General features: G+C 44.4%; 5 protein-coding genes, 2 long non-coding RNA genes and 1 pseudogene across 8 annotated transcripts in view; 1 reads left to right on the plus strand and 7 right to left on the minus strand.

Moving 5' to 3' along the window:
* Positions 1–29,586: 29,586 nt before the first annotated feature.
* Positions 29,587–37,081, minus strand: LOC311136511 (ras-related protein Rab-4B-like). Its single transcript, XM_084170661.1, has 8 exons — positions 36,895–37,081; positions 36,492–36,572; positions 36,192–36,306; positions 35,925–35,987; positions 35,618–35,772; positions 31,578–31,673; positions 31,216–31,382; positions 29,587–30,997 (listed from the first exon to the last, which is right to left on the minus strand). The coding sequence occupies exons 1-7, from the start codon at positions 36,908–36,910 to the stop codon at positions 31,264–31,266; spliced, it is 645 nt and encodes a 214-aa protein (XP_084026787.1). The 5' UTR covers positions 36,911–37,081; the 3' UTR covers positions 29,587–30,997; positions 31,216–31,263.
* A 1,226-nt stretch (positions 37,082–38,307) lies between these two features.
* Positions 38,308–41,139, minus strand: LOC311136326 (reticulon-1-A-like; the record flags this gene model as incomplete). Its single annotated transcript, XM_084170444.1, has 5 exons — positions 38,308–38,410; positions 39,020–39,168; positions 39,438–39,576; positions 39,813–40,023; positions 41,127–41,139. 5 exons carry the CDS (start codon positions 41,137–41,139, stop codon positions 38,308–38,310), a joined length of 615 nt encoding a protein of 204 aa, XP_084026570.1.
* A 3,489-nt stretch (positions 41,140–44,628) lies between these two features.
* On the plus strand, positions 44,629–49,612 carry LOC311136112 (protein phosphatase 1A-like; the record flags this gene model as incomplete). The annotated part of the gene is made up of 6 exons (XM_084170194.1): positions 44,629–45,025; positions 45,486–46,057; positions 48,899–49,016; positions 49,157–49,271; positions 49,403–49,466; positions 49,583–49,612. 6 exons carry the CDS (start codon positions 44,629–44,631, stop codon positions 49,610–49,612), a joined length of 1,296 nt encoding a protein of 431 aa, XP_084026320.1.
* Positions 49,613–56,534: 6,922 nt separating this feature from the next.
* Positions 56,535–57,888, minus strand: LOC311136327 (potassium channel subfamily K member 13-like; annotated as a pseudogene). Its single transcript has 2 exons — positions 57,549–57,888; positions 56,535–57,018 (listed from the first exon to the last, which is right to left on the minus strand). The product of its transcript is annotated as a potassium channel subfamily K member 13-like (transcript).
* Positions 57,889–62,955: 5,067 nt separating this feature from the next.
* Positions 62,956–67,132, minus strand: LOC311135692. Its single transcript, XR_014613808.1, has 3 exons — positions 66,911–67,132; positions 66,259–66,390; positions 62,956–63,607 (listed from the first exon to the last, which is right to left on the minus strand). It is a non-coding gene; the product is annotated as an uncharacterized lncRNA (long non-coding RNA).
* Positions 67,133–67,851: 719 nt separating this feature from the next.
* LOC311136040 lies at positions 67,852–70,587 on the minus strand. Its single transcript, XR_014613836.1, has 2 exons — positions 70,436–70,587; positions 67,852–68,689 (listed from the first exon to the last, which is right to left on the minus strand). It is a non-coding gene; the product is annotated as an uncharacterized lncRNA (long non-coding RNA).
* A 9,901-nt stretch (positions 70,588–80,488) lies between these two features.
* LOC311136610 (glutaminyl-peptide cyclotransferase-like) lies at positions 80,489–98,493 on the minus strand (the record flags this gene model as incomplete). Its single annotated transcript, XM_084170802.1, has 7 exons — positions 80,489–80,634; positions 80,962–81,078; positions 81,508–81,607; positions 95,921–96,082; positions 96,568–96,870; positions 97,021–97,167; positions 98,260–98,493. The coding sequence occupies 7 exons, from the start codon at positions 98,491–98,493 to the stop codon at positions 80,489–80,491; spliced, it is 1,209 nt and encodes a 402-aa protein (XP_084026928.1).
* Positions 98,494–137,203: 38,710 nt separating this feature from the next.
* LOC311135898 (inositol-trisphosphate 3-kinase C-like) overlaps positions 137,204–144,179 on the minus strand; it is a 7,122-nt gene continuing 146 nt past the window's right edge. The window contains exons 1-7 of the mRNA XM_084169922.1: positions 143,592–144,179; positions 141,461–141,560; positions 141,069–141,282; positions 140,687–140,891; positions 138,005–138,106; positions 137,855–137,926; positions 137,204–137,750 (exon numbers count right to left, since the gene is read on the minus strand). The exon at positions 143,592–144,179 is cut by the window's right edge and continues 146 nt beyond it. Of these exons, the coding sequence (XP_084026048.1) occupies positions 137,541–137,750; positions 137,855–137,926; positions 138,005–138,106; positions 140,687–140,891; positions 141,069–141,282; positions 141,461–141,560; positions 143,592–143,960 (1,272 nt within the window). The 5' untranslated portion in view covers positions 143,961–144,179 and the 3' untranslated portion in view covers positions 137,204–137,540. The remainder of the gene's footprint in view (positions 137,751–137,854; positions 137,927–138,004; positions 138,107–140,686; positions 140,892–141,068; positions 141,283–141,460; positions 141,561–143,591) is intronic.

A 144,179-nucleotide genomic window follows, 5' to 3' on the forward strand; every position in this document is an offset into this window, starting at 1 on the left:
CAAGAACACCAACCCCACCGTCAAACATGGAGGTGGAAACTTTGGGGGTGTTTTTCTGCTAAGGGGACAGGACAACTTCACCGCATCAAAGGGACGATGGACGGGGCCATGTACAATCAAATCTTGGGTGAGAACCTCCTTCCCTCAGCCAGGGCATTGAAAATGGGTCGTGGATGGGTATTCCAGCATGACAATGACCCAAAACACACGGCCAAGGCAACAAAGGAGTGGCTCAAGAAGAATCACATTAAGGTCCTGGAGTGGCCTAGCCAGTCTCCAGACCTTAATCCCATATAAAATATGTGGAGGGAGCTGAAGGTTCGAGTTGCCAAACGTCAGCCTCAAAACTTTAATGACTTGGAGAAGATCTGCAAAGAGGAGTGGAACAAAATCCCTCCTGAGATGTGTGCAAACCTGGTGGCCAACTAAAGGAAACGTCTGACCTCTGTGATTGCCAACATGGGTTTTGCCACCAAGCACTAAGTCATGTTTTGCAGAGGGGTCAAATACTTATTTCCCTCATTAAAATGCAAATCAATTTATAATTGTGTTTATAATGTGTTTTTCTGGATTTTTTTGTTGTTATTCTGTCTCTCACTGTTCAAATAAACCTACCATTAAAATTATAGACTGATCATGTCTTTGTCAGTGGGCAAACGTACAAAATCAGCACGTGATCAAATACTTATTTCCCTCACTGTATGAAGAAATTCTAGGGATACTTTACGAACCAGATTCGACAACCCACAGTGCAGACAGCAGGGTAGTGCACAATCTAAATTAATGTGAAAATATTTAATTTAGCAATCAGTTCATTCTTAAATAAAGATTGAGCTCGACTGTAACAAACAGAGTAGTGGGGACCACCAGGACTGTTCCCCACTGTGCTGCTAGCTGGTGTCTAATAGGGATAGATGCTTGAGAGGGTGACAGACCACGACCACCCACACTCTTCCTGTCCCGCCTCCTCGTTCCATCTGATCCGCCCACTACATGAGCATCTGCTCCCTCAGGGCTAGCTGTTGTCCCAGTAACCACGTGACCCTTGACCTTGCTTGTGGTGATTTTAGGGTGGGCAACTGTCTCAGGGGCATCCGCTGGTCCCTCCCACCCTAAGTTTGACCTATATAGGTCAGTGAGGTGTGTTCAATCACCTCTGGGGTTTAGGATCGCCCTGACTTAACCTGGGTTAGGAGCGGGGTTCGGTCATAAACTTCTGCTTCCCTCTGGCTTTTCAGGGGGATTTGGGATTGGCTCTGTCTGTCAGCACTTAGCACTGTTCTGAAACCAGTGGATTAGGAGATTGAGTGAAACATTGAGACCCTGAGAGAATTAACCCTCTACCTGGGTCAGTTTGTAGTTTTGGAATGCATTGCCACGATGGAGTGTTATAACCTTGGTGGTTTTTGTCTCTATCACTGTCTGATCCTCTTAAAGGTGTTGGTCATGGAAATGTTAAGCATGGACTAGGCCAGGAGGACACAGGATCCTTATGATCACCCCTGACATCCACACACCCTACAACACACTCCTCTTACCCACAGACCTCACACCTGTCTCTGGCACCACCACCCCTCTCAGCTCATAGGAGCAGTATCTACGCTCTGGCCGTGTCTCTGATCAGACGTACGTTGGCTAAGGTGGGCAGAGATAAAGAGAGTCTTAAGGTCATTATGCTTGACTCATCATCTGTTGTCATGTTTATCAAAGGGAGAAGTTACTATGGCCCTTAGAGGACTGTCTGACTAATACCTCCTCTCGTTTTCACTCCCTCGTCTCATTGGAGCCTGTGATCTTCCTTTGCGCTCCTGCTAAAACCAACACCCCTATTGTCGGCCATGTGAGGTGTGTGTATAGAGGAAGATGGAGGGAGGAGGGGTGTACATGGGTCGACCCAAGGTCCCAGGCTGTTTGTTCTGCATCATAATTTAGATGTTATTTTTGATTCTCGTCTCTTGGCTGTCACACTCTCTTTACCCTCGCTCTCCCTCCTCTCAGCCCTCTTTCCTGCCACTAACTGATAAGAGTTGTGTGTATGCCACTTGGTTGTATTAGTGCCCTCCCCACCTCACTGGCCACAGGCTAGGGTTCTGTGAATGTAATTAATCATAATTAATCATAATCATTGCTAATCCCCTCTCTGGACCCCCGACATGGATAACGAGCATGAAATCTAACAGAGTCAACAGAGAGAGGTTGCCAAACCACCTTACGTGCACAGGAGCAGGGAGAAAGAGGGAGGGAGGGAGGGAGGCTGTGGTGAAAAGTGAAGTATTGGAGACCTGCAGGGGAGAGCCTTCAGCAGGAGCAGCATGGAGCCCCTAATTACACTCTTACTGTAGTTAGTACTGCTGGGAGACAGAGCAAGTAACCTGCCTGCAGCACACAACAAACTCTCTCTCTCTCTCACACACACACATCACACAGCCTCTTAAACCTACATTTACACTCCTAGAATGTTCCTGGATTTGTATATTCTCACTTTTTTTCTGCATGATATCCACACTGCTCTTTTACGTGGTGTTGTCTGTGCTGTTTCCTATCATCCGTCTGTTCCTTTCCAGACCAGTCTCAGGAACAGAGGTATAACTCCATTGCCGTGGCGGGGGCAGTGATGGGGGTGGTCCTCGCCCTCTTCCTCATTGCCGTCTTCACCATCATCATCCTCACCGCACGGAAGACCTCGCCCCCAGCGTACACAGACAAAGTGTGAGTTAAAGTGATGTCACTGTATAAAGTGATGTCACCGTATACTACGGCAGTAGCTGATCAATTAAGCCATGAGTTAATATCATCAACTGATATATTTTGTGACTGTATCATATCAGCATAGAGTTACGGTCTAACTCAAATCCAAAGGGCTTTCCTACACATACTGCGTTTTCAGTCATTCCACTACGGCGTACCATAAAATGGCGTCTGGTGCAGGGAAGTAGAGAGGTGGTGGTACAAGATTGAGGGGTGACAGGTAATTACAGTCTTGGCAGGAGTTCTTTGTCTTGCTGAGTAGGTTTCTATTGCTGGACCTGCACTCATGTTAACATTGGGGCAAGGAGAAAGAAGGAACTTTTAGATTCAATTATTTACAGTACATGAGAGTTGGGTCACTCCCTGCCCAAGAGTTCTGTGACTGGCATCTGACCGTGTGTGTAGGTGGATTTTAGTGATTAGATAGATTCTAGTGATTTGGATTCCACAAAGGAAGTGGCTAGTATAATATTTTTCTACTCATATCTGTCCTCCTTGTAGGATTAGGTTTTATGTCAGACACACACACATACACACAAATACACACATATGCACCCAATGAAAACTAGCTTTAACCAGAGAGTGCTTTAACCAGTCTACCCTCCAGTTGAAACTGCATTTCCCAATACAGGATGTGAATCAAAACAATAGCATGTTTCTCTCATTGGTTTATCCTCCTATTACACCATAGATATGGAGATCCATCCGGCATCTCTATCCCCACAGTGATTACATCATCTCTGTTTCCCTTTTGTTCTTGAAAGGCCTCCTCAATTTCACACCTCCCCTGTCTGTCTGCATTTCCTCACCGTCCATTCACAGATTCAGTTTCTGACACCCGGGATGAGCTGGCCAGTCAGCCGCTCCCGTTCCATAGAAGTGGGCGGCCCCTAGCGGAGCATCACTCCCAGATGATGTTCTTCTTGAGGGAGACAGAGAGACACAGTGAGCTGAGGAGGATGTGTCATGTGGGAACAGTCAGTCTTTGGTGCTACAGTCTTTATTACTGTACATTGCACACTGTTAAACACTGCATGCAGGGGAGGGTTCAATTACATTACAGATGAATGTAATGTACATTAATTAATAAATGAATATACAATACAGTACATTCATGTACATTACAGAGAATGCAAGTTGTTGGGCTGCAGGCAGTTCTGCTGAAAGGCTCTCGTTCATCTGTCATGGTAGCAGTTTAGGATAAGGCCTACGGAGACTCTCTCAGCTAGCGGGAGGTGGGGTTGTTTGGATGTATCAGGTTGAAAGCATTTAAGTGTGTGTGTGCACGTGCGTGTGTGTGCATGTTTGATTATATGTATGCAGACGCTCTTATCCAGAGCGACTTACAGTTAGTGAGTGCATACATTTTCATACTGGCCCCCCGTGGGAAACGAACCCACAACCCTGGCGTTGCAAGCGCCATGCTCTACCAACTGAGCTACAGGGGACTAATGCTGATAATAAGCCTAGATTGTTTCATTAGTTTTGCCATTGATCCAAGGTGTTATTTAACCGTTATGGTAGCAGTCTGATCGCTTTGTTAAATCTCGACTCTCTGGTTCTTTCACTGGAGTTTGGATTCTACAGCTGTTTGTCCCCACGGCCTTGGAGCTGGCGAGTGTGAGAGCAGATTCTCAGTCTGACTGTTGGAGAGGACTCTAATACATCCAGTCTGGCCAAAAGAAACACGACCCTGATCTGAAACCCAGTATTGAACAGCTGTGTGCGAATGGGAAAAAATGCTTTTCGTGTCTGCATGCGTGTGTGTGCCACATAGCTCTACTACTCAAACACACACACACACACACACACAGACTCAGGTCCAGACGGGTGTGTCTACTCTACTCTGGGCCTTCCTGGTGTGTGTCTGATGCCAAATAAAAGGCGGTCGTCCTGAGTGTGACCCTGCCTGTGTGTCCCTGAGGGTGTCTTTGTAGACCCTGTGGGCCCAGCTGAATGGTTCCAGGCCTCATCCCTCTCTGTCATCACACACACATTAAAGCCCAGGTCTTCTCCTAATGGATCCGGTGCACTCTACTGTCACACAGCCTACTGTGGGAAACACACGAAAGGTCATTAACTATACATCAACCATGTCTTCTCTCCAGGTCTCATCCAAGTCAGAGAGAAGGAGAAGGAGACCTAGGAGCTCCTATGCCTTGCTATGCTGAGGAGCAAGGCAGTTATAAATCAAATCAAATCAAATTGTATTTGCCACATGCGCCGGATACAACAGGTGTAGACATTACAGTGAAATGCTTACTTACAAGTCCTTAACCAACAATGCAGTTTTTAAGAAAATAAAAAAAAAGTGTTAAGTAAAAAATAGGTAAGTACAAAATAAAAAATAGCAAATAATTAAAGAGCAGCAGTAAAATAAAATAACAGTAGGGAGGCTATATACAGGGGGTACCGGTACAGAGTCGATGTGCGGGGGCACCGGTTAGTCGAGGTAATTGAGGTAATATGTACATGTGGGTAGAGTTAAAGTGACTATGCATAAATAATAAACAGAGTAGCAGCAGCGTAAAAGAGGGCAATGCAAATAGTCCGGGTAGCCATGATTAGCTGTTCAGGAGTCTTATGGCTTGGGGGTAGAAGCTGTTAAGAAGCCTTTTGAACGTAGACTTGGCGCTCCGGTACCGCTTGCCGTGCGGTAGCAGAGAGAACAGTCTATGACTAGGGTGGCTGGAGTCTTTGATAATTTTTAGGACCTTCTGACACTGCCTGGTATAGAGGTCCTGGATGGCAGGAAGCTTGGTCCCAGTGATGTACTGGGCCGTACGCACTACCCGCTGGAGTGCCTTGCGGTCGGAGGCCGAGCAGTTGCCATACCAGGCGGTGATGCAACCAGTCAGGATGCTCTCGATGGTGCAGCTGTATAACTTTTTGAGGATCTGAGGACCCATGCCAAATCTTTTCAGTCTCCTGAGGGGGAATAGGCTTTAGGGTGATCAATCTTTTTAGAAATCAATGATTATGATGAGAGGTAATAAATGAACACAGGTCCAAGTGTATATGTTTTTGATCAGTGGGGGAAGGTTGCAAGAATGAACTATGACATCAAGCTGCTTTCCAATTCTCTGGAGTGTGAGAGTCATCACTACAATTATAGGAAGTACATCCACAGCCTAATATTATACATGTCACTGTGTGTATGACCTGGGTGAAGGACAAAGATTTGGAGTTAGAGAAAGAGCAAGAGAGATGATACTACAGCTCTCCGAAACAGGAGTAAAGTGTAGAGGAAAGAGCTGACAGTGTAGTGGAGGGAAGATGCTGTGGTGGTTGTGTGGGGCAAAGTAGGAGCTGTCTGTATCATGAGGATGGTTTTGACAACTAGTGTTTAGAATAGGATTCGTTGGAGGGGAGTTGGTCAGTGTTTTGCTGGTGGAGGGGGATTGATGTTGAGGGGAACTTGAGGGGGGTTTGAAGGATGTGGAAGGAGATTAGGTTGATTGGCAAGCCAAGCGTGAGGTGAGCCTTGATTAAGGGATGGATGTTAACCTAATCACTCTATTTAACCCAGCTTAGCACCTGTCGATTCTAGCCTGTAATTGATTTCATTCACAGTGGAAACCGTTCTTAACAATTTAATTAATCTGGCTCATCCACTTTTACCTGGTTTGCCATCTCACAATAATATGTCTTAAGGTGTGAGTTATAGTCACTGTCTGCTTACATTTTAAGAGCGACAACCAATGTTTTTTATTTTCTCCCGTCTCCCTGCAGGATTGATCTACCTCCGACACACAAGCCTCCTCCTCCCTACACAGAGAGACCCCCAGCCATCCCTCTGGCTGTCCATGCACCACAGGTGGCCTCCCTGTCACAGGTAAACACTGCACTGTACTATTATTGAACACCTCCCTCTGCAACTGGATCCTGGATTTCCTGAAGGGCCGACCCCAGGTGGTGAGGGTAGGCAACATCACCTCCGCCACGCTGACCCTCAACACGTGGGCCCCACAGGGGTGTATGCTTAGTCCCCTCCTGTCCTCCCTGTTCACCCACAACTGCGTGGCCACTCACGACTCCAACACCATCATCAAGTTTGCTGACGACACGACGGTATTAGACCTGATCACTGGTGACGACGAGACAGCTTACAGGGAGGAGGTCAGTGACCTGGCAGTGTGGTGCCGAGACAACAACCTCTCCCTCAACGTCAGTAAGACCAAGGAGCTGATCGTGGACGACAGGGCTGCAATGAAGCGTGTCGAGAGCTTCATGCTCCTCGGGGTCCAAATCACTAAGGACTTGAAATGGTCCACTCACGCGCACAGTCGTGAAGAAGGCGCGACAGCGCCTCTTCCCCCTCAGGAAGTGTAAAGGTTTGGCATGGGCCCTCAAATACTTAAAAAGTTATGCAGCTGCACCATTAAGAGCATCTTGACTGGCTGCATCACTGCTTGGAATGGCAACAGCACCGCCCTCCATCGCATGGCGCTACAGAGGGTGGTGCGGACAGCCCAGTACATCACTGGGGCCGAGCTCCCTGCCATCCAGGACCTCTATATTAGGCGGTGTGAAAGGAAGGCCCGGACAATCGTTAAAGACTCCAGCCACCCAAGCCATAGACTGTTCTCTCTGCTTCTGCACGGCAAGCGGTACTGGTGCATCAAGTATGACACTAACAGGCTCCTGGACAACTTCTATCCCCAAACCATAAGACTGCTAAATAGCTAACAGAATGGCTACACTGACTATCTGAGTTGATCCTTGTATTGTATTTTTTTTTTTGCACTGTCTCCATGCACACTCACAGGACTCTACACACTCACGCACGCTGACGCTCCAACACACTTATAACATGCACACACATTTATACTGACTCTACACACATGCACACACACTCACATACAATCATAATTTACGCTGCTGCTACTCTGTTTATCACATATCCTGATGCCTAGTCACCTTAACCTATCCATACAGTATCTACCTCTATCACTCCAGTATCCCTGCACATTGTAAATATGGTATTAGAACTGACCCTGTATATAGCTTGTTACTTAATTTTTACGTCTTGTGTGTTTTTGTTCTCTTATGTAATTGTTAGTGCTTCATTGAGCTTGCAAGAAAGACATTTCACTGTACTTGTGCCCGTGACATGAAAACTATAAACTTTATTATGTGTAGGGTTGCAGGTGGAGCTAGGGTTAGGGTTACATCTGGGGTTAGGTTTGTGGTTAAGGGTTAGGGTTGAACAGTGATGTGGATATGAAGCTAGGGTTAGGTTAGGGTTGTTGCACTACACCACACTGCTCCTAACAGCCCACATGAAAAAATACTACAGTTTACTATAGAATATTATAGTACTTACTATAGAATTCTGTAGTAAACTGTAGTGAAATGTAGTATACTGGAGAATGCTATACTCCACACTGTAGTATCCCTCGATCATGTGTAGTACTTACTATAGAATTCTGTAATATACTGTAGAATACTATACTACACGTAAGGGATAATCAACGAGGGGCTATGTGTTCTATGGAAAATAATGAACAATGTGGAAGGTGTTCCACGACGCGCTAGTGGAGTAGAACTGACCTTCCACGGAGTTGCATTATTTTCCAGACAACGCATAGAGCCCCAAGTTGATTATCCCTTTAATATCATGGCTATAATTTAACACATTTGCTACTAGAAATGTGTTCATTTGCCAGTTGAAATGTGTTCAACATCCACTGAAGTAGCTAGAAAATTGACTAGATAGCTACAGTAGTTGCCGTGGTAACCAAACAAACAGGCTTGCTAGTTTAGCTAACCAAACCATCAGTCCTAGCTTGCTATTATGAAAATCGAATTCAACAATACCAATACTGTTTTCAATTCGACTTTTGCTTTCAAAAGCCGCTCAAACAAAACTTGTAAAAATGATCTATAGCCATTGAATTCTACCGTGCAAATACACTGTGCGTTATAGGGAAATAATGCACACTCTAGAATGCCCTTCAAGCCAATCAGAAAGGAGTATTCAACAATGCCATGGTATAAACTGTATTATAAACTGGGTGGTTCGAGCCCTGAATGCTGATTGGCTGACAGCCGTGGTATGACAAACCATTTATTTTGACTGTTCTAATTACGTTGGTAACCAGTTTATAATAGCAATAAGGCACCTCAGGGGTTTGTTGTATATGGCCAATATACCACGGCTATGGGCTGTATCTAGGCACTTCGCGTAGCGTCATGCATAAGAACAGCCCTTAGCCGTGGATTTATTGGCCATATACCACACCCCCTCGGGCCTTATTGCTTAAGTATCCCCCTCAATCGTGTAGTGCTTACTATAGAATGTTGTAGTATACTGTAGAATACTATTGTAAATACTACAGTAATGTCCACAAAAACACTACATTGTCCGCAAAAACACTACAGTTGTTTTACTATAGTAATACTACATTATTTAATTTGCATATACCCCACCCATTCCCATCCCCCATATCCCAATTTGTGCCACCCATGACTGAGAAGTATAGACCATATACTGTATTTTGTTCCATACATGTTACAGAAAAGAACAGTAGCTCTGAACTATCCAGACTCCAGTCCTACCTACCTATAGGTTATGGAAAATGTGTTCTTTCAGTATTTGTCGTGTAGGTTTCCTCAAGTCCCCACTTCTTTGTCAAAAAGAATTTGATAAGTAATTACTACAATATACACTGCTCAAAAAAATAAAGGGAATACTTAAACAACACAATGTAACAGAATGTTCACACTTCTGTGAAATCAAACTGTCCACTTAGGAAGCAACACTGATTGACAATACATTTCACATGCTGTTGTGCAAATGGAATAGACAACAGGTGGAAATTATAGGCAATTAGCAAGACACCCCCAATAAAGGACTGGTTTGCAGGTGGTGACCACAGACCACTTCTCAGTTCCTATGCTTCCTGGCTGATGTTTTGGTCACTTTTGAATGCTGGCGGTGCTTTCACTCTAGTGGTAGCATGAGACTGAGTCTACAACCCACACAAGTGGCTCAGGTAGTGCAGCTCATCCAGGATGGCACATCAATGCGAGCTGTGGCAAGAAGGTTTGCTGTGTCTGTCAGCGTAGTGTCCAGAGCATGGAGGCGCTACCAGGAGACGTGGAGGAGGCCGTAGGAGGGCAACAACCCAGCAGCAGGACTGCTACCTCCGCCTTTGTGCAAGGAGGAGCAGGAGGAGCACTGCCAGAGCCCTGCAAAATGACCTCCAGCTGGCCACAAATGTGCATGTGTCTGCTCAAACGGTCAGAAACAGACTCCATGAGGGTGGTATGAGGGCCCGACGTCCACAGGTGGGGGTTGTGCTTACAGCCCAACACCGTGCAGGACGTTTGGCATTTGCCAGAGAACACCGAGATTGGCAAATTCGCCACTGGCGCCCTGTGCTCTTCACAAATGAAAGCAGGTTCACACTGAGCACATGTGACAGACGTGACAGAGTCTGGAGACGCCGTGGAGAACGTTCTGCTGCCTGCAACATCCTCCAGCATGACCGGTTTGGCGGTGGGTCAGTCATGGTGTGGGGTGGCATTTCTTTGGGGGGCCGCACAGCCCTCCATGTGCTCGCCAGAGGTAGCCTGACTGCCATTAGGTACCGAGATGAGATCCTCAGACCCCTTGTGAGACCATATGCTGGTGCGGTTGGCCCTGGGTTCCTCCTAATGCAAGACAATGCTAGACCTCATGTGGCTGGAGTGTGTCAGCAGTTCCTGCCAGAGGAAGGCATTGATGCTATGGACCACCCGTTCCCCAGACCTGAATCCAATTGAGCACATCTGGGACATCATGTCTCGCTCCATCCACCAACGCCACGTTGCACCACAGACTGTCCAGGAGTTGGCGGATGCTTTAGTCCAGGTCTGGGAGGAGATCCCTCAGGAGACCATCCGCCACCTCATCAGGAGCATGCCCAGGTCATACAGGCACGTGGAGGCCACACACACTACTGAGCCTCATTTTGACTTGTTTTAAGGACATTACATCAAAGTTGGATCAGCCTGTAGTGTGGTTTTCCACTTTAATTTTGAGGGTGACTCCAAATCCAGACCTCCATGGGTTGATAAATTTGATTTCCATTGATAGTTTTTGTGTGATTTTGTTGTCAGCACATTCAACTATGTAAATAAAAAAGTATTTAATAAGATTATTTCATTCATTCAGATCTAGGATGTGTTATTTTAGTGTTCCCTTAATTTTTTTGAGCAGTGTACTACTATCATGTCTGCAAAAATACTACAGTAAATACTACAGTATACTACAGTTACTGTATGTCTGCAAAAACACTACAAGAATATTAAAATTGGTTTATTTTCTCCCTGTTTTTTAATGAATATCTGTGTATGTAGAGCTTGGGTCTAGTATTTCCAACAATGGCTGCTGTCTGTCTGGACTACTGGGAGAACAGTCATTTCCATCCAATCAGCATCTCTCCTCTGAGACCCTCTCTACTGATTCAGTGCCAACCTAAACCACATCCTTTTCAACTCACACATCTTTGATATTCTTATTTAGCTGCATATATTTAGGATTGAAATGGAAAGTTTTTTTTGTAGAAAGTTGATAGGTTTATTGTGTATCAACAGCGACCCAGTGTGTCATCCCATCCTCTTTATTGTGTGTTGCAGGCTCGCAGGGCTGATCGATGGTTTGAGATGGCAGAGAGAACACCCACCAGGCTCACGCACCAGGAACCCCGAAGCCCCTCCCACCAGCCGCTGTCCTATCAGGAATGGGTGTGTCACCAGAATGGGACGGACCGCATCTACATCAACCACCGGGAAAACTACGTGTGACGGACACATCCTGAGCCCTTCTATGGACCTGTCAATCAATCACTCACCCCATCCCCACCCAACGCCATGAGGCCAAAGTATACAGTGAGGGAAAAAAGTATTTGATCCCCTGCTGATTTTGTATGTTTGCCCACTGACAAAGACATGATCAGTCTATAATTTTAATGGTAGGTTTATTTGAACAGTGAGAGACAGAATAACAACAAAAAAAGCCAGAAAAACGCATGTCAAAAATGTTATAAATTGATTTGCATTTTAATGAGGGAAATAAGTATTTGACGCCTCTGCAAAACATGACTTAGTACTTGGTGGCAAAACCCTTGTTGGCAATCACAGAGGTCAGACGTTTATTGTAGTTGGCCACCAGGTTTGCACACATCTCAGGAGGGATTTTGTTCCACTGCTCTTTGCAGATCTTCTGCAAAGAAGATCTGGTCCTCTGTAGGGTGTGGGTATGGGTGGTCCTCTGTAGCTCAATTGGTAGAGCATGGCGCTTGTAACGTCAGGGTAGTGGGTTCGATCCCCGGGACCACCCATACGTAAAAATGTATGCGCACAAGACTGTAAGTCGCTTTGGATAAAAGAGTCTGCTAAATGGCATATTATTATTGTTATTCTCCAAGTCATTATGGTTTCGAGGCTGACGTTTGGCAACTCGAACCTTCAGCTCCCTCCACAGATTTTCTATGGGATTAAGGTCTGGAGACTGGCTAGGCCACTCCAGGACCTTAATGTGATTCTTCTTGAGCCACTCCTTTGTTGCCTTGACCGTGTGTTTTGGGTCATTGTCATGCTGGAATACCCATCCATGACCCATTTTCAATGCCCTGGCTGAGGGAAGGAGGTTCTCACCCAAGATTTGACGGTACATGGCCCCGTCCTGTCCCCTTAGCAGAAAAACACCCGCAAAGCATAATGTTTCCACCTCCATGTTTGACGGTGGGGATGGTGTTCTTGGGGTCATAGGCAGTATTCCTCCTCCTCCAAACACGGCGAGTTGAGTTGATGCCAAAGAGCTCCATTTTGGTCTCATCTGACCACAACACTTTCACCCAGTTCTCCTCTGAATCATTCAGATGTTCATTGGCAAACTTCAGACGGCCCTGTATATGTGCTTTCTTGAGCAGGGGGACCTTGCGGGCGCTGCAGGATTTCAGTCCTTCACGGCGTAGTGTGTTACCAATTGTTTTCTTGGTGACTATGGTCCCAGCTGCCTTGAGATCATTGACAAGATCCTCCCGTGTAGTTCTGGGCTGATTCCTCACCGTTCTCATGATCATTGCAACTCCACGAGGTGAGATCTTGTATGGAGTCCCAGGCCGAGGGAGATTGACAGTTATTTTGTGTTTCTTCCATTTGCGAATAATCGCACCAACTGTTGTCACCTTCTCACCAAGCTGCTTGGCGATGGTCTTGTAGCCCATTCCAGCCTTGTGTAGGTCTACAATCTTGTCTCTGACATCCTTGGAGAGCTCTTTGGTCTTGGCCATGGTGGAGAGTTTGGAATCTGATTGATTGATTGCTTCTGTGGACAGGTGTCTTTTATACAGGTAACAAACTGAGATTAGGAGCACTCCCTTTAAGAGTGTGCTCCTAATCTCAGCTCGTTACCTGTATAAAAGACACCTGGGAGCCAGAAATCTTTCTGATTGAGAGGGGGTCAAATACTTATTTCCCTCATTAAAATGCAAATTAATTTATAACATCTTTGACATGCGTTTTTCTGGATGTATTTGTTGTTATTCTGTCTCTCACTGTTCAAATAAACCTACCATTAAAATTATAAACTGATCATTTCTTTGTCAGTGGGCAAACGTCCCCCCCCCCCCCCCCCCCCCCCAATAGCACTGCCTTTGCTGATAGGTACTTTATTGAGGAAAATTGTACTTACTATGACTGAGATATGTGGTAGCTATCTTAAGATGAATGCACTAACTGTAAGTCGCTCTTGATTGAGCGTCTGCTAAATTACTAAAATAAATGTAATAATGATTTATATAATTGTGGTATTAAACATCAGACATATCGCTATATGGTTCTGGTAAACTCACAGCCAAACTCACAGTTCAGAATTCAAATGTTCAGAAAAGATAAATGTAGTGTAGTTCAGGTGCTTCGAGAAGTCAACTGAATCATAGAAAAAATAAACTTCCGCACTTGAAATTTAAACATGAATCGTTCTTTCGTCAGTGAGAAAATCATATTTTGGTTATTTCATGGCAAGTTTGTAGAGTTTTTCATATGTTCTTGTGCCATGTTAATATTTGAAGGGGGATGATCTGTTTTTTTATTGTAAATCTTCCATTGTGAGTAGTTAAATATATGTTTTCTTATTTGTTTTTTATATTAAACATTATGTTTATTACACATTGTTTTTTTGTTTTTTTTACCATCATATTTATACAGTGTAGGTAGTCTGTTTGTATTACATCGTCATAGGGTCAAATGATAGGAAGGGCAGTATCAGCCCTAGACAGGATTCTGCTAAGTACCTGAGCCCCACATAACAGAGTGTTGATGAGCTAGGCCTCTGTGCTTCTCCTCTCCTGGCCAGGCTGGTAGGGACCACGGCTCTAGCTGAGCTCCAACCCACAATAAGGCCATTGTTTGTTTCCCTATCACTGGTGAATAAGCTCTCAGGAATGCATGAACTATTGAAATATAAAAATGTGTCAATTCCCGGGCAAACCTCGCTCTGTTTCCATTAGCTAACAAACTGCCTTGCTGGTGCACGAGTAGAACAGCATGAGTATGTTAGGGGTTCGTTTTACCAGACCATCCTGAGGGGCTAAAGATTAGAGACTGTCTGGACCAATGATTTATATATACACTAGATGACTGATAGGGTGTGCTGTTTTGAAGCCACCGCGCCTCCATCTTGGCACTCCCCCACCATAGTAAAAATAATATTTGGAAGCTATAGAAATGCATTTATTAATGTCCACATTTGTTTTTGCCACGTTTATTCTAGTACTGACACAATAATGCATAATTTTAAATTATATTATGTTAGCTAAACATAAAAAGAAAACAAATAAAAAATATAAAAACATTTCCCTTAAAGTATAACTTTGAGAAAGTTTTAATGTTACTGTCTACAACAAAAAAGACTTAAATACATGTAATTTGGTCCTTGAGATATTTAATTGAAATATTCTAGAATTACATTCATTCTTATGGAGGACTGCTCCTTCTGGCCGCTGAGGAATGCTAATATCGCCGACTGGTGGCTGCAAAGCCTCTCATTGGCCAATACATAGCATCAGCAACTGTGATGTCATATAACCTAATGGTGGGTGGTTTGGGATTGGACTGCAAAGATAAATAAAGGGATTAGAGGTGTTCACTTTTGTAGTTCTCCTGTACAACTTAAGTATCGTTATGATAGTAAGTGATGGTATGTGTAGGGTAGCATTGGTGGTTTGGGAACTGATCTCAGCACATTCCTAAAGATGCTACCTCATCCTGCACAAGGCTGTCAGCTCATTAATAGTTAAATGTAATGTTTAATTTAGACTGGTCTTAAAGGCCAACAAGACATTTTAGAAATGAAATATGAGTTTATGAATTGATTTTCAGTTTGTTCACAGAGGGATTTCTTCTTCTGGCCAGTAACTGTCCTGCGTCCTGGCCTCTTCCAGACATGCATCCTCCCTGTTAGTTTTATGAGTAGGGCTCCCCTGTTCATGTTTTGATGTACAGACTAGATAGAGGGTTAAGTAACATCTCACATGCAGATACAGCCAGGAAATATATCTATAATAACCGTATGCCTGCAGAGACACCTGAGGGAGTTGTGTGTGAAGAACACAGCCAACTCCCTGTCCAATTGACAGAGAACAGCTCTGCTTCAGGTCAGTGAGGGCCCATCATCATCATCATCATCATTTCTATCCAGGAAATGTTCTGGCCATGGAGGGAAGAGGGACTCCAACTCGTCTGTCAGAGACACAGCAGTAAAACGGTGACTGTGAGAGTGATTATATGTGACCCATAACAGTGGTTAAAACCCTTTGAGGTGTTGTAAAACTAACGCTGTCAACATGTTTGTGTGCCAATGGCTGGACTGGAGGCATAATGTTGGGCAGTGACGGCATCAGGTCATGAGGATTCGGTCATACAGCAGTTTTCACAACCTGGGAAAAGTTATCCATAAAGGAAATGGCTGACTGGCTGGCTGTACTTTTTTCCCTCACTGTACCTCATTGTTGGGTAATATACACTATATATACAAAAGTATGTGGACACCCCTTCAAATGAGTGGATTCGGCTATTTCAGCCACACCTGTTGCTGACGGGTGTATAAAATCGAGCACACAGCCATGCAATCTCCATAGACAAACATTGACACTAGAATGGCCTTACTGAAGAGCTCAGTGACTTTCAACGTGGCACCATCACCTTTCCAACAAGTCAGTTCGTCAAATTTCTGCCCTGCTAGAGCTGCCCCAGTCACCTGTAAGTGCTGTTATTGTGAAGTGGAAACGTCTAGGATCAACAATGGCTCAGCCGTGAAGTGGTAGGCCACACAAGCACACAGAATGGGACAGCCGAGTGCTGAAGCGCGTAGAGCATAAAAATCGTCTGTCCTCAGTTGCAACACTCACTACCGAGTTCCAAACTGCCTCTGGAAGTAACGTCAGCATGAAATGGGTTTCCTTGGCTGAGCAGCCGCACACAAGCCTAAGATCACCATGCGCAATGCCAAGTGTTGGCCTGAGTGGTGTAAAGCTCGCCGCCATTGGACTCTGGAGCAGTGAAAACAGGTTCTCTTGTGTGATGAATCACGCTTCACCATCTGGCAGTCCGATGGATGAATCTGGGTTTGGCGGATGCTAGGAGAACTCTACCTGCCCGAATGCATAGTGCCAACTGTAAAGTTTAGTGGAGGAGGAATAATGGTCTGAGGCTGTTTTTCATGGTTCGTGCTAGCCCCTTAGTTCCAGTGAAGGGTAATCTTAACGCTACAGCATACAATGACATTCTAGACAATTCTGTGCATCCAACTTTGTGGCAAAAGTTTTGGGAAGGCCCTTTCCTGTTTCAGCATGACAATGCCCCCATGCACAAAGCGAGGTCCATACAAAATGGTTTGTCGAGATCGGTGTGGAAGAACTTGACTGGCCTGCAAAGAGCCCTGAGCTCAACCCCATCGAACACCTTTTGGACGAATTGGAATGCTGACTGCGAGCCAGGCCTGATCGCCCAACATCAGTTCCCGACCTCACTAATGCTCTTGTGGCTGAATGGAAGCAAGTCCCCGCAGCAATGTTATAGCTGTTATAGCAGCAAAGGAGGGACCAACTCCATAATAATGCCCATGATTTTGGAATGAGATGTTCGACGAGCAGATGTCCACATACTTTTGATCATGTAGTGTACTTTAGTGCTTTTGATGGGGATAAAATGGTATGTTTTTGTGTGTGATATTCCACCTGTAAACTTATGAAACGTCATGCTGGTTGTTTAAGGCCATAAAGCCTTTCTCCCTCTAGAATGCTTCCAGTAGGAGTATGAATGCACAGAGACATGTTTCAGACCCTCCCTATATTGGAATTAAACGTTTTGCCCAGCCTTTCCACCTAATCATTATTTATGAGTTTCAGCCCAGTCTCATTCTGTACAGTGAGAAAAAAGTGGCTTTTCGCAGGAGTACAAAAATAGCAGCCATTATTCTTTGTTAGTGTGCGTCTAGACATTTGCACACTCTAAGCTACACCCTTTTGAGGCCCTGTGATTGTGTGTGTTTGTGTGCAAGCTTGCATGCGTGTGTGCTTGCGTGTGTGTCAGGGTGTGTTGTTGTAACGAGATGGCCTCTATATACTGTAGGATTGATCCTGTCCACTTCCCCTCCCATCGATCACCCTCCTCTAATCTCTATCTTTGTCTCCCTTTAACCCCTTTCTCTTCCCCTTCTGTCTCTTTCACATACTGCCCTATTCCCCAGTTCTCCTGCTCTAACCCACACACTGTTCTTCAGAGAGGACCACATCATTGATACTCCAAGTATACTCACAAACATTGAATATCTGCTTTAAACAAGGGCCAATTTGTTGTTCTCTACTATCATTATCAGTTCTTGTGGCCAATGTATTATGGCCATTTCTGTTGTTGGATGAGCAGTGCTCCTGTATTTTCCTTGTACTGTACTGTTCCTACTCCATGCACTCAGACTCAGTAACTCCTTCACAGATTCCAGAGAATATAGAAGAGATATGTGACTCCTTGCCTCCTCAACCCATTTGTTCTTCCTTGAGGGCATATTATGTATTCATGACTGTTAAACTAATCTCTTCATCTAGGCCAGGGTGGATAGCCACACTCCAAGGCCTGCACTGCACTGCGCCGGCCAGCATGCTGTCATTTTTCCTTCCCTGTGTCATGGCTGGGGCGGCGTGGCAATTAAAGCAGGATTGGTGGGGCTCTGTTCAGACATCTCCATACATCTCAATGAAGGAGTGGGGTTTCCTGCCTTCACCCTCTGTCTGTCTGTCTGTCTGCCAGACCTCCATCTGACAATGACACTGGAGCATTGTGTGTGTGTGTGTTATCAACCAACATTTCCCCTGTCAAAAGTTTTTAGCTATGAAACAAAAACCAATCCTGGCTGTCTGTATCCATGTTGCCAGACCATTAATCTACTGTACACCCGGAATCAAACTAACAGGTCTAGCTTCTCCACTTTTGCCAGTCATCCTCAGTTTGTTAATTAGGTATCCATCCAGCCTCAGTACTAATGAGTCATCCTGGTGGCTTCCAGCTGTGTCTGAATGACTGACGGGACAGTTGAGTAAAGCCAGGCTCACAGAAGCGCCGTTTATACCTGGTTATTTGTTCTTCTTTTTCTAACCTTTATTGAACTAGGCAAGTCAGTTAAGGTGTTCTGATAAACACCTTATTCTGAGCAGCTGTCATTGGTCACGTAAGGAGACACATACAGTGCATTTGGAAAGTATTCAGACCCCTTCCCTTTTCCCACATTTTGTTATGTTACAGCCTTATTCTAACATTGATAAAATTACTTTTTTCCCTCATCAATCTACACACAATAACCCATAATGACAATGCAAAAACAGGTTTTTAGAATTTTTTGCACATTTATGAAAAATAAAAAACAGAAATACCATATTTGCATAAGTATTCAGACCATTTGCTATGAGACACCAAATTGAGCTCAGGTGCATCATGTTTCGATTGATCATCCTTGTGGTAAATTCAATTGATTGGGCATGATTTGGAAATGCACACACCTGTATATATAAGGTCCCACAGTTGACACTGCATGTCAGAGCAAAAACCAAGCCATGAAGTCGAAGGAATTGTCCATAGAGCTCCAAGACAGGATTGTGTTGAGGCACAGATCTGGGGAAGGGTACCAAAACATTTCTGCAGCATTGAAGGTCCCCAAGAACACAGTGGCCTCCATCATTCTTAAATGGAAGAAGTTTGGAACCACAAAGACTCTTCCTAGAGCTGGCCGCCCAGCCAAACTGAGCAATCTGGGGAGAAGGGCCTTGGTCAGGGAGTTGACCAAGAACCCGATGGTCACTCTGACAGAGCTCCAGAGTTCCTCTGTGGAGATGGAAGAACCTTACAGAAGGACAACCATCTCTGCAGCACTCCACCAATCAGGCCTTTATGGTAGAGTGGCCAGACAGAAGCCACTCCTCAGTAAAAGACACATGACAGCCCACTTGGAGTTTGCCAAAAGGCACCTAAAGGACTCTCAGACCATGAGAAACAAGATTCTCTGGTCTGATGAAACCAAGATTGAACTCTTTGGCCTGAATGCCAAGTGTCACGTTTGGAGGAAACCTGGCACCATCCCTACGGTGAAGCATGGTGGTGGCAGCATCAGTACAGAGAGATCCTGGATGGAAACCTGCTCCAGAGCGCTCAGGACCTCAGACTGGGTCGAAGGTTCACCTTCCAACAGGACAACGACCCTAAGCACACAGCCAAGACAATGCAGGAGTGGCTTCAGGACAAGTCTCTGAATGTCCATGAATGGCCCAGCCAGAGCCCGGACTTGAACCCGATCATACATCTCTGGAGAGACCTGAAAATAGTGGTGCAGCAACACTCCCCATACAACCTGACAGAGCTTGAGAGGCTCTACAGGGAAGAATGGGAGAAACTCCCCAAATACAGTTGTGCCAAGCATGTAGCGTCATACCCAAGAAGACTCGAGGCTGTAATCACTGCCGAAGTTGCTTCAACAAAGTACTGAGTAAAGGGTCTGAATACTTATGTAAATGTGATATTTCCTGTTTCTTTTCTATAAACCTGTTTTTGCTTTGTCATTATGGGGTATTGTGTGTAGATTGATGAGGGGAAAAAACAATTGAATCCATTTTAGAATAAAGCTGTAACGTAACAAAATGTGTAAAAAGTCAAGGGGTCTGAATACTTTCCGAATGCACTGTATACAAACACAGGGACTTAAGATGTGTGCATTTGCACTCAGCTGGTGTATACATTTTACATTCAACCAGAGAAAGACTTAATTTCAACCAGGAGTGACCAAGTCATAAAGACAGAAGGCATCCATGTCATTTAAATGATGATGATGATGATGATCATGATGATGATGATGATGAAAACTAAAGGCCTTACAGGGGACACGTGTCTTAGTAAATGTCCCCTTTCCATCTGTGGGCCCAGCTGTCGTCTAGTCACATGCCGAGCCCGTTCAGCTATAACACTAGAGGTCAGAGGTCGTAATATCAGCACTGGGCTCTCCCATTGTGCCCCTCAGGGGGACACAGACACACACAGCAGCCTGGTGTTCATTGTTTGGCTTGACCCTGCATCAGGCCAAAAGCATTAGTGTGGTGTTAGTATTCAATCAATCAATCAAATGTATTTATAAAGCCCTTTTTACATCAGCAGATGTCACAAAGTGCTATTCAGAAACCCAGCCTAAAACCCCAAACAACAAGCAATGCAGATGTGGCACGGTGGCTAGGAAAAACTCCCTAGAAAGGCAGAAACCTAGGAAGAAACCTAAAGAGGAACCAGGCTTTGAGGGGTGGCCAGTCCCCTTCTGGCTGTGACGGGTGGAGATTATAACAGTACATGGCCATTAAGGCCAGATTTTTCTCCAAGATGGTAAAACGTTCATAGATGACCAGCAGGGTCAAATAATAATCACAGTGGTTGTAGAGGTTGCAACAGGTCAGTACATCAGGAGTAAATGTCACTTGGCTTTTCATGGCCGTGCATTTAGAGGTTGAAATAGTAGGTGCGGTAGAGAGAGAGAGTTGAAAACAGCAGGTCAGGGACAAGGTAGCACGTCCGGTGAACAGGTCAGGGTTCCATAGCCGCAGGCAGAACAGTTTAAACTGGAGCAGCAGCACAACCAGGTGGACTGGGGACAGCAAGGAGTCATCAGGCCAGGTAGTCCTGACGCATGGTCCTAGGGCTCAGGTCCTCTGGGAGGGAATGGAGAGAGGGAGAGAGAGAGAATTAGAGGGACACCGGATAAGACAGGAGAATAATACCAGATATAACAGACTGACCCTAGCCCCCCGGCACATAGACTATTGCAGCATAGATACTGGAGGCTGAGACAGGGGGGGTCAGGAGACACTGTGGCCCCGTCTGACGATACCCCCAGACAGGGCCAACCAGGCAGCATATAACCCCACCCACTTTGCCAAAGCACAGCCCCCACACCACCAGAGGGATATCAACAGACCACCAACCTACTACCCTGAGACAAGGCTCAGGTTAGTACTGACTGTATTATCTACTTATACATTGTAATATGCATTAGATTGTTTTGCAATGATTTCTACAAAATTCATTCCGTCTTACCTATCTGTTACTAGACTGTGCGTATGTGTGAGTGTATGTATGCACACGTGTATATAAAAACACAACTTTGTACATCCAATTAGATCTGGTAGTGTTCTAAAAAAAACATTTAATCGGATACAAATAACTTGTTGTTATTTACATAAAAATGTAAACCCCAATGTCATCTGAATACAGCTTAGTTTAGCTTAGCTTGCTTGCTTACTGATGGGAGAATAACATTTGTTGTTCCACAGCACCTCCTTGTGGTGATAGAAGTGTGACATATGATGCTTAAAGGGATGCAGTGAGTTAGACACATACATCACAGATGCACAGGTGTTGAATATTGTTCTAGCATACTCAAATTCAATATGAGTAGGAACCTTAAAGGCCCAATGCAGTCAAAAACTTGATTTTCCTGTGTTTTATATATATATTTCCACACTATGAGGTTGGAATAATACTGTGAAACTGAAAATGATGATAATGCCCTTTTAGTGTAAGAGCTGTTTTTTTTATTTTTTTATTTCACCTTTATTTAACCAGGTAAGCCAGTTGAGTTCTCAAAAGTTCTCATTTACAACTGCGACCTGGCCAAGATAAAGCAAAGCAGTGCGATAAAAACAACAACATAGAGTTACATATGATTACATATGGGGTAAACAAAACATAAAGTCAAAAATACAACAGAATATATATATACAGTGTGTGCGAATGTAGTAAGTTATGGAGGTAAGGCAATAAATAGTTACAATTTTGTATTAACACCCATGGGGCGTCGCACAATTGGCCCAGGATCGTCCAGGGTAGGGGAGGGAATGGCCGGCAGGGATGTAGCTCAGTTGGTAGAGCATGGCGTTTGCAACACCAGGGTTGTGGGTTCGTTTCCCACGGGGGGCCAGTATGAAAAAAAATAAAATAATGTATGCACTCACTAACTGTAAGTCGCTCTGGATAAGAGTGTCTGCTAAATATTTTTTTTTTTTTAAAGAACACTTGAATGATAGATGTGCAAAAGATGATGTGCAAATAGAGATACTGGGGTGCAAAATTAGCAAAATAAATAACAATATGGGGATGAGGTAGTTAGGTGGGTCAATCTCAGAATGGCTGTGTACAGGTGCAGTGATCGGTAAGCTGCTCTGACAACCGACGCCTAAAGTTAGTGAGGGAGATAAGAGTTTCCAGCTTCAGAGATTTTTGCAGTTCGTTCCAGTCATTGGCAGCAGAGAACTGGAAGGAATGGCGGCCAAAGGAGGTGTTGGCTTTGGGGATGACCAGTGAGATACAGTGGGGGAAAAAAGTATTTAGTCAGCCACCAATTGTGCAAGTTCTCCCACTTAAAAAGATGAGAGAGGCCTGTAATTTTCATCATAGGTACACGTCAACTATGACAGACAAAATGAGAAAAAAAATCCAGAAAATCACATTGTAGGATTTTTTATGAATTTATTTGCAAATTATGGTGGAAAATAAGTATTTGGTCAATAACAAAAGTTTCTCAATACTTTGTTATATACCCTTTGTTGGCAATGACACAGGTCAAACGTCTTCTGTAAGTCTTCTCAAGGTTTTCACACACTGTTGCTGGTATTTTGGCCCATTCCTCCATGCAGATCTCCTCTAGAGCAGTGATGTTTTGGGGCTGTCGCTGGGCAACACGGACTTTCAACTCCCTCCAAAGATTTTCTATGGGGTTGAGATCTGGAGACTGGCTAGGCCACACCAGGACCTTGACATGCTTCTTACGAATCCACTCCTTCGTTGCCTGGGCAGTGTGTTTGGGATCATTGTCATGCTGAAAGACCCAGCCACGTTTCATCTTCAATGCCCTTGCTGATGGAAGGAGGTTTTCACTCAAAATCTCACGATACATGGCCCCATTCATTCTTTCCTTTACACGGATCAGTCGTCCTGGTCCCTTTGCAGAAAAACAGCCCCAAAGCATGATGTTTCCACCCCCATGCTTCACAGTAGGTATGGTGTTCTTTGGATGCAACTCAGCATTCTTTGTCCTCCAAACATGACGAAGTTAGAACAGCACCGGAGAAGATGGCTGCCGTTTTACAGCCCTCTAACCAATTGTACTATTATGTGTGTTTTTCCGCGTTATTTGTATTTTATTTTCTACATAATGTTTCTGCCATCGTCTCTTATAACCAAAAAGAGCTTCTGGATATCAGGACAGCGATTACTCACCTCGTATTGGACGAAGATTTTTTCTTCAACGAGGCGGCCGCGAAGGATATCATACAGACACCCGACAAGGCCCAAATCCCCGTCATTCGCATGAGGAAGAGACGGAGATATCGTGGACGTAGGTCGGGGTGCCTTGTAAGGATCCGACGGCGAGCAAGTAAACTGTCAATCCTATTAGCCAATCTTCAATCATTGGAGAACAAATTGGATGACCTAAGATTACGGTTATCCTACCAACGGGACATTAAAAACTGTAATATATTATGTTTCACCGAGTCGTGGCTGAACGACGACATGGATAACATACAGCTAGCGGGCTATACGCTTAACCGGCAGGATAGAACGGCTGACTCCGGTAAGACAAGGGGTGGCGGTCTGTGTATATTTGTAAACAACAGCTGGTGCACAAAATCAAATACTAAGGAAGTCTCGAGGTTTTGCTCGCCTGAGGTAGAGTATCTTATGATAAGCTGTAGACCACACTATTTACCAAGAGAGTTTTCATCTATATTTTTCATAGCTGTCTATTTACCACCACAAACCAATGCTGGCATTAAGATTGCACTGAATGAGTTGTATAAGGCCATAAATCAACAGGAAAACGTTCATCCAGATGCAGCGCTCCTAGTGGCCGGGGACTTTAATGCAGGGAAACTTAAATCCGTTCTACCTCATTTCTACCAGCATGTTAAATGTGCAACCAGAGGAAAAAAAACTCTGGACCACCTTTACTCCACACACAGAGACGCATACAAAGCTCTCCCTCGCCCTCCATTTGGCAAATCTGACCATAACTCTATCCTCCTGATTCCTGCTTATAAGCAAAAACTAAAGCAGGAAGCACCAGTGACTCGGTTAATAAAAAAGTGGTCAGATGACGCAGATGCTAAGCTACAGGACTGTTTTGTTAGCACAGACTGGAACATGTTCCGGGATTCTTCAGACAGCATTGAGGAGTACACCACATCAGTCACTGGCTTCATCAATAAGTGCATCGATGATATCGTCCCCACAGTGACCGTACGTACATACCCCAACCAGAAGCCATGGATTACAGGCAACATCCGCACTGAGCTAAAGGGTAGAGCTGCCGCTTTCAAGGAGCGGGACTCTAACCCGGACGCTTATAAGAAATCCCGCTATGCCCTCCGACAAACCATCAAACAGGCAAAGAGTCAATACAGGACTAAGATTGAATCGTACTACACTGGCTCTGACGCTCGTCGGATGTGGCAGGGCTTGAAAACTATTACAGACTACAAAGGGAAGCACAGCCGCGAGCTGCCCAGTGACACAAGCCTACCAGACGAGCTAAACCACTTCTATGCTCGCTTCGAGGCAAGCAACACTGAAGCATGCATGAGAGCACCAGCTGTTCCGGATGACTATGTGATCACGCTCTCCGTAGCCGATGTGAGTAAGACTTTTAAGCAGGTCAACATTCACAAGGCCGCAGGGCCAGACGGATTACCAGGATGTGTCCTCCGAGCATGTGCTGACCAACTGGCAAGTGTCTTCACTGACATTTTCAACATGTCCCTGACTGAGTCTGTAATACCAATATGTTTCAAGCAGACCACCATAGTCCCCGTGCCCAAGGACTCTAAGATAACCTGCCTAAATGACTACCGACCCGTAGCACTGACGTCTGTAGCCATGAAGTGCTTTGAAAGGCTGGTCATGGCTCACATCAACAGCATTATCCCAGAAACCCTAGACCCACTCCAATTTGCATACCGCCCCAACAGATCCACAGATGATGCAATCTCTATTGCACTCCACACTGCCCTTTCCCACCTGGACAAGAGGAACACCTACGTGAGAATGCTATTCATTGACTACAGCTCAGCATTCAACACCATAGTGCCCTCTAAGCTCATCACTAAGCTAAGGATCCTGGGACTAAACACCTCCCTCTGCAACTGGATCCTGGACTTCCTGACGGGCCGCCCCCAGGTGGTAAGGGTAGGTAACAACACATCTGCCACACTGATCCTCAACACGGGGGCCCCTCAGGGGTGCGTGCTCAGTCCCCTCCTGTACTCCCTGTTCACCCATGACTGCATGGCCAGGCACGACTCCAACACCATCATTAAGTTTGCCGACGACACAACAGTGGTAGGCCTGATCACCGACAACGATGAGACAGCCTATAGGGAGGAGGTCAGAGACCTGGCCGTGTGGTGCCAGGACAACAACCTCTCCCTCAACGTGACCAAGACAAAGGAGATGATTGTGGACTACAGGAAAAAAAAGAGGACTGAGCACGCCCCCATTCTCAGCGACGGGGCTGTAGTGGAACAGGTTGAGAGCTTCAAGTTCCTTGGTGTCCACATCACCAACGAACTATCATGGTCCAAACACACCAAGACAGTCGTGAAGAGGGCACGACAAAGCCTATTCCCCCTCAGGAGACTGAAAAGATTTGGCATGGGTCCTCAGATCCTCAAAAAATTCTACAGCTGCACCATCGAGAGCATCCTGACTGGTTGCATCACCGCCTGGTATGGCAACTGCTTGGCCTCCGACCGCAAAGCACTACAGAGGGTAGTACGTATGGCCCAGTACATCACTGGGGCCAAGCTTCCTGCCATCCAGGACCTCTTTACCAGGCGGTGTCAGAGGAAGGCCCTCAAAATTGTCAAAGACTCCAGCCACCCTAGTCATAGACTGTTCTCTCTGCTACCGCACGGCAAGCGGTACCGGAGTGCCAAGTCTAGGTCCAAAAGACTTCTCAACAGCTTCTACCCCCAAGCCATAAGACTCCTGAACAGCTAATCATGGCTACCCAGACTATTTGCACTGCCCCCCCACCCCATCCTTTTACGCTGCTGCTACTCTGTTAATTATTTATGCATAGTCACTTTAACTCTACCCACATGTACATATTACTTCAACTACCTCAACTAGCCGGTGCCCCCGCACATTGACTCTGCACCGGTACCCCCCTGTATATATAGCCTCCCTACTGTTATTTTATTTTACTTCTGTTCTTTTTTTCTCAACACTTTTTTTTTTGTTTTATTTTTAATTTTTTTGTTAAAAAGAAATGCACTGTTGGTTAAGGGCTGTAAGTAAGCATTTCACTGTAATGTCTGCACCTGTTGTATTCGGCGCATGTGGCCAATAAAATTTGATTTGATTTGATTTGAGTTTAGTTTTTATCAAAAAGTTCTATTTTGGTTTCATCTGACCATATGACATTCTCCCAATCCTCTTCTGGATCATCCAAATGCACTCTAGCAAACTTCAGACGGGCCTGGACATGTACTGGCTTAAGCAGGGGGACACGTCTGGCACTGCAGGATTTGAGTCCCTGGCGGCGTAGTGTGTTACTGATGGTAGGCTTTGTTACTTTGATCCCAGCTCTCTGCAGGTCATTCACTAGGTCCCCCCGTGTGGTTCTGGGATTTTTGCTCACCGTTCTTGTGATCATTTTGACCCCACGGGGTGAGATCTTGCGTGGAGCCCCAGATCGAGGGATGTCTTGTATGTCTTCCATTTCCTAATAATTGCTCCCACAGTTGATTTCTTCAAACCAAGCTGCTTACCTATTGCAGATTCAGTCTTCCCAACCTGGTGCAGGTCTACAATTTTGTTTCTGGTGTCCTTTGACAGCTCTTTGGTCTTGGCCATAGTGGAGTTTGGAGTGTGACTGTTTGAGGTTGTGGACAGGTGTCTTTTATACTGATAACAAGTTCAAACAGGTGCCATTAATACAGGTAACGAGTGGAGGACAGAGGAGCCTCTTAAAGAAGAAGTTACAGGTCTGTGAGAGCCAGAAATCTTGCTTGTTTGTAGGTGACCAAATACTTATTTTCCACCATAATTTGCAAATAAATTCATTAAAAATCCTACAATGTGATTTTCTGGATTTTCTTTTCTCATTTTGTCTGTCATAGTTGACGTGTACCTATGATGAAAATTACAGGCCTCTCTCATCTTTTTAAGTGGGAGAACTTGCACAATTGGTGGCTGACTAAATACTTTTTTCCCCCACTGTATACCTGCTGGAGCGCATACTACGGGTGGGTGTTGCTATGGTGACCAATGAGCTAAAATAAGGCAGGGATTTGCCTAGCAGTGATTTATAGATGACCTGGAGCTGAGTAGAGTGTTGGAGGCTATTTTGTAAATGACATCGCCGAAGTCAAGGATCGGTAGGATAGTCAGTTTTACGAGGGCATGTTTGGCAGCATGAGTGAAGGAGGCTTTGTTGCGAAATAGGAAGCCGATTCTAGATCTAACTTTTGATTGGAGATGCTTAATGTGAGTCTGGAAGGAGAGTTTACAGTCTAACCAGACACCTAGGTATTTGTAGTTGGCCACATACTCTAGGTCAGACCCGCCAAGAGTAGTGAATCTAGTCGGGTGGGCAGCAGCGTTCGGTTGAAGAGCATGCATTTAGTTTTACTAGTGTTTAAGAGCAGTTGGAGGCTACGGAAGGAGTGTTGTATGGTGTTTAAGCTCATTTGGAGGTTTGTTAACACAGTGTCCAATGAAGGGCCAGATGTATACAAAATGGTGTCGTTCGTATAGAGGTGGATCCGAGCGTCACCAGCAGCAAGAGCGACATCATTGATATACACAGAGAATAGAGTCGGAGTTGGAGGGATGGAGTTTTTGCCTTCCATGGTGACATCCCCATGCGGTAAATTAGTTAATAGACCAATAAGAAAGCGAGTTCCAAACCTCTCTGCCAATAACAGCTAATTTTCAGTTTTCCCTTACTCTCTTAAACAACTCCCAGACAGTCCAAAATTATTGCTTGAGAAATGTCCGTATTCTAAGAAGCATTTTTATTTTTCTAACATTTTTATTGAAAACAATCACAGTAAGGTACTTATTGTTACCCAGAAATGATTTCATATTGAGATAAGACGGCTGCATTTAACTAATTTAGGAATTGGAAGGTGGGGGAGCCCTATTTGGGGGAATTAGTATTAGGATTGAGTCAGGGCTGAACGTAAGGCTAGGGTTGTAGTTAAACCGAGATGTGGACATGAAGCTAGGGTTAGGGTTGCAAAGCTGCACAGCTACCAGTAATTTACCAAAGTTACCGGAATCTTCAGTAATTTTGCTAATTAAAGGAAAATATATGGCAATCTATAGTAACTTTGGTAATTGATTCATATGTAGTATTAATTTATTATATCTGTGTCCATATTGTCCATGACTTTCTAGTAGATAGACAATATGGTTCAAAAGAAACTAGCCTAATTAATGAAAAAAAAGCAACTAATCAACAATGGCATTATTTTTAATTAACTCTGCAACTCTTCCAAATATTGACTTTTTTCCCAACTGCCGCTAGTATGACGCCAAAACATTAACAAATACATATTGACATAGTAAAATAAATACGTTTGTAAAAAATAAATACAAAAATAGATAGATGCTGACATCTAAGTAACATAATAAAAAAATTCACAGCAAAATCCATCAATTTAGGCTAGAGATATCAATCCACCGCATCTGCCTATGTCGCACTTCCGCATCTGCGGTGAAAGCTGGCAAAGCTAGAGCGTGTTTGTCAGACCATGAGACATCCCGAAAATCGGTCTTCTCACAAAAACGTCTGTAGTGTCCAAACGGTTTAACCTACAAACTCTATGGAAAGGGGTGATGCTCACGAACACGATGGTGTTCTCCGTTTTGCTCTTCGACCCCCACAAGTGTCAAGGGACTTGTCTGAAAGTAACCAATACCAGTAAAAAGAAAAATTAATGGAAGTATGAAGGTAGTTTTGTGCCTACCCAAAAAAGGGGTTAAATATGTGTAGAAAATAATATATATATTTCCTGAGCTTTCTTATATCTCCTAGATATAGGACAAACACTTCAAAACCTTGTTTCTAATTACTTATTTTTTGACTGTCCTTTTTTCCATTCATTAATGTTATTCAATGCGTTTCTCTGGGCTACAGTAGTAGGCCAAATTCAATATTTTATCGAATAATTTATTTGATTTGTGTGCTAGATGTTTATGTTTCTTAGCCACACACATAGAAATAGAAAGTCATAGCAATAGAAAGTTTAATGAAAACTTGGTTTAATAATTTATTCATTCAAGATTATACAGGCTTTGCAACAGTTACATCTAGCACACACAATGATCAATGTTATAGATAGACAGGTCACACGTAAGATCATAGTCCAGATATATGCATTTAGTCAAAACAATCACACAAACAACTTAAAAAATTGTGATATTCACGTTTGTGCTTTACATCAAGTAAATATACCAATTATCACTCAATCGATCAATGACATTCTGGTTAGAGTGGATTTAGATATGGCCTTAACCCTTTCATAATCATTGCACAACACCTTACACATTTAAAGTACATATTATTTGTTTGCCCCTAACTTGAAGTTTATGATAGTCAGTCAAAGATATTAAAGCTGAGATCTCCAAAAGGTGAAACAGTGTGATGTTATAGGCATATTTGTTATTGTTTTGATTTTGAAACAGAGGATATGAGCATCCAGCATCGTGGTAAAAAAAAATGGTAGTACATACTCTGCTGTTCCATCACGCCTGCATTACAGAAGAGACTGGTGGGAGGAGCTGTAGGAGGACGGGCTTATTGTAATGGCTGAAATTAAATAAATGGAACAGTATCAAACATATGGAAACCACATGCTTGACTCCGTTCCATTTATTCCATTCCAGCCATTACAATGAGCCCATCCTCTTATAGCTCCTCCCACCGGCCTCCTCTGCCATGCAATGATGTCTGAGGGAAAAAAACAGTGTTCATTGTTTGAAGTAACTTCTTTGTTGTTGTAATAGAGCAAACAAACGTTTCACCGCTAAGGAGTCCAGCTTTAACGTTATAACAATTTTCACACACACATTCAAACATTACAGTATGTGTACACGGTGACAACCACAAGTCCCCTGCTTTTTTTCAGTCTCTTAAAACATTGTACACTAATATCACATAAATGTTATATTTCCTTTTGATATATTTACAATATCTTACAGTTTTCAACACAACCAATAAATAGGCTGAACTTTTATAGAGATTGGACACAAATTAAAGTCTGATGTTGTGTTCTCCTTACACCATGTCAGTCCCATCAGAGTTTGAACAGTGAGAGGTGTGTGAGCTGCTGTGGCTGCTTCAGAGTAAAGACATTGAAAACAAACGTCCTGTGTGTGTCCATTGGCCTGGCTCTGTGACTGGTCAGTCCTCTCTGCTGATGTCACTTGTATTCCCTGGCGACGCGGACTGGAGCAGTAGTCAGAGAGAAAGGCCTGGAGGAGAGTAGCTCCGTGACAACCCAGATACAGCTCACCTCACAGTTCTTGATCAAGACGCTAACCCAGCCCAAAGTTTCACACAGGGTCTCTCCAGCAGTAGTCCAAGGGCAGGGGTCAAAAGTAACAGGGCAGTCCTCCAAAGGCCTGAGTGTGCAGTGACTGTTGGACGAAAGATGTACATCGGGCCCTAGAGAGAGATTTAACTGTTTACCTAAGTTCAAGAGAACATTATAACCAAAATTATGCTATGAGTTAAGCCTATCTTTAAGTGCTCTAAATATCACAAATCAAGGAAATGATCACAGCAGATTATCAATTGAAGGAATACTGAACACTTGTAATACACATGTAATTGCAAACAGCCACACTGTTATCAGTAGAGGTTTAATAAAATGAACTACTTACCTGGAGACATGGGTTCTGTGTGTCTTAGAGCTAGGTTAGCATTAGACTTTAACAGTTGCACTGATCTCTGCCCTGTGCTGAGCCAGCCTGTGGCGACTGGCGAAGCTGCCTCACCGTTGTGTCACCATACTGGATCCCTGAGCCCATCCGCTCCGGGTCTAACTCACCTACAGACAAGACACATCCACATATTAAACACATGAGAAAACTCATTCATAGATATACAGTACAGTTCACAGTTCAGTACAGTTCACACACAGTTAGCACTTTAGGTCATGTGAATGCATGCAAATCCCTAGTGCACAACATGGCTCCTCATGCAGCTATTAGTAATAAGTGAGTGTAAGTGTGTGTGTTATTACCTGACTCTATCTTGTTGAGGATGGTGCGACCACATTTAAGGAAGGCCTCCTCCACGTTCTCTCCGGTGAGGGCACTCGTCTCCAGGAACATCAGTTCTGTTTTTATAACAACAGAGAAACAACATGGATACAAGGACCAATCTCCATTATCTACAGTTGAAGTCGGAAGTTTACATACAGTTAGGTTGGAGTCATTAAAACTTGTTTTTCAACCACTCCACAAATTTATTTTTAACAAACTATAGTTTTGGCAAGTCGGTTAGGACATCTACTTTGTGCATGACACAAGTAATTTTTCCAACAATTGTTTACAGACAGATTATTTCACTTATAATTCACTGTATCACAATTCCACTGGGTCAGAAGTTTACATACACTAAGTTGACTGTGCCTTTAAACAGCATGGAAAATTCCAGAAAATGATGTCATGGCTTTAGAAGCATCTGATAGGCTAATTGACATAATTTGAGTCAATTGGAGGTGTACCTGTGGATGTATTTCAAGGCCTACCTTCAAACTCAGTGCCTCTTTGCTTGACATCATGGGAAAATCAAAAGAAATCAGCCGACCTTAGAAACAAAAATTGTAGACCTCCACAAGTCTGGTTCATCCTTGGGAGCAATTTCCAAACGCCTGAAGGTACCACGTTCATCTGTACAAACAATAGTACGCAAGTATAAACACCATGGGACCACGCAGCCGTCATACCGCTCAGGAAGGAGATGCGTTCTGTCTCCTAGAGATGAACGTACTTTGGTGCGAAAAGTGCAAATCAATCCCAGAACAGCAGCAAAGGACCTTGTGAAGATGCTGGAGGAAACAGGTACAAAATATCTATATCCACAGTAAAACGAGTCCTATATCGACATAACCTGAAAGGCCGCTCAGCAAGGAAGAAGCCACTGCTCCAAAACCGCCATAAAAACCCCAGACTACGGTTTGCAACTGCACATGGCGACAAAGATCGTACTTTTTGGAGAAATGTCCTCTGGTCTGATGAAACAAAAATAGAACTGTGTGGCCAAAATGACCATCATTATGTTTGGAGGAAAAAGGGGAAGGCTTGCAAGCCGAAGAACACCATCCCAACCATGAAGCACGGGGGTGGCAGCATCATGGTGTGGGGGTGCTTTGCTGCAGGAGGGACTGGTGCACTTCACAAAGTGGTCCTCTGTAGCTCAATTGGTAGAGCATGGCGCTTGTAATGCCAGGGTAGTGGGTTCGATCCCTGGGACCACCCATAGGTAAAAATGTATGCACACATGACTGTAAGTCGCTTTGGATAAAAGCGTCTGCTAAATGGCATATTATTATATATTATAAAATAGATGGTTTCAAGAGGAAGGAAAATTATGTGGATATATTGAAGCAACATCTCAAGACATCAGTCAGGAAGTGAAAGCTTGGTCGCAAATGGGTCTTCCAAATGGACAATGAAAAATAACTGAAAAAGCGTGTGCGAGCAAGGAGGCCTACAAACCTTGACTCAGTTACACCAGCTCTGTCAGGAGGAATGGGCCAAAATTCAACCAACTTATTGTGGGAAGCTTGTGGAAGGCGACCCGAAACGTTTGACCCAAGTTAAACAATTTAAAGGCAATGTTACCAAATACTAATTGAGTGTATGTAAACTTCTGACCCACTGGGAATGTGAAAGAAATAAAAGCTGAAATAAATCATTCTCTCTACTATTATTGTGACATTTCACATTCTTAAAATAAAGTGGTGATCCTAACTAAACTAAGACAGGGAATTTTTACTAGGATTAAATGTCAGGAATTGTGAAAAACTGAGTTTAAATGTATTTGGCTAAGGTGTATGTAAACTTCCGACTTCAACTGTATAGTCACAAACATCACCGTCTTTATAGTCACAAACATCACCATCTTTATAGTCACAAACATCACCGTCTTTATAGTCACAAACATCACCCGTCTTTATAGTCACAAACATCACCATCTTTATAGTCACAAACATCACCATCTTTATAGTCACAAACATCACCCGTCTTTATAGTCACAAACATCACCATCTTTATAGTCACAAACATCACCGTCTTTATAGTCACAAACATCACTGTCTTTATAGTCACAAACATCAACCATATTTCAATCACAATGCAGGGTCAAATCAAATCAAATCAAATTTGTCACATGCGCCGAATACAACAGGTGTAGACTTTACTGTGAAGTGCTTACTTACGAGCCCTTTCCCAACATTGCAAAATTAAAAACTAATAAAATGTGCTAATAAAATTTGAAAAAAGTAACACAATAAATAGCAATAACGAGGCTATATACAAGGAGTACTGGTACCGAGTCAATGTGCAGGGGTACGAGGTAGTTGAGGTAGGGGTAAAAGGGACTAGGCAATCAGGATAGATAATAGACAGAGTAGCAGCAGCAGCGTATGTGGAGAGTGTGAAAGTGTGTGTGTGTGTGTGGCGTCAATATGCATGTGTGTGTTTTGTGTGAGTTTATGTAGTGTGTGCGTGGAGTCCAATGAGTGTGCGTAGAGTCAGTGTAAGAGAGTCAGTGCAAAAAAGGGTCATTGCAATAGTCTGGGTAGACATTTTATTAACTATTCAGCAGTCTTATGGCTTGGGGGTAGAAGCTGTTCAGATGCCTTTTGGTCCCATACTTACCGTATTTTCCGCACTATAAGGCGCACTTAAAAGCCTTTAATTTTCTCCAAAAACGACAGTGCGCCTTATAATCCGGAGCGCCTTATATATGGATCAATTGGTTAATTGGTTGATCCATGCTGGTTGTACACGCCGCTCAAGGCGCTCTGTCAAAATGTTTCAGTATGAAAAACCAATAAAAACAATTTAATAATAATGAAATGTTTCAGTACGACTGGTAAACTACAAAGCCGCACCGCTTGCAGCATTACGGCTACCGTTGTCAGTAAACACTGGTACTGTGCTTACTCACAGTCCCACACCACTTGTCTGTGTATAAAGACCCCAAAATGGCAGCTTTCAAGAGACACGCTTACGACGCAGAGTTCAAGCTCAAGGCTGTCGGTCACGCAGTAGAATATGGGAATAGAGCAGCAGCGAGAGAATTCAACATTAATGAATCAATGGGCTGATATATCAGTCTCAACTGTGGTCCAAGCTTTCACGAAGGCAGGAATAATCTCTAAACTGCCAGGCAACAGCAGCGACACTGACTCGGATAATGACGAGAGGGAGCCGGGCAGGTTGGATGCCGTAGTCGCCCAACTGTTCAATTCGGACACTGAAGAAGAAGAATTCGAGGGATTCGTGGACGGGGAATGAACTGAAAAAGTGAGCTTTACGTGTTATACGTAACTGAACAATGTTGAGTTATGCACTAACGTTTGATTTAGTGGTATCAGACTGTTTCTTTTACTACGTGTTTACTGAATCAGGGAAAAGTTCCCCTCCACGTTTGGGAGAAGAGTGAGCAAGGCTGGGAGATATTGTTAATATGCACATTAACGTTTGAACAACGTTACCATGGGAGTGAACGGAGTTGTCAGAACGCTTAATCCAGGCTCTGTCGTAGCTGGCCGCGACCGGGAGACCCATGGGGCGGCGCACAATTGGCCCAGCGTCGTCCAGGGTAGGGGAGGGAATTGCTGGCAGGGATGTAGCTCAGTTGGTAGAGCATGGTGTTTGCAACACCAGGGCTGTGGGTTCAATTCCCACGGGGGGTATAAAAAATAATGTATGCACTAACTGTAAATCGCTCTGGATAAGAGCGTCTGCTAAATGACTAAAATGTAAAATGTAAATGTTAATAAAGTTTGACTTTATCTGACTGTTTTGTTGACATTCCCTTTAGCACAGCTCCATCTAGTGGATGCATAACGCAACCCCAGTCAATCGTTTGACTATCTTCTATTCTATGCGCCTTATAATCCGGTGCGCCCTATATATGAAAACAGTTCTAAAATAAGACAGTCATTGAAGGTGCGCCTTATAATCCGGTGCGCCTTATAGTGCGGAAAATACGGTATATAGACATCAGGCTACATTATCACTATGCAGGGTCATTAGGCTACATTACCGTTCTCCTGGGCGAAGCGGGCCGCCTCGAGGAAGGTGACCTCTCTGTCAGCCTCCAGGTCCTTCTTGTTCCCACACAGGATGATGACGATGTTTGGACTGGCCAGCGTTCGAGCGTCTGTCAACCAGTTGGTCAGGGCATTGTACGTTTCCCGACTTGGTTACACAGACACAAAGACAGACAGATAGACACAGAGGTATAATCATGTTTAAAATTCAGTGGATCCACTGACGTGGCTGCAATGGAATAAAGTGATGTCATGAATTGTTACTTGTTGATTTGGAATTGGTCTAAATCAGGGTCTTACCTGGTGATGTCATAAACCAGGAGAGCCCCTGCTGCCCCTCTGTAATAACTGCGAGTCACTGACCTGGAAGCAGGGGGGAAAATGTTGCTTAGAACATCCACAAATACTATCTCATGATCTAATTCCAGTCATTTGAAGATCTCTCAAATGTCCCCCTGCAACAACCTCTCTCCGATCAAATGATAAAATGAACATCCTGCTGAGATAACATCAGACAGTCATGCACAGATAACATGCTTCCTGTTAATGTGCAGTAGAGCTACCTACCGGAATCGCTCCTGTCCAGCTGTGTCCCAAATCTGCAACTTGACCGTCTTACCGGCGACCATCACCACCCGGGAGCCAAACTCCACCCCAATGGTGTGGCTGGAGTCCTGCTTGACTACATGGGACAGAACAGACAACACAGTACAGTAGACACCGTGGTTATCCAAAAACCTGGTAGTGAATACCATTACAGTACCCTACTTTAACATTACAGTACCATCTCTGTGGGGGCAGTGATCTTTAAGACATGCCCTCTTTCTGGAAGTTCAATATAATCACTATGATAACAATTTGACTTACACTTGTTTTCTATAAATTGATGGAGAACACAGGATTTCCCTGATCCTGCACTTCCAATCACCAAGAATTTAAAAAGGAAATCTGGAAAAGAATAATGGAGAAAAAAATCAATAATACATTTACTACATCACACGACTACAGACTGACCACAAGGCGGAAGCCAAGAGCAGGGTGTTGTTGAAAGCCACTAGCTATGTCATTTTCTCACAAATTAAACAGAAGCAATGGTTAGGGTTCCTGACGACGACTGATAAAGATTTAGAAAACTAGATGTTGTAAGTAATGGTTGCCAGCTTGCTATAAGCGGCTATCTAGCTTGCAAGCTTCATCTTGTTTCTTGTCCCAGACGAAAGAACGGACATGAAGGTTAGGGGATAGTGAAGCCAGCGATTGCTTTGCTTACCATACGTTTCTGTCATTTCCTTTGATGGCTTCAAGCTCTTCAAGTGCTGCAATGTCAAGTACTAACTATTTGCTTATCAAATATGAAGACTATATTTCACAAATTGGCATAAATCCCGTTTAATCAGAAGGACTAATCTCTTTTACCATCCAAGACAGGCATAGGGTTGACAGGACGTGATGACGACAATTGCAACGCTCTAGCTACGTAAGATGATTTGTTTACAGAGGTTGTCACTAGTTACCACAGCCACAAAGTCAAAATTGTCTATCGTTAAAATTAATGAAAACAAAAATTAGCTTTTTGTTATTTATTTAAGGTTAGGGTTTGGCATAAGGTTAGCAATGTGGTGAAGGGTAGGTTTAAAATCAGATTTTAAGAACATTAATTGTAGAAATAGGCGGGGTTTATGACTTTGTGGCCGTACTAAATAGTGACGACCGTTTACAGAGAAGTGTCAAGATAACTGTGGCGCATCATCTTGGACATAGCCTCTGTTGCCTGTAGCTGTTTGTTCTATATAATCATAGAATGTTGTAGAATTATTTCATTTGATGAATAATTAAACTATATAGACTAATGTATTTGTGTGTGTGTGTGTGTGTCGTCTGTCTGTCATCTTCCTTTGACAGTGACATACTGAGATGTCAAAAAATATGAATTAATAGGAGCCTTTTAGAAATTGTCAAACATTTATTCAAAATGTATTCAACAATTTAAACAAAAATCAAGAAAAGGTTAACCACTTTTTAGTAAGTACCCATTCACCTATTCTCACACTTACTTTGAGTAAGTACCCATTCTCACACTTTGAGTGTACTCTCAAAGTAAATGACAATATAGGGCATGTGGTTAGATAGCCAATATTCACCTTGTGTTGTCTTAAGATGGCAAGTGTTATGTGGTATAAAAATAAAAAACTTGACTCATGACAAGGCAAGCTAGTTGTCTTTTAGATTTAAATGAAAATTCCCTGCCGTATAAAAATGCAGGTTGACGTTTATTGTCATGAGTCTTGACCTGGAGGCATAACTGAGCGATTTCCTCTTGGATAGGCCAGCTGTAAAGTCATAATTGGATATAATTCATTGTAAAAAAATAATGAAAACTAAAATTAGTGTTAGGCATTAGGGTTAGCAGTGTGGTTAAGGTTAGGGTTAGGTTTAAAATCAGATTTTATGACTTTGTGGCTGTCAGCTAGTGCCTCTAGAACAATATTCATGACGAAAAAGTATGCATTTGTCTGTAAACATCTTCAGTAGGCCTATATGTACCAAGACCAAACACTCGATCTGAAATCTTGCTTCCATTCACAGACACCACAATGGGGAAATGGAAATATAAAAACACCAGTAGCCTCCCAAAGAACCCCCCCCCCCCCCCTTTCCCGTAGATCCTCCTTTCTCTTTCTCATCACTTTGACTTGTGTTTGGGTTTTGGGGCCGGGGTGGGAGTGGGGGTTGTGGCAGGTGTAGTTGCAGGAGAGGGTCTCAGTTTACTGTACAACATCTTAAACCTGCGAAGACAAAAGGCAGAATTTAAAAACGGGGAAGTCAGTGTTTTTTACACTGCGTCAAAAATGACATACATGAAGAGATAATGTGGTTAGCATAGTTGTTGGGTTGCATAGTTGTTGGGTTGTTGTCACATTAATTTTCAAGAACAGAATATTAAATGTCCCTGTAGGGTTTAGTGATAAAAGTAGCCATGAAAAATGAGAACAGCCATATCAGTCATTTCAACAGGCTTGTGCAGCACTTACATGTTTTTGATTTTCCTCAGGAGGCCACTGACCACTTTGCTAATCCTCTTCACTCGCCCCTGTCATCCAAACACGTGTAGATTAGACACAGTCCTTTGGTTGCTGCTGTTATGTGGATTACATTATAATAATCTCTACAACAAATAGAGTCTGAACAGCAGGAGCTCGCTGCCTCACCTGCATTTGTTTGTAGAATAGAGGAAGAGAGAAAACACACATGACACCTGCGAAAGAGACGGAGAAGGAAATGTTCACATTATTATTTACAGATAGCTTTATGGACAGATCAGAGCAGTTGGGGGAGTTTTGAGTATGAATGAAACAGGTGGAGTAATGTGGCTTATTAGGGCATAATTATCAGACGTATGAGGGTGGTGCTGTAAGACAGTGTGGTGTAAGACAGTCCGATAGGCAGGTGTTGCGTGGATCAGCAGGGTCTCACCAACTATCACCAGGGTCAGGCCATTGGTTGTGATGCCCATATAGGTCAACACATACAGCAGCACCACAAACTGAGAACAGAGGAACAGCTTTTTAGATTGGCATCGTTTGGTATCAGTAGTGATAGCATGTGAGCTTATGAAGCAATGATTATGTTTTGTTTATGTATTGTATAATATTACTGATGTAAGCCCTCAGGAGGACCAGTTATGTTGTCTGACTCAAGTGCTGGTGATTATGTGACTTTGACTTCTAGCTTCCTCCCCAATCCCCACACACATTACAGTATAGTACAGTAATACACTGAGTTTTCAGAGGGACATTGACAGTGGCCCCTGACCTTGATGGAGTCCATGATGCTGTCGATGAAGAGCAGGCGTTTGATCTCTGTGACGGCGAAGGCAATCATTAGCACCACCTTCTCCACCACCAACACGGTCTCCTCATCTGTCAGAGAGCTGTCGTCTCCTATATAAGACCTGGTACCACACACCCACACACCCACACCCACACCCCCACACACATACACACACACACACAAATACATAATCAAACAAATACCTAGTTTCAAGAAGCATGTTCTACCAACAGATGCACAGAGCCATTCACATATGGCTGTTGGTTTATCATACTCCAATGATTACATATAGAGGTTGGAGCAATATGATATGTTTCTCTAAACTACAGCATGGTAACTGCTGTAAACTGTGCTTACTGAAAGGGGTGCACTCCTTCAGGGTTCTTGCGTATCAGCTCTAGAAGTTTGTAGTAGAGGCGTAGGGGGAAGGTGAGACACATGATGGCCATACACAGGTAGGACAGCATGGTGACGGAACTGAGCTGGAACAGGCTGGCCAGGCCTATCACCAGCCCTGTGAACACCAGCCCTGTCTTCCTCACATCCCGCCAGTAGATCAGGTCCATTACTGCAAAGAGACAAAGAGAGGATGGAGTGGGTATAGATCATTCAGTCATTCATTCATTCATTCATTCATTAGTAAGTGGTGGAAGACAATAAGTGAATGGGAGGGAGAGATAGATGAGTCGTAGAGATGAATAAGTGTGGATGTCGGGACTAGTGCTCAGACTGATCTGGGTGAGCGATTTAGGGAGAGCAGTTGAGCTCATCTGATGTCTGGAAGGAAAAGAGCCAGAGGAATTCAAACCGTGCTTAATATAGAGTTGTGTACAGAGATACATGGAAAGAGAAGTAGTCTATCTTAGATGTTTAATGTGTGTTTGTTTTTAACTGGCCTGTCATCATTTGTTGGATGTCAATTCCAGATTGGTGGTAATCTAATTTTGCAGCTGTGGCATGCTTTGGTCAAACAGGTGATAATGCAACATTTACATTTTTTACATTTACAGTCATTTAGCAGATGCTCTTATCCAGAGCGACTTACAGTTAGTGAGTGCATACAAACACATGTACTGTCTTTATGGTTCTGTTCACAACACATGGGCTCATAGAGTGGTGAAGCGACACACACACACTTACACAATGCATTAGAGAGTAGAGAGTTCAAATGCACAGCAGATCTGCAGTGAAGCTGAAATGTCGTTTCGGCAACAGCTGAAACTTCCAGTGAGCTCACTAACACCAGTGTAATTATCTGATTACATCTAACATCCAGGAATGTTTCATAGACAGAGCCATTCCCTCCTACACCCCAACCATTGACCCTAAATACCCAGCAGCTGTGCCCATAATGATTCACCACAATGGCTAAAACAGATTAAATCTCTGAGTCATCACTCCTCACAGGCATATTAGAAGAAAGAGGCTTGCTAAACACCATTCTGTCAGCAACTTGTTTTGTTTTTGTTGTCTATCCCTCTCTCCACCAACTGTAGCTCTCTATCAGAGAACTGATCAGAACTAATCTTAGTAGTAGAGCCCCTGAAGTGGGCATGGGCTCACAGAGGAGTCCCTTCCCCCTCTCACTGGTCCCAAACCAGCTGGAGACCTCAGCCGATACACAGAGGTCAAGTCTACCTAAGACCAAGTCACATATTTACACCACCTTACCTTTGGGGGCCATTTCAGCAGCTGATCGCTGTGCAAACAAGCCACCCCACTCGCTTCCTCTTGCTGCTCGCTGCTCTCCTAGAACCCACTGCACTCCTATGGTCCTCACTAGGATCTTATTTTGGCCCTACCAGCCCCGTCAGCAGTATAGGGCCTTGCTGGCCTAATTTTATCCTGCCAATTGGATACCCACTCTTTGAGGGCACACAGACACACACTCGCACATTCGCGTAACGTGGGGAACCTGAGACGTCAGCATGTTTTTAAGTGCAGACAGTTCCTTGGTCTCCAGAGAGACCCTTGGTTCCTTGGCCTGTCTGTTATACAAAACAAGACCCCTCAGCCAATCAGAGGAACAGGTTTTCAAAGTAGGCCTATCGCTCTATTAGATCACACCAGAGGTCAGTATTTATGTATAGGAGTTACAGGTTGATTGATTTTAGGATTTTAAGAATACATAACCCAGATAATACAAAGCCCTTATGTTACATTCATACACAAAAGCACTCTCATGAAGACACAAAATAAGATTCCCCTTCATCACTACTGTGTATTTTTCTATTACAAAATTACAAATGAAATCATAAATGCTATAACATCATGTGTTTGCACATACAGCCTTGCAAAAGTATTCAGACCCCTTGCATTTCTTCACATTTTATTGTGTTATTTTGTATTTATTTTTTGATAAATAAAACATTCAGAACTAAAATATAGTAGTTGCATAAGTATTCAGCACTTTTGTTTAGGCAAGCCTAAATTAGTTCAGGAATAAAATGTGGCTTAACAAATCACATAATAAGTTACATTTACATTTTAGTCATTTAGCAGACGCTCTTATCCAGAGCGACTTACAGTTAGTGAGTGCATACATTTTCATACTGCCCCCCGTGGGAATCAAACCCACAACCCTGGCGTTGCAAGCGCCATGCTCTACCAACTGAGCTACATGGACTCACTCTGTGTGAAATAATAGAGGGTGACATGATTTTTGAATGACTAACCCTTCTTCTGTCCCCCATGCATACAACATCTGTAAGGTCCCTCAGTCAAGTATTGAATTTCAAGCACAGATTCAACTACAAAGGCTTTTTGAAAGCCTCATAAAGAAGGGCAGTGATTGGAGGATGGGTAACAACAACAAATCAGACATTAAAAATCTATTTAAGCATGGTCAAGTTAATAATTATGCTGTGGATTATGTATTAAACCACCCAGACATCAAAGATACAGTTGGCCTTCTGAACTGAGCTGCAGGACAGGAATGAAACTGCTCAGGGATGTTACCATGAGGTCATTGGTGATTTTAAAACAGCTACAGAGTTCAATGGCTGTGATGGGAGAACATTGAGTTTGGATCAACAACATTGTAGTGACTCCACAATAATGACCTAAATGACAGAGTGAAAAGAAGAATACAAATATACCGAATAAAAATATTCCAAAACATGCATACTAAAGTAATACTGCAAAAAAAAATTACAGCAAAGGAACACACTTTTTGGCCTAAATGCAAAGCCTTATGTTTGGGGAAAATCCAACACAACACATGACTGAGTAACTGCCTCCTTATTTCTTCAGCATGGTGGTGGCTGCATCATGGTATGTGTATGCTTGACATTGGCAAATACTGGGGAGTTTTTCAGGATAAAAATAAACGGGATGGAGCTAAGCACAGGCAAAATCCTAGAGGAAAACCTGCTTCAGTCTGCTTTACACCAGACACTGGGAGAGGAATTCACCTTTTAGCAGGACAATAACCTACAACACAAGGCCAAATCTATACTGGAGTTGCTTACCAGGAAGACAGTGAATGTTCCTGAGTGGCCATTAGTATAATAATTGAGCCATGTTGTGAAGGAGCTGGTCCCAATGCATGAAGTTTTATCTTTACCTTGTCAGCTCAGACAGGACGACATAATAGTGGAGTTTATAAACCATTTTTTTTGTTCCATGGTGACCAAGTTACAGATTTGACTTAAATATGCTTGAAAATCTATGGCAAGACTTGAAAATTGCTGTCTAGCCATGATCCCCAACATCTTGACAGGGCTTGAAGAATTTTGAAAATAATAATGGGCAAATATTGCGCAGGTGTGCAAAGCTCTTATAGACTTACCCAAGAAGAATCACAGCTGTAATCAATGCCAAAGGTGTTTCTAACATGTATTGACCCAGTGAGATGAATACTTATATTAGAGTTATATTTTTTAAATTCATCTTTAAAAAATATATAATTTTTCTTCCACTTTGACATTACAGAGTATTTTGTGTGTAGAGGGGTCTGAATACTTTTGCAAGGCACTGTGAATCTCACAAATCACAAATAAAAATGTTTTGTTGTGATAACTTGCTGTAGATTTAGGTCAAAGTTAGGAGGAGTGAGAAGAAAGAGAAGGGTTTATATCACCAGCTTAAAAGTCCTCCCCCTAATTATTGCTTAGTACAGACTAATCTAAAATCACTGTAACTAATCAATCAAATCTAGTCTATACCAGGGTTCGGTATTTATTTGCATATGAATTATGAGTATGAATAGTATCAGGCAAGTTCTAAATGAATACTGGCCAAGGCCAGAGCTGTGCGTCATTCACAGATTCAGTTTAAGGCAAAGTAAAACACTACAAATGAACCACCACATGGCTCATAATGGGTTTCAATGGGAGCATCAATGCATAATGTAAATTAGCCTTCTCTCGCTCTCTCTTCCTGTCTCTCTCTCTCTCTCTCTCTCTCTCTCTCTCTCCCTCCCTCCTTCATTCCCTTACTCCCAGTCCCTCCCTCTCTCTCTCCCAGTTCCACCCTCTCACGTGCAGTAGTCTGTGCTGCTGTTACAAAAGGCTGACACTCCTCTAATCCGCAGGCGTAGAAGCTTGATAATCCAGACTCATTAAAGGTCGAGATTAGCAGAGAGCTGGAAGGGAAGGGATGACAAACAGAGGCACAGATAGGAAGACAGGGAGGAAGGGAGAGTGACAGTGCATGCATGACATGGGTGAGCTATGCTGCTCTGGGATTGGTGAACATAAATAGCCAAGCAATCACAGAGGAGGCAGGAAAAATAACAAAGTTAGCGGAACGCTGGAGAAAGAGGGAAGAGCTATGAAAAAGAGATAGAGAAGGTGAAATCAAAGGACTACAGAGGAGAGGCAGAGCTAACAAAGACAGAGAAGGTATAAAAATGTGAGAGAGTGTAGATCAGTGAGATTTCCATAGAGAACAGGAAGAGAGAAGAGAGGACAGAAAGGAAGGACATGGGCAGAGAGGGGGGGGTGAGCAGCCAGAAGCAGCAGCACAGAGAAAATCCATCAGTCAGGCCAAAAGCATCAACCTGGGCAGCCATGCTCTGAGAGGCCTGGTGCAACGGGTCTACACAGGCAACACACGGCAGGGCACAGGCCTTGCCAACGGCCCACTAGCCCACAGGCCCACAGCCACTGAGCACAGTGGGGGAGGAGAGGGAGAGAAGACACCCAGTGCCACACTGTCAGCTGCTGTAGTCATGACGACTGCACGGAAGGGGAGCGTGGAGATGCCTGCATTTGTCCGGCGGCTGGTGAAGGAGACAGAGAAGAGGGTCAGCTCTTTCTTTAAAGGAGGGGGGCGTGGAGGGGCAGAGCACACAGACGGGGAAAGGGAGGAGGTGATCCCCAGCCCCTACCTGGACCATCCTGTCCTGGACAAGCTAACTGAGGAGGGTTACTCCCGCTGGGGCCTGACCTACGCCCTGTGCAGCATGCAGGGCTGGAGGGCAAACATGGAGGACTACCACAACTGTGTGCCTCAGCTGGGCGCAGGGCTGGCAGACTGGAGCTTCTTTGCTGTGTTTGACGGGCACGCGGGAAACCAAGTGGCACAGTACGTCTCGCAACACCTGCTGGATCAGGTCCTAGCTACAGGTGAAGAAAGCTTGACAGACTTATCATGTTACTTACCAGCCTGTTTCATAACTTAGTTTAAAAATATGTTTGATACAAAATAGATGCGTGAACAGATCTTGATACATTGATGACTAATTTGAGAGCAGATATTTATATGCAACATTATGCTCATAGGAGTAAAGCATGTGACTCCTCAAAGATGTATTGAATAGTGTATGTTAGAGAGAGGTTTATACCTGGTAATAACTATAAATGATCACTAAAGTTTAGAAGAATATTACTGGTGATTGCTATTTTATCTTGCCAGTGTTGATGTGGTTATATCAATTATGTAGCAAAACAAATAACACCATTTAAAATTGTACTGCCTGTGTGCACTGTGAACTAAATTCCTGTGTATACTTACTGCTTGTGTACTTACTGCCTATTTATACTTACTGCATGGGTGTACTTACTGTAGTGCCTGTGTGTTCTGTAGGAGGGATTGGGCCAGAGGACCACCCTGATCGGGTGAGAGGGAGCTTCACAGATGGCTTCCTACACACGGACAAACACCTGCTGACTGCAGCCCGCCGCGAGGGCTGGGAGCGGGGTGGCACCACCGTGACCTCCACTCTCATCTCACCACGATACATCTACTTCGCCAACTGTGGAGACTCGCGTGCCATGCTGTGCCAGGCAGGGCAGGTGTGCTTCTCCACTGAGGACCACAAGCCCTACAACCCTCTGGAGAGGGAGCGCATTGAGAGCGCCGGCGGCTCCGTGTCCCTGCAGCGCATCAACGGCTCCTTGGCCGTGTCCCGCGCCCTGGGGGACTTCAGCTACAAGGGGACAGAGAACCGGCCGCCCACCCAGCAGATGGTGTCTCCGGAGCCAGAGGTGTATGTGATGGAGCGGTCACCCGGGGATGAGTTCCTGGTGCTGGCCTGTGACGGGGTGTGGGACACGGTCTCCAACGAGGAGCTATGCGCCTTCATCCACAGTCGGCTGCACGTCTGCACTGACCTTGGAGATGTCTGCTCCCAGGTCATTGACCTCTGCCTCTACAAGGTCAGTACCCATGGTCATAGGTCACCTGTAGATCAGTGCATGTGGACCACATCAGTGACCTTTATAAATAATCCCTACATGTACAGTGGGGAGAACAAGTATTTGATACACTGCCGATTTTGCAGGTTTTCCTACTTACAAAGCATGTAGAGGTCTGTAATTTTTATCATAGGTACACTTCAACTGTGAGAGACGGAATCTAAAACAAAAATCCATAAAATCACATTGTATGATTTTTAAGTAATTAATTTGCATTTTATTGCATGACATAAGTATTTGATCACCTACCAACCATTAAGAATTCCGGCTCTCACAGACCTGTTAGTTTTTCTTTAAGAAGCCCTCCTGTTCTCCACTCATTACCTGTATTAACTGCACCTGTTTGAACTCGTTACCTGTATAAAAGACACCTGTCCACACACTCAATCAAACAGACTCCAACCTCTCCACAATGGCCAAGACCAGAGAGCTGTGTAAGGACATCAGGGATAAAATTGTAGACCTGCACAAGGCTGGGATGGGCTACAGGACAATAGGCAAGCAGCTTGATGAGAAGGCAACAACTGTTGGTGCAATGATTAGAAAATGGAAGAAGTTCAAGATGACGGTCAATCACCCTCGGTCTGGGGCTCCATGCAAGATCTCACCTCGTGGGGCATCAATGATCATGAGGAAGGTGAGGGATCAGCCCAGAACTACACGGCAGGACCTGGTCAATGACCTGAAGAGAGCTGGGACCACAGTCTCAAAGAAAACCATTAGTAACACACTACGCCGTCATGGATTAAAATCCTGCAGCGCATGCAAGGTCCCCCTGCTCAAGCCAGCGCATGTCCAGGCCCGTCTAAAGTTTGCCAATGACCATCTGGATGATCCAGAGGAGGAATGGGAGAAGGTCATGTGGTCTGATGAGACAAAAATAGAGCTTTTTGGTCAAAACTCCACTCGCCGTGTTTGGAGGAAGAAGAAGGATGAGTACAACCTCAAGAACACCATCCCAACCGTGAAGCATGGAGGTGGAAACATCATTTTTTGGGAATTATTTTCTGCAAAGGGGACAGGACGACTGCACCGTATTGAGGGGAGGATGGATGGGGCCATGTATCTTGGCCAACAACCTCCTTCCCTCAGTAAGAGCATTGAAGATGGGTCGTGGCTGGGTCTTCCAGCATGACAACAACCCGAAACACACAGCCAGGGCAACTAAGGAGTGGCTCCGTAAGAAGCATCTCAAGGTCCTGGAGTGGCCTAGCCAGTCTCCAGACCTGAACCCAATAGAAAATCTTTGGAGGGAGCTGAAAGTCCGTATTGCCCAGCGACAGCCCCGAAACCTGAAGGATCTGGAGAAGGTCTGTATGGAGGAGTGGGCCAAAATCCCTGCTGCAGTGTGTGCAAACCTGGTCAAGACCTACAGGAAACATATGATCTCTGTAATTGCAAAAAAAGGTTTCTGTACCAAATATTAAGTTCTGCTTTTCTGATGTATCAAATACTTATGTCATGCAATAAAATGCAAATGAATTACTTAAAAATCATACAATGTGATTTTCTGGATTTTAGATTCAGTCTCTCACAGTTGAAGTGTACCTATGATAAAAATTACAGACCTCTACATGCTTTGTAAGTAGGAAAACCTGCAAAATCGGCAGTGTATCAAATACTTGTTCTCCCCACTGTACATGTTGAAGCATAAGTGTCTAATTTCGCTGTCAAAATGTGGATGCAACATTTTCTGATCTGGTTAATCATGAGCCACACGGACATGCTGTTAGTTAAACAATATGTGATTATTTTATTTTCTATTACATAATCATAATCCTGTGAAAAAGATTATTGAGTATATACCAGCATTCAAAGAGTACCTTCTGACCTTCCCCAGGTTTAGACAGACAGACCACTGGGACTTGAATGTGTGGTGCCACAAGACCTTTACAAACACATACACACCAGCACACACCCATTAAACACATACTCTGTGTGTACACAGGCTAAATGAGCTGGGCTGGCTTGTGGTTGTATAACAATGTTCTAGCTTAGAGATGCTGCCCAACGACCTGAAAATGTCACAGTTTCTAACCCTCTCACACACTTCACCACACTTCACCTTCGTAGTCAATTCAAGAGTCAGTTCAGTTGTGCATAAAGGAGGAAGTAGGCTATTAATGTTCCTGAAGGGAGACAAAGTGCTTTAGCTTTGCTGTATGGACAGCCAGTGTTAAACAAAGGCTAAGGTTGCCTACAGCATTGGTACATCAGACCCTGCTTTTATTGGCCCACCCAGGTCACGTCAGGGAAGCCACTGCTGCTTGCTCACATCTTACAGACAGACACAGTCACCAACAGCTAACATCAGTCACTGAAAACAGCTACCCGTGGCTAACAAGCAAGCCTAACACACCTACTATCAGTCGAGAATGGGTGACTTCTAGGACAAAGGGGGTCTTATTTTGTAAGGATCAGACGAACACAGAAGAGAAGTGGTCGTAATTGGAGGTCAAAGGTCACTACTTAGCACCTGACCTCAGAGCAGGCGGCTGTTGTAATCCTGCTAGTAGCTTTCTAGTAAGACTTGTTTGGCACTCACCTGATTTGGCACTCGACCAACAACAACATCTACAGCACAGGCGATTTTCACCATTATCATAACGGGGGGAAGGATTCTCCTATCTCACACCCTGTTCAGAGGTCAGCATACATCACTAAGATTCACTAATAACAGTCAACCCTGTTTACAAACGTAAGATGTACTTATGTCAGGTCTGTACTGTACCCTAACATGAGGTCATCTCTGTGCACTGTGGCTGTAGCTACTCACCTTGGTTGGCTTGTTCTCCTCTGCAGGGCAGTCTGGACAATATCAGCATCATCTTGGTCTGCTTCCCTGGTGCCCCCCAGCTCTCAGCAGAAGCACTACACCAGGAGGCAGAGCTCGAAGACCTGCTGGAGTCCAAAGTGGCAGGTGCGGTGATGTGGGGGTCATTGTGTGCATACTTATATTCACCCACTTCAGTTTATCCATGAGTTTACAACAGGATTTACACTACTATAGTTAATTGGCACTGAGACAGGGCATTTTAATCATTGTTCTTCCTTCGATAGAGATTTATGAGGAGCTGAGTATCCAGGGGGAGGAGCCTGACCTGCTGTCTGTCCTCACTGTTCTGGCAAACACTGACGTCCCAGGCTTACCACCTGGAGGTGGTCTGCAGAGCAAGTAAGTTCATATGAATGCATGGTGCAAAAAGTTCATTACAGTACAAGAGGTACTAAATAACAAAGTGCAGTAAGGATTATCTGAGTAGAGAAACACTGCTTGTCCTCAAACCTGTTTCCTGTGTGTTGCAGAAGGAACTGTATCATCTCCGCCTATTACGAAAAGAAAGAGGAACACAATCCTACTACACCTAATGTAAGTGTTTTGTATTTATATCAAACTGTCTCAGTTACGATACCAATACTATATAATCTCTGAGTTTGTCAGAATTGATGCACAATCACCTCACAGCAGTCCACATTTTTCTCCAGGGGCTTGGTGGTTCTGAGAAGCTTGTCTAGGCTCTGTCGTTTGGGAAACGTCTCTGGAAGAGAACCAATGCCAAAATAAAAACTGTTTTCATTATGTGGCAATTCAACCAATCACAAAAGGAATTCTGTCTCTCATCCCTCCCGCCAAGCAAAATCCTGATGTAAGAAGTGCAATGCAATTTGTGAAAGCTAAAACTATAGATGTTATATTTATACAATATGGGGAACATTTTATTTTATAGGACATGGTGCTTTCAAACTCAGTGATTCTGGCTCAGCAATATGATCCAGTAGTTGACAAACAATCTGATATATACAGTGGGGGAAAAAAAGTATTTAGTCAGCCACCAATTGTGCAAGTTCTCCCACTTAAAAAGATGAAAGAGGCCTGTAATTTTCATCATAGGTACACGTCAACTATGACAGACAAAATGAGGAAAAAAAATCCAGAAAATCACATTGTAGGATTTTTTATGAATTTATTTGTAAATTATGGTGGAAAATAAGTATTTGGTCAATAACAAAAGTTTCTCAATACTTTGTTATATACCCTTTGTTGGCAATGACACAGGTCAAACGTTTTCTGTAAGTCTTCACAAGGTTTTCACACACTGTTGCTGGTATTTTGGCCCATTCCTCCATGCAGATCTCCTCTAGAGCAGTGATGTTTTGGGGCTGTCGCTGGGCAACACAGACTTTCAACTCCCTCCAAAGATTTTCTATGGGGTTGAGATCTGGAGACTGGCTAGGCCACTCCAGGACCTTGAAATGCTTCTTACGAAGCCACTCCTTCGTTGCCCGGGCGGTGTGTTTGGGATCATTGTCATGCTGAAAGACCCAGCCACGTTTCATCTTCAATGCCCTTGCTGATGGAAGGAGGTTTTCACTCAAAATCTCACGATACATGGCCCCATTCTTTCCTTTACACGGATCAGTCGTCCTGGTCCCTTTGCAGAAAAACAGCCCCAAAGCATGATGTTTCCACACCCATGCTTCACAGTAGGTATGGTGTTCTTTGGATGCAACTCAGCATTTTTTGTCCTCCAAACACGACGAGTTGAGTTTTTACCAAAAAGTTATATTTTGGTTTCATCTGACCATATGACATTCTCCCAATCCTCTTCTGGATCATCCAAATGCACTCTAGCAAACTTCAGACGGGCCTGGACATGTACTGGCTTCAGCAGGGGGACACGTCTGGCACTGCAGGATTTGAGTCCCTGGCGGCGTAGTGTGTTACTGATGGTAGGCTTTGTTACTTTGGTCCCAGCTCTCTGCAGGTCATTCACTAGGTCCCCCCGTGTGGTTCTGGGATTTTTGCTCACCGTTCTTGTGATCATTTTGACCCCACGGGGTGAGATCTTGCGTGGAGCCCCAGATCGAGGGAGATTATCAGTGGTCTTGTATGTCTTCCATTTCCTAATAATTGCTCCCACAGTTGATTTCTTCAAACCAAGCTGCTTACCTATTGCAGATTCAGTCTTCCCAGCCTGGTGCAGGTCTACAATTTTGTTTCTGGTGTCCTTTGACAGCTCTTTGGTCTTGGCCATAGTGGAGTTTGGAGTGTGACTGTTTGAGGTTGTGGACAGGTGTCTTTTATACTGATAACAAGTTCAAACAGGTGCCATTAATACAGGTAACGAGTGGAGGACAGAGGAGCCTATTAAAGAAGAAGTTACAGGTCTGTGAGAGCCAGAAATCTTGCTTGTTTGTAGGTGACCAAATACTTATTTTCCACCATAATTTGCAAATAAATTCATTAAAAATCCTACAATGTGATTTTCTGGATTTTCTTTCCTCAGTTTGTCTGTCATAGTTGACGTGTACCTATGATGAAAATTACAGGCCTCTCTCATCTTTTTAAGTGGGAGAACTTGCACAATTGGTGGCTGACTAAATACTTTTTTTCCCCACTGTATTCATCCAATAATATGGATAACAATGTAAAATTCAAAAAACATTTATTTAAACTTCTATGGGTATGGATTTCAGGTTGATGTTTAGTTTTAAGAGTCATCACCTCTCTCTCTATCAGTCCTGTGTTTGGTCTGGTTTGCATGACCTGTACTGTGTTGCCTTACTGACCTTAATGACAGTAGATTTAACATGTTACAGTGATATGACATATGACCAAGACAAACCCAAGAATGGTCAGTAGATTCATGTATTATCAAATGTGATTTAAATGAGTATGTGCTTTACTTACATACTGTTTAGACATTACATGTTATGACTGTTTTCAGCCTGAATAAAGATTATTTGACTAAGAACTTGTTTAGGATTTACCAGAGAGCACTACAACATCCAGTTACATCTCCATCAAGCGGATACTCAACTACGTATTTATTATGAAAAATATTGTTATAGTTAATGTGATTAACTGATATGCAAGACCATTAAATGTTTTAGTGTAATAAATGATTACTGAAGGACGGTAAATCACAGACAACGAAGAGACTTAATTTCATTCATGTCCACTAGGATGAGTTGTCTCTATGTTCAGCACACTTTCTTTTTGAATTTTCTTTTTGAAAAATGTGTAATGAACAGTGGCAATTTTAGCATGTAAATCTTGGTGGGGCAAACTCAACATTATTTTTTTTAATGCATTGCAGCAAAGCCACTTCACAACACTAAACAATACATTATTGCACTATAACGGTGACAAACGGTGTCCATAAACTGTCAGGGGCTACATAAAGCTGTCCCAACAGCAGAGCTTTCCTTTCAGCACCATGGAGTGAATCCTTACCACCGCCACACCTGGCTATCAGCGGGGCCTTGTCTGGCAGCAAAACAGTTCATTCAGCCTCATTTACTGCTTTAAAAAAACCATAGCTGACCACAAATGTAGTTACTACTTACTCCTTGTGGATTTGTGTAATTCGATAAAAAACTAACCCTTATGAAAAAAGATTGCAGTCAGAGTGCAGTATAACTGCTGTATGCTGCTAATACTGTGTCCAAAATAACAGTTTTTTTTACTACAGTTATTCTGCAATTACTGCGTCCAAAATACCACAGTTGACTGCACTTTTACTGCAGTTTCAAAACTGCAATCTTTTTTTGTATGAGTTTTGACTTTTGAACCATACACAAACATTATTACATTTATGTTCAGTAAATTCACAATGTTTATTCTTATATCATTAACACTTAGCTCTAAGTATAAGCAAGTGCAAGCAAACGAGCTGCGACGAGGTAGGCCTATTCGTTCAGCACTTTCAAAATGGACACAGACAGAAATTCAGATAGATGTTAATTCAGATAAATTCAGCAAGAATTTGAGGCCTTAACTTTACTCTTCTTTAAGTCACCACACAGAGAGAGAGAGAGACTTGGTTAGACTACCATTTTAAGTATTTCATTAGGCCTATGTGGTCTACAAAGGAAGGAAAATACAATCATGAGGATCCACTTTTATATACAATATACCGACGCAAAGATAGCGCATTGCGCAAACAAAACAACCCTCGCAATATCAACTGGAATTACATGTGTCTATTACTGAACTTTTTGTTTAAAACAAATATTTGAATGGGGAGAGACTGTCACTGGCAAACATGGTTACAGACCCAACAACATTATATAGTATCTCCTCCTTGTCAAGAAAAGCACATGAGCTAATTGTAATACACAAAGTAAGCAAAACAATTAAATAATTCCAACATTGCCTAAAATATTGAATAAGATACTGACCTATATAAGCAATATAACAATTGAGATGTACAAACCATGGCATAAGTGAACGATGAGCATATCAGAGGCAATCCGTCATTTCGATAAGACATTAATGAGCGAGCTAAGATGGACGTAGTCAATATAACTATTTGTTCAGCACTTATGAAATGTACAGTGACAGAATTCAGAACAGAACTTACAGTATTCTCTGTGTACACCAAGTCAGAACCGTAGCATAAATAAAGGGGGCATATAAGCAGACAAAGAAAGCTCTTACAATATTCAATGATGACAGTTTTATAATTGGAATGTGATACAAAACGAGGCAACTGTGTGCTTTAGGACCATGCGGACACCTCCGAGCAGTCGGGTAGGCTGTTTGGAGTGTTTATCCGACTGGATAAAAAATAAATTATTATTATTATATCCCCCCACTTCTAAAACCAAAATTGCGCTCCTAGCTATAGGCTACATGTGCACCACCAAGTCAGACAGTAGGCACATGGGCTACTAACCGCTTACTGCACAACATACACTTAAAATTACTTTCTTAGCTACAGTATACATATCTCCCTGCCATATTACATCATTTATGCAGCAGCATACAAAAAAAATGTGGACACCATTGTTGTGCTGTGCTCACTTGAACAGGAAGGTGGCGCGGCTGTCCTTCTTGTGGGCAAATTTTGTCGTCAAACTTTATCATCAAAGTCTGACATTCTCTGAACTGGGAAATCTCAGACTTCAGTGAGTTCAAGACAACTGGGAACTCGAAAAAAAAAAGAGCTCAGACTGGGAAAATACGTTTTGAACGGTCATCGAACTCGGAATTCCAAGTCGGGAACACGGGCCTCTTTCTAGAGCTCCGACCTGAAGACCACTGACGTCATGATTCGACCTTGTTTTTTCAGAGTTCCCAGTTGTCTTGAAAGCACCGAAGTCTGAGATTTCTCAGTTCCGAGTTTCCAATTGTTTTGAATGCGGCAGACGTCATGCTGGATTGACAGCATGGCCAATGTATTCAACCTTTTCTGGCCCATGGTGTTGCGTGTGAATGTTTATCCTTTTAAACTTGGAAAAGAGACCCGTTCAGACAGATGTTTTAAATCCTTAAACCCAGACTTGGACCACACACCCTCTCCACCGAATAGCAGGCAGGGGAAGCAAAATAGTGATTGCTTTGCAACGCTTGCAGCCACTGATTCCTTCCAAACCACTCATTGTTGAATTTGCGATTTCCGACCTGTTGTGTAATGTTTATGTCCAATGGCCAATGAGCACCGATACATTTTATCTATAATTTCTCTTCATATGACAAGGATTTGCCAATAGATTGTCAACTTTATTCATGATGATGACTGCTTGTCTAGCTTGATAGCTAAGATTTTGAAAGTATGATGTTGACATGATTAGTCCAGTCGAAGCTACGGTAGATATAACGTGATTTGACGTAATTTTATCTGTGCCAATGACCTTGTGCTTTCTTGGATGGGCACTTCTAATGTAAATCTATGGCAGCACCCAAGGGGGCTTGAACTGCCTTGTTCTCCCTGTAGATTCTGCGGTGACGTAGTGTCCCCATGAGTGACAGAACACTGAGCCAATCACGGCGTAGCTAGAGAAGATTACTATCGCCTACACTCTGTATTTTCTGCTGGCTACCCGTCCACCACAGAAAGCACTGAACTAGGCTGAAACACCTGCATTTTGGAGCTGCCTTCCTCAAGAAAGCAAGAATGAGACCATGTTAGTATGCGGCTTTAAATAAATCTGTTTTTACATTGTTTGCAAACTGATATGTGACACGAATTAATGTCAAAATAACAAGCAAAACAGGCTCTGCCCCACCTACCCTGAATGACGGGTCTCCACTGGTAATGAACAATGGTGGAAAAAGTACTCAATTGTAAAAGTAAAGATACCTTAATAGAAAATGACTCAAGTAAAAGTAAAAGTCACCCAGTAAAATGCTATTTGAGTAATCTGGTATTAAATGTACTTAAGTACAGTGGTGGAAAAAGTACTCAATTGTCATACTTGAGTAAAAGTAAAAAGTAAAAGTAAATGTTATACATCAAATTCCTTATATTAAGCAAACCAGACGGCACAATGTTTTTTTAAACGGATAGACAGGGACACACTCCAACACTCAGACATAATTTACAAACGCAGTATTTGTGTATAGTGAGTCCGCAAGATCAGAGGCAGTAGGGATTGATAGGTGCGTGAATTGGACCATAATCATGTCCTTCCTGAGCATAAAAGATGTGACGAGTACTTTTTGGTGTCAGGGAAAATGTATGGGAGTAAAAAGTACATATGTTCTTTAGGAATGTAGTGGAGTAAAAGTAGAAGTTGTAAAAAATATGAATAGTAATGTACAGATACCCCCAAAAACCGACTTAAGTAAAAATACTTTAAAGTATTACTTAAGTAATTTACACCACTGCTAATGAAACACGTTGGTGAGGATAATATGGTACAGGAAAATGGTAAAGAGATAACTATGGATGATCAAGGTCATGCTTGAGGGAAATATTTGCATAGGTATGGGGGAGCCGAACCAGTTAGGTACTGTTAAAATGAACACAGAATATTGGCAAAACGTAACTCACTTCAGACTATTGTGGATGAGATAGTGTCACACTCTCATACCGTTTATTGACATAAATACCTTTCCCAGGGCTAGCCTATATTTGATTAAGATGAAGAGGTTTGTCTTCCCTAATTAACGCAACACAATTAAACTGTGATACATATTCAACAGGTTCTCTAGCAGAGCCCTAGACATTAGGTGACCGAGGATGCAAATACATAATATGGATACATTTCAATGTTCACCGATCCCGGATGCCCCCCCACACAAATCCATTGTATTGTGGAGGAGCTCAGGACACATCTGCAAAGCTCTCATAAATCAGTGGGTCTTCTCAAGAGGCCCTTCACATCTCCGTACTCCACACAAAGCCTGATTGCGTTCAGCACTGTATTTGAGCCAATCACATTTCAAACCCATCTCCAGACAGATGCTGTTTAAATGAAGGGCGTCTGTCCACCGCATCTCCCCACAGAACCAAACGGGAATATTCAAGCAGTGTCTTAATAGGAGATCAGTGATCAATGTTCCCTCAAAGCAATTTCAGGTCTGCTGAGCGCAAACTTCTGTGCAACTTCCGGCTCGCATTTACAGTGAGGTCATACCCGCTTTAATTTACAGTTTTAACAGTGGCCAAGTAGGCTACTGTGGCTATTTGTTCATAATGTTGGGCTACTAGAGTTGCCTACCATCAAAAACAATGGAGTAGATGCAGCACACGCCCATGAGGATGAAGAGACAGTTGCTCAGGCGATAGGCGTCCTGGGCCTCATAGCGCTCCCTCTGGCTGCTCACAAGGTCCCTGAAGCCGATGGTGCTGAAGGCCACAAAGCAGAAGTACAGGGAGTCCACGTAGCTCCAGTCCTCCATGGAGCAGTACAGAGAGGAGGCGCTGCAGGCGATCAGCACAGACGCCACCCCCAGGATCAGCATCACGTAGTAGACAGAGGGCTTCCAGCCCTCCAGACTGTCCTCCTCACTGCGGGGCTCCTCGATCCCAGACACAGGCCCCACCCCCGAGCGCCTCATCCTCTGCTCGTGACACCAGCACATGATGTAGGCTAGCATGGTGATGATCCTCTCCAGGAAGAGCCAATGAAGCCATAGAAGATCAGGAATATCTTACATGGGATGGTTGCTGGGGTGGTCATACCAAAGCCTGGTGGGAAATTGTACAAAAGAGAAGGGTCATTGTGCCAATTGTTTGTCAAATAAGTGGCTTTACATTTGTTCTTACTTAGCACTAGATGTCGAAATGACAAAAGATGTGGAGTGGCTATTGATATAAGTGTTTTCGTTTCATACCATGAATGTAAGAGATCATCATTTCACAGTACTGGGCACTTCCAAATTATGTTGACATGAACTCATGAAGACAGGAGCTGAGAGAAAGAAGGGATGAGATGGAAACATTAACAATGTTCAGTCACGAGTAGTGATCACATAAAAAAAGCTAAAGCCCCAGAAAAGCTAAACGACCTCACATGCCCAGATTCAACTAATTTGACAATTAGTGCCTCGGAGTCTCACCGATCATCAATCTAATCCCCTCCCAGCTTCCTCTTGTCATCCCCATCATCTACTCAATAAATCCTCTACATTATACTGTGTCTCTACATGACAGCAAATAACTTTTGCATCTTAAATACCCTTACTCTGACCCTCACAGAGAGCAGCTGTCCAACTCACCGATGGTGGACACTACCGTGCCGACAAAGTAGAAGGCTCCAGAGAAGTCCCAGCGGGGCCTATGAGCGTCCACTCTGATCCCAGTCCCGTTGGCCTCTTCATACTGGCGCAAAAGCGCGTGCAGGGCTCCCAGGCTTACCTGGTGGCTCAGGGTGAAGTTGTCCAGCTGCTGGTCCCAGAGGAGGCGGGCGCGGAGCTCGGAGGGGTGCTCCAGGGTGGAGAACACAGCCGCCCCACACAGCAGGTAGAGCAGGATGAGCCCTGCCAGCAGGCAGAAGCGGGCGTTGTCCTCATTGAGGGGCGGCCGGGGGCAGCAGTCACCACTCCGTTTACGAGCCATGAGTGCAGCTAGCCCAGCACAGATACACCACCGCACTAACATACAGTGCCTTGCAAAAGTATTCAACCCCCTTGGCGTTTTTCATATTTTGTTATATTACAACCTGTAATTTAAATAGATTTTTATTTGGATTTCATGTAATGGACATACACAAAATAGTCCAAATTGGTGAAGTGAAATGAAAATAAAGTACTTGTTTCAAAAAATGCAAAAAAAATAATAACGGAAAAGTGGTGCGTGCATATGTATTCACCCCATTTGCTATGAAGCCCCTAAATAAGATCTGGTGCAACCAATTACCTTCAGAAGTCACATAATTAGTTAAATAAAGTTAACCTGTGTGCAATCTAAGTGTCACATGATCTGTCACATTATCTCAGTATATATACACCTGTTCTGAAAGGCCCCAGAGTCTGCAACACCACTAAGCAAGGGGCACCACCAAGCAAGCGGCACCATGAACTCCTGAGTGGCGCAGTGGTCTAAGGCACTGCATCGCAGTGCTAACTGTGCCACTAGAGATCCTGGTTCGTATCCAGGCTCTGTCGCAGCCGGCCGCGACCGGGAGACTCATGGGCGGCGAACAATTGGCCCAGCGTCGTCCAGGGTAGGGGAGGGAATGGCCGGCAGGGATGTAGCTCAGTTGATAGAGCATGGCATTTGCAACGCCAGGGTTGTGGGTTCGATTCCCACGGGGGGCCAGTATAAAAAAATATGTATTCACTAACTGTAAGTCGCTCTGGATAAGAGCGTCTGCTAAATGACGTAAATGTAAAATGAAGACCAAGGAGCTCTCCAAACAGGTTAGGGACAAAGTTGTGGAGAAGTACAGATCAGGGTTGGGTTATAAAAAAATTATCAGAAACTTCCACGGAGCACCATTAAATCCATTATAAAAAAATTGAAAGAATATGGCACCACAACAAACCTGCCAAGAGAGGGCTGCCCACCAAAACTCATGGACCAGGCAAGGAGGGCATTCATCAGAGAGGCAACAAAGAGACCAAAGATAACCCTGAAGGAGCTGCAAAGCTCCACAATGGAGATTGGAGTATCTGTCCATAGGACCACTTTAAGCCGTACACTCCACAGAGCTGGGCTTTACAGAAGAGTGGCCAGAAAAAAGCCATTGCTTTAAGAAAAAAATAAGCAAACACGTTTGGTGTTCTCCAAAAGCCATGTGGGAGACTCCCCAAACATATGGAAGAAGGTACTCTGGTCAGATGAGACTAAAATTGAGCTTTTTGGCCATCAAGGAAAACACTATGTCTGGCGCAAACCCAACACCTCTCATCACCCCGAGAACACCATCCCCACAGTGAAGCATGGTGGTGGCAGCATCATGCTGTGGGGACGTTTTTCATCGGCAGGGACTGGGAAACTGGTCAGAATTGAAGGAATGATGGATGGCGCTAAATACAGGGAAATTCTTGAGGGAGACCTGTTTCAGTCTTCCAGAGATTTGAAACTGGGACAGAGGTTCACCTTCCAGCAGGACAATGACCCTAAGCATACTGCTAAAGCAACACTCGAGTGGTTTAAGGGAAAACATTTAAATGTCTTGGAATGGCCTAGTCAAAGCCCAGACCTCACTCCAATTGAGAATTTGTGGTATGACTTAAAGATTGCTGTACACCAGCGGAACCCATCCAACTTGAAGGAGCTGGAGCAGTTTTGCCTTGAAGAATGGGCAAAAATCCCAGTGGCTAGATGTGCCAAGCTTATAGAGACATACCCCAAGAGATTTGCAGCTGTAATTGCTGCAAAAGGTGGCTCTACAAGGTATTGACTTGGGGGGGGGGGGGGGGGGGGGGGTGAATAGTTATGTATGCTCAAGTTTTCAGTTTTTTCTTTTCTTATTTCTTGTTTGTTTCACAATAACTAATATGTTGCATCTTCAAAGTGGTAGGCACGTTGTGTAAATCAAATGATACAAACCCCCCCAAAATCAATTTTAATTCCAGGTTGTAAGGCAACAAAACAGAAAGAAATGCCAAGGGGGGTGAATACTTTCTGCCTGTCTGAGCCTGCCTTATTAACACCACTCACTACACATACATCACACACACCAAACTACAACACACACACAAACATACAAGCTTAATATACCCTAAAATGCTAAACAAAGTGGGTACCCACACAGAAAACCTATACACACAGCTGCCCCCCGAGGCCAGTGGATGTTGATGGTTGGTCCATTCAGAGCGCTCTCAATGTGGTGTAATGTCTTGAGTGGTCATTCACCTCTATGAGTTCTGAATCTGATGATGTGCCCACTGATAAAAGAGGACTCCTGACTGTCTGGTCACAGTGTATGACTATGAAATCCTGCACTGGTCTGTGAACAAGATACAGGTACTACTGGGTAATTAACTTGGTATTGGCATTGTTTTCAATCAACAAGTAGAAATCCTTTTTCCATCTTCTCTCAAAATGTGTATGTTCATTTACTGACATCTGTCTTGTAAAGTAAAACCATCATGAATCACTAGAGCTCCTTACTTTGTCTGAATATCAAAGAGCATCATTAAAACCTACGCCTCTCATACTTTTTTTTACATGAATTGCTCAGAAGGCTTCTCGATAATTCATATCACATATTATCTGAAATATAAAGAGAAACAAAACATACCTGATTTTTTAGATCTTGATTAATCCGATAATTCCACACTTTATTCAAACAGTTTTTGCCCATCGCCATGGTGAGACTTGATCCGCAGTTTGAGGTACCTGCACAGAGCGTGCTTTTCCGAGGATCTGATGATCAGTGACCATGGAGATGAGAGGGAGTGAGAGAGAGAGCGAGAGAGAGAGCGAGAGCAGATAGAACCCATGTGTGCAAGCATACCTTGATTGGTGTAATCATTTCTAGATTTCAGAAGCTTTTCTATTCAGGTCCTCCAACCTGTAATCAACATTCAATCTAATATTCCCTCTCACTGGGCAGACAGTGACTGATGGTCTTCAATATATTATTGATATGCAAATACTGTATCTTAACTGATTAAAACACTGGATTTGGACTGTAAACTGATTAAAACACAGCAACTTGTTATTCAACAGTTTAATTGTTTTTAGAGAACATTTTGCCTGCAACATCTGACTGCAAATGTGGCATTCAAATACATTAGACCTTCAGAGGTCTTCTGAGGTGGTTCACAGCTCATTGATTAAACTCTTATCAGGCTTCATCAACTGATTAACTGAGTCTAATTTTCAGACAACCAACACATAATTTATTTTCTCCTCTCTCTTTTGTTTCTGTACCAAATGCCTCAGCTACAAGTTGTGCCTCCTCTCTGTTGTAGGTTGTGTGGGAGGGATGGCTTTGTTCTCCCTGACTGCTCTTTTGTGTTTGTCCATCTGCCTTTAATCTTGGATGAGGGCTGAAGGAGGGGCATTGGTCCATGCTATGACACTAGATCACTGAGTGCCCAGGTGCAGAAGAAAGCGGCTGTGCATGAATGAGTGACACCTGCCTTTACACCTATAGTGCTTTCAGAAAGTATTCATACCCCTTGACCTTTTCCACATTCTGTTGTGTTACAGCCTGAATTTAAAATGGATTAAATTGAGATTATCACTGGCATACACACAATACCCCATACTGTCAAAATTAAAAGCTGAAATGTCAATAAGTATTCAACCCCTTTGTTATGGCAAGCCTAAATAAGTTCAGGAGTAAAAATGTGCTTAACAAGTCACATAATAAGTTGCATGGACTCAGTCTGTGTGTAATAATAGTGTTTATTTATTTTATTTTTTTACCCTCTTTTCTCACCAATTTCGTGATATCCAATTGATAGTTACAGTCTTGTCCCATTGCTGCAACTCCCGTACGGACTCGGGAGAGGCAAAGGTCGAGAGCCATGCGTCCTCCGAAACACGACCCTGACAAGCCGCACTGCTTCTTGACACACTGCTTGCTTAACCCGGAAGCCAGCCGCACCAATGTGTCGGAGGAAACACCGTACAACAGGCGACCGAAGTCAGCGTGCATGCGCCCGGCCCGCCACAAGGAGTCACTAGAGCGCGGTGGGACAAGGACATCCCGGCCGGCCAAACCCTCCCCTAACCCGGATGACGCTGGGCCAATTGTGCGCCGGTAATAATAATGTTTAACATGATTTTTGAATGTCTACCACATCACTGTACCCCACACATACAATTATCTGTAAGGTCCCTCAGTCGAGCAGTGAATTTCAAACACAGATTCAGCCACAAAGACCAGGGAGGTTTTCCAATGCTTCGCAAAGAAGGACACCTGTTGGTAGATGGGTTTAAAAAAAAGCTGTCAATAACCTAAAACACAAGGCCAAATATACACTGGAGTTGCTTACCAAGACAACATTGAATTTTCCTGGGTGGCATAGTTACAGTTTAGACTTAAGTCGACTTGAAAATGTCTGTCAAGCAATGATCAACAACCAACTTGACAGAGCTTGAAGAATTTTTTTAAGAATATTGTGCAAATATTGTACAATCCAGGTGTGCAAAGCTCTTAGAGACTTACCCAAAAAGACAAAAAGCTGCTGCCAAAGGTGATTCTAACATGTATTGACTCAGGGGTGTGAACACTTATGTAATTAAACATTTCTGTATTTATTTTTCAATACATTTGCAAAAATGTCAAAAAACATGTTTTCACATCGTCATTATGGGGTAATGTGTGTAGATGGGTGAGAATTATTATTTTTAATCCATGTTGAATTCAGGCTGTAACACAACAAAATGTGGAATAAGTCAAGGGGTATGAATACTTTCTGAAGGCACTGTACAAAATATCCTTCAGCTGACTCTTCTTTTAGTGATTTCAGATCGTATATCAATGTGTCTAGGAAAGCCTATTTTAAGAGCATATCTGCTAGTACAAGTTTAATGCTGTAGTCTTGTGTTCATAAGTTCTATTTGCATCCATTATTTATCCGTCTTAAAATGTTCTTGTATCACTTACCACACTGACACTTTTCATGCTGTTATGCACAGAATGAAACATGGCAATGTCCCTAAATCATACAACTCATTCCTGTTCTTTATCCTGTGTTCAATAATTTGCCAAAAAAAGCATCACAACAGTCTCCCTTTTAATATAAATTCATTACAATAATTAAAATAAGGCAATATGTATCATATTAGACAATATATGAAGACAACATACAACAGATTGACAACAATTAAATCTGCCTTAGATAAGGCTAAAACTACGTTATGAAAATTATATCAAAAACATGGTTTAGATTAATTTAGGTTTGATAACAATCTAAACAGATTATTTGAATTAGATTGACTGGTGGAATTATTGGAACGTTCGCTAAATGTACATTGGTCTGGTCATCTCCTGGTCCATGACATAAAGCTTTTTATCCAGTATTCTTTGTACTGTAGCACAATCTTGCAATATGGTTGTTTGCAATACAGCAATAGGGGGAGAGAGAGAGTGCAGATAGAACCCATGTGTGCAGGCATACCTTGATTGGTGTAATCATTTCTTGATTTTAGAAGCTTTTCTATTCAGATACAGTGGTCAGTCAGAGATAGTGAGCTACAACAAAGAAGCTGTGTGTAAGCTGTGTTGGACTCATAGTAGGGGTGCAGAATCAAGTGCCTGTACTCGAGCAGCAAAAAGCAAAACCTGCTTCTCAACCGCTGCATTGATTTCCTCCTGTGAGGCACGTGGATTCTTCTGCACAAAGTCTGCAATGCTCTGGATACATTCTTTCTGTGGGGACAGAGGTAAAGCAAGCAGGTTAGCAAGTGTCTACCCAGACACATAAACATGAACCACATGAACACTACAGTCAGGGCCGGCTCTATGGGTTGGTAAAGCCAGGCATGGATCCCCCAGATAGAATTTGTGCCCCCCCAGTTTTGTTTCCCCATAAACATAACAAATGGTATATGAAGTACCCTGCCCGGTTTTGCCAATGTAGTGCTGCCAGGCCTGCCAGTTGCACAGACCGGGACAGAGGCTATATGCCGGGTGTACGCTCATGGTCTGAGGAGGGGTGAGGGAGGGGGGATGTAATAATGTCATATTTAGCATTTAAAATCCCAAAATGCATTCTGATTGGGCACCTAGCCATGCAATGTCACAAGGTACCGCCTTTATTGCCTTGTTTAGGAAGCTCATTGGATCCCAGTGCCATTAAAAAAATATATTATTACAGAGAGGCAGCTACAGCTAATAATAGCCTAGATAGCAGCTTCATTCAGTTTTGGTAACGGCGCGCTGAATAATTATAGCTAGTTGGCTAAGCTTTGATCAGCATGGATATCCAAAAATGGCTGGGCACTGCCAAGAGCAAAAAAACTGAGGACCACAATGTCGAGAGTGATGCCAAGCTCACCGACCAGCCTGCAGGCCCGACCACCAAGGTTGAGGAGCCTAGCAGCAAATGCAATAGCCGCCCATCCCCCACACTGCCTGCTGACCAACAAGATCAAGCAGAGCCAGGCCCTAGCACCAGCAGCACGAGGGTAACATCACAACAAGCACCTGCACCTCTATTACCCCAGCCACTGGAACCTGACGACCTGTTGAATCTAGCCCAAACTGAACCAATGGAATCAGAGTTTGTGGCTCGCACATTCTTGCAAAGTGAATTCACAACCACAGCCAGCAACAACAAATGGACCCCACTCAGTGTTCTTCAAAGATACAGCGGGCCTTTGTCAGCAATGCCGACTGTGCTGGTGGCACTGAAACATGATTAACATTTTTGGGGCATCTACAGCAATGTGTGAAAATTCGTTCACCACCCTGAAGAACATATTCATTGAACACAGACTCTGAACACAGAGCATGTTACATCAACGAAAAGTCCAACTTATCCAGCTGGCATTTGAGAGGGACCTCATATAGCTCAAATGAACAGCAAACCTGGTTTCTAAAAACAGATAAAGCAACACCTCACGGCACAACGCCTCTTCCCTATTTGACCTAGATAGTTTGTGTGTATGTATTGATATGTATTGATGTGGTTCTGTCTTTGAGCTGTTCTTGTCTATTAATGTTCTGTATTATGTCATGTTTAATTTTTTGTGTGGACCCCAGGAAGAGTAGCTGCTGCTTTTGCAACAGCTAAATGTGATCCTAATAAAATACCCAAAATACCTGACAAGTAAATTTAGCCTGGAAGGAGAATGAAAATAGAAACTTCTCATGAGGTTCAACACAGCATCGAGGAGGCTGCAACTCTTCTAAATGTTAAGCTGCAACCTCTATGGCCCTGGCTACCGTGCCAGAATTATTTATTCATTGGTTTTCCCTCATGTAAGCCTACTGGTTGTTTGGCAATTCTTTGTATGTAATGTATAGTTTAGGCCTTTGCTTTTTACTTCAATGCATCTTTTAGATGTATCTGTGATTCTTAATGTCATCGATTGCTTTTACGGGTCTAATTGCTATTGATAAATATACAGCTTTGCGTTATTTGATGGGTATAAGGACAGTGACCAATGTATCCTAATTGGTTGTGCTATGAGGTGAGCCCTGGCACAGTGCTCCTGTTGTCCTGGCTGTCCACTCCGATGGTGCTGAAATTGGCAGCGCATCTAACTTTATCCTTTCATCGGGCTCTTCAACATCACGTGCTTTCTTGTGTGCAAAATGACATTTGTTGTGTATATGGCTGCATTTCAGATAGGCCTACATTTTTTGTACATTTTGTATGTCGCAGAAATAGGACCAATACCGCGTGTAGCCTACTAAAAGAAGTAGGCATTACACAGTCATTGTGTGATAGGCTACTGTAAAAGTGGCGTCAATACTATGAAAACAACACATAGCCTACTTGTTCACCCCCCTCCCTGCTCTCTTGCTATAGCGTGTGTGTGTGTGTGTGTGTGTGTGTGTGTGTGTGTGTGAGAGAGAGAAACTCTCCCACACAGAAAATATTGCGCACCTGGAGAAGTAGCGGCTTGGTTATGCTTATTGCGTAGTGTCACAAATTCGACAGCAATGTAGCCTATAGTTCTAATTATTGAAGTTTAAGCTATGAAGCATGTAAGAATCTTTGATAGCCTAGTGGTGCTCATTCTGTCAAGCTGATCTGTGTGTGTTGGTATGTGCAAATTATGTGTAGGCCTACGACAGCTATTGCTGCATTTCGGATACTCTTGTATGTCGTAGTGGGGCGCATATCTTTCTTGTATTATTATTTAAAACAAAGGTTTTTGATATGTAGGACCATGGACTTAAAATGCCCGCTCAGGCAAGTCATCCTCGAGCCAGGCCTGACTACAGTATATTTGACAGGTTGTAATTTTAAAATTATAAAACGCGTGTCAACTTCTGCCAAGATTGTTTAGTATGTAGACTGCTCCTATAGACTATAATAATTGTCTTTCCATTCTGTTTCATCAATTCACCTTAAAAGCGTCCACTTCTCTTTGTCCTGTGAGACGGTTCATGAGCTCTTGTGCCACCTGAATGCCTGTGAAGGCCTTTAGGATCTCCTTGTCTTTTTCGCTGTCTGAATGGAGCCAGCCCAAAAGGGCTAACTGAAAAAAGAGAGGGCAAGTTAGCAACTAAGTACATGTTACAACAACCACATCTATGATCTTACAGGCACCACTCTTCATTCATTTATCAGCCAAACGACAGCCCTGCCCTGCAGTGCCACTTAGTTTTCTATAGCTGAGCTATGGGGCTGGAGAAATAACCACTCTCAAATTCAAAGACGGACCTATGGATGCAAGAACTGACATTCTTTATAAACAACAGAGTAAAACAACCTTGTATTTTGGGATATAATGGCATAAGACAAAATGGTATTTGAAGTACCCTGCCCGGTTTTGCCAATGTAGTGCTGCCGGGGATATCATTAATTCGAATGTCCACATTGAACAGATCAAACAGGCTCTAACCAATAATGTATATGCCTATGACCCTAACCAGAGCCATGTATTAAGATACATCTAAATATATGGCTCTGACTAACCAATCTATCTGCATGACATTATATCTATTAATTTGTTAGCAAGTAAATAAATCCAGGCTTTATCAATCGAAAATGCTGACCTGCTGGAATAACTGCGAATTGGACATTTCACCTGGGCACGATGATCCGCCGGACATCTTTTACGTAAAACAAATATAAAAGCTACTATAACAAGAATTCTGTAGATATGTAATTATCCGATTAAAATGAACAAAAATGTAGTCTCAATCTCAAAAGACTCACAGGCCAAGAACGAACGCCGTGTCTCCACTTCCTGTTTACATTTAACTACATTACTTCGTGTGCTAAGATCTGCTACGCAAATTACCGCCCCCTAGTGGCTATAGCGAGAACCTTACATATTAATATATAATAATAATATAATGGTATATATAAACTGGGTGGTTCGAGCCCTGAATGCTGATTGGCTGACAGCTGTGGAATATTTAGTATTTATTAGGATCCCCATTAGCCGCTGCAAAAGCATCAGCTACTCTTCCTGGGGTCCACATGAAACATTACATAATACATATTACAGAACATTATTAATCAAGGACTGAAATACATACATTTTAAACGTCACACATTGCCTATGTCTCTTCACAGTCCCATTTGTGCAGTAAGGTATTATTTTATCTGTTTTTTTTTACTTGTTTTATTGCTAGCTTGAGTTACCTGGGGGGCAGAGAGTTCCATGTAGTCATGGCTCTATTAAAAAATATATTTTGGACAGATTTTGGCGAGAGATAACCCTCTCGCTTCGCCTATTCCTCTCTGATAAGGCGTAGGGTCAAGGGGTCCATTTGGGATTGGGCCATTAGCTTTGTCTACTGTCTGGTGCAGACTGGCAATGTCTAAATTACTCAGGCATTTCTAATTTACTGTATATTTCATTAGCATTCAATCAAATCAATCAAATCAAAGTTTATTGGTCGCATACACAGTTTAGAAGATTTTATAGCAGGTGCAGCGAAATGCTTATGTTACTACCTCCTAACAATGCAGTAAAAGTATACAACAATTTTATTTTTATTTTTTTATTATAATACAAATATTAAATGCCATAACTTGACCTCTTGTCACACGTAAGCATTTAATAGTGTTAGCTAGACCTTTTACATAATAGTAAAATATACTTCCTATACTGATGATAAAGTCTTTAATCCAAAACACGTAAATGTAGCTAGATGAAAGTAAGTATTTTACAACAATGACCAGAGCAACTGGTCTGCTCAACCCAACAAACTCACTGGCCAGAGATTGACTTAAACATTTTCAGTGGTGTCCAGCTCTATGACAGAGTACATTGGTGCTGTCATACAGTTCAGATCCATGGCCATCGCTTAGGACAATACTGCACTTACTCAGCTACAGACTGAATGGAGTAGTAATCTGACTAGTGAATGATGAATGTAATACAGTGTATTATCCACATAACTATAGGTAGCTACAACAGAGGGTGTGAAGACGGAAATAGTGTTGGTTATCTCTCTGCCTTAGGTTTGGAGAAAGTTCCTAGTTGCTTTGTGTTCACATCTTTCAGCTGGTCTAGCTGTCTCTGTCCGCGCCGGTAAAGGTATTCTATGTGCATGACATCAGTCTTCTTGATGCTGGAGTTCTCTCGGAACTCATCCCGGATCCTGGGTAGAAAGCCTGGCTTGTCCTGGCCAGCACGCAGGAACTGGCGGTACAGAGACAACACCTGTTTCTGCAGCTTACTGTGGCGTGCCATGGTGTGGAACACAGGGCACCAGCAACACAGATGACCAGGGAGGACGACTGACCTGAGGATTAAGCAGTCTCACCGTTGACTAAGTCACAACTCATGCATCAGTGTGTAGATGAAGTGTCTCCTAAACCTATGGGAGAAAGACATAGTGGCTGGTGAAACAAGGATCTTATCTGGCCATGTTAGTTGTCATTATAAATCTTCTCTTATGGTTATAGCTAGGTGTGTTGCTGAAGATACAACTATAGCTAGTGTCCTAAATAATTTATTAGCGTCACGACAATGCCTCTTCACCCTCAGAAGGCTGAAAAGATTTGGCATGGGCCCTCAGATCCTCAAAAAGTTCTACAGCTGCACCATTGAGAGCATCTTGACTGGCTGCATCACCGCTTGGTATGGCAACTGCTTTGCATCCAACCGCAAGGCACTACAGAGTGTAGTGCGTACCGCCCAGTACATCACTGGGGCCAAGCGCTCTGCTATCCAGGATCTCTATACCAGGCAGTGTCAGAGGAAGGCCCTAAAAATGATCAAAGACTCCAGCCACCCAAGTGACTGTTCTCTCTGCTACCGGACAGCAAGCGGTACTGATGCACCAAGTCTGGAACCAACAGGACCCTGATCAGCTTCTACCCCGAGCCATAAGACTGATAATTAATTAACCAAATAGCTAACGGACAATCTGCATTTACCCTTTTTGCACTAACTCTTGACTCATCACATACGCTACTGCTACTGTTTACTATCTGTCACTTTATTCCTAGTTATATGTACATATCTACCTCAATTACCTCGTATGCCGGTTCCAGGCATAAGCGGTCGCTTAGGGCCCCCAGTAAGAATAATAGAATACACCAGGTGCAATTTCGAAATTTGGTTGTGCATCAGCAGTTTTTCTCTTGTTATGTCAGTCACTGACAGTTACTCAATTAGCCATGTCAGCTAACAACTTTTAGATTGGTAGTTTGTCTAGCCAGCTTTCTAAACTTGTAGTATTCATGGCTGAATACCGACAAGCACGCAGGGCACGTGCCCAGGGGCCCTGACCTCCAGGGGGCCCCCATTAATTTTGTTAGTCATTCTCACTCAGATATCATATTAACATGACATAAGTCATTACAAAATGTGTAGAATTGCAGGAAATTAGCTTTAAAACTGCAAAAATGTCTCCCCACCCCATGGCAAATGAGTAGAATTGCAGAAAACGTGCATTAAAACTGCATCATTTTCTCTACGCCCCATGGCAAAATGTGTAGAATTGCAGGAAATTAACTATAAAAACGTACATTTCTCTCCACCGTCAAGAGGGTGGTTACTATAATGTTTTACCGTGAGGTGGAGTGCCCCCCAACCACATCTTGCTTAGGGCCCCCAAAAGTATTGAGCCGTGCTGCCCTTGTATATAGCCAAGTTATCTTTCATCATTGTGTATCTATTATTACTTTTATTATAATGTGTTTTACTTTTCTATAACTTCTCAATTTTTTTCCTCTCTATGCATTGTTGGGAAGTAAAAACATTTCACTGTTAGTCCACACCTGCTGTTTACGAAGCATGTGACGAATACAATTTGATTTGAATGACAGCCCATGAACCCTATTATCCCTGATGATAAATAAAGTGTGGACAGTACAGCAACAGTATTATATCACTGAGTCACATCAATAAAATCCGAGAACTTCTAGCTTGCTCGCTTTCTGACTGACCTATTCAAACCACAAAGAAGAAAACTTTACAAAACATTTTACATATAGGCTATTACTGAAACACCACAATATGGGTTAAAGTCAATTAGCTAGATAGATAGCATAGCTAGCTAGCTGACTTTACAGGGGTAGATAGAACTGCTAGCTAGCTAGCCAGCCAGCTAACCTACCTTTGGCTTGACAGTCAGTGTCAACTTCGAAAATAGCTTCGCTGGTCTTTGACAATGAAGTGCGTCTCATATCAACTGTGAACCTTTCATTAATAACCTATTTAGCTACCACTTCAACAGTCTCAGCTAATATTGCTAACACACTACCACAGATGGAACAATGAGACAGATTTTTCACCGGATGTATAAATCTGACGCATCCGGTTGGCGTTTCCACTCACCACCAAATATGGGGAGTGGGAGAAGATTGAGCGAGATGGATTTTGGCCGATATTCCGCAAATTTTCTCATCGATCAAACATTTGATCTCAATATAGTTTTCTGTTCCAAAACTATAATCTGTTATGAACAGAGTGGCCTAAGTTTTGCTGACTTTACCCTTTGCCAAAGTTTCTAGAAAGGTGCATTGTTTTGGAGTGCAAGAGCGAATTGAATTATTGCACATGCGCACTTCACAGCGTAAGCGTTCCCTAACGGAAATATGCAAATACCAATAGGATCTCGCTAGCTCGTACTTGGCTCGGCCCACTATGATTCATTTGCTTCATTGAAAACGACAGTCTGTGGTCTATCTTGGGTTAGCTTTAAAAAATATTTGACACTAGCTAACACAGCACGACCTTAATGATAACTCATGTTATGTTTATGTTACGAAAGCCAAAGACGACGGTGCTATTGCTTTGGGTATTACACTTCCCTCTATTGGCTTGGATGTCTCACTTCACAATGTTGCTGTCAGCTCAAATCAAATCAAAGTTTATTGGTCACATGCACAAGATACAGGATGTAAATGGTACAGTGAAATGCTTACTTGCAAGCTCTCAGAAACAGTGCAATACACATTTATACAAACAAATACACAGTAAGTGATAAAGTAGTAAAAAATAAGAAAATTCGTAATGTTTGAAAATATATACATATAATAAGAATATACAGAATAGACAATGAAATTTGCTAAAGTGAGTAGGGACATGGTTGAGTAGCATAGATAAATAATTGTGACATGCCTTTCATTATTGTGATGACTATTATTTATCGAATAATTACCTACTATGTTTAATTGTTACTAGATTAATTTAATCATGTAACAATTAACTCATTAGGAATTTGGGGCACCACAGGAAAAGTTGTTTAATGAGTTACCGTTTCCCGAATTAACTAAAGATATCTTGATATCTCTGTTTCAATATGCTTTACATTGTAGTCACGACAGACAAAGATATTTATTTTTATTTTACCTTTATTTAACTAGGCAAGTCAGTTAAGAACAAATTCTTATTTACAATGATGGCCAAACCCGGACGATGCTGGGCCATTTGTGCGCCGCCCTATGGGACTCCCAATCACGGCCGGTTGTGATACAGCCTGGAATCGAACCAGGGGGTCTGTAGTGACGCCTGCACCACAGTTAAGCAAACTTTACTAGGCTTGTTGTCAACCCGCACATTCATACAGTACGTTCCAACTGGTTTCCGTTTCCTGTGTAACATCAATATGAGTAACATCAATATTGCTACATGTTCTTATTTTTATTTATTTTTTAACAACAAAGGCAGACTCCACCTAACTTTGGCTTGTAGTCCATGTCTGCAATAAACTGGAATGTGAACTGAATGTTTGTTTACGGTCTGACTGTCCATTAATTATTATTATTTTTACCTTCCCACAAAGTCTTTCAGGTGTATAGGTATTCAAATGGCCCAACCAGACCTTGTGTGGGGAGTGTTGATTACATCAGGAGGTGCTTGACCTGAGATGTTCGGATCTTCTTGTTGAGATGCAGCATCCACCTCTAGGTTGTGTTCAGCACCCTGCTGGGTGTCAGCTGGTGCTCTGTTTACTGGCTCTGTGCCAGGCTCCTCAACAGTGGGGAAATCCTCCTCTATTTATCTGCTCTTCCTCAGGTGTCGCCTGTTCCTCCCGAAGACTTCTCCCTGTTCTGTCTTCACCTCATAGGACCTTTGCTCCACTGGTCTGACTACTGTGGCCCTCTGCCACCAGTGTTTCTGTCCTGTGAGTGGGTGAACTCTCACCCTGTCATCTCGTTGCAGCTCTGTGAGATCCTTAGCAGAGGTGTCGTAGTACTTTGCCTGTTTCTGCTGTCTTTCTTTGAACTTCTCCAGCTGACAGTTTGCCATCCCGGGTCTCAGAAGATTTTCACTCATTATAAGTAGTGTCTTTGTACGTCTTCCCATGAGCACCATTGCAGGGCTGCTGTCTGTTCCTTGTGACGGGGTATTTCTGTGATGCAGCATTGCCAGGTATGGGTCAGCACCTGCTCTCTTTGCTTTTGCCATCAGTTTTTTGGCTGTTTTCACTGCCGATTCCACTTTCCCATTACTTTGCGGGTATCCTGGAGACAATGTTTTGTGTGTAAAGTCCCAAGCCTTGCTGAAACTTCGGGACCATTGTCTGAGTAAAGGATGTCAGGTATCCCATAGCGTGCAAAGTGTGTCTTCAGTTTTCGAATTACCGTTTTCGACTGTGTGTTCTCCAAATGGTCCACTTCCCAGAAGTTGGAGAGATAATCAACTGTGACCATGTAGTCTGTCATTGAACTGGAGCAGGTCAGTCCCTATTTTTTCTCAGGGACGCTTTGGTGCATCATGGGGCCTCAACGTTTCTTTCTGCTGCTTCAAACCCCATGCCGTGCAGGTGCTACATTGTGCCATGTATGTTCTCAGCTGTGCATTCATGCCTGGCCAGTAGACACACTCGCGAGCACTTCTCAGACATCCCTCTGTTCCTATGTGTGAGGAATGGATTCTCTGCATTATCTCTGACCTGAGGGCAGTAGGCACAATGACTCGCTCACCTCTGAAGATAACTCAATTTTGCACACTCAGCTCATCTCTGTTGTGAAAATAAATGGCTACTTCCAAGGGTACATGTCCTTTCACTTCAGGCCACCCCTGCAGGATCACATTTTTCAGTGTCTGGAGCTCCCGGTCCAGCTCAGAGGCTCTGTGGATGTGCTTTAGTCTCTCGCTTGACACAGGGAGGAAGCGTATCATATTGATTGATTCCACTTCGACCTCCACAGGGCCTCTGTTGTCTTGTTCTGTGAGGTACTGACCTCATAGTCTTGGAGTCTCATGAGCATGCGTTGTAGTCTTTTTGGTGCGCTGAGGAGAGGCTTTGTCATGATGCTCTCTAGAGGCTTATCTGACTGCACTTCCACAGTTCGTCCATATGTGAATTGGTGGAACCTCTTCATGCCAAACACCACTGCAAGCAGCTCCTTCTCTATCTGTGCATACCCTTGTTCAGTCTCTGTCAGGTTTCTGTCATGGTCCAGAGTCGCTGCTTCATTGTTGTCTCGTTCTCCCACAATCAGGATGTCATCTGCTATGATTTTGACTCCTGGAAGACCTTCCATTGCCTGGTTCAACTTCCTCTGAAAGATCTCTGGGGCTGGACTGATTCCCATTGGCATGCGCAGCCACCTGTAGCGTCCCATGGGAGTAGAGAACGTGGTGAGATAGCTGGATTCCTCCTCCAGTTCCACATGCCAAAATCCATTTTTTACATCAAAAACAGAGAACACGCGTGCTCTGTTCAGATCTGGCAGCACGTCTTCAATAGTGGGAAATGGGTAATGGCTCCTCTAGAGCGCCTTGTTGAGAGGTTTCGGATCAATGCACACTGCAGTTTTCCAGACGGTTTCTTCACTACGATCAGGCTGCTAATCCAATCTGTGCTTTTTTCAACTGCTTTTGTCATCCTTCTTTTCTCTGGACCACTGAGCTCCTCTTTGAGTGGTTTATATAGTGCTACTGGCACTCTTCTCTTTGGCAGCTGGACGGGCTCCACTCGCTCATCCACTTCCAGCTTCAGTTTGCCGGGTAAGCATCCATCTCCCCGGAATACATCAGAGTACTCGTTTAATTTGCTCTTTAGTCCAGGATCCTGTTGTTTTCGATGGCCAGGATGTTGTGATGCTGCACAGTAATCAACTCCATTGCCTGGATAGCCTTACTGCCTAGAATGGGCCTGTGCACATTCTTGTTGACTACGATGAACTCAACTCGGTAGGTTTTCTTATTGCGTGGATTGATCACTCTAAGTGTGCACTTCCCCAGTGGCGTCAGAGTACTCTTGTTATACATCACCAATACCTGACTGCAGAGCTCTAGGTGACTGGCTTTTATGAGGTTTGCAGGGATAACATTACAACTAGCACCACAATCTAGCTGAAATCTGACTGACTTTGTTGACCAGCATGGTTGCAAAGAGAGCTGCATTGGGGTCTGTGGTTTTCTCCTGCACCACGTTGATGCTCTCTGACTTTGGCCCTAGTGTGATGCAGAGAACATCCTCACCGCTCTTTGAGTCAGCTAACGCATTTTCCATTGCCAGGACTCTGTTTCTCTTGCTGGTCCCTGCACTTTTGCAAACCGTAGAGAAGTGATTGTTTTTCCCACAGGATTTACATTTTTGTCCATATGCAGGGCATTTTTCCTTTTTTCTCTCATGTGTCCGTCCACAGTATCTGCATTGTATAATGCTCTGTCCCTCTGTAGGGTCTCCTCTCCCTCTCGGTATATCTTTCTGTGTGACTGCTTGCACTGCTACAGGGCCCTGCACATTTATGACTTTAGCTCTCTGTCTGGACAGTTCTGCAGCTCTTCCAATCTGTATGCATTTCTCTAAACTGAGATCAGTCTCTCTGAGTAAGCGGTCTCTTAAGTGTGGTCTGATAAGAGAGTCTGTGATTACTCCAAAGTTGCAGGTGGCCACTAGAGTCCTCAATTCAGTGAGATATTTGTCTAAACTCTCATCTTGGCCCTGACTTCGCATGAAAAAAATATATATCTCAATTGTTTCATTTTTCTTGGGATCACAAAATGCATCCAGTGCTGCAATTACTTCCTCAACAGAGAGATTGTCTTTTGTACTGCCCACACAGTCTCACAAATCTCTCTGTCTTTTCCCCCAATGAGATAATACAGTAGCTTCACTTTGTAATCCTCAGGTTTTCTCATTGTAAGAGCCATGTACAAATTGAATTCCTCTTTCCATCTTTTCCAGGTCAGTGCTAAATTACAATCATCAAAGTCTATTTTTCCCGGAAGTTTCAGTGCATTTTCCATGGCGATTTATTCGTAGAATGGAACGTTAGCTACTCACGAATCTGCTTGTATCCACTAGCCAGCTAGCTATTGGATACGATAGCTAGCTAACGTTAACGTTCGGCGCGATGACTAGCCTGTAAACGTGGCACATTTTCAAACTCCCACCTGGGATGTATTCTTCCTTTAAATCGATGAGATCCAGGTTCTTTTGGATACCGCTGCCACCATGTTTCAATATGCTTTGCGTTGTAGTCACGACAGACAAAGATATATAGTTAAGCAAACTTTACTAGGCATGTTGTCAACTCGCACATTCATACAGTAAGTCCCAACTGGTTTCCGTTTCCTGTGTAACATCAATATGAGTAACATCAATATTGTTACAATCTCTTATCATTTAACAGTCATTTATTAATCATTTACCTCTTATCAGTCTCATTCTGAAAGTCGTAGGCTCTTTAAGTCTGCACGAACCCGGGTCTTACTGATCATTCCGTACCACACAAATTGATTTAATTGTTTATTTACTAACTAATAAAAAATGATAACACAAGATACAAACACGTACACGGTATAGATAGGGATTAGAAACTTAATACAATGAAAACGTGTCCCTAGCGGACTAACACAACACTTGGATACACATGGACCTATACTCATAGTAATCCTAATAATTTGCCAAGAACTGCCGCCTGTTTGGTAAGAAGTAATGCATGTATTAACGTGTTTGTCTTCATCGTCTCTGTTGGACCCAGGCCTTCGTGGGAAGGGTCGATTGGGCCTTCTCTTTTCAGATGGCCTTTTAGATGTAAGGTTCAGATGTAAGGCTCAGATTGTCCATAAGAGGTCACAATGTCCTCCTTCTTAGTCGTCTGTTTACTTTCACTCGTTCTGGAAGTGGTCTTCTGAGGATGGCTCGACGATCCCCTGTGGAGTGATGAGAGCAGTGTAGTAGACGATGGTTTGAAGAGAGTAACAGGATGGTCCCACTTAAATTCACCTTCTTAGATACAGTCCTTAGAACAGCTACTCAGCCTTAACATTGATTGTTAGTGAGGCAACTTTGTTGTCTTCACCTCCTGTTGATGTTCAGGGTAGGGACCAATATGGACAACAGCTGCAGTTTGAGGTCCATCTAGTCTAATCAGATAATTCTTATCTCAGTCTTTTATGCACTCTGGTAAAGAGGAGTGTTTCCATCATACTGACACGCTCTCTGAGCTCCCTCAGGTGTGGCTAGTTACGAGGTAAAAGTATTATCATCACAATGATTTTGTTAGAAAGCTAAAATCACATTCCTATCTTCACGGAAACATTGTCTTCCTCCTTGATATTTTCTACATAATGTAAAGGATGTAAACCTGTAAACAGCCCCCCGTAGGTAAGAGGGTCTGGTTGTTGTCGGCCATTTACCAAGCTAATATGAGGCCTTTGATCCTCACCCAGGGAGAGTCATGACATAATCATAACAAATAGTACCAGCAATGGTGCATGTGTGCGTGTGTGAGGTGTGTGTAAGGGTGGGTGAGTGAGATTCTGCAAATAGTCTCTTTAAGATACAGGTGTGAAGACAGTCAGTGCAAATAGTCCTGGTAGCCATTTAATTAGCTGTTCAGGAGTCTTATGGCTTGGGTGTAGAATCTGTTAAGAAGCCTTTTGGACCTAGACTTGGCGCTCCGGTACTACTTGCCGTGCGGTAGCAGAGAGAAAGGTCTATGACTAGGGTGGCTGGAGTCTGGCAATTTTTAGGGCCTTCCTCTGACACCGCCTGGTATAGAGGTCCTGGATGGCAGGAAGCTTGGCCCCAGTGATGTACTGGGCTGTACGCACTACCCTCTATAGTGTCTTGCGGTCAGAGGCTGAGCAGTTGCCATACCAGGTGGTGATGCAACTAGTCAGGATGCTCTCGATGGTGCAGCTGTAGAACTTTTTGAGGATCTGAGGACCCATGCCAAATCTTTTCAGTCTCCTGCGGGGGGATAGGCATTGTCGTGCCCTCTTCATGACTGTCTTGGTGTGTTTGGACCATCATAGTTTGTTGGTGATGTGGACACCAAGAAACTTGAAGCGCTCAACCTCCTCCAATACAGCCCCGTCGATTAAAATGGGGGCATGCTCGGCCCTCCTTTTCCTGTAGTCCACGATCATCTCCTTTATCTTGATCACGTTGAGGGAGAGGTTGTTATCCTGGCACCACACTGCCAGGTCTCTTTCCTCCTTCCTATAGGCTGTCTCATCGTTGTCAGTGATCAGGCCTACCGCTGCTGTGTTGTCGGCAAACTTGATGGTGTTGGAGTTGTGCTTGGCCATGCAGTCATGGGTGAACAGGGAGTACAGGAGGGGACTGAGCACGTACCCCTGAGGGGCCCCCGTGTTGAGGATCAGCGTGGCAGATGTGTTGTTACCTACCCTTACCACCTGGGGGCAGCCCATCAGGAAGTCCAGGATCCAGTTGCAGAGGGAGGTGTTTAGTCCCAGGGTCCTTAGCTTAGTGATGAGCTTTGAGGGCACTATGGTGTTGAATGCTGAGCTGTCGTCAATGAATAGCATTCTCACGTAGGTGTTCCTTTTGTCCAGATGGGAAATGGCAGTGTGGAGTGCAAATTGTGGATCTGTTAGGGCGGTATGCAAATTGGAGTGGGTCTAGGGTTTCTGGGATAATGGTGTTGATGTGAGCCATGACCAGCCTTTCAAAGCACTTCATGGCTACAGACATGAGTGCTACGGGTCGGTAGTCATTTAGGCAGGTTACCTTGGTGTTCTTGGGCATAGGGACTATGGTGGTCTGCTTGAAATATGTTGGTATTACACACTTGTTCAGGGACAGGTTGAAAATGTCAGTGAAGACACTTGCCAGTTGGTCAGCGCATGCTCGGAGTACACGTCCTGGTAATCCGTCTGGCCCTGCGGCCTTGTGAATGTTGACCTGTTTAAAGGTCTTACTCACATTGGCTACGGAGAGAGTGATCACACAGTCGTCCAGAACAGCTGGTGCTCTCATACATGTTTCAGTGTGCAGGTACAGTTTAGGGTTAGCTGTTCAACAGCCTGGAGAAAGAAGCTGTCTCGGAACCTGTTGGTCCGAGACCTGATGCTCCGGTACCGCCTGCTGGAAGGTAGCGGCTCAGATGTTGGGGGGAAATTAACGTTTCAACAAATTTCTCATACATTAAATAAAACAAATCAAACAAGTTTATATATTTGTTTTTTTATTTAAGAAAATATTCTCAGTGGAATTCTATGCAAGCTATCATTCATTTCATATGTATTTTTTTATACAGTACAATAAAAGTATGAGGCGATGTCAGATATTAGTGCAATACAAGGGTTGAGGTACATTACAAACCGTGTATTTTGGGTCCTGGATGCTGATTGGCTAAAGTAGTGTTTCAGCCTTGTGTATATCAGACAATATACCATGGGTATGACGCAAAAATACTTGTTTACTGTTCTACTTATGTTGGTAACCAGTTTATAATAGCAATAAGGCACCTCTGGGGTTTGTGGTATATGGCCAATATACCACACCCCCTCGCGCCTTATTGCTTAAGTACAGCGTCAATCAATCTTTCACATAGGAGATTAGATTACTCCAATTGGAGCCAGGGTGACTGCTTGTTGTGCATGAACTACTGAGTGTTTTGTTTCTTTTGGCAAAATAACAATAATACATGTTGTCTAGTATAACGGACGTTATACTTAGCGAGTACCACTTCTTCCTGATTCAGCTCGCACCGAGGCTCGTACCCAGGACTTTCCTTGCTAGCACACATGACCTCCCTCCTGAAGCGTCTTACCAGTCGACGCCACACGAAAAGCTTGCTATACACTGGTGCAAGTAGGGACACTTCAGGCTGAGGAGTAAGTTTCACACATCCCCATGTGCAACACTAGCAGAAACAGACTGGCACCCAGGCTATGTAACAAAACAGTGGCAGCATCCATTCACACAGTCTGGTTCATACATTATAATAATGTTGGAACTGAGTATGCTGTAACAAGTATTGCGCATAGAATAGTTTCTCATTATGCATTATTACATTCTGCTGGCTGACACCTCATGTCAAGGCCATTGTTATGCTACAATAGTGGATGCATACAGTACGCAATAGATAATCCTTTTCAATTAGTTATCACTTTTGGCCAGTTAACTGGTGGATGCAACTATTTCAGTACACAAGTAATATGTAAAGCATTGGCACTGAACCTACTATTGCTTGTAGATAAATCTCTAAATATCTTAATGCTCAATATATAAAGTCATACCAATACATTTGATTAACCTTCATCCTAATACATAGTACATGTATTTCAACAAACAGAGTTGTTGGGTCAAGTAATACTTTGTATTACTTGCATTAGCTACATGCACAATTACATTCCATATAATCTGGCACTTGCCAAAGCACATATTTATTGCTATATTATTCCTGGACTGTCTGTCCTCAACATATAAATGACTTTTGGGGGAACAAATATGTACAGTAATGTCTGTATATCACGTCTTTATTTAGACTTTTAAACTGTTTTTTATCCACATGATCTAGCTTCCCTCACTGGGAAACACTATATACTCTAATGTGCACAACCTCATTTACGGAACATATTGAAAAAAGGCACATCATTAAGTTTAACAATCTGTTCTTGCATAAATCTGAGTCCCACATCGATTATGGGAATTAGAGGGACAGGGAATGTAAAAGGCTCTATAATCAAGATCCTAATTTCAACAGTTTTATAGTGTGGCTCCAGAATGGATAAAGAAAAAACAATAAGACTAGGGTATAGAATGTGGGATTATCAGTGATGTGGAAAAATTGCATGGTGTGATAGGACTTTGGAAATGTATGATGTGGGGATGTGATACTAAGTCATCAAGTGGGAGAGTGCTGGTATTATAAAACAAGGGTGGGTGATTGTGGCATAAAATCGAACGGATCCATGCGTATGATCAATAATAATGGGGGAAAAATGTCAGTCAGAGTCCTATGTATTCAGCGAGGAACACCACTAGCACCTTGGTGAGATTCTCGATAGTCTGAGAATGGATGTGTTCCGCTGTGTCCTCCAGAGTGTGCATAAAGGAGGGGAAGGGCGTTGTGATCATGTGTAGTACTGGAACCCCTGCAGGCATAGAGCAGAGTGGGTGAGAATGGCAGAGAGACAGGGGAGGGGAGAAGACAAATGAGATAGGGTAGAGTGTAGAGGACAGATGGGGTAGACAGAGTTTGATAGCGCGAGAGAGAAAAAAGGCAGGTGGTACATTAAGTTCTACAGGGATAAAACTAAAGCAGAGGGAGGGAACCAATCTCTGTAAATACAGTACAGTCATAAGGCCATAGTCTAATCAGCTGTGTAAGTATTCAAGGTGTACTGTTAAACATCCATTATTGTTAGTCAGTAAATGTGCTCTCTAACCATCTGTCTATCTATGTGGGTGTGATCCCTCACCCTGCTGGAGGAAGGGCACATGGTCGTCCTCCACAGGGCCCAGGTTTATGTCCTTCCTAAAGTAGCTCACCTCTCTGGGGTGGGAGGACAGCAGACCCAGCTTATGGAGCCTCCTCTCTGGCAGACAGACATGACAGCCACCGTGGGCCAGGGTCAAGGCCAATGATAAAGAGGGGGTGGGGTAAGCAGAGAGGAGACAGAAAATTGAGGGAGGAAGAACAGCTCACTCCAGGTGTCTTATTACTGTGCCTGAGTGAAATTAAAGTCAGATCAGCACAGGAGAGCCTGGTCCTGTATCAGCATGAGTCAGTCATCCACCTGCCAAACTCTCTTTGCCTTGCTCCCTGGTTCTTTCTGTTATTCTAGTGTACCTCTGCCTCCTTCCCTCTACTTCACAATCTCCATTACAACATGTTTCTGCCCCATTATGATTACAGTGAGCAATCAATGGGATAATAATTCATTAATTTACCTGGCAATACAGGCAATTGTTGTGATACTGTATATGGAGTAAAAATGTTGAGAAGTGGGGTGGGGGGGCCTTACCTGCATATATGAGCTCATCGAACCAGCGTATAGTATTGTCAAAGTGGTTGACAAACATAGGGTCAGGTGCACCAATCAGATCCAACAGAACAAACAGGTCCTGCCAGTAAAAGTCAGCAAATCAACACACAGAACACTCAGTTAAGCGAAACATACATCGTGTCATGACTGTCCACGAGAATCCAAATAGATCAGGTTTCCAATGAATAAGTTCAATCAGACCCCTCTCTCACGTAGAGGGGGAAGGAAACAACTAGTGGAGATTAACAGCTCACGCCCGGTCGTAAATCAACAAAGAAGGCCCTCCCTCTCCAGATCCAAAGGAATGTCTTTGTTTCAATATACTTTTTCCCGCTGAAACTAACACGTTCAAAAGCGAATACTGGAACAATATTTCGAACATAAAATGTGGGGAATGGTCGGAGGCGATCTATGGAAACTGATGTCATTTTGTTTGTTATTTTGTGACGTCATAAAAATTGTTATAAAGGAAATACTGTAACTTGGAAAGTATACCCACTACATGTATGAAATGTCCATCCTATACGTTGTGCATGTAATATGAAAAATGATGAAAGTATATTTGTTAAGAGCGGGATTTGATTTAAGAAGCTATAAAGAGATAATTGTTTTCGATAAACTCTGCACAGTAAGTAGTCACCGCCCAAAGTGAGGTCAGAAAGCGTGTCAGCCTGACGGAACCACCCCTTTTCGAGCAGAGTGTATAAAAGATGGGTAAAGAAATTAACATACCAGACCAGAAAACGTGAAAGCGGCAGCTACACATTTAAAATCACTGGTACGGCTGATTAGCTGTCCTAAGTAAGGTATCTTCAAAAGCAAATTTAAGTAGGACAAACTGCTACTCTGCTCAAACCATATTTTTACGCTACTCTCACCCCCCACTGGGGAACCATCGATACGGCTGGCTAGCCTATCTTCAAAGAAGCAACCTCCAGAGCGACGGGAAGGAAAATCAATTCTGTAGTTCTGTTCAGGACTACATGACAAGTCATTGGAGACCGGACAACTACGAAGAAGGACATTGTGAACCATTTTGGACAAGAAGAGCCTTACAAGCGTGCAGTGAAAAGGCCCAACCCCTTTCCAAGGCTGTATTTCACGTAAATACATTCATGATTTCTTACTCAAAGCGGGCGGCAGTTCATGTGCCAAGTATATGGGTACTGTAGGTGAGAGCAGTTTCTGAATGTTTTCAACGTATTAAGTGTCTGTCTCTCTCTCCCTCCTCTTTAACTAACAGCCATGTTGTCAGTCCGCTAGGGACCTGTTTTCTCCAGTCAATAACTGGTGTGTTTATCCTGTGTTCCCATTTAATTAGCTAGTAAATAAATAATTAAACCAATTTGTGTAGTACTGAATCATAAGTAAGGCTCTGGTTTTTGCAGATGCCAAGACTGTTCAGAATGATGATACAAGGTTATGATTAATAAGTTTACTGTTTATAGATGTGATAGATAAAATACCTTTTAGAGTTTAATTCGGGAGATGGTAACACTTTAAAGAACCGCTCTCCCGGTGCCCCAAATCCTAATGAGTTAATTGTTCCATGATTAATTTCATTGGTAACATTAAACATAGTGAGTTAGAGAAATAAGTATTCAGATTAATGTTAAAAGTCAAGTCACAACATATTGGCGCCCTGTGTGAGGAATCTAAGACAAAATTAGGCCTTACTGTTGAATTCAGTCTACAGGAATTGCGTAGCAAATTATACACCAAAGAGCAGTAAGAAGGATTCTCGTTGAGTGGTGTGTGTGTGTGTTTCCGGTGATTGTCTCCGGTGTTGTATATCTGACAGTGTCAGAGTGTGTAGGGTGAATTATTAAATTTCCAGAGCTAGGACATGAGGCCAGGACATTTGAGAAGATATATTTGTTTGGCCGAAGCGAAGTATTATCTCTCGGTCTCTCGCGCTTCAACAGCGTGAGTAGACGCAGCGAGTATTTCTTTATGTTACCGCGTGTTCCGGTAACATTGCTAGCAAGAAACGCCGATTGGGTTGAACGTGATACGTCGTTAGTAAACCCCCGTTCCCGAATTGAAGGGGACCTGTTTGTGCTTGAAGTGAACATTCTTGTACAAGAACGGCTAGCTTTACATTAGAAGCTAAGCTAACAAACAGAGAGAAGCCATTCTTTGTTTACAGTGGAAATCCCGCGCTTTGGGCGACGGAAGTCCCGCCTTTGCTGGAATCGCGTGTTATTTCAGCTTTCAAGGGTAAGTGACCCCTTGTGGTGAAGTTTCGCCAATTACCTTTTTGTGCTTGAAGTGAACATTCTTGTACAAGAACGGCTAGCTTTACATTAGAAGCTAAGCTAACAAACAGAGAGAAGCCATTCTTTGTTTACAGTGGAAATCCCGCGCTTTGGGCGACGGAAGTCCCGCCTTTGCTGGAATCGCGTGTTATTTCAGCTTTCAAGGGTAAGTGACCCCTTGTGGTGAAGTTTCGCCAATTACCTTTTTGTGCTTGAAGTGAACATTCTTGTACAAGAACGGCTAGCTTTACATTAGAAGCTAAACTAACAAACAGAGAAGCCATTATGTGTTTACAGCGGTAATCCCGTGCTTTGGGAGACGGAACTCCCGCCTTTGCTGGAATCCCATGTGATTTCAGCTTTCAGGGGTAAGTGACCCCTTGTGGTGAAGAATCGGCAACAATTTTTTGGAGAATTTATTTTTGTAACAACTGGTTACACTTTATAATATCCAATCAATCTCAACTGATTGTTAAATCGAATGAGACAACGATATCCAAAGAAGTTAAATTGCCAAACAAACCTTTTTACCAGGTTGATCATTCGGCTAAGGACCAAATTAATTTCTTCCAACCAATGAGACATTTTAAACTTGTCAATCTTAACCTAGATACAGCGACGATTTCAGGTTAAAGTTTAATTCCCAGATAGCCTATACAGGTATGATTAATCATTAACATTGCTTAATCAATTAAATTCGCTTTTGCAAGTTCATTGAAGTCCAATTCCCACATTACTGATCCAGTATTGATGATTCATTAATGTCTATAAATTAATTAAAATCGTTTTTGCAGCTTCCAACGAGTCAAAACCAACTTTACAAAACAAAATAATAATGTGCAAGTTAGAGGGGGTGGCCCCCATTCCCCCGCTAATAAGTGAAAATAGACTAGAAATTGCGACAAATGCCCTCCAAAATAAACCAGGCGCAGGCCTTGTAAAGGTTCTCTTTTGTTTAGCCCTGAAGTATGGCCACCAGCAGAGATTGACGTCGGTCCAGTACCGCAGTGCACAGCAGAAGCACGAGCAAGAAACGGTTGAGATGAAGGGACAGGTGGAGAGAACCAGGAAAATAATGACAAAAGCAGAGGAACTGCGTTTGAGAAAGGAACAATTAAAAGAAATGGAAAAGACTTGAGAAAGAACGAGCACAAACTCTTGAACAAAATTGTCTTCTACAGGAACGACAATCTGACGAGTTAGCTACGAACAGGGGCGCACATCTTGATAACATGCATGCAGTTTTGATGAACGTCACTCAAATAAATAATGTTCTAGTCCAAAAGCTGCAGACCAAAGACGATCAGTTAACGAACACAATGACGAAGTTGGATGACAAAACAGCGGAATTAATTGAAGTCACTGACCAAATGAATGACGAGAGAACCCAGGTGAGGAATATGGACAAAATAATCTAAGCAAGCGGAGGAAATCTCATCATTGAATCTTTCACTCAGCACTCAAGACCTCTACCTGCAAACCATGACAGATATGTGAGGCCAAATGGAGCAAGTGCGACACTCACGTGTCTAAAATAAGTACTCTAAGCACCCAAGTGCACTCTGCTATGAAGCAGAATACCACCCTTAGGTACCACCTGGAGGAACTCCAGAAAAGCGCGACTACCCAACAAAGCAACCAAGCTCGCAACCGGAGCTCGGGGCACAAAGGAGTGAAGACTACAGAAGGTTTCAGACTTTACCGCTCTCAGGGGTCCCTCAGTCTTTTCCTCTTGGCCATTCGGCACAGAGTAATATGGCACCTCCTCGCCAACAAAGCCAAAGTTTGGCTTCTCCTCTTGGTCCATACTTCTCCAAAGGATGAAGCAAACCCTCCCTGCGCACTTGGCACGGAATGCCTTGACAAAATTGTCAAAAACTTCCACACCTTTGACCCTGTTCCAGGGAAGCCAAATGACACAGACGTTCTTAGCAGACATAGAGGACGCCTTAGATGGCTACCCGAATGCTACGGATACTGATGTGGATTTTTACATTAATGTGGATTTTTGGATTGGTGCATCTATGTTGCTAGGTAAGAACTTGGTTGGTTCCTCTCACTGGGTTTGTGTGTGTGTGAAATGGGCATCTGACCTGTGTTCGGGTCAAATTCTACAGTTGTCTTGTCTTATCAGTGACTGAAACCAGACTGTTGCCTTGTGGCTCTCCTTAGGCATATCGCTGGAACGAACCAGAAATCTGTGGCCAATTGGATGGAAACCTAGCTAGGGTTGAACAGAGTTCAGGCTAAACCCTGTCTCTCCTTGGGCGTCTTCCTGATTAATTACAGCATGACAGGGTGGGAGAGAGGTGTTGGGCTTGGGTATGTTTGAGAGATTGATTGTGGACCTGCCATGTCCACAATCAATCTCCAGGTCAAGCCAGGGTGAGCCAGGGTTGAACAGAGTTCAAACTGAACATGATTATTTTTACATGACAGGGCTGTTATTTGTGCATGACAAGGCTTGGTTGGTCACACCACCATTGTTTCCAAACTGAATACATAGGAGGGGAAGTCAGATTTCACCACTATCATAGACTAAGGAAATGGGCGTAGCGGTCAAGAGGTGGAAACTGGAGAAAGTGGTGGGGGAACCCAAGAGGGAGGGGTTAAGCTAAAATGTAAAATGACTATATAAACAGAGCTGAGAGGTGGAAGAGAGATGCTCTGCAGACCACCTCGGCTTTATCTAATTGTAATACAGTATACCTTAATTCTACAAAAACTCTGGAAATACTTTGGTTCTTTGATCAGTATAAGGACAAATTTGCCACAACAATACTGACAGGCTTTACCTGTTGAAGCGAACGTCGAATAGACACGTGAAAAGGTTAATCCGTCTACAACAGCAACACGTGCAAAACGACTACGCTAAACTTGCCACGGTGCTGAAAATAGAATTCAGTGGTTCTGCGACTCGCAAACGGGAAAGCTCGCTGGCCGACACTGTCAAACAAGCTCGGAATGAACACCCACAAGCATACCATCATAGGCTTCGTTCAGCTTACTTTGGCCTACTCACTGAAACAGGAATGGAAGAGTTATTACCATTCAAACAAATGTTTCTGTCGAACATGTATCACAACTTCATTAACTACTTGGGCCCTTCAGCCCACGTTGGTATGCCAATCTCAGAACTCAGAGAGCTTGCGAGCACAGCTTTTGAGGCATCAAAAGTGAGCCACACTAAGAGCCCTGGAATCTCGGTTTTCAATATTGAGCTGGAGCACTCACTCAAGTTAGAGGGTGCGGCATCAGGGATATGAGTGGTGAGAGATGACGCACAAAAATGGTGTCTACCACGACACCAATAACCACGTGGTCAAAATAACTATAAAGAATGTCGCCAACCACACAGGTGTAACAAAGGGTTCAATGACACTAAAAACGTAAACCGATGCTCTCTAGAAGTTCTGCTAGGCGTGGAATTGCCGGAGAATGGGTCCACTGAAATTAACACCATTAGCAAAGATGTAAACAATCCAATAACCCCCATTCTCACTCAGAACCCAATCCAATGCCAGCTCGATCCAGAAACAAGCCCACGGGCTTTGTCAATAGCCAATTCCATTTAAACTCAGATAAGTCGATCTGTTTTCACCATGAACACAAATGGCACATCACGCCATTGCGAACAATCGCTCCACAATCGCGCAACTCTGAAAGTCGCTACCTGGAAACCGTCCTGGAGGATTGCTTAACCTGTGATGTGCTAATTGAGTCGGGCTCGACAATATCGCTAATCTCTCAAACATTGTTCAATAATCTCAAAAACGTCTGTGAACCCAGCTAAACATTGGTTAAAAATGGAACGATGCTACACTAAACTTCGAGGTTTCACTCAGACTACCTCGCCTCTCACAATGAAAATCATGCTGAAACTACACAAATGTATCGCTTGTTCACCCTCTGTAGGTTACCAGCCTCGACACTGAACAGCTGCTACTCGGAGCAGACTTGATGAATCGTTTGGTCCCACTGATGGATTGGAAAAACAACCAAATTGTGGTCACAAGTAACCGTGCCGTCTCCACTGACCACACTATCTTCTCCTAACGCTGGCTGCAACACAGTCATCCACAAGGAATATCTGTCGACAGGACCCCTTGGGAAAAATACGTTTCGATACCTCTTGGTGCAGAATCTGACTCAAGCAGATATTACGATATCTCGGCACATTCAAATCAGCAAACCTGATAGACTATTCATGTCATGTTGAGGCAGCAGTCTCTGTGAGTGAGCAACTTCCCTCCTCCCTGGAGTCATGTGATACTGTAGCGAAGATGAACTTCTCTTGTCCTTCAGACACTTCCGCAAGCACCGCGGCCATCTCAGGAAACAAAGCATCAACGTTCAGGGTGGACTCTGCTTCCGACGATACATTTTCAGCTTTGAGGGGGACTGAAACCCCTTACAATGTAACTAACGGTGTCAGTCCCGCCACTGACCCCATGACTCCAACTGGTGAAACACTGTGCAATATCACAGAAAGATATCCTCGTCTCAGTTCGCAAATACTGGAACGGTTGCCACACGTGGACGCTGTGGTGAATGGCAGGCCACGACAGCCACTGAGCGTTTTGAAGCACAAACACCAGGACATTTGGTTTAAAAGGTTACAGCCAACCTTCTAACAACGCGGCTGCTGACAACTCGTACACTAAAAAATAAAATCCTCCATTCAGGAGGAAAGTTATTAGAAGTCATGAACCATGATCACACCGCGTACGACTGGTTCAGTGCTTATAGAGTACTTCCATTGTGAGGTTAGCTCCTCCGTGGATAACATAGCTATAAATAAGACTCCTTCATACCTATCGCCACTACAAAGGTGTAAGACACATGGACTTGTAGTAAAAACACTACAGGTCTCCTTGGCATTTGGCTTGAGGTCGGCACTGTTTCAATATGCTTTGCGTTGTAGTCACAACAGACAAAGATATATAGTTAAGCAAACTTTACTAGGCATGTTGTCAACCTGCACATTCATACAGTAAGAGTCAACTGGTTTCCGTTTCCTGTGTAACATCAATATGAGTAACATTTTTTTTTTTTAACAACAAAGGCAGATTCCACCTAACTTTGGATTGTAGTCCATGTCTGCAATAAACTGGAATGTGAACTGAATGTTTGTTTACTGTCTCTGACTGTCCATGAATTATTCTTTTTTACCTACCCAAAGTCTTTCAGGTGTATAGGTCTTCGGATGGCCCTACCAGACCTTGTGTGGGGAGTGTTGATTACGTCAGGAGGTGCATGACCTGAGATGTTTGGATCTTCTTGTTGAGATGCAGCATCCACCTCTAGGTTGTGTTCAGCACCCTGCTGGGTGTCAGCTGGTGCTCTGTTTACTGGCTCTGTGCCAGGCTCCTCAACAGTGGGGAAATCCTCCTCTATTTCTCTGCTCTTCCTCAGGTGTCGCCTGTTCCTCCTGAAGACTTGTCCCTGTTCTGTCTTCACCTCATAGGACCTTTGCTCCACTGGTCTGACTACTGTGGCCCTCTGCCACCAGTGTTTCTGTCCTGTGAGTGGCTGAACTCACACCCTGTCATCTCGTTGCAGCTCTGTGAGATCCTTAGCAGAGGTGTCGTAGGACTTTGCCTGTTTCTGCTGTCTTTCTTTGAACTTCTCCAGCTGACAGTTTGCCATCCCCGATCTCAGAAGATTTTCACTCATTATAAGTAGTGTCTTTGTACGTCTTCCCATGAGCACCATTGCAGGGCTGCTGTCTGTTCCTTGAGACAGGGTATTTCTGTGATCCAGCATGGCCAGGTATGGGTCAGCACCTGCTCTCTTTGCTTTTGCCATCAGTCTTTTGGCTGTTTTCACTGCCAATTCCACTTTCCCCATTACTTTGCGGGTATCCTGGAGATGATGTTTTGTGTGTAAAGTCCCAAGCCTTGCTGAAACTTCGGAACTCATCTGAAGAGTACTGGGGACCATTGTCTGAGTAAAGGATGTCAGGTATCCCATAGCGTGCAAAGTGTGTCTTCAGTTTTCGAATGACCGTTTGACTGTGTGTTCGCCAAATGGTCCACTTCCCAGAAGCTGGAGAGATAATCAACTGTGACCATGTAGTCTCTGTCGTTGAATTGGAACAGGTCAGTCCCCATTTTTTCCCAGGGACGCTTTGGTGCTTCGTGGGGCCTCAACGTTTCTTTCTGCTGCTTCATACCCCATGCCGTGCTACATTGTGCCATGTATGTTCTCAGCTGTGCATTCATGCCTGGCCAGTAGACACACTCGCAAGCTCTTCTCAGGCATCCCTCTGTTCCTATGTGTGAGGAATGGATTCTCTGCATTATCTCTGACCTGATGGCAGTAGGCACAACGACTCACTCACCTCTGAAGATAACTCAATTTTGCACACTCAGCTCATCTCTGTTGTGAAAACAAATGGCTACTTCCAAGGGTACATGTCCTTTCACTTCAGGCCACCCCTGCAGGATCACATTTTTCAGTGTCTGGAGCTCCCGGTCCAGCTCAGAGGCTCTGTGGATGTGCTTTAGTCTCTCGCTTGACACAGGGAGGAAGCGTATCATATTGATTGATTCCACTTCGACCTCCACAGGGCCTCTGTTGTCTTGTTCTGTGAGGTACGCCCTGCTCAGGGTGTCGGCCAGAACCACATGTTTTCCCGGAACGTATCGGAGACTGACCTCATAGTTTTGGAGACACATGAGCATGCGTTGTAGTCTTTTTGGTGCGCTGAGGAGAGGCTTTGTCATGATGCTCTCTAGAGGCTTATCTGACTGCACTTCCACAGTTCGTCCATATGAGAATTGGTGGAACCTCTCCACGCCAAACACCACTGCAAGGAGCTCCTTTATCTGTGCATACCCTTTTTCAGTCTCTGTCAGGACTCTGCTGGCGTATGCTATTGGTTGTCCTCCCTGCATCAAGGCTGCTCCTAACCCACTCTCTAAAGCATCACACTGTAGTACAAGCTGGTCTGTTGGGTTGTAGCATTTCAGCACAGGGGTCTGTGCAATGGTATCCCTGATTTTATTGAAAGGCTGCTCATGTCTCTCTGACCACTCCCACAGTGAGTCCTTGTGTGTTAGCTGTCGCAGTGGCTCGCAGAGCTCTGTGGCATGGCTGCAGAACTTGGCTAGGTAGTTTACCATGCCCAGGAAGCACTGCACCCCCTGCACATCTGTAGGCCTAGGCATCTGTTTGATGGCTGTCACTTTTCCTGGGTCCACTTTCAACCCCTCTGATGTTAGCAGGTGGCCAATGTAGGGCACTTCCTTCAGCCTGAGCTGCAGCTTCTCCGGATTCAGCTTGATATTGAGCTTCCTGCATCTGTCCAGGAGCATTTTCAGGTTTTTGTCGTGGTCCAGAGTCGCCGCTTCATCGTTGTCTCCTTCTCCCACAATCAGGATGTCATCTGCAATGATTTGGACTCCTGGAAGACCTTCCATTGCCTGGTTCAACTTCCTCTGAAAGAGCTCTGGGGCTGGACTGATTCCCATTGGCATGCACAGCCACCTGTAGCGTCCCATGGGAGTAGAGAACGTGGTGAGATAGCTGGATTCCTCCTCCAGTTCCACATGCCAAAATCCATTTTTTACATCACGAAACAGAGAACACGCATGCTCTGTTCAGATCTGGCAGCACATCTTCAATAGTGGGAAGTGGGTAATGGCTCCTCTTGAGCGCCTTGTTGAGAGGTTTCGGATCAATGCACACTTTTAGTTTTCCAGACGGTTTCTTCACTACGATCAGGCTGCTAATCCAATCTGTGCTTTTTTCAACTGCTTTTATCATCCTTCATTTCTCTGGATCTCCCGAGTGGCGCAGTGGTCTAAGGCACTGCATCGCAGTGCTAGCTGTGCCACTAGAGATCCTGGTTCGAATCCAGGCTCTGTCATAGCCGGCCGCGACCGGGAGACCAATGGGGCGGTGCGCAATTCGTCCAGGGTAGGGGAGGGAATGGCCTGCAGGGATGTAGCTCAGTTGATAGAGCATGGCGTTTGCAACGCCAGGGTTGTGGGTTTGATTCCCACAGGGGGTATGAAAAAAAAAAAAAAAAAAAAATGCATTAACTGGAAGTCGCTCTGGATAAGAGCGTCTGCTAAATGACTAAAATGTAAAAATGGACCACTGAGCTCCTATTTGAGTGGTTTATATAGTGCTACTGGCACTCTTCTCTTTGGCAGCTGGACGGGCTCCACTCGCTCATCCACTTCCAGCTTCAGTTTGCCGGGTAAGCATCCATCTCCCCGGAATACATCAGAGTACTCTTGTTTAATTTGCTCTTTAGTCCAGGATCCTGTTGTTTTCGATGGCCAGGATGTTGTGATGCTGCACAGTAATCAACTCCATTGCCTGGATAGCCTTACTGCCTAGAATGGGCATGTGCACATTCTTGTTGACTACGATGAACTCAACTCGGTAGGTTTTCTTATTGCGTGGATTGATCACTCTAAGTGTGCACTTCCCCAGTGGCGTCAGAGTACTCTTGTTATACATCACCAATACCTGACTGCAGAGCTCTAGGTGACTGGCTTTTATGAGGTTTGCAGGGATAACATTACAACTAGCACCACAATCTAGCTGAAATCTGACTGATGTTTTGTTGACCAGCATGGTTGCAAAGAGAGCTGCATTGGGGTCTGTGGTTTTCTCCTGCACCACGTTGATGCTCTCTGACTTTGGCCCTAGTGTGATGCAGAGAACATCCTCACCGCTCTTTGAGTCAGCTAACGCATTTTCCATTGCCAGGACTCTGTTTCTCTTGCTGGTCCCTGCACTTTTGCAAACCGTAGAGAAGTGATTGTTTTTCCCACAGGATTTACATTTTTGTCCATATGCAGGGCATTTTTCCTTTTTTCTCTCATGTGTCCGTCCACAGTATCTGCATTGTATAATGCTCTGTCCCTCTGTAGGGTCTCCTCTCCCTCTCGGTATATCTTTCTGTGTGACTGCTTGCACTGCTACAGGGCCCTGCACATTTATGACTTTAGCTCTCTGTCTGGACAGTTCTGCAGCTCTTCCAATCTGTATGCATTTCTCTAAACTGAGATCAGTCTCTCTGAGTAAGTGTGGGTCACATGTGCCACACACAATCCTGTCCCTGATAAGAGAGTCTGTGATTACTCCAAAGTTGCAGGTGGCCACTAGAGTCCTCAATTCAGTGAGATATTTGTCTAAACTCTCATCTTGGCCCTGACTTCGCATAAAAAAATTATCTCTCAATTGTTTCATTTTTCTTGGGATCACAAAATGCATCCAGTGCTGCAATTACTTCCTCAACAGAGAGATTGTCTTTTGTACTGCCCACACAGTCTCACAAATCTCTCTGTCTTTTCCCCCAATGAGATAATACAGTAGCTTCACTTTGTAATCCTCAGGTTCTCTCATTGTAAGAGCCATGTACAAATTGAATTCCTCTTTCCATCTTTTCCAGGTCAGTGCTAAATTACAATCATCAAAGTCTATTTTTCCCAGAGGTTTCAGTGCACTTTCCATGGCGATTTATTCGTAGAATGGAACGGTAGCTACTCACAAATCTGTTCTTATCCAATAGCCAGCTAGCTATTGCATACAATAGGTTGCTTAACTACAAAGATATGTAGTTAAGCAAACTTTACTTGGCATGTTGTCAACCCGCACATTCATACAGTAAGAGTCAACTGGTTTCCGTTTCCTGGGTAACATCAATATGAGTAACATCAATATTGCTACAGGCACCAATTCTTACTGACACACGGTCATTGACATGAAAATTATCTGATGACATCAGACTCACTCTGCCCAGGTTGCAGCCTACCAGGATACTTGTTTTTTTTGCCTTTGGCATGTGCGCTTGTGCAAGCATAAACGCACAACGGAACATTTAATGAGGATTTACACTAGGATCACTTAACGGTCCGAGCAAAATACCAGTCTTGGTAAAGCGGTAAATAGACCCTGAAATCCTTTGACTCTACAGCTACATTAGTCACCAGTTTCTCCCCAGAGGTTCATAGGTCATCCCTGTACTGTCTGAAGCTAGTGCCTTACAGCTGTAGCCTTATCATTTAGTTATCAACTTAGGATAGTGCCCTAAGCAACACACCACTAAGTAGGATCGTCCTAGAGATTAAATTAGACAAAATGCCATGTTGGAGTCATTTAGCTAAGACCGTGGACGTATATAGAATAGAGTCCAATTAGATGATTAAGGTGTGGTAACTATTTTTGTTTGTATTGTTATTCTTTTAATATTTTATTTTTTCATTTTCTTTGCCACTTTGGAAGTGATACTGCCACAAACAAGTTCCCCATACAACCACCAGAAAGTGCCACAACGCCGCTCATTTGGGGAAGAAATGTAATGTATTGTGTGAGTGTTGTGCGTTATTAACGTCTACCTAAGTTACTGCCTAGATCCACCAGCCTGGACAACCGGACGACGGGTCCGGAACGACGATCCGCAACCAGGACATCCCATGGCCATTCTTGTGGTGGTCTGCAGCTTCAAAAATCCTATAATGGTTAAACCACCAGAGGGGGACAATTACGACGATCCACAACCAGGACATCCCGTGGTCATTCTTGTGGTGGGGGGGGTTGCAACTTGCAGAATCCTTCCAAGATTGAACCCACCAGAGGGGGACTGTCATGACTGTCCACGAGAATCCAAATAGGTCAGATCAGGTTTGTAATGAATAACTTCAATCAGACCCCCCCTCTCATGTAGAGGGGGAAGGAAACAACTAGTGGAGATTAACAGCTCACGCCCGGTCGTAAATCAACAAAGAAGGCCAGGCTCTCCCTCTCCAGATCCACCAAAGGAATAACTGTTTCAACAGACTTTTTCCCGCTGAAACTAACACGTTCAAAAGTGAATACTGGAACAATATTTCAAACATAGAACGTGGGGAATGGTCAGAGGCAATCTATAGAAACTGATGTCATTTTGTGATGTCATTAAAATTTTTATAAAGGAAATACTGTAACTTGGAAAGTATACCCACTACATGTATGAAGTGTCCATCCTATACGTTGTGCATGTAATATGAAAAATGATGCAAGTATTTTTGTTAAGAGAGGGATGTGATTTAATAAGCTATAAGAGATAATTGTTTTCCATAAACTTTGCACAGTAAGTAGTCACCGCCCAAAGTGAGGTCAGAAAGCGTGTCAGCCTGACGGAACCGCCCCTTTTCAAGCAGAGTGTATAAAAGATGGGTAAATAAATTAACTTACCAGACCAGAAAACATGAAAGCGGCAGCTACACATTTAAAATCACTGGTACGGCTGATTAGCTGTCCTAAGTAAGGTATCTTCAAAAGCAAATTTAAGTAGGACAAACTGCTACTCTGCTCAAACCATCTTTTTACGCTACTCTCACCCCCCACTGGGGAACCATCGATACGGCTGGCTAGCCTATCTTCAAAGAAGCAACCTCCAGAGCGACGGGAAGGAAAATCAATTCTGTAGTTCTGTTCAGGACTACATGACAAGTCATTGGAGACCGGACAACTACGAAGAAGGACATTGTGAACCATTTTCGACAAGAAGAGCCTTACAAGCATGCCGCGAAAAGGCCCAACCCCTTTCCAAGGCTGCATTTCACGTAAATACATTCATGATTTCTTACTCAAAGCGGGCGGCGGTTCATGTGCCAAGAATATGGGTACTGTAGGTGAGAGTAGTTTCTGAATGTTTTCAACGTATTAAGTGTCTCTCTCTCGCTCTCTTCTTTAACTAGCAGCCATGTTGTCGTCAGTCAATAACCGGTGTATGTTTATCCTGTGTTGCCATTTAATTAGCTAGTAAATAAATAATTAAACCAATTTGTGTAGTACTGAATCATAAGTAAGGCTCAGGTTTTTGCAGATGCCAAGAGGTTACAACTGTTCAGAATGATGATATGATACGAGGTTATGATTAATAAGTTGACTGTTTATAGATGTGATAGGTAAAGACCTTTTAGAGTTTAATTCGGGAGATGGTAACTCTTTAAAGAACCACTCGTGGTGCCCCAAATCCTAATGAGTTAATTTAAATCAGGTAACAATTAAACATAGTGAGTTAGAGAAATAACAGTCTTCAGATTAATGTTAAAAGTCAAGTCACAACAATTGCATACTACATAAGGCTTGGAAAGGGAACATTGTAACATACACTAACAAAGCCTCACCAAAGCATTTAACAGGGTGGTATGTTCGGCTCCTGGGGGGTGAGGGGTGCGGGACATTTGGTCAGCAAGGTAACGTGAGCCATACAGAGAGTCGGAGGGGCTCGGCTGCTCAAACGCCTCATTACCATCAAAGAAGACCAACTGCAACGTCACCTGTGACTTCTGCCAGAGAGAAACAATTATTCAGGGGATGGGGTGGTAGATCTTCTTGTAATATAACATACAGTATATGCTTAGAAAAAAAAGTTATTGGTCGAATAATATGTGACTACCATTCAATATCCTTTCAAATGCATTGCTTCTGCTGCCAACATGGGAGATGACAGGTGGGTGTTAATGATGTCTGGGCTCCAACCCATCAATGTCTGCACAGTTTAAATTGGAAATAAATGTATGAATAATTAATGTGTGAGCATGGGTCAAACTCTAGATATATAAATAGTCTGACATCTCAGGAGAGAGGCAAACTCTTCAGAGGGTAGCCCACCCACACACTTTTATCAGTTTTCCTACACTTTCTGCAAATCCAACATTTTATATTCCCAGTGCTACGGGGAATTAAAAAGGATCTGTCAAGTCATCACTTTCATCCTTGCCCTCTAAAGCATACCTTTGCCCTACAGTAACAGAGCAGACACAGTATTTACCTGTTCTTTTAGCACTTTCAGGTGGACGTCCAGTGCAGTCACCAGCTCCAGTATCATGGCACAGGGGACGGCCGCATCGCTGGCCCCTAGGAACCTCCTGAGAGGACCGTCTGGGGTTTTGGAAGCTGGGGGCATGGCCTTGGAGTCGTAGTGGCAGGCCAGCAGCAGACGACGCGGGGCCGAGGGGTCCAGGACTGCTAGCAGGTTGGAGAAGGTGATTAGTCCCTTTGGGGTAGCAGAGTTAAAGGAGTCGACCTCCAATGACCAACCCGCTGACAGGAACTCTAGATGGCTGTAGATGTGCTGTGGCAACCACAGAAAAACAGTGTGATTTTAATTTCAGTAAACAAAGTGTTAATTGTTAGAATAACAGAGATGAAGAGATAACAGTTCCACTGTAATTACAGACGTTCTACCCTGATGTCTCTTGCTGGAGTCAATAGAGTTCCTAACCTCACGCACCCTACGGCTGCCCCTGGTACCTGGCAGTCTCTCTACCAGGATGGGCCTCAGGAGAGAGTACCACAGCCTCCCCGAATTTACCTGGCCCACCAGGCGCTTGATCTGGGCCACAGTGGACCTACGGGGGTTATGGGTCAACTGCAGAAGGGGAGGACAGCAGGAGAGAGGAGGCAGTTGCAGTATCTTTTTCACATATGCATTTTGAAAACTGTCTGTCACCTTGCAGAAAATATTGTTTATTATTGAGCAATCAAAGATCTGACTTGAGGTTAATTTTCTGCCATCAGTGAAGTGTATCAATATAGATGCTATTATAGCATCTATAGTTGAACAGAGGTTTAAGTATTCCTGCTGGCTGGGGCACCTAGGCTGTAGCAAGATAGCATTACCTAAAAAGTAGGCTTCTCCTTTAGGCTTAGTGCAATATTGGAAAACAGGAGGCTACAATACTATGGAGGACTAAAAGTGCCACAATTAAATAAATAAATACACCATTAAATAATTACTTAAATGTGTCATTAATTAATTAAAATTAGAATTAAATACATAAATGTGTTATTAAATGTGTCATTAATTAATTCAAATACCGATTCATTTTATGTAAAATACATATATAATAATTTCACTATTTACATTTACATTTCATGGTCCTGCGTTGGAGTGCTTCCTGAATTACTTAAAACTGTCAAACTGACCCATCAAAAGTTGGTAGGCGGAACCTAACGCCTGATTGGTTACCCTCTGCATCAAGCCAAGACAAATCAATTCCGGATAATGTCAGCAGGTCCTGCTTCTACATCCTCTGCTAAGTTTAAAATGTCTCTAACCAACTCCCTGGAAAGTTCACGGAGATCCTCCATTGTCTCTATCCAGGTTGGCCTACTCTACTTCAGACCAAAGCAATGGATCAGACTAGATTCGCGTTAGCCCCGCCCACTGACTTTGATGGGTCAGTTTGACAGTTTTAAGTAATTCATGAATCACTGCAATGCAGGATCATGAAATGTAAATGTAAATAGTGAAATAATTATATATGTATTTTACATAAAATGAATCGGTATTTGAATTAATTAATGATACATTTAATTACACATTTATGTATTTAATTCTAATTTGAATTAATTAATGACACATTTAAGTAATTATTTAATGGTGTATTTATTTATTTAATTGTGGCACTTTTAGTCCTCCATACAATACACAATAAACAATACAGTATATATCACCTACCTTGTCTCTTATTAGGTCTGGCACACGAAATTGTATGTTATCGCCCATATGAATACTGTCATCATCATCGCTTTTATCATTACTCGATAAATAAAATCCAAGTGTCAGAGCCATAGCCAGCATTCCGCATAGGCATACGAGAAGCACCCGAACTCGGGACATCCGGAGCCGGTTGCAGCGTCCCAGGAGCAGCTCCGTGCCCGTAGCAGATCGGTGCCTCCGGATGGTTCTCATGACTTGAAGTACCGGTAGATTCACACAACAGTACAGTCTGGTACAGAGCCTCTCTCAACTGTGTGCGTTACAGTGCGTATGACTCCAGGCTAGTGTATGGCAATGGAGACGAACGCGCATATTAAATATCACACAAAAAACAATACGCCACCTTCCATGACTGATTCACTGTTTATGTAATTAATGAGGCCACTGGCTGCTTAGACTCGAGCCCAGCGTGAGCAAATAAACACGAAAAGTGTATGACATCTATTATTTCATTTGACACAATCTCAACAGGATAGGCTAGAATTCAACAACACCATACAGGCTACTTTCCCTGAACCGAGCACTTGCGCAGTCATGTTGCGACATACATGCAGCGGCGATTCTATCAAATTAAATCTACCAACGTTGTGACGAGCACTGAGTATACGAAGAGGCTGACGCAGGAATGAACAAGGTCAAGGTTTACTTAGCAATGACAAAGAACAAGTAAACGACACGACGCTAAACAATCACACACAACATCATCCTGAACAGTCCAGGGCTAAATAGGGGTGCTGATGAGATGATGAGGTGCAGGTGCGCTGGAGGTGATTAGAGTGCTTTGGGTTTCCATTCCGGTGTTGCCGAGGTGGTGCGTTCAGACCAGTGGCTCAGTAGACCGGCGAATCAGAGCGCCGGAGGGGAGCAACGGGAGGAGACGTGACACACGTCCACACTAGTCGCATATTGACTCCCCCATATCATTCACATGGCTCCATTTTTGCACCCCGAGGTTCCGTGTCTGCGGTTGGTACAACTGTGGTGGCTATCTGGTGTATTCAGGCAGACAAGTTCAGCGTCTGCTTGCTCCGACCTGTACCTGCTGCGAAAATTGTTGTGCGCGAAAAGCATTCAGGAGTATAGGCTTGCTATCAATTTATGGAGGGAAAAAAATTGATTGGAAAAGTTGCGTAGGGTATTTGGAATACATTCTGAAATGACAACAGGCTAGATTTAAACAAATAAAATACCTGCACATTAGCCCCCAAAATCTATATTTATATGTGTATTGTGACTCCCGAGTGACGCAGTGGTCTAAGGCACTGCATCGCAGTGCTAGCTGTGTCACTAGAGATCCTGGTTCGAGTCCAGGCTCTGTCGCAGCCGGCCGCGACCGGGAGACCCATGGGCGGCGCACATGGGCGGCAGGGATGTGGGTTCGTTTCCCACGGGGGGCCAGTATGAAAAAAAGAAAATAACCTTTTATGCATTCACTAACTGTAAGTCGCTCTGGATAAGAGCGTCTGCTAAATGACTAAAGTGTAAATGTATTATTTTACCAATATCTGTATAATTGTACATTGTTGAATGAATGAATAAATGATAGAACCAAACCATCGATTGGTTGATCAAGTTGGCTACATTTCTGCATGGTAACGTTCAAATCCAATAGATTTCTTAAAAATCTTAGAACGTTCAATGTACTCGCTAGGAAAGGTCTGTGTCTAGCCTAGTGCATGTCTTTGCCTGAATACAGTACGGTTACATTATGTGGGTGGGTGTTTCTGTGTGTGATGTCTCTCTAATCTATTTTCAGAAGGAGACTGGTCCACATGCTGCGCTATTTTGACTTTCTTCAGAGTATGATCCAGACCCTGAAGTGCCGCTTGCCCCCCCACTGCATCCCCAAGCAAGAACCCGACACAGGTACCACCCCACCCAAGCATCAAGACAAGTACAGACTACGTACTTGAGTTTCATATCAATGCATTTACACTGTGTGTGTGCATGCACAGGGTCTGAGAGTGAAGAGAACACCCCCTCTGACCCCTGTACCCCCCCTCACACTCTAAAGGCCAAGCGCAAGCATGTCTGCAGTCGTTCCCGCAAGAGACCTGCCCTCACCTCAGGTACCAGCCCCACACATCTCCCCATGACATTATGTTAAACACAGTCAAAGACGCTCCTAGTAGCCGGGGACTTTAATGCAGGGAAACTTAAATCCGTTCTACCTAATTTCTACCAGCATGTTAAATGTGCAACCAGAGGGAAAAAAACTCTAGACCACCTTTACTCCACACACAGAGACGCATACAAAGCTCTCCCTCGCCCTCCATTTGGCAAATCTGACCATAACTCTATCCTCCTGATTCCTGCTTATAAGCAAAAACTAAAGCAGGAAGCACCAGTGACTCGGTTAATAAAAAAGTGGTCAGATGACGCAGATGCTAAGCTACAGGACTGTTTTGCTAGCACAGACTGGAACATGTTCCGGGATTCTTCAGACAGCATTGAGGAGTACACCACATCAGTCACTGGCTTCATCAATAAGTGCATCGATGATGTCGTCCCCACAGTGACCGTACGTACATACCCCAACCAGAAGCCATGGATTACAGGAAACATCCGCACTGAGCTAAAGGGTAGAGCTGCCGCTTTCAAGGAACGGGACTCTAACTCGGACACTTATAAGAAATCCCGCTATGACCTCCGACGAACCATCAAACAGGCAAAGAGTCAATACAGGTCTAAGATTGAATCATACTACACTGGCTCTGACGCTCGTCGGATGTGGCAGGGCTTGAAAACTATTACAGACTACAAAGGGAAGCACAGCCGCGAGCTGCCCAGTGACACAAGCCTACCAGACGAGCTAAACCACTTCTATGCTCGCTTCGAGGCAAGCAACACTGAAGCATGCATGAGAGCACCAGCTGTTCCGGATGACTATGTGATCACGCTCTCCGTAGCCGATGTGAGTAAGACTTTTAAGCAGGTCAACATTCACAAGGCCGCAGGGCCAGACGGATTACCAGGATGTGTCCTCCGAGCATGTGCTGACCAACTGGCAAGTGTCTTCACTGACATTTTCAACATGTCCCTGACTGAGTCTGTAATACCAACATGTTTCAAGCAGACCACCATAGTCCCCGTGCCCAAGGACTCTAAGATAACCTGCCTAAATGACTACCGACCCGTAGCACTGACGTCTGTAGCCATGAAGTGCTTTGAAAGGCTGGTCATGGCTCACATCAACAGCATTATCCCAGAAACCCTAGACCCACTCCAATTTGCATACCGCCCCAACAGATCCACAGATGATGCAATCTCTATCGCACTCCACACTGCCCTTTCCCACCTGGACAAGAGGAACACCTACGTGAGAATGCTATTCATTGACTACAGCTCAGCATTCAACACCATAGTGCCCTCTAAGCTCATCACTAAGCTAAGGATCCTGGGACTAAACACCTCCCTCTGCAACTGGATCCTGGACTTCCTGATGGGCCGCCCCCAGGTGGTAAGGGTAGGTAACAACACATCTGCCACACTGATCCTCAACACGGGGGCCCCTCAGGGGTGCGTGCTCAGTCCCCTCCTGTACTCTCTGTTCACCCATGACTGCATGGCCAGGCACGACTCCAACACCATCATTAAGTTTGCCGACGACACAACAGTGGTAGGCCTGATCACCGACAACGATGAGACAGCCTATAGGGAGGAGGTCAGAGATCTGGCCGTGTGGTGCCAGGACAACAACCTCTCCCTCAACGTGACCAAGACAAAGGAGATGATTGTGGACTACAGGAAAAAAAAGAGGACTGAGCACGCCCCCATTCTCATCGACGGGGCTGTAGTGGAACAGGTTGAGAGCTTCAAGTTCCTTGGTGTCCACATCACCAACAAACTATCATGGTCCAAACACACCAAGACAGTCGTGAAGAGGGCACGACAAAGCCTATTCCCCCTCAGGAGACTAAAAAGATTTGGCATGGGTCCTCAGATCCTCAAAAAATTCTACAGCTGCACCATCGAGAGCATCCTGACTGGTTGCATCACCGCCTGGTATGGCAACTGCTTGGCCTCCGACCGCAAGGCACTACAGAGGGTAGTGCGTACGGCCCAGTACATCACTGGGGCAAAGCTTCCTGCCATCCAGGACCTCTATACCAGGCGGTGTCAGAGGAAGGCCCTCAAAATTGTCAAAGACTCCAGCCACCCTAGTCATAGACTTTTCTCTCTGCTACCGCACGGCAAGCGGTACCGGAGTGCCAAGTCTAGGTCCAAAAGACTTCTCAACAGCTTCTACCCCCAAGCCATAAGACTCCTGAACAGCTAATCATGGCTACCCGGACTATTTGCACTGCCCCCCCACCCCATCCTTTTTACGCTGCTGCTACTCTGTTAAGTATTTATGCATAGTCACTTTAACTCTACCTACCCACATGTACATATTACCTCAACTACCTCAACTAGCCGGTGCCCCCGCACATTGACTCTGCAACGGTACCCCCCTGTATATATAGCCTCCCTACTGTCACTTTATTTTACTTCTGCTCTTTTTTTTCTCAACACTTTTTTTGTTGTTGTTTTATTTTTACTTTTTTTGTTTAAAATAAATGCACTGTTGGTTAAGGGCTGTAAGTAAGCATTTCACTGTAATGTCTGCACCTGTTGTATTCGGCGCATGTGACCAATAAAATTTGATTTGATTTGATTTGACTATTGTGAAGTGAGGAGAGTAGTTCTGTTAATTACATCAAATATGATTACAAACTAGTTTTGTGTGTAATAACCAGAATGTTGCGTTTCTGTTTGCTTTTCTCAGATGTTAAGGCAGAGCTTCAGATGAAAAGAAGGAGATTGTACAAAGCTGTAGCCAATGGAAAAATAGTTGACCTAGAGGAGAAGGGTGTGTCTGTCCCCATGTGGGGAGTGCATTCTGATTGGTCAGAGCTCCAGTCTAGTTATAGCCATGGGGTGTGGCCTGTGTATGACAGCCACTCCCAGCCAAGTTCCCTGGATTCAGGCTTCAGCCTCAATCAGCTGCTTCCCCTGATCACGCCTCTGGAGGGTGAGTAAGACTGGAGGGTCCTCAGAGGTTACAGGGCTATACAGGACAGGTGTGTTTAGGACAAATGTACCTGAGTCAATGCCTCTCTCTATGTCTTCCCCAGGGAGCTGTGGGACTCTGTGGACTCCATCTCCAACACAGGGAGGCCACTGCTCTGTCTGTGAGGACCGCACCGGCAGCGAGAGCAGCCCAGGGAGCGGAGTCCTCGACACTCCAACTACTGGGTAGGTTTACATCCCTGTAGCCGGTGGCATTCATGCCTGTCTTTTATAGTATAACTTAGTATAGTATTATTGCATGTGTTTTCAACCCATATGTGTGTGTTTAGGCCAGGATCACTTTTCCTGAAGGACCGCATGCTTGGGGTCATCCCACCCATGGGAAGGAAAAGGGAGCCCTTCCTCAGCCCTGCTGCTACACCCCAATGCCCCACCCTGCTCCCCCTGCTGCCTCAGTTTAGGAAGGGAGACAGTCTGAACCTCAGCCCCTCCCTCCTCACGTCCCCTGCCTGGGGCCTCAGCCACTGCCTGCTGCCTGAGGGCCAGGAGGAGCTCCACGGTAACACTCCTTTTAATATCACACGCTCAATATTAAGATGCTTGAACCTTGTCCTTAGTGACCAGGGTGTTGCTGCTTTATGTTATTGGGTACATATGAGACCCTACCTGCCATTGAAGTGTATTTGAAGTGTCTGACTTCAAATATATTAAGGGAAGCTCGCTGTAGTGTGCAGTCTACCAAGCAGTGCAGTCTGTAAAAGCTGGCTTTAACTCAATTGGAAGGATTCCATCAGATTTTAATCATCTACAGTTCCTGGTGCAAGAGAGAGTGAAACATAGCCAAGAGCCAACACACACTCACAGCCCTTCATCTTTTTACAGTGCTGTTCGAGAATGTTTGGGTCAACCCTAAAACGACCCACACGAAAATGTCCCGCCTGCCCCATCGACTCGGTAAGCCTCACAGAATCATGTTTTCACAACACAAATGTTTTTTTATTTTGTTATCTTTTTTATTTTCTTTTAGGGGGTAGATCAGCTTTAATATTGCAGATAGATTGTAACTTCCATCAACTGCATCACTTCCAATCCCCCATATGTTTTTTCTCCCCGCAAATATATATATATATATATATATATATATATATATATATATATATATATATATATATATATATACACATACAGACATATATACATATACACATACATATACACTGCTCAAAAAAATAAAGGGAACACTTAAACAACACATCCTAGATCTGAATGAATTAAATAATCTTATTAAATACTTTTTTCTTTACATAGTTGAATGTGCTGACAACAAAATCACACAAAAATTATCAATGGAAATCAAATTTATCAACCCATGGAGGTCTGGATTTGGAGTCACCCTCAAAATTAAAGTGGAAAACCACACTACAGGCTGATCCAACTTTGATGTAATGTCCTTAAAACAAGTCAAAATGAGGCTCAGTAGTGTGTGTGGCCTCCACGTGCCTGTATGACCTGGGCATGCTCCTGATGAGGTGGCGGATGGTCTCCTGAGGGATCTCCTCCCAGACCTGGACTAAAGCATCCGCCAACTCCTGGACAGTCTGTGGTGCAACGTGGCGTTGGTGGATGGAGCGAGACATGATGTCCCAGATGTGCTCAATTGTTTTCAGGTCTGGGGAACGGGCGGGCCAGTCCATAGCATCAATGCCTTCCTCTTGCAGGAACTGCTGACACACTCCAGCCACATGAGGTCTAGCATTGTCTTGCATTAGGAGGAACCCAGGGCCAACCGCACCAGCATATGGTCTCACAAGGGGTCTGAGGATCTCATCTCGGTACCTAATGGCAGTCAGGCTACCTCTGGCGAGCACATGGAGGGCTGTGCGGCCCCCCAAAGAAATGCCACCCCACACCATGACTGACCCACCGCCAAACCGGTCATGCTGGAGGATGTTGCAGGCAGCAGAACGTTCTCCACGGCGTCTCCAGACTCTGTCACGTCTGTCACGTGCTCAGTGTGAACCTGCTTTCATCTGTGAAGAGCACAGGGCGCCAGTGGCGAATTTGCCAATCTTGGTGTTCTCTGGCAAATGCCAAACGTCCTGCACGGTGTTGGGCTGTAAGCACAACCCCCACCTGTGGACGTCGGGCCCTCATACCACCCTCATGGAGTCTGTTTCTGACCGTTTGAGCAGACACATGCACATTTGTGGCCTGCTGGAGGTCATTTTGCAGGGCTCTGGCAGTGCTCCTCCTGCTCCTCCTTGCACAAAGGCGGAGGTAGCGGTCCTGCTGCTGGGTTGTTGCCCTCCTATGGCCTCCTCCACGTCTCCTGATGTACTGGCCTGTCTCCTGGTAGCGCATCCATGCTCTGGACACTACGCTGACAGACACAGCAAACCTTCTTGCCACAGCTCGCATTGATGTGCCATCCTGGATGAGCTGCACTACCTGAGCCACTTGTGTGGGTTGTAGACTCCGTCTCATGCTACCACTAGAGTGAAAGCACCGCCAGCATTCAAAAGTGACCAAAACATAAGCCAGGAAGCATAGGAACTGAGAAGTGGTCTGTGGTCACCACCTGCAGAACCACTTCTTTATTGGGGGTGTCTTGCTAATTGCCTATAATTTCCACCTGTTGTCTATTCCATTTGCACAACAGCATGTTAAATTTATTGTCAATCAGTGTTGCTTCCTAAGTGGACAGTTTGATTTCACAGAAGTGTGATTGACTTGGAGTTACATTGTGTTGTTTAACATTTACATTTACATTTTAGTCATTTAGCAGACGCTCTTATCCAGAGCGACTTACAGGAGCAATTAGGGTTAAGTGCCTTGCTCAAGGGCACATTTACGTCATTTAGCAGACGCTCTTATCCAGAGCGACTTACAGGAGCAATTAGGGTTAAGTGCCTTGCTCCGGAAGGTGGTGAGTGACTCCGCTGTCCTGGCGTCGTGAGGGAGCTTGTTCCACCATTGGGGTGCCAGAGCAGCGAACAGTTTTGACTGGGCTGAGCGGGAACTATGCTTCCGCAGAGGAAGGGGAGCCAGCAGGCCAGAGGTGGATGAACGCAATGCCCTCGTTTGGGTGTAGGGACTGATCAGAGCCCGAAGGTACGGAGGTGCCGTTCCCCTCACTGCTCCATAGGCAAGCACCATGGTCTTGTAACGGATGCGAGCTTCAACTGGAAGCCAGTGGAGTGTGCGGAGGAGGGGGGTGACGTGAGAGAACTTGGGAAGGTTGAACACCAGACGGGCTGCGGCATTCTGGATGAGTTGTAGGGGTTTAATGGCACAGGCAGGGAGGCCAGCCAACAGCGAGTTGCAGTAATCCAGACGGGAGATGACAAGTGCCTGGATTAGGACCTGTGCCGCTTCCTGTGTAAGGCAGGGTCGTACTCTCCGAATGTTGTAGAGCATGAACCTGCAGGATCGGGTCACCGCCTTGATGTTAGCGGAGAACGACAGGGTGTTGTCCAGGGTCACGCCAAGGCTCTTCGCACTCTGGGAGGAGGACACAACGGAGTTGTCAACCGTGATGGCGAGATCATGGAACGGGCAGTCCTTCCCCGGGAGGAAGAGCAGCTCCGTCTTGCCAGGGTTCAGCTTGAGGTGGTGATCCGTCATCCATACTGATATGTCTGCCAGACATGCAGAGATGCGATTCGCCACCTGGTTATCAGAAGGGGGAAAGGAGAAGATTAGTTGTGTATCGTCAGCGTAGCAATGATAGGAGAGGCCATGTGAGGATATGACAGAGCCAAGTGACTTGGTGTATAGGGAGAATAGGAGAGGGCCTAGAACTGAGCCCTGGGGGACACCAGTGGTGAGAGCACGTGGTGCGGAGACAGCTTCTCGCCACGCCACTTGGTAGGAGCGACCGGTCAGGTAGGACGCAATCCAGGAGTGAGCCGCGCCGGAGATGCCCAGCTCGGAGAGGGTGGAGAGGAGGATCTGATGGTTCACAGTATCAAAGGCAGCAGACAGGTCTAGAAGGACAAGAGCAGAGGAGAGAGAGTTAGCTTTAGCAGTGCGGAGAGCCTCCGTGACACAGAGAAGAGCAGTCTCAGTTGAATGACCAGTCCTGAAACCTGACTGGTTTGGATCAAGAAGGTCATTCTGAGAGAGATAGCAAGAGAGTTGGCTAAAGACGGCACGCTCAATAGTTTTGGAAAGAAACGAAAGAAGGGATACTGGTCTGTAGTTGTTGACATCAGTGGGATCGAGTGTTGGTTTTTTGAGAAGGGGTGCAACTCTCGTTCTCTTGAAGACGGAAGGGACATGGCCAGCGGTCAAGGATGAGTTGATCAGCGAGGTGAGGTAGGGGAGAAGGTCACCGGAGATGGTCTGGAGAAGAGAGGAGGGGATGGGGTCAAGTGGGCAGGTTGTTGGGCGGCCTGCAGTCACAAGTCGCAGGATTTTATCTGGAGAGAGAGGGGAGAAAGAAGTCAAAGCATAGGGTAGGGCAGTGTGAGTAAGACCAGCAGTGTCATTAGACTTAACAAACGAGGATCGGATGTCGTCAACCTTCTTTTCAAAGTGGTTGACGAAGTCATCCACAGAGAGAGAGGGGGGGGGGGGGGGGGGGGGATTCAGCAGGGAGGAAAATGTGGCAAAGAGCTTCCTAGGGTTAGAGGCAGATGCTTGGAATTTAGAGTGGTAGAAAGTGGCCTTAGCAGCAGAAACAGATGAAGAAAATGTAGAGAGGAGGGAGTGAAAAGATGCCAGGTCGGCAGGGAGTTTAGTTTTCTTCCATTTCCGCTCCGCTGCCCGGAGCTCTGTTCTGTGAGCTCGCAATGAGTCATCAAGCCACGGAGCTGGAGGGGAGGACCGAGCCGGCCGGGAGGATAGGGGACACAGAGAGTCAAAGGATGCAGAAAGGGAGGAGAGGAGGGTTGAGGAGGCAGAATCAGGAGATTGGAGGGAGAAGGATTGAGCAGAGGGAAGAGATGATAGGATGGAAGAGGAGAGAGTAGTGGGAGAGAGAGAGCGAAGGTTGCGGCGGCGCATTACCATCTGTGTAGGGGCAGAGTGAGTAGTGTTGGAGGAGAGCGAGAGAGAAAAGGAAACAAAGTAGTGGTCGGAGACATGGAGGGGAGTTGCAGTGAGATTAGTAGAAGAGCAGCATCTAGTAAAGATGAGGTCAAGCGTATTGCCTGCCTTGTGAGTAGGGGGGGACGGTGAGAGGGTGAGGTCAAAAGAGGAGAGGAGTGGAAAGAAGGAGGTTTAAGTGTTCCCTTTATTTTTTTGAGCAGTGTACATATCCTTTTTAAAAATATATTTCCCTTTATTACTTTCCAACCCCACCACTAGTGAACAACAATGCTTAGGCCTCTACTTCAAATCAAATCAACAAAAAAATTGCCACATGCGCCGAATACAACAGGTGTAGACATTACCGTGAAATGCTTACTTACAGCCCTTAACCAACAATGCATTTATTTTTTAATTAAAAACTAAAATAAAACAACAACAACAAAAAAGTGTTGAGAAAAAAAGAGCAGAAGTAAAATAAAATAACAGTAGTGAGGCTATATACAGGGGGGTACCGGTGCAGAGTCAATGTGCGGGGGCATTGGCTAGTTGAGGTAGTTGAGATAATATGTACATGTGGGTAGAGTTAAAGTGACTATGCATAAATAATTAACAGAGTAGCAGCAGCATAAAAATATGGGGTGGGGGTGGGGGGGCAGTGCAATAGTCCGGGTAGCCATGATTAGCTGTTCAGGAGTCTTATGGCTTGGGGGTAGAAGCTGTTGAGAAGCCTTTTGGACCTAGACTTGGCGCTCCGGTACCGCTTGCCGTGTGATAGCAGAGAGAACAGTCTATGACTAGGGTGGCTGGAGTCTTTGACAATTTTCAGGGCCTTCCTCTGACACCGCCTGGTATAGAGGTCTTGGATGGCAGGAAGCTTGGCCCCAGTGATGTACTGGGCCGTACGCACTACCCTCTGTAGTGCCTTGTGGTCAGAGGCCGAGCAGTTGCCATACCAGGCGGTGATGCAACCAGTCAGGATGCTCTCGATGGTGCAGCTGTAGAACTTTTTGAGGATCTGAGAACCCATGCCAAATCTTTTCAGTCTCCTGAGGGGGAATAGGCTTTGTCGTGCCCTCTTCACGACTGTCTTGGTGTGTTTAGACCATAATAGTTTGTTGGTGATGTGGACACCAATGAACTTGAAGCTCTCAACCTGTTCCACTATAGCCCCGTCGATGAGAATGGGGGAGTGCTCAGTCCTCTTTTTTTTCCTGTAGTCCACAATCATCTCCTTTGTCTTGGTCACGTTGAGAGAGAGGTTGTTATCCTGGCACCACACGGCCAGGTCTCTGACCTCCTCCCTATAGGCTGTCTCATCATTGTCGGTGATCAGGCCTACCACTGTTGCGTCGTCGGCAAACTTAATGATGGTGTTGGAGTCGTGCCTGGCCATGCAGTCATGGGTGAACAGGGAGTACAGGAGGGGACTGAGCACGCACCCCTGAGGGGCCCCCGTGTTGAGGATCTGCGGGGCAGATGTGTTGTTACCTACCCTTACCACCTAGGGGCGGCCCGTCAGGAAGTTCAGGATCCAGTTGCAGAGGGAGGTGTTTAGTCCAAGGATCCTTAGCTTAGTGATGAGCTTTGAGGGCACTATGGTGTTGAACGCTGAGCTGTAGTCAATGAATAGCATTCTCACGTAGGTGTTCCTCTTGTCCAGGTGGGAAAGGGCAGTGTGGAGTGCAATCGAGATTGCATCATCTGTGGATCTGTTGGGGCGGTATGCAAATTGGAGTGGGTCTAGGGTTTCTGGGATAATGGTGTTGATGTGAGCCATGACCAGCCTTTCAAAGCACTTCATGGCTACAGACGTCAGTGCTACGGGTCGGTAGTCATTTAGGCAGGTTATCTTAGTGTCTTTGGGCACGGGGACTATTGTGGTCTGCTTGAAACATGTTGGTATTACAGACTCAGTCAGGGACATGTTGAAAATGTCAGTGAAGACACTTGCCAGTTGGTCAGCACATGCTCGGAGTACACGTCCTAGTAATCCGTCTGGCCCTGCGGTCTTGTGAATGTTGAGCGTGATCACATAGTCATCCGGAACAGCTGGTGCTTTCATGCATGCTTCAGTGTTGCTTGCCTCGAAGCGAGCATAGAAGTGGTTTAGCTCGTCTGGTAGGCTTGTGTCACTGGGCAGCTCGCGGCTGTGCTTCCCTTTGTAGTCTGTAATAGTTTTCAAGCCCTGCCACATCCGACGAGCGCCAGAGCCAGTGTAGTACGATTCAATCTTAGTCCTGTATTGACTCTTTGTCTGTTTGATGGTTCGTCTGAGGGCATAGCGGGATTTCTTATAAGTGTCCGGGTTAGAGTCCCGCTCCTTGAAAGCGGCAGCTCTACCCTTTAGTTCAGTGCGGATGTTACCTGTAATCCATGGCTTCTGGTTGGGGTATGTACGTACGGCCACTGTGGGGACGACGTCATCTATGCACTTATTGATGAAGCCAGTGACTGATGTGGTGTACTCCTCAATGCTATCTGAAGAATCCCGGAACATGTTCCAGTCTGTGCTAGCAAAACAGTCCTGTAGCTTAGCATCTGTGTCATCTGACCACTTTGTTATTAACCGAGTCACTGGTGCTTCCTGCTTTAGTTTTTGCTTATAAGCAGGAATCAGGAGGATAGAGTTATGGTCAGATTTGCAAAATGGAGGGCTAGGGAGAGCTTTGTATGCGTCTCTGTGTGTGGAATAAAGGTGGTCTAGAGTTTTTTTTCCTCTGGTTGCACATTTAACATGCTGGTAGAAATTAGGTCGAATGGATTTAAGTAGTCCTGTATTAAAGTCCCTGGCCACTAGGAGCTCTGCCTCTGGATGAGCGTTTTCCTGTTTAGTTATGGCCTTATACAGCTCATTGAGTGCAATCTTAATGCCAGCATTGGTTTGTAGTGGTAAATAGACAGCTATGAAAAATATAGATGAAAACTCTCTTGGTAAATAGTGTGGTCTACAGCTTATCATAAGATACTCTACCTCAGGCGAGCAAAACCTTGAGACTTCCTTAGTATTTGATGTTGTGCACCAGCTGTTGTTTACAAATATACACAGACCGCCACTCCTTGTCTTACCGGAGTCAGCTGTTCTATCCTGCCGATGTAGCGTACAGTGGGGGAAATAAGTATTTAGTCAGCCACCAATTGTGCAAGTTCTCCCACTTAAAAAGATGAGAGAGGCCTGTAATTTTCATCATAGGTACACGTCAACTATGACAGACAAATTGAGGAAAAAAAATCAAGAAAATCACATTGCAGGATTTTTAATGAATTGATTTGCAAATTATGGTGGAAAATAAGTATTTGGTCACCTACAAAACAAGCAAGATTTCTGGCTCTCACAGACCTGTAACTTCTTCTTTAAGAGGCTCCTCTGTCCTCCACTCATTACCTGTATTAATGGCACCTGTTTGAACTTGTTATCAGTATAAAATACACCTGTCCACAACCTCAAACAGTCACACTCCAAACTCCACTTTGGCCAAGACCAAAGAGCTGTCAAAGGACACCAGAAACAAAATTGTAGACCTGCACCAGGCTGGGAAGACTGAATCTGCAATAGGTAAGCAGCTTGGTTTGAAGAAATAAACTGTGGGAGCAATTATTGGAAATGGAAGACATACAAGACCACTGATAATCTCCCTCTATCTGGGGCTCCACGCAAGATCTCACCCCGTGGGGTCAAAATGATCACAAGAACGGTGAGCAAAAATCCCAGAACCACACGGGGGGACCTAGTGAATGACCTGCAGAGAGCTGGAACCAAAGTAACAAAGCCTACCATCAGTAACACACTACGCCGCCAGGGACTCAAATCCTGCAGTGCCAGACGTGTCCCACTGCTTAAGCCAGTACATGTCCAGGCCCGTCTGAAGTTTGCTAGAGTGCATTTGGATGATCCAGAAGAGGATTGGGAGAATGTCATATGGTCAGATGAAACCAAAATAGAACTTTTTGGTAAAAACTCAACTCATCGTGTTTGGAGGACAAAGAATGCTGAGTTGCATCCAAAGAACACCATACCTACTGTGAAGCATGGGGGTGGAAACATCATGCTTTGGGGCTGTTTTTCTGCAAAGGGACCAGGACGACTGATTCGTGTAAAGGAAAGAATGAATGGGGCCATGTATCGTGAGATTTTGAGTGAAAACCTTCCATCAGCAAGGGCATTGAAGATGAAACGTGGCTGGGTCTTTCAGCATGACAATGATCCCAAACACACTGCCCGGGCAACGAAGGAGTGGCTTCGTAAGAAGCATTTCAAGGTCCTGGAGTGGCCTAGCCAGTCTCCAGATCTCAACCCCATAGAAAATCTTTGGAGGGAGTTGAAAGTCCGTGTTGCCCAGCGACAGCCCCAAAACATCACTGCTCTAGAGGAGATCTGCATGGAGGACTTACAGAAAACGTTTGACCTGTGTCATTGCCAACAAAGGGTATATAACAAAATATTGAGAAACTTTTGTTATTGACCAAATACTTATTTTCCACCATAATTTGCAAATAAATTCATTAAAAATCCTACAATGTGATTTTCTGGATTTGTTTTTCTCATTTTGTCTGTCATAGTTGACGTGTACCTATGATGAAAATTACAGGCCTCTCTCATCTTAAGTGGGAGAACTTGCACAATTGGTGGCTTACTAAATACTTTTTTCCCCCACTGTATATATATATCATAATAATCTCGCTCAACCCCTCTGCTGAGCACACCAGACACAACAAGAGAAATGACAATCACACCGAGCACCACAGAAGAGAGATGGGATATGGAGCTTCCCCAAAACCTACAATAACTCAACCCTAGTCTTCGTGCGGATTCGCGGTGGGTAATTACGCACTGTAGCCCGCTGGCAAGGAATTAAACCCCCCAGCAAGCTGGTAGATTCCCCACACAAAAATAACAAACATTTAACCATGCCGAACGTATTCCAAAACATAACACGTCACTAAGCCTATCAGTGGAAAAGGCTATAGCTCCAGGTAGCAAATGTCACTACCCTACCCAAATCTCCCACTGAGGTACACAGCCGATTGTACTCACCTCCTCAGACCGATGTCCCAACAGCGAGTAGAGCAAGAGTTTCCAGGCTGGGCAGGGCCTGGAAACTAACCAATGTCTCTCTCCAACGCAGTACACAACCCAAAAACCAAAGGCAACCAATACTGGGCCTATCAAACTAACAACATTTACAAACAAAGACCCTACAGAATTTGACATTAACTCCACGTTTTCTCCCAAACACAACACGTTCAAGATCCCGGACGAACCCCCACTTGTCACGAACCGGCTCAAGTTCGTAACAAAAAGGGAGACACAGTGGAGACAAGAAATACCTAAATATATATTTATTAACTAAAGTAAACTAAATAAACTTAACAATGGTGTGTGTAATCAGTAATCAGTAGTGTATGTGAGTGTTATGCATGCATAAATGTAATAATGCAAGGTGTTGAAAGGTGCCAAAGCAAACAACCAAAAACCACAAAACTACCACAACAAAAATCACTCAAGGTGTCTGCATGGAGAGAGTCTCCCCAATGAATGTGGATGAGGTCCATTTATCCTGGGACACACCCGGGCCCAGGTGTTTCCCATGTAGCTGACGACCCTCCCAACTCCGCCCACCGGCATCCTAATAAGGAAACAAGAGCAAAGAGAGAGAATACGGCAGACAGAGTGGGAGGGTCGTCACACCCCATAACCCTGTGTTTCAGCTGGATGTACTGTACCTCTGTGTGTCTGTAACTAAGACGGCTGCCATGTCTCTGAACAGCACTCACGCTGGCACCCCGTCTACCATGGTCACCAAGGAGCTGGCCAGCCTGTGGCACGTCATGCCCAAGCAGGAGAGGCGTGTCTACTGGTCAGTATCCAACCACTGTGTTGGTCTCTGTACTCTGATATTGTAGTTTGGTAATGAGAGGATGTGCTTAATCAGTTTCATAGAGGAATGTGTGTTTGCTTTATCTCTCTCTCTCAGTCTGAAGGCTTGTCGCTTCAGCCGCCAGCAGAACCGAAACGTAAGGAGTGAGTTCGTGGAGGGAGAGGGAGACAGGGAGGAAGAGGATTGCGTACCCAGCCCCCTCCACATGCTGCTGGCCCAGAGAGACCTGTGTGCTGCATCCAGAGGAGGCTCCTAGAGAAGCTACCTCCTCACACTGACCCTTCACTGACCATATGCACCTAGCATTGGATGTCCATATTTATATCTGTGTCCAGATTCAAATCAACAACACTGTTTATTTAAGAGTCTTACTGTATGAGTTAATTATGGAGTTCTTTGGAGATTAAATTATATTCTCAAACGCAGAGACTTAATCTCTGTGTCTAGCGCACCCCATTTCAACTGTTACTTATTGTTTTCTACTTCAAGTTGAAAGTTATTTATACAAAATGTTCAAACTTGGTTTTACAGATATCATTGATGACCATTTTTGTAGGGAGTTTTGTATTTACATTAAGTGAGGTCTTCCCATGGGTTATAATGCCAAGGCAGTGTTTTACTAGTCATATCGTTTTGACGTTTATTTCATCACTGTATTTATGATCATAATGCAAAGGACCAAATACATTCCAGACTACACAGTATGTAGCACAAAACTATCACTTGCACCATGAACTGACAGATTTATTTATTACCTATTTATAAACACTGAATTTATTAATATGTGGAATGTCTTTGTTTCTATATTACACATTGTGTAAAGTAACATTTTACCAGGCAGGTAAGAACCGAAGTCTTACTGTTTATTGAGTTATTCAAATTGAGAATTTAAGTTTGCTGAAGTGTTTCAATGCATGGTGTCAAAATATGTTTATAAACTAGGTGGTTCGAGCCCTGAATGCTGATTAGCTGACAGCCATGGTATATCAGACCATATACTGCGGGTATGACAAAACATTTATTTTTACTGCTCTAATTACGTTGGTAACTAGTTTATAATAGCAATAAGGCACCTCTGGGGTTTGTGGTATATGGCCAACATACCACAGCTAAGGGCTGTATCCAGGCACTCCGCTTTGCATCGTGCTTAAGAACAGCCCTTAGCTGTGGTATATTGGCCATATACCACAACCCCTCGGGCCTTATTGCTTAATTATACACTAAATGGCCAAAAGTATGTGGTAATGTTAGCTATTCTAGTATCACTTTGCAGTCCACCACCTGCAAACAGCCGTCAATATAGTTTAAGTGATTATGAGCGGGGAAAGGCCATTACATTAAGCAGTTGAATGTTTTTCTTTACTGATGTGAATACACTACATGACCAAAAGTATGTAGACACCTGCTTGTCAAACATATTTTTCCAAAATCATGGGCAATAATATGGAGTTGGTCCCCCCTTTGCTGCTATAACAGCCTCCACTCTTCTGGGAAGGCTTTCCACTAGATGTTGGAATATTGGTGCGGGGACTTGCTTCCATTCAGCCACAAGAGCATTAGTGAGGTCAGGCACTGATGTTGGGCGATTAGGCCTGGCTTGCAGTCAGCGTTCCAATTCATCCCAAAGGTGTTAGATGGGGTTGAGATCAGGCCTCTATGCAGGCCAGTCAAGTTCTTCCACACTGATCTCGACAAACCATTTCTGTATGGACCTCGCTTTGTGCAAGGGGGCATTGTCATGCTGAAACAGGAAAGGGCCTTCCCCAAACTGTTGCCACAAAGTTAGAAGCACAGAATCGTCTAGAATGTCATTGTTTGCTGTAGTGTTAAGATTTCCCTTCACTGGAACTAAGGGGCCTAGCCCGAACCATGAATAAACAGCCCTAGACCATTATTCCTCCTCCACCAAACGTTACAGTTGGCGCTATGCATTTGGGCAGGTAGCATTCTCCTGGCATCCGACAAATCCAGATTTACACCACTCCAGCCAACGCTTGGCATTGCGCATGGTGATGTTAGGCTTGTGTGTGGCTGCTTGGCCATGGAAACCCATTTCATGAAGCTCCCAACAAACAGTTATTGTGCTGATGTTGCTTCCAGAGGCAGTTTGGAACTTAGTAGTGAGTGTTGCAACCGAGGACAGATAATTTTTACGCACTTCAGCACTTGGCGGTCCCGTTCTGTGAGCTTGTGTGGCCTACCACTTCGCGGCTGAGCCATTGTTGCTCCTAGACGTTTCCACTTCACAATATTAGCACTTACAGTTGACCGGGGCAGCTCTAGCAGGGCAGAAATTTGACAAACTGACTTTGAAAGGTGGCATCCTATGACAGTGCCACGTTGAATGTCACTGAGCTCTTGGGCCATTCTACTGCCAATGTTTGTGTATGGAGATTGCATGGCGGTGTGCTCGATTTTATACACCGGTCAGCAACGGGTGTGGCTGAAATAGCCGAATCCACTAATTTGAAGGGGTGTCCATATACTTTTGGTCATTTTGTGTATGTTCTGTAAATAAAACTTCTTAAATTGTTATTACTACTTTGTTGAGTTATTTGAGACAAGTGAACATTTATTTTAGATACCACACAATATAGTATTTTAGATTATTAAAAATATAACATTCATTCTTTGAACAAATCAACAGTAAAAATCACATTGTGTAGCTCAGTTTTTCATAATCTAAAGTCAAGGCCACTGTGCCCTCAAACTAAGTGTATTTAGTAGTCCTTTAGAAGTTTTTATTACTTGACTTTGGGCATCTCAGGTTAAAGTATATTCACGGTGCTGGTAATACAATCTGGTAGTTATTACTCAGCCTTCTCCATACCAGAATTTATGAAATTTGAAGGAATGTGACCACACAATCTGGCAATGTACAGAGCAGCAGGTCTCTAAACAATTAACTTTCTGTTGTGTAGGTAAAGGAGGACAGAAGTTATGAGTCCCATTCATCACTTCATAGTGGATTCCTACTGGAGGGATTTTTATATATATACACATACAGTACCAGTCAAAAGTTTGGACACACTTACTCATTCAAGGGTTTTTCTTTATTTTTACTATTTTCTACATTGTAGAATAATAGTGAAGACATCAACACTATGAAATAACACATATGGAATCATGTAGTAACCAAAAAAGTGTTAAACAAATCAAAAATATATTTTATATTTGAGATTCTTCAAAGTAGCCACTTTTTGCCTTGATGACAGCTTTGCACACTCCTGGCATTCTCTCAATCAGCTTCATGAGTTAGTCACCTGGAATGCATTTCAATTAACAGGTGTGCCTTGTTAAAAGTTAATTTGTGCGTTTGAGCCAATCAGTTGTGTTGTGACAAGGTAGGGGTGGTATACAGAAGATAGCCCTATTTGGTAAAAGACCAAGTCCATATTATGGCAAGAACAGCTCAAATAAGCAAAGAGAAATGACAATCCATCATTACGTTAAGACATGAAGGTCAGTCAATCTGGAACATTTCAAGAACTTTCTAAGTTTCTTCAAGTGCAGTCAGAAAAACAATCAAGCGCTATGATGAAATTGGCTCTCATGAAGACCGCCACAGGAAAGGAAGCCCCAGAGTTATCTCTGCTGCAGAGGATAAGTTCATTAGAGTTACCAGCCTCAGAAATTGAAGGCCAAATAAATGCTTCACAGAGTTCAAGTAACAGACACATCTCAACATCAACTGTTCAGAGGAGACTGCGTGAATCAGGCCATCATGGTCGAATTGCTGCAAAGAAACCACTACTAAAGGACACCAATAAGAAGAACAGACTTGCTTGGGCCAAGAAACACGAGCAATGGACATTAGACTGGTGGAAATCTATCCTTTGGTCTGATGAGTCCAAATGTGAGATTTCTGGTTCCAACCGCCGTGTCTTTGTGAGACGCAGAGTAGCTGAACGGATGATCTCCACATGTGTGGTTCCCACCGTGAAGCATGGAGGTGGTGTGATGGTGCTTTGCTGGTGACAATGTCAGTGATTTGTTTAGAATTCAAGGCACACTTAACCAGCATGGCAACACACCATTCTGCAGCAATACGCCATCCCATCTGTTTTGGGCTTAGTGGGACTATCATTTGTTTTTCAACAGGACAATGAACCAACACACCTCCAGGCTGTGTAAGGGCTATTTGACCAAGAAGGAGAGTGATGGAGTGCTGCATCAGATGACCTGGCCTCCACAATCACCCGACCTCAACCCAATTGAGATGGTTTGGGATGAGTTGGACCCCAGAGTGAAGGAAAAGCAGCCAGCATATGTGGGAACTCCTTCAAGACTGTTGGAAAAGCATTCCAGGTGAAGCTGGTTGAGAGAATGCCAAGAGTGTGCCAAGCTGTCATCAAGGCAAAGGGTGGCTACTTTGAAGAATTTAAAATATATTTTGATTTGTTTAACACTTTTCTGGCTACTACATGATTCCATATGTGTTCTTTCATAGTTTTGATGTCTTCACTATTATTCTACAATGTAGAAAATAGTAAAAATAAAGAAAAACCCTTGAATGAGTAGGTGTGTCCAAACTTTTGACTGGTGCTGTATATCTACATTTTGCAGACAATAACATAAAACAATGTTTTCCTCCACCCCTCTGTTCAAGTTATCCCTCTCTCCTCTTAGTGTTGTTGGTCATACTCTCTCTAGGCATCATTCCTGGGTCCACCTTGAACAAGTCTGAGTTTACAGAACTTTTCATTGGAGGAAAGAGACTCCTCCCACAGGCGCTGGTTGGTCTCCCTCAGAATCGTCACTTCCTCCATCAGGGCCATCTTGTCCTGCCTCTCCTGACCGTCACAGAGAGAGAGAGAGAGAGAGAGAGAGAGAGAGAAAGAGGTCATTGGGGTTATTTAAAAAGAGATGCTGAGGTAGTCAACACATGGATTTAATGATGACAGATGGGGGTTGTGTATCTGAGGCAGAAACCTTCTCCAGGTTGCTCTCCAAGTGTCTCAGCAGCACCTCCAGGTGGTGAAGTCTATCAGACAGATCACTGGGCACTTCACTATAGAGAAGAAAAACATCTTGTTAATACAGAATAACTTAAACACAAAGTTCATGAGGGGAAAAAAATAATGTGCTGAAGGTTAATTAAAATGCACAACTCCATAGTGGCACACTCCATACTATTCCCATGTGTGTTTGAGAATGAATAGCCAGCACTTACAGGACCCACAGTTTCATTAAGTCAGAGTAGAGCCATTATGAGTGTGTGTCCACACAGTAAAGGGAATGGGACCATAGGGAGAGTACCTTCTTAGTGCGGGCTGGGAATTGTAGCCCTGAGGAGTGTAGTAATTGGGTGGGCAAGCAGCGGGTCCACCCTCTGATCCATGCTTAATGGGCTTGCTGGGGAGAATGGGCTCCACTGTCCTCTGTGCTACAAACATTACAAATAAATGCACCATACACTGACATCACAACAATCCCTGCATATTCTCATTTAGTCTTAAATGCCATGCATCTCACAAACATTCATAGGCAAGCTCAGGCACATGGACATGCTTCTTGCACACATACTCTCCTACCCTCATAGGCCTTGGCAGCGTTGACTAGGTTGCTCCACTCCAGGCTCCCGGCAGGGTCCGGTAGGGGGATGTGCCCAGAGTCCCAGCCCTCTGTCAGGGACAGCTCAGAGGCAGACAGGTCCTCCAGCCCCACCAACCCTGGGCAGTCAGACACTGGGGAACAGGCAAGACTATAGTCCAGGGGACCACTGTCTAGACTGATCTCTGTAGAGAGGCTATGACGGCAGTACTAGAGGACAGGAGGAACAGGGGCTGTGGTCAGTCAAATGTGTAAATGAACATTCTTGAACTTTAAAGGTCCAATGCAGCGGTTTTTATCTCAATATCAAATAATTTCTGGGTAACAATTAAGTACCTTACTGTGATTGTTTTCAATTAAAATGGTCAAAATGAAATGAAAATAGCTTCTTAGCAAAGAGCAATTTCTCAAGCAATAATTTTGCTAGGACTGTCTGGGAGTGGTCTAAGTGGAATGGAAAAACGGAAAACTAGCTGGCAGAGAGGTTTGGAACTCTCTTTCTTATTGGTCAATTAACTAATTTACCGCCTGGTGATGACACCAGGCAGGCCAAAATTCCTTCACACAAAACAGGCTGAAATTTCAGGTGTTCTTTTCAAACAGCTCTTACACTAAAAGGCCATTATCATCATTTTCACAATTTCACAGTATTATTCCAACCTCATAGTGTGGAAATATATATAAAACACAGGAAAATCACGTTTTTGACTGCATTGGACCTTTAAGGTTCGTACTCATATTGAATTTGAGTATGTTAGAACAATATTTAACACCTGTGCATCTGTGATGTGTGTCTAGGTGTGTGTCTAACTTACTGCATCCCTCCCTGAGTCCTCTGATGTGTTGTCCGGTATGATGAGCCTCCTCAGTTCCTCCTCTAGATTTGTTGTCTTGCGGGTCTGTCGCGGAGAGGGAGGTCCCCGCAGCGAGGCCAGGACACGTGGCTGACCAAACACGTTCTGGGACGTCATGTCCACCTGTCTGATTACAGAGTGGTACTCAGTAATCAATAATCATTCTCAACACGCTGCAAATCCTGTTTGGATCAACTCAATAGAAATCCTCTTGGAACCTTCCTCTGTCAACTCAGATCACATACCCTTTTCTCTAAACATTATAGAACTATAATCAAATTACATATTAATGAAGTAAGTACTTGATACATGCACTATACAACTGCAATAATATAGAATAACTTTCTGTCTCTCTCTCACGCTCAAACTCACCTCTTGATGCTGTTACTGTGAGAGCTGTTGTTGGTCTTGATGGTGTTGCTGTCTGTATTGGTGTTGTCCTTGTGCTGCCAGGTTATGAGTCTCCTATAGACAGGAGTGGGACTGAGGCTTGGCTGGTAGACCGGCTTGGGACGAAGGCTTGGTTGGTAGAGAAGCTTGGGGCTGAGGCTTGGCTGGTGCTGCTGCTGGTTTGGTCTGCGCTGCTGCTGGTGCTGGAAAGGCTGACTCTGGTGCTGGTCCTGGCTCTGCTGCTGGCCAGACTGGTTGGAGTCCGAGGGGCGGGATCTGATAGTGGCTCTGAGCATGTGAGGTTTGTCCACTGTGGTAGTCTTATATCCCTGAGGGCTGCTGTAGACACTGCAGGCAAAACAAACACACACATATCAGAACCACGGGTAGAGCACAAACACAGACACACACAGCAGCACACGCACATGGCACGCATAGAGAAATTATTGAGACTTACCCAAGCATTAATCCAATCATTTATTGCTGCCACGATGCCCCACCCAGTGTGTTTGTATGTAACAGTTGTGTGTCATACGGTGGTGGTGGTGGTGGGGGTTGGGGTCAGTGTACCACTCCCCCCCCCCCCCCCCCCCCCCATGTGGGACCCTGTAGCTCTCAGCTAACCCGGAATACTCACACACATCAATCTATACCAGGGTCCCTCCCACTAGTGTCTCTGTCTCACTATGCCTGTCTCTCACCTGTGTGTCTCTTTCCTCCCTCACTCCTCCTGTCTGTTACTCACCTGGGTCTGAAGACAGCCAGGGCTCTGCGGGGCAGGGGTAGGGTGTGAGCGTGGTAGCCCTGGCACTGGGGGGGGGGTAGGAGAGTATGTGTGCAAGAAGCATGTCCATGTTCAATTGCAGCTATGGGAGAATGTATGATCAGACTGGTTTGGAAGTGTAAAACTGAGAGTGGGGGAGAGAGAAATGCATAAGCATGATGGTAGTACTAGGCACCCTTGTTCAGCCCTAACCTTGTGCAGTCTAGAGGACTCTCATATAACACCAGCAAAACTCATTGCCTGGTTAAGCTGAGCTAAGGCTTCGCTATATGAGAGGAGGGACTGTCCAGAGCTAATTGTTAATCTGAGTGTGGTCAATGCTCTCCTTGTTCAAACATAGCTGCATTGTACTGCACTGGGATTCAGAACTCTGGGTTGCACTGAATAGCACAGATTGAACAAATTAATGTTGAAGGAATTCATAAAATGTAATCAATTGCTTTTTTCTGCAAGACCTTTTATATTCTATTAATATCAATCCATTATTTTCCTGTCCATTTTAACATCTCAACCATAAAGCATGTATCAACCAAATCAATGACCATTCTTCTGGTCATCTTCAGAGAACAGGTTGTAAAACTTTATTGTTGCAAAAGTGTCTCGACTAACCCCCACAGGTTAGTGCCTACAGGCCTAATGCCAGCACATAACTACAGCAGGCTATCTGTGGTCAAGACCTCCTGTAGCTCAGTTGGTAGAGCATGGAGCTTGCAACGCCAGGGTTGTGGGTTTGTTTCCCGCAGGGGGCCAGTATGAAAAATGTATGCACTCACTAACTGTAAGTCACTCTGGATAAGAGCGTCTGCTAAATGACTAAAATGTAAATGTAAGACCATCAGCAACATTTCCAAAAGCATCCCTCAATTATGGCCACCCACAAAACAGCAGGATAACATAGTCTAAGTACTTATTGACAAGAGTTATCAGTCACCACTGATGTTCTGTTGTTTTGGCAACAAAATACAACAGACACGATTACACCGTTTCTCAGCCATCATCTGCACATCTACCGGTGTGCTGCTAGCGAGCTACCAATCCTGCCTACTAGCACACAGTGTCCTTCGCTCCTGCTTGCCTAATACCTACCCTCGCTGTTGTTAACAGAACAGCAGGAAAACAGTGCCCTACAAGCGGGGGCAAAGGAACCGGTTGGCATCCAATGTTATTGTGCATTACCGCCAGTCTGTTTAAAAATGGACCAATAGAAGTATAAAGTGGGGTTCCTGCAAATGCAGGAATGCCCACATACAGGAACGCCCCGAATTGCGTGCCGCAATTGCACCCTTCTAAACTATTCATATTTCATGACGTCATAGGCTATGTTGCCTGTTAATATTTGCTGAGTAAACCATGTAGATCATATAATAGCCTAGCAACAAGTTATATGAAATCCACACATTTAAAAACAAAATTGTTGTCGCAGATGTATTAAACAGATCTGTCACTGTTGTTTAATTTCACCAAGGTAAAATTGGTTTCATATTGGATATTCGGTTCTCTCTCATCAATAGCTATTGAACCAAGCATGCCATGACTATGATAATGATATATTCTGAATAAGGGGAGGATGGACAAAAAAAACACAGCTTTTTGGGGGGGGACATTTAGATTTGAATCTAAAATACCATCACTATGAAAATTACATATTCTGAATCAGGGAGGATGGACAAATATCCACAGCGTTTTTATTTTAGAAATGTCATATAATTCTCTGCGACTTTCAATCTTTAGTAGCTCTTACACACAGCGTGCCATGCCTATGAAAATGACATTCTGAATTGGGGGAGGATGGACAAATATCCACAGCTTTTTGTTGTTGAAATTTTTGTATATATTTTTGTCAGCTTTCAATCTTCAATAGCTCTTACATAAAATGTGCTATGATTATGAAAATGATCTATTCTGAATCTGGGGAGGATGGACAAAAATCCACAGGCTTTTTTTAAACGTTTATTTATTATATATTTTTTGGGCTTTCAATCTTCAATAGCGCTTACATAAAATGTGCTATGATTATGAAAATGATATATTCTGAATCTGGAGAGGATGGACTAAAATGCACTGCTTATTTAAAAAATATATATATTTTGGGGGGGCTTTCAATCTTCAATAGCTCTTACACAAAGCGTGCCATGACTATGAAAATGATATATTATGAATCAGTGGAGGATGGAAAATAAAAAAATCTATTTCCCACCCAAATAATACGTTGAGTGCTTTCGGAAAGTATTCAGACCCCTTGAATTTTCCACATTATTTACGTTACAACCTTATTCTAAAATGGATTAAATAGTATTTTTTTCTCAGCAATCTACACACAATACAAAAACAGGTTTGTAGAAGTTTTTGATAAATGTATTACAAATAAAAAATGGAAATATCACATTTACATAAGTATTCAGACCATTTAGTCAGTACCTTGTTGAAGCACCTTTGGCAGCGATTACAGCCTGACGCTACAAGCTTGGCACACCTGTATTTGGGAAGTTTCACCCATTCTTCTCTGCACATCCTCTCAAGCTCTGTCAGGTTGGATGGGGAGCGTCGCTGCACAGCTTTTTTCAGGTCTCTCCAGAGATGTTCAAGTCCGGGCTCTGGCTGGGCCACTCAAAGACATTCAGAGACTTGTCCCGAAGCCACTCCTGCCTTTTTTTGGCTGTGTGCTTAGGGTTGTTGTCCTGTTGGAAGGTGAACCTTCGTCCAAGTCTGAGGTCCTGAACGCTCTGGAGCAGGTTTTCATCAAGAAGCTCTCTGTACTTTGCTCCGTTCATGTTTCCCTCGATCCTGACTAGTCTCCCAGTCCCTGTCGCTGAAAAACATCCCCACAGCATGATGCTGCCACCACCATGCTTCACCGTAGGGATGGTGCCAGGCTTCCTTCAGACGTGATGCTTGGCATTCAGGCCAAAGAGTTCAATCTTGGTTTCATCAGACCAGATAATCTTGTTTCTCATGGTCTGAGAGTCCTATAGGTGCCTTTTGGCAAACTCCAAGTGGGCTGTCATGTGCCTTTAACTGAGGAGTGGCTTTCGTCTGGCCACTCTACCATAAGGCCTGATTGGTGGAGTGCTGCAGAGATGGTTGTCCTTCTGGAAGGTTCTCCCATCTCCACAGAGGAACTCTGGAGCTCTGTCAGAGTGACCATCGGGTTCTTGGTCACCTCCCTGACCAAGGCCCTTCTCCCCCGATTGCTCAGTTTGGCAGGGCAGGGCATTTTTTGGTACGCTTCCCCAGATCTTTGCCTCGACACAATCCGGTCTCGGAGCTCTACAGACAATTACTTCGACCTCATGGCTTGGTTTTTGCTCTGACATGCACTGTCAACTGTGGGACCTTATATAGACAGGTGTGTGCCTTTCCAAATCATGTCCAATCAACTGAATTTACCACAGGTGGACAAAAAAAAAAAAAAAAAAAGGTTTTCACATCGTCATTATGGGGTATTGTGTGTAGATTGATGAGGACATTTTTTTATTTAATCAATTTTAGAATAAGGCTGTAATGTAACAAAATGTGGAAAAAGTAAATGGGTCTGAATACTTTCCGCATGCACTGTATATAATAAACCATCTTCATAGTCATGGCATCCTTTGTTCAATAGGTATTGAGGAGAGAAAACGGAATATCCACCGAATATCCAATCTAAAACACATTTTACCTCATTTATTATTTCATAAATTGGCGATTTGCATTGATTACATTTTTTTTTTTACTTTACCAATCCAGTTTAGGCTACTTTACGAATCCACAAAACCAATCCATTCTCAATGGAACCCAAAACAATAGCATTCCAATTTCACGTTATTTTTCGCAATGATTCTATGATTCTCTTTATGACCATCATAACGCGACCATCATAACATGAAAGGGAATGCGGGAAAAGCATAATTCTGTAGGTGGAAAGCATGTGACTAGTCGTGACAAGCTCCACTGTACTTGGATGCATCCCCAAGTACACAGTTCCACTACACCTGTGCCCCCAACTACCTACATTGCCTCACAACCTTCTCTGGGTGCAGTGGCACAATGGTGGTGGGCTTCCAGTTGGGACATATGCTGCTCAGGCATTAGGTGAGTCACCTGCTGGGACTGACTATGGGGAGGGGGTCTTACAATGAGAGAATATGGGTCAGTGAGCTGCACTGTGATGCACTCACCTCTCTCCACTTTCTGCTGATCGTTCATGTGATCATTATACCTCTGCATGCCTCCAATCCTTCTACTCTCCCTCCATCCCTCATCTTACCTTCTCTCTCTCTCTCTCTCTCTCTCTCTCAGATGGATATGTGGGCAGACGATGGGCAGGGCTAGCTGAGGCACTATTTGAGCATCGCCATGAAAAAGAAGTAACGGTTAGAGCACCTGGTGTTTGTGCCAACCGAGCGTGTGCTATTTGGGGCCTGCAGTGATCTGTCTCTGCGTGTCTACACTGACACCACCCAGGAGATGACCGTGTTTCACCGCGCCACCTGCCCTGCCTCTGTGGTCTGCATGCACTTCTGCCCCGAGACCAACGAGCTGCTGACCGGCTTCTGGACGTCCCCTCAGACCCCCCTCGGGCTGGTGAGGGTGCTGGATGGAACTGTTGCTCCCTGCGCAGGGATACCCTGGTGGGGGCCCTAGTGACCGAGTGTCAGACCTCCTCTGTTCTACGCCCTGTGCAACCGTCACATCAAGAGCTTTGAGCACATGGGCCAGCGGGAGCTGCTACCATTCCGCGGCTGCAGCCGGGCTACGCTGCGCTGCATCACCACAGCCGGGATATAGGCGGCCTGCTGCATGAGTTCCGCACCCACACCCAGCCAGTTAGCGCCGTGCTGCTGCGCCCTGACACGTGCAGCCTGCTGACTGCCTCCGTGGGGGGCTGGGTTAAGGAGTGGAGCCGCGGGGGAGACCTGCTGTTCAAGCTCTATGTGGACTCGCCTGGCAGGTTGAGGGGCATGTCACTGATGGGGCAGAACTGCATCCTGTGCCAGTCTCCTTCTACGCTGTCAGTGTGGCGGCTGCACGGCCTGTACCGCCTCTTCAACAACACAGGCTGTGGCCTGAAGGTGATTAAGCAGGGGTGGAGTCTGAGCGGAGCAGGGCGCGGCTGCTGGTGGTGACGCACGACGGCGTGGCAAGGCTCCTCTCTCCAGCTAATGGGGAGCTGCTGGTGCTCTCATGGCCCTTCCTCCACCTGGACAAGGCTCTGTGCTTCACCTACAACCCCAGCCAGGAGGAGCTGTTTGTGGCCTACGGAGCCCCAGAGGTCCTAGTGCTGGATACGTCTCTCAGCCCCTGTCCAGCCAAGCACCTCATCTGCACCTCCAAGGACCACAGTGATGGGGTGATGTGTGTGGAGGCATTGCAGGTGGAGGGGATTGGGTAGGCTGGGACTCAGGCCCCACTTTGCCTAGTGTTCAGTGGCCATCGTAGTGGGAAGCTACAGTTGCTGTCTCCCTGTGGGCTGCACTGCCAGGTCCACCAGGCAGACATGGGGACCATCATCCAGACCAGCAGCCTCCTAGGCCCAACACCCCTCATATGCTGCTACGCCACAGAACACCAGTTCAGTGCGTGGTCAGTCAGAGTGGGGGCGGGGCGGGTGGAACTGACCCTGAACACTAAAGTGAACTGCCCTGCCCCTGCCACCCCAGTGCTGTCCTGTCTGCTGCCTGGCCTGGTGTGTGCCATCTCTCCCAGCCATAGCCTGCTCCTCTTCTCGCTGCCAAGGGGAGAATGTGTGGAGAGGGAGAGGAGCCTTGCAGAGCCTGTCTCCTGTCTGGACTACTGCCCCCAACTGGGTCTGCTGGCTCTGTCTGGCCCTGGGGAGATCGTGGAGATCTGGGGCTGCTGTGGCAACATGCTAAGTGAAATTAGGCTGGGGTCGGCGGTGAGCCATGTGTGTTTCGCTAACGTGCGGGGAGACATCGTGGCCTGCTTCAGCGGCAGCATCTCCCTCATCTCCAGCCTGCACTTCCTGCCTGTCAGATTACTGAGAACAGTGCTGGAGCAGGCCACAGCAGATGATGCCTTGGAGGACCCTGTCCCCTTCCTCCCCAGCTCCCCAGACAGCTACAACATGGCCCTGGTGCCCATGATCAGCCCCAGGTCTAAGGGGAACATGCCTGAACCAATCCCCCCTGTGGTGATCACTGTGAGTGAGGCGCCTGAGCAGCAGCATCAGCAGACAGAGAGGAGGACTAGGTCTGTAGTGCAACACTACAGCCTGACACCAAGCAGAGTAACTCTGCAGGGTGAGTGTACAGGACATTGTCTTTGTCAGTTTAGTCAAGATTGAAAGATTTATTACGGAAATCTGTTAGAGGTTTATTACAGCTTATTGATAAGCTCACCTCTTTGTTTCCAAGTGTTGAAGTGGCGTGCCCCTGTCAGAGGGGTGGAGTGGGAGGACATAGTGGAATGTGAGACCGTGCCAGAAGTTGATGTCTGGGATGAGGCTAAACATCAGTCTGAGGCTTCAGAAAAAGGCCTAGATGGTTTGGAGTGGCCCATTGCGCCAGACGGATTTCTTCCTAATTCAGTGATCCGAGGCAAAGGCCAAAAGGTAGAGGAGTCTATTCCCACTATCCTGAGCCCAAGGGTCTGCAGAGGAAGTTCCCAGAGGAGGATGTGCTTCAGCAAACATCAGACATCTCTCACATTCTATCCAAAGCTGTGAGACGCACCATGCCTCCAAAAAACCCTCTCCTAGTCTTAGAGCCAGAGGAGGAGGTCCAGTCCATTTCAGATTTTGATTGTCTGAAGAGAATCATCATCCCCATCTTGAACCAGCTGGAGCCGGCAGATAAATACAGCTATGAGGAGTACAGTGCCGCCCTGCTGGAGGTGGTCCGCTCACACTCACATACCCTTAACTCTGAGATTATTCAACTCATTAAGGTGTTGCTTCTGAGCCAAGTGTGGGGGCAGGAGCCTTCATGGAGGCAGCTGGGGAGCTGGAAGAACCTGGCCGCCCTGGAGCTGCTCCAAGACGTGGACCTGGTGATGCTGGGGGTGCCCCTGACTGACACCGACCCTGAGTTGCGCCACATGGCCCGCACCATCCTGGAAAAAGACTTCAAGATCACCAAAAATAACACCCTGCAGGGCAAGCTGAAGCAGATCTGTCTGGGGTGAACCTGGGGACGAGGTTAGGTTGATGCTGAAAATCGGCGATCAAAATACATTTTCTATCACAGCGACCATATTATTTTTGGGAAGCCCAATGGATTCTGCCTTCAGACATATAAAGTTTATATGTGAAAACTATTTCTAAGATGAATACTTTCCGATTTCCCGAACTCATTTGTTTAGCCTAAATCACTTGCGCTGCTCTCACTTTGAAATCCATAGGGGAGGTTCTAGGGGTTATGCTAGATGTTGATGGACTGTGAGATAAGCTAATTAAAAACGGTGGTTGTTTTGTCCACTCCTGCCATAGACTTCCAGTCAAGTCCCATTCGATCGGAAACCAGACATCTCCACAGAGAGAGAGCCGGCTGGTGGATGAGATTACAATCAACCCTACCATCAGTAAGAAATATCTGATGTAACTGTTGAAAATACTGACTGAAGACTTAGAGCTTGTGGTGCAAAGGAAGCCAGAGCCAAAGAAGACTAAGAAAGCAGAACGTCCCCAGCTTAATCAGACCAGACGTATGTTTAAACAGCAAACACCTCTGATTATTACACACAACCCAGCACTACAATACATCCTCTTAGATCAAATCAAATCAAATTTTATTTGTCACATGCGCCGAATACAACAGGTGTAGACATTACAGTGAAATGCTTACTTACAAGCCCTTAACCAACAATGTAAATAAAAAAAGTGTTAAGTAAAAAAATAAAAGCAAATAACTAAAGAGCAGCAGTAAAATAAAATAACAGTAGGGAGGCTATATACAGGGGGGTACCAGTGCAGAGTCAATGTGCGGGGGCACCGGCTAGTCGAGGTAATATGTACATGTGGGTAGAGTTAAAGTGACAATGCATAAATAATAAACAGATTTGCAGCAGCGTAAAAGAGGGGGATGGGGTGGGGGTGGGGGGGCAGTGCAAATAGTCCGGGTAGCCATGATTAGCTGTTCAGGAGTCTTATGGCTTGGGGGTAGAAGCTGATGAGAAGCCTTTTGGACCTAGACTTGGCGCTCCGGTACCGCTGGCCGTGCGGTAGCAGAGAGAACAGTCTATGACTAGGGTGGCTGGAGTCTTTTTGAGGGCCTTCCTCTGACACCGCCTGGTATAGAGGTCCTGGATGGCAGGAAGCTTGGCCCCAGTGGTGCACTGGGCCATACGCACTACCCTCTGTAGTGCCTTGCGGTCGGAGGCCGAGCAGTTGCCATACCAGGCGGTGATGCAACCAGTCAGAATGCTCTCGATGGTGCAGCTGTAGAACTTTTTGAGGATCTGAGGACCCATGCCAAATCTTTTCAGTCTCCTGAGGGGGAATAGGCTTTGTCGTGCTCTCTTCACAACTGTCTTGGTGTGTTTGGACCATGATACCATGTTGGTGATGTGGACACCAAGGAACTTGAAGCTCTCAACCTGTTCCACTACAGCCCCGCTGATGAGAATGGGGGCATGCTCAGTCCTCTTTTTTTTCCTGTAGTCAACAATCATCTCCTTTGTCTTGATCACGTTGAGGGAGAGGTTGTTATCCTGGCACCACACGGCCAGGTCTCTGACCTCCTCCCTATAGGCTGTCTCATCGTTGTCGGTGATCAGGCCTCCCACTGTTGAGTCGTCGGCAAACTTAATGATGGTGTTGGAGTCGTGCCTGGCCATGCAGTCATGGGTGAACAGGGAGTCTCCCGAGTGGCGCAGTGGTCTAAGGCTGTGCCACTAGAGATCCTGGTTCGAATCCAGGCTCTGTCGTAGCCGGCCGCGACCGGGAGACCCATGGCCCAGCGTCGTCCAGGGTAGGGGAGGGAATGGCTGGCAGGGATGTAGCTCAGTTGGTAGAGCATGGTGTTTGCAACGCCAGGGTTGTGGGTTCGATTCCCACGGGGGGCCAGTATGAAAAAATAAAAAAAAATTATGTATGCACTCACTAACTGTAAGTCGCTCGTGCCTGGCCATGCAGTCATGGGTGAACAGGGAGTACAGGAGGGGACTGAGCACGCACCCCTGAGGGGCCCCCGTGTTGAGGATCAGCGTGGCAGATGTGTTGTTACCTACCCTTACCACCTGGGGGCGGCCCGTCAGGAAGTCCAGGATCCAGTTGCAGAGGGAGGTATTTAGTCCCAGGATCCTTAGCTTAGTGATGAGCTTTGAGGGCACTATGGTGTTGAACGCTAAGCTGTAGTCAATGAATAGTATTCTCACGTAGGTGTTCCTCTTGTCCATGTGGGAAAGGGCAGTGTGGAATGCAATAGAGATTGCATCATCTGTGGATCTGTTGGGGCGGTATGCAAATTGGAGTGGGTCTAGGGTTTCTGGGATAATGGTGTTGATGTGAGCCATGACCAGCCTTTCAAAGCACTTCATGGCTACAGACGTGAGTGCTATCACTCTCTCCCTGTTTCAGGCATGACCATTACAGAGGAGCTGCCGCCGGTCATGTCTGTTAAAAAGCAAGGTAAGCAACATCTGCATTAGGGACAGCCATAGGGGAAAGGCATAGGGTACTTCAGAGAGACATGAAGGCAAAGTTAAAGCATGTTAGGTGTAGTATACAGCACCTAAACTAGATGGTTTTTCAGCATTTGACTAAGTTGGTCATTCTCTCTCCATCTCTCATGACAAGCAGATCAGGTGATAATCCCTGAGCTGACAGTCAGTAGTACCAGCAGAGAATATGTGAGGAGAGCATCCCTGCTGCCTGTGGAGGTGAAGGAGAAGAGCAAAGCCTCTCGGTTCCCCCCAGTATTCCGCCCTCCACCTGCCAGTGCCCCCAAACAGTGTGTCAAGAACAAGCCTTTCAAGCCGCTGGCCAGACTGAAGAGGGTGGTGGAGGTTGTTGAAAAACAGGAGGCTCTGGTGTTCAACGACCCTCTGCTGTACATCTACAGGAAGTCCCGTAGGCTAACTGCTGCCCTATCCAGCCCTGCAGCCAGCCCTGGGGCTAAGACAGACCTCCTGCAGGTCCAGGCCAGCGACTCAGGCTTGGGCTCCCTCCTTAGCCAGGTGTCCTCCTCACTGAAGGCCCCCTTCGCCCCTGCCCCTCACCCTGTCCCAGAGTACTGCCACCTCCAGCCCAGCAGGGACGAGGTGGTCGCCAATTGGAGGGAGAGCCTCCACAAGCTGGTCTCCCTCTATGGCTTCCGCTCCCAGAAAGCATCCAAGGCTGCCCGCCTTACTCTGCATTCTGCTCAGGGCCTCCTGTTCCTCTCTCTGTAACAGAGACCCAGGCCAAGTCTATGGCCCCCAGCCTGCCCCAGCTGCCATCCAGGCCCGTGGGCCAGTGTGCCCTGGGTGAGAGAGTGGTGCACATGACCCAGGTAAGGAGGAAGACCTGGGAGAGACCCTCCTCTCAGTTCCAGCATGAGCTTCCTCTGCCCTGGCAGCTGAGCAGCTACACTCTGTGTTCGCGGGGGCAGAGCAGGTATGGGAGGCTGAAGCTGGACTGGGCCAGGAGCCCTGAGGGAGCCCTCTCTGATGCTCACACACTGGCACGCCTCCATCTCAACCCTGCCTGCCAAGGACTTGCCCTTTCTTAGCGAAAGGGAAGAGGACTCATGCGGGACCCATAGAGATATATTTGAAACCATATCAGGGATATATTAACAGAGCTTATAGTCTGACAACATATACACTACCGGTCAAAAGTTTTAGAACACCTACTCATTCAAGGGTTTTTCTTTATTTGTACTGTTTTCTACATTGTAGAATAATAGTGAAGACATCAAAACTATGAAATAACACATGATTCATGTGATTCATGATTCACATGACACATGGAATCATGTAGTAACCAAAAAAGTGTTAAACAAATCAAGATTCTTCCAATAGCCACCCTTTGCCTTGATGACAGCTTTGCACACTCTTGTCATTCTCTCAACCAGCTTCATGAGGTAGTCACCTGGAATGTATTTCAATTAACAGGTGTGCCTTCTTAAAAGTTAATTTGTGGAATTTCTTTCCTTCTTAATGTGTTTGAGCCAATCAGTTGTGTTGTGACAAGGTGGGGGGGGGGGGGGGGGGGGGGGGGTATACAGAAGATATACCTATTTGGCATTGGCAAAAGACCAAGTCCATATTATGGCAAGAACAGCTCAAATAAGCAAATAGAAACGACAGTCCATCATTACTTTAAGACATGAAGGTCAGTCAATACGGAACATTTCAAGAACTTTGAACGTTTCTTCAAGTGCAGTCGCAAAAACCATCAAGCGCTATGATGAAACTGGCTCTCATGAGGACCGCCACAGGAATGGAAGACCCAGAGTTACCTCTGCTGCAGAGGATAAGTTCATTTGAGTTACCAGCCTCAGAAATTGCAGCCCAAATAAATGCTTCACAGAGTTCAAGTAACAGACACATCTCAACATCAACTGTTCAGAGGAGACTGTGTGAATTGAATTGCTGCAAAGAAACCACTACTAAAGGACACCAATAATAAGAAGAGACTTGCTTGGGCCAAGAAACACGAGCAATGGACAGTAGACAGGTGGAAATGTGTCCTTTGCTCAGGAGTCCAAATTTGAGATTTTTGGTTCCAACCGCTGTCTTTGTGAGACGTGGTGTGGGTGAACGGATGATCTCTGCATGTGTATTTCCCACCGTAAAGCATGGAGGAGGTGGTGTTATGGTGTGGGGGTGCTTTGCTGGTGACACTGTCTGTGATTTATTTAGAATTTAAGGCACACTTAACCAGCATGGCTACCACAGCATTCTGCAGCGATACGCCATTCCATCTGGTTTGGCCTTAGTAGGACAATCATTTGTTATTCAACAGGACAATGACCCAACACACCTCCAGGCTGTGTAAGGGCTATTTTACCAAGAAGGAGAGTGATGGAGTGCTGCATCAGATGACCTGGCCTCCACAATCACCCGACCTCAACAAAATTGAGATGGTTTGGGATGTCGGACCGCAGAGTGAAGGAAAAGCAGCCAACAAGTGTTCAGCATATGTGGGAACTCCTTCAGGACTGTTGGAAAAGCATTCCAGGTGAAGCTGCTTGAGAGAATGCCAAGAGTGTGTAAAGCTGTCATCAAGGCAAAGGGTGGCTATTTGAAGAAACTCAAATATATTTTGATTTGTTTAACACTTTTTTTGGTTACTACATGATTCCATGTGTTATTTCATAGTTTTGATGTGTTCACTATTATACTACAATGTAGAAAATAGTAAAAATAAAGAAAAACCCTTGAATGAGTAGGTGTTCTAAAACTTTTGACCGGTAGAGTACATGAATACATATATTTTACCAAAGTTACCTAACATTATTTTTCATATACTATAATTTCTTGCACCTAGTAGAGCTCTTGTTATTCCCAGTTACAAATAAAACATTTTTGTTCAGCAACCTCTGTTCAGTATGCCTTTGTCACAGCAGATGACAAACTGCTGTGAGCCTAACAAATAACACAGGACAACAATTACCGCAAGACAAGTGTGAGTTGGTCCACATTTTAATGGCTTTCATTTGAGTAGCCTGGTCTAAGAAACCAGTTGCAGACTTTTCTAAAAATATCACAATTGTTCAGTTCTAAGTTCCAGGCTGCCAATTTGATGAACTGCTACTCATATAATATTACTAAATCCATAAACACACTTCTAGTTGTACATATGCTCTTTGCCTTAATGTCTTAGTTGTATAGCAAAGGTGGGGGGGGGACCCATAACTGTCTCATCAATAGAAAAATATATCTGCAGTGGCACTACTTAAATAAAAACGTATTTACATTTAAAGCTACTAAAACTTAAAATTACAGGCACTGGAAGACTGTGCCATATGTCTTGCAAGTTAACTTCGTGTCGATTTTCAAGATTCACACATTTTAGTAGTTCCAGCCTGCAGGATACCCCACTAGGCTCTATTTCTGGAAGCATGATGATGTTTATGGTCCTATATTTCCCCTCACACACTCTTACAGACTAACTAGACCCTGTTTCTCTCCCATAGACAGGTATAAATAGAAAGGTCCAAGGCAGCGTTCTTTAATACAGGTCATAGTGGGATACTGGGTTTTATGAGTCCTCTTCTACAGGTCACTCGATTATGTGGATCATAAAAGTATCAAAATGGCTTCGTTTTAGGTCCTAACGCTCTTTTCTTTGACCTGTAAGGCCTTTGATACTCTTGATCACTCGAAGATTATTCAAAGGCCTTCATCAATTGGCCTGAACCAGGCTGCGTGTAGCTGGTAAAAACATTTTTTACATACAGAACGTAATGTATATTTACTGATTGTGTCAAATCGGATTTTCTGGACATAAACATTTTTTTAACTGTACCACAGGGATTGAATCTTGGTCCGTTTTTTTTCTTCACCATTTACATTAACAATATTTGTTTATCTGTAAAAATAAAATAAAAGTATGCCGATGACCAGGCTTTTTCTGAACTAGTATGCATTCATTGCTTTACAGAAAATCTTTGTTGAACTGAAATTAGTGCTGAATGCAGAAATAAAAGTGTATGTTGTTTTCCAAAACACTTTAAAATGTATCTGATGATTCAGGCAATTTTACTTTGGATGGTGCCAACATTGATCATGTCCCCGCTTATAAATATCTTGTCATCTGGATAGATGAAAAGCTGTCTTTTAAAAAGCATATTGATGAGTTAGCGGAGAATAAAAATGGGCTTCTTCTATAGTAATAGATCATGCCTCTCGCTAAATAGCAGGATGCAGAACATTCAGTCGACGTTCCTATCGGTCCTAGACTATGGCAACATCATCTACAGCGCATTCGGAAAGAATTCAGACCCCTTCACTTTTTTTATTACGTTACAGCCTTATTCTAAAATGTATGAAATAAAATGTTTTCCTCAATCTAAACACAATACCCCATACTGACAAACTGAAAACAGGTTTTTAGAAATTTTACCAATAAAAAACAGAAATACCTTATTTACATAAGTATTCAGACCCTTTGCTGAGACTCGAAATTGAGCTCAACTGCATCCAGTTTCCATTCACCATCCTTGAGATGTTTCTACAACTTGGAGTTCACCTGTGGTAAATTCAATTGATTGGACATGATTTGGAAAGGCACACACCTGTCTATATAAGCTCCCACAGTTGACAGTGCATGTCAGAGCAAAAACCAAGCCATGAGGTCAAAGGAATTGTCCGTAGAGCTCAGAGACAGGATTGTGTCGAGGCACAGATCTGGGGAAGGGTACCAAATTATTTATGCAGCACTGAAGGTCCCCAAGAACACAGTGGCATCATTCTTAAATGGAAGAAGTTTGGAACCACCAAGACTCTTCCTAGAAGGGCCTTGGTCAGGGAGGTGACCAAGAACCCGATGGTCACTCTGACAGAGCTCCAGTTCCTCTGTGGAGATGGGAGAACCTTCCAGAAGGACAACCATCTCTGCAGTACTCCACCAATCAGGCGTTATGGTAGAGTGGCCAGACGGAAGCCACTCCTCAGTAAAATGCATGACAGCCCGCTTGGAGTTTACCAAAAGACACCTAAAGGACTCAGACCAGTAGAAGCAAGATTCTCTGGTCTGATGAAACCAAGATTGAACTCTTTGGCCTGAATGCCATGCGTCACGTCGGAAGGAAGCCTGGCACCATCCCTACGGTGAAGCATGGTGGTGGCGGCATCATGCTGTGGGGATGTTTTTCAGCGGCAGGGAGAATAGTCAGGATCGAGGGAAATATGAATGGAGCAAAGTACAGAGAGATCCTTGATGAAAACCTGCTCCAGAGCACTCAGGACCTCAGACTGGGGCAACGGTTCACCTAACAGGACAACAACCCTAAGCACACAGCCAAGACAACGCAGGAGTGGCTTCGGGACAAGTCTCTGAATGTCCTTGAGTGGCCCAGCCAGGGCCCGGACTTGAACCCGATCAAACATCTCTGGAGAGACCTGAAAATAGCTGTGCAGCGACGCTCCCCATCCAACCTGACAGAGCTTGAGAGGATCTGCAGAGAAGAATGGGAGAAACAGGTGTGCCACGCTTGTAAGCGTCATATCCAAGAAGACTCGTGGCTGTAATCGCTGCTTCAACAAAGTACCGCGTAAAGGGTCTGAATACTTATGTAAATGTAATATTTCAGTTTTGTATTTATAATACATTTGCAAACATTTCAAAAAAACTGTTTCTGTTTTGTCATTATGGGGTATTGTGTGTAGATTGATGAGATTATTTATTTTTAATCCATTTTAGAATAAGGCTGTAACATAACAAAATGTGGAAAAAGTCAAGGGGTCTGAATACTTTCCGAATGCACTGTATATGAATGCAGCTGACATTACATTAAACCCATTAGATGCAGTTTATCATAGCGCACTACACTTTATTATGGGTGACAGGTTCAGTACACATCACTGCATTCTTTACCAGAAAATAGGCTGGCCCTCATTGAAGTCACGTAGGTCAATTCATTGCTTTCTTTTTATCTATAAAGCTCTCTTACAAAAACGTACACTAGTAACTAACATCATTAATGATGTGGTTAAAAACACCAACACAGAATCCAAGTCCAATGTGTGAACAGTCTCTTGGTTGTCCAACCTTCTAAGGTGAAAGGTGAGATGGCCATTCAGATACTGTATGGTTCAGGTGGGAGAGGGAGTTTTGGTTGGGATGAGGTCCTGTGTCAGTCAGATTGAGGTTCAGTTCAGGTGAGGCAGTATGTCAGTCAGGACATCGATGAGGTTGTCCAGCCCCCACAGGTACCCGTCCTCTCGGTTGCCCTCTTCCCAGGGGGTGTGGTGGTCCAGGGTGAGAGGCGGCGGCAGGGGAACAGTCTTCCCAAAATCAATCATCCATACTCCAGTCTTCCCTGTACTGTCATGCACAAAAAGCAGGGAGCTGCCCACCACCTACAGAGAGAGACAGATGCTAGTGTGCACCTCTCCATACATAGACCAGCATCAAGACATGCAAAGCATCCATTATACTGCGAAAGCAGTGCAAAACAGCTTACCTCGTGTGTCCTGAAGAAGTCGGATGTCTCCAACACCTGTCGAAGCTCCTTCAGTCGTCTTAGATATCCCTTCTGAAAATGGAGACGAGAAATGTAATCCTGAGAGGAAGGGGGATGAAGGGGGTAAGATTAAGAGCGACACACACTCACCAGAATTAGGGCATTGCAGCCCACATAGTCCTGCAGTGCCTGCATCACCTCTTCTCTGCTCTTGGTCCTTTTGAAGTTTGTGTTGCACACACCATCAGCCTTCTACACAGGGATTTAACAATGTTGTAGACATATACTACACATCAAAAGTTTTAGAACACCTACTCATTCAAGGGTTTTTCTTTATTTTTTACTATTTTCTACATTGTAGAATAATAGTGAAGACAATACAACTATGAAATAACACATATGGAATCATGTAGTAACCAAAAAAAATTTAAACTAACCAAAATATATTTTATATTTGAGATTCTTCAAATAGCCACCCTTTGCCTTGATGACAGCTTTGCACACTCTTGGCATTCTCTCAACCTGTAACAGAACTTGGTCACATCTTGAGGTCACCAAGTCTCAAAATCTACAATTAGACACCATCTCCATGTCAATAGGCTATTTGGAAGGGTTGCCATAAAAAAGCCTTTATTAAGAGCAACCAACAAATGTAAAGACATGGAGTTTGCTAAAAAGCATTGGCACTTGGATTAGAACCAGGTGCTATGGTCAGATGATATGAAAATAGAGCCGTTTGGCCACGAACACCAGTGGTGGCTTTCACCGCGAAATAAGGATTCATAAGCAGAAATGAACCTCATACCTACTGTAAAATATAGTGGTGAATATTTGATGTTATGGGGCTGTTTTGCTTCAACTGATCTTGGAGCCCTTATTAAGGTCAACGGCATCATAAACTTTACCAAGTACCAGGACATTTTAGCCTAAAACCCAGTTGCCAATGCCAGGAGGCTGAAACGTAGCAGCAAGTCTATGACTCCAAGCACACATCAACATCTACAAAGAAATTGTTAATTTACCACAAAAATCAACATTTTGCAATGTCCATCTCAGTCTCCAGACTTGAACCCCATTTAAAACCTGTGGTTTGAATTGAAGAGGGCAGTCCATAAGGGCAGACCGAAGGATATCAAGGATCTGGAATGATTCTGTATGGAGGAATGGTCTAAGATCCATCCTAATGTGTTCTCCAATCTCATAAAACAATATAGAAAAAGGCTAAGTGCCATTATCCTCACAATGGGAGGGTGCACAAAGTATTGAAAACAGGGGTGCCAACATTTTTTACATCTGGAGATTTTTTTCTCCCAATTACTTGTTAAACAATATTTTTCTCTTAACAATTGTATTAGTACAAAAACATTTTTGGGGGAGCATACAATATAGCTCAGTATTTTTTACTCAACTTTATCAAGGGTGCCAATAATTTGAGGTAACCGTGCATGAGACATACATGCCCAAACAGGCACCTTTACATACAATTATTTTGGCAACATCCTCAGGGAATTACATTTAGGTCTGAAAGGCACTTGCCTATCGGGCAAGTCAGGAGTATTCTTTGGTTGTCCGAAGATTATGGCCACTTGCCCAAAAAATTGGAAATAGTTGTTTACACGCAGAAATGCCATAACTCTTCAGTCCCTTAAACAACAGGGAGGAGACAGAAAAATATATATTTTTGACTGACCTGCTAGCGACATTGGACACGCAACTTTTGCCAAGTGTGAGACGCTCCTATTCATTTCAATCAAACTTGGGCCCCAGTATAGGTCCTATGTTAGGCTATTGAAATTATTTGCAGTATGGTTGTTTTTTTATCCCCTGCCTAATGGGAAAATCCCAGAGCAGTCTGAAATGATCAGTCTTTCACTTAAACAAAACAATGGGGATGAACCAAAACTATCCGTTTTAAGCTAGGCCTAGTGGAATTCTTTGCAGTTTAGAGTTGTATTTATTTTTTATCAGCTGGGGCAACCTCAGAGCAGTTTTTGTTTTACCAGGTAAGCTGACTGAGAACACATTCTCATTTACAACAACGACCTGAGGAATAGATACAGGGGAGAGGAATGAGCCAATTGGAAGCTGGGGATGATTAGGAGGGCATGATGGTATGAGGGCCAGATTGGGAATTTAGCCAGGACACCGGGGTTAACACCATGCGATCTTTAGTAACCACTGAGAGTCAGGACACCCATTTAACGTCCCATCTGAAAGACAGCACCCTATACAGGGCAATGTCCCGAATCAATGCCCTGGGGCATTTTTATATATTTTTTTAGACCAGAGGAAAGAGTGCCTCCTACTGGTCCTCCAACACCACTTCTAGCAGCATCTGGTCTCCCATCCAGGACCAACCCTGCTTAGCTTCAGAGGCAAGCCAGCAGTGGGATGCAGGGTCGTATGCTGCTGGCTGCTTGCTCAGTGCACTTGCACCAGGCAATAGGCAACCCTCTAAGTCAATCCCTGCTTCCTTATCTCTAGGACTATGCAGGTAAAAAAAACCAGAGGGAAGTTCTCTCTCACTCTGACGCAAATGTTCAAGCATTGAAAGAAAGATTGTAGAAAACTAATGGTTGAGGCTATAGTATGAGGAAGCAATGAAAAAGTATGATGTAAGTTCTATTCAGATATTTCTAACGTCTGAAACCTTAACTCTTTAAAGAAAAACCTTAAATAAATCCTTGTCTGCTAAATGACTAAGATGTCATTTCTCTTCCAAAGTTCAACAACCTTGGCTCCAATCATACAGCACTTAAGCCATTGAAACACAATGGAGCAATACATCTAACCAACTTATCTCCCTGCATTTGTCTGTGTGCGTGTCCATGCCTTGATTCCCTCGATGCGGAAACCCAGAGTGGTGGTGGAGCTCAGGGTCTCTCTCCACTGCATGTATCTGGTCTTGAGTACTGCCTGTAGGGCTTGCTCCTCTGCAGTGGGGGCCTCTGGGTCCACGTCCACCATCTTCTCATACATGTCTTGACGAGGCTGGGGCCGCTCCCGAGCCTTCGTCAGCTCCTCCTCCAGGTATGTCCTAACAGAGCAGACAACTCAATATTATATACACATACTCATCACAAGACAAGACAACACACCCAGAGTCGGTTTGCCTATTCCTGGACTCAAAAGAACACTTTAGCCCAGAGGTTGGTTTAATCTGGGTCAGGGTAAACCAGCTCCCAGTGTCTCTGAATCACACAGTCACACACACCGGGTGCCCATCTTGCAGTCCATGATGGCGGGGGAGTTGAAGTGAGTGAGCAGGTCGTCCATCATGTTGTAGTCCTGCTCGGCCCGCTGCACCACTCCGTGGTAGCATGGTACGAAGGGCCTCAGAGAGTCCTCCATCAGCCTCTGCAGGCACTGCTGCTCCCCCTCAGTGTAGCGCTTCAGCAGCATCCCATAGTCCCCTGCATGGAAGCTCCCTGGCCCGCCAGCCATGAGCAGGGGCAAGAGGGTGGAGAGGGAAGAGACTAGGAGTGTTATACTTTCAAAACACATTTGGTACTACACAGCCATCTTTTATTAGCAGTAAGAAAGACTAACTTCAAAACCATCAAGGCAGAAAAATACCAATGAAAGAAAGGCCGACAAAGAACCAACCTGCATGTCCAACCACTTGCACCCAGGGCTGTGGCTTCTTGGGGGGCACGGAGAGGGGAGACAAGGTCCCTGTGCTTATGGGTTTCTTCCATGTGATGCTCTGCATGGGGAGAGCAAGTAATCGTGCACATTACACCTCACAGCCCCATTCGTTAGCGTACAGTACAACACCTCTAGCTTACAGTCCCTCCTCTGTCTTTCCTTTTCCCTTGTGACTCCACTGAGAGACACTGTCATGAGAACAACACAACCTCAGACTTCAGACCCAGTCACACAACTTTCTAACCTATGGCTGAGCGTCTCTATGGAAACAGCCATTGACCGACCACCAGACTGAGCCAAGACATGTAGGAGAGGTTGGGCTGGGATCTTATGCAACAGTAGCTATTAAAAATATTGCCTAGTCAGACCTTTATTACTGTTCCTGCTGGCCGATATGCATTATTAGGTAGGTCATGTTAAGCGTAGCACAGAGAATTTTAGATCAACCTTTACTTGCCGAAACTTCCTCAATTCCCAACTTGGAAGACAACACGTGTTCTAAACTTCCATGTCTAGTTTCAGTTTTTTGTAAGTTTTTTTTTGAAAATGCTCCGTTATTAAATAAAATAAATGTTCTGCTCCATGAAGTAATCCAACAAATTATTTAATAATGGAGCATTTTCTAAATTCAAAACGAACTAGACATGGAAGTTTAGAACACGTGTTGTCTTCCAAGTTGGGAATTAAGGAAGTATCGCCAAGTAAAGGTTGGTCGACAATTCTCTGTGCTACGCTTAACATTACCTACCTAATAACACCTATCAACCAGCTGGAACAGTAATGTCCTGACTACACAATATTTTTAATAGTTAGTGCAACAGCTGCACACATTCAAAAATTTACAGGCTGCTGGACTTGTTTTGATCAAAGCTGTAGTGAACTTGAGAAAACTATGGACCACACCCACACGTTAGAAACCACAGTGAGTATGCACAGTGGGTGTTGAGTTTGTTGTTCTGCTCTAGGTCTCTGTAGATTCACAATACTCTAAACGTGTCCCCCAATAGTATGTACAGATGAGGATATGCGTTTGTGTGGAAATACTTGCCCAATCTGTTCTCTATTAGTGTAGTGGCCTGCAGCTACACCTGAAACTACCCCTTACAAACCCCCAGGCAAGGAGAGTGTACACCTCAAGGAGTTGACCAAACCTTATTGTACTTCAATCCTTAGTTTACTAGAACTAGACTACTTTTTTTCTATACAAATAAAATGAGATTTCAAAGAATAATTGTCCCATCTTTCCCCAATCTCTAATATTATCCCTACACATCTATGCCCATTCTTTTTCTATCACCCATTCCTCTCTCCTGCATGTTGTCAATTGTAGGATAATGGGCAGCCAACGCAGATAAAAACCATGAATTATGGATGCCAAGGGAGAGGCCTGCATAGTATCAGGGAATGAGAGGGTGGAAAACCTTAGCTCATGCAGACAATACTCAAACGGTCACTATATAACACTGTTGAGTGTTGGCTAGTAGACATGATGCAACACCCTGGTGCTACATTCTGTAATCATCTCTGTATCAGTCTAATACTCTTTAAGGCCCTAAAAGGTTCTATAGCTACTAGCATAATAAAACTATACTATCCCCAGCTCAGCCTATACAGTGACAGGCTTTGAGCCTCTGTCTGTAGATACAGAGGGACGAGGAAAGGAAGCGAGAGAGGGCACATAGGAGACAGATCACAAGTGTTTCGAGTTTCTGTGCCAGTGTGGACTTCTTTTCCCCAGAGGTTAGCTCCCAAACACACCCAGTATTAGTGCCTTCAAAGTAACAGAAAAGGCATAAGATTTACAGGCATGACAGATGGAGATTTACTGGGACTGGAGAAATCACAAGTTGCCCTCATTTCCAGCAGTTTAGACTAAACTAAGCAGAACTGTTGAGCCAAAGCCAGTTCTAAACAGATCATTTAATGACACCTGCATCTTCCTGAGCAGAATGTTACATTATTTCAGACTCATGCTGATCGGTCTCATCATATGGCAGCTGATAAGAGTATGAGATCATTACCATAATATTGGTTGGGCCCTCTCCTTCACAGGGGCGCACTCCCCAAATGTTACCCTGCACACACTCACCCGGGGGACCTCATCAGGAAAGCCGCGGTCGTCCTCATATTCTTCAAAAGACGAGACGGGTGACAACCCAGACGATGAGGCGTTTGACAGCTTTCTGAGTATTAGTGATGCGGGGGAGCCCCCGAACCCACTGTCCGAGCAAATCGAATCCTCGTCGGGATGAGAGCCAACGGAGATCCCGCTAACCCTGATGGACTCCAATTCAATTCGGCATGGGCTCGCATTACATTTGACCACCAGTTGTGGATCGTTTTCGTGTGCGTTTTCGCAATGTGAGAGGAAATCAGCAGCATGTTTTGTAGAGTCTGCCGACCATACTCGATCCCCGGATGCGTTTGGGGAACTGTGCTTCATATCACCCATGCTCATCGGGGTATGAGCTGTGGTCACTGCGTTTTATTCATCCTCATCGGTAATTTAGCGGTGAATGAGTGCAGCCTCACCTGATTTCGCTGCTGCGGAACGAATAATCCAAACGAAAAGAGAGAGCCACCGTGCATTTTATCTCCGAATGAAGGGAAACAATAACCTGGCTGATCTCAGCAACTCGATGCCCCTTTGAACCATCCAAAACAGTTTAACTACCCA

This window comes from Coregonus lavaretus, assembly GCF_964263955.1.
Source record: "Coregonus lavaretus genome assembly, chromosome: 10".
NCBI lineage: Eukaryota > Metazoa > Chordata > Actinopteri > Salmoniformes > Salmonidae > Coregonus > Coregonus lavaretus.

Excerpts from the sequence above, each read along its gene's own strand:
- LOC311136511 (XM_084170661.1), bottom strand. Across the intron at positions 36,307-36,491 it reads TCAATTTATAGAAAACAAGT|TCAAGCAGGACTCCAGCCAC; the intron begins GTAAGTCAAATT and ends TGTCCCATGTAG. Across the intron at positions 35,773-35,924 it reads CTGGTTTATGACATCACCAG|TCGGGAAACGTACAATGCCC; the intron begins GTAAGACCCTGA and ends TGTGTAACCAAG.